This window comes from Pteronotus mesoamericanus, unplaced genomic scaffold (genome assembly GCF_021234165.1).
Source record: "Pteronotus mesoamericanus isolate MK-2021 breed Mesoamerican mustached bat unplaced genomic scaffold, CSHL_Meso_final contig_25, whole genome shotgun sequence".
Lineage (NCBI taxonomy): Eukaryota > Metazoa > Chordata > Mammalia > Chiroptera > Mormoopidae > Pteronotus > Pteronotus mesoamericanus.
Window position 1 is genome coordinate 23,530,285 of NW_026555105.1, and position 125,186 is coordinate 23,655,470.

Below are 125,186 nucleotides of genomic sequence, written 5' to 3' on the forward strand. Positions count from 1 at the left end.
AGCTCTCTCAGTCATCCTTCAGAGCTCAGATCAGGGTCACCTTCGCCAAGAAAGCTTCCCTATGTCCCTGCTGAGGACTCCAACAACATCCCACTAGAGAAGGGGCTGTGAGAGGAGCAGCGTCCATGCGGAGTTCTGAGAGAAAGGGTCAATTCTGGTGCTTTGGGTGTTGTACGGGGCAGGGTATGAGGGAGGCTCAGCAGGAAGATAGGACCTCAGGGTCGTCTTTAATATGAAGGAGGAGGTGCCAGCTGCCCTTGCAACAGCGGCGGTAGGGCACCACCAAGTCCGTGCCTTGAACTCCTGGCCATAGGCTGGGCCTCTGACATTCCCATGCCCAATGAGGGAAATCATGCAGAAGGTGGAGGCTGTGAGCCATAGAAAGGAAGTCCACTGGGGCGGGGGCGGGCGGAGTAATTCCTGGAAGGAAGCTCGCACCTCAGGAATCTAGTAGAGGAATACTCTAGAGACCTCTGTCCCAGGAGCCCCCACCTCCCGCCCCCAGGAAGGGGCAGGCAGGGCTGGGCCGCCATCCGGAGTTTCTGCTCCTCCTTGCGCAGGCGCAAGCCTCCTTTCACCAGCCTCTTGCCACACGTGGCACAGGCAAGAGCCGCGACTCTGGGACAACCCACTGGGCCTGTGCTGTGTTCCGTTCTCTCTGAGTCTCAGCTTTCTCCTCGGGAGAGTGAGGATGCTCCCCGGACCCCCACCCCAGGGTGTTGTGGCATCAGGAGTGGCAGAGTAATGTAACCAACTAGGGACCCGCACACACGAGACACAATCAACAGGGTCACCGGTGCAAAAAGCCTCCGCACACCGTTCCCTCCCTCCGGGGACCCCTGCCCTCTCCCATGCACATGGATGCATGTGCACGCCTGCACACACAAACACAGACATACATATACACACAGTTGCAGACACACACAAACACACTGACATATTTCAACATTGACACAGCAACAGGTACACAGTCATACAGACACACACGGAGCAGCCAGTGAGGCTGCTGACTAATACCTTTGCTGGCTTACTGGTCAGGTAGCAACATCCAGAATTGTCTGGTGCAGGCCCTGACTGGTGTGGATCAGTTGGTTGGGTGTCATCCCACAAAGTGAAGGGTCGCAGGCTCAATTCCCGGTGAGAACACATGCCTGGGTTGTGGGTTCGGTCCCCAGTAGGGGCACATGCAGGAGTCAACCATTGATGTTTCTGTCTCACATTAACATTTCAATTCTTCTCTTTCTCACTCTTTCTAAAAATAAATAAATAAAATCTTTTAAAAAAATTAATGCAGCACACCCCCCACCCCCAACCTCCTGGCAGGTGGCTCTGGGGCAGTGGCCCTGACAACAAGGACAACGAGCCTAGGAAAAGTGACACTTTCACTGGGGAGCCTTTTAGCTGAGCAGAGAGGAGGAGGGAAAGTGCTCCCGGGAGGGAAAATGGCCCCTGCAAGGGCTCGGGGTCGGAGACAAGTGTGATGCTCAGAGAACCCTGAAGGCCTTGTCTTGGGAGGGGGTTGGGGGAGCAGACAGGAGACCAGGGACCTTAGCACGGACAGCCAGGCTGAGAAACAGGCCTTGGCCTCCACCCAACGGGTGTCCAGCCTGAGCCTCTCTGGGGGCACATTTGGTGGAGGGGAAGGGACCCACTCGGGGATCAGCAGAACAAGGAGGTCCTGAAGGGCAAGGTCAGTCAGCTGTCTTACAGGGGACTAGCAAAAGGGGATCTCCACCCTGCAAACCCCCTTCTTGGAGGCGACGTCCCAGCATCCCCAAGGGGATCTGGGTTAGGTCAGAGAGCAGGTTGCGAGCCCTCAAAAGGAAGGAGGTGGGTGTCCCTGGCGCAGGTGAGGTGAGCTCTGAGTGAGACCTTGCTGGGAGTAGGGCTCCAGCCTGTGAGTCTGCCCCAAACTCCAGCAAGGACAGAGCTAGGCCCCAGATCCAACAGCCTGCCTTCACCCTCGATTCTGCCTCCTGTCCTGCCCTTAGGGACCAGGCTAGGGATTGCAGGGTGGGTGGTCTGGGTCAAGGGACTGGAGGGGTCTGGGACAGGGTACTGCAAAGGATCTGGGGTGGGCTTTTCCTCCCCAGCATAGGGGCTCTCCCACAGGGGCTGGCGTAAGCAGGACCCCGAGGTGGGCCTGTTGGGGCAGGCACGGGAGTCACTCCGCAGCTGAGCGGCAGGAGGCCGACGAGGGGTATGGAATTTCTCCTCCTCTCCTTCCACCTCCCCTCCTCACCCTTCTCCGCGACCCCACCCCCCGGGCTGCTCCGGAGCCGGCCGCCAGGCGAAGGGGAGGCTCAGGGAGGGGCCCTGGACGCCGGGCTAGGCTGGGCCCCTCCGCGGAGGCCCCGCGCAGGCAGGCCCCGCCCCGGCCTCGCACATCTGGGCTGAGAGCGCGGGGCCCACCCGGCAGCGGAGCCGGAGCGGCCATCCGGCCTGGGGGAGGGGGCGGCGGGCGGGGTGGGCGGCGCGGGGCCCCGCGCACGTCGAGGGCAGCGGCCGCCGCCCAGGGCACTGCCACAGGCTGCGTGGCCGCGATCGAGGCGGCAGGACAGAGACTGAGCTGTCGGGAGGGCGGAGGTGAGTTCTCGGGCGAGAGGCTGCTGGGCTTCCAGAGGGGAGAAAGGCGCAGAGGTTACCCATCCATCCCGTCCTGGGCTGTTGGCTGAGACCCCACCACAAACTTCCCGAGCCTGGGGGTCCGGGCTGGGGACAGATATGCAAGCCCCTCTCTCGAGCGGGGCTGCGAATGTGGGCTCCCACCCAGACTTTGGGACCCCCCACACACTCTGCAGAGTGAGGGGCTGGAGAGGCTCCTGTTCTGTGGGATGGGGGGTGGGGGCTGGTGTGGGGCTGGCGTCAGCTCCAGGGCCAAATTGTGGAGGGCACGGTCCCTAACCTAAGGTAGATACCTGGGCGGGGTGGGGTGTGTGTGTGTGTGTGTGTGTGTGTGTGTGTGTGTGTGTGATACCTGGGCGGGGCGGGGTGGTGTGTGTGTGTGTGTGTGTGTGTGTGTGTGTGTGTGTGTGTGTGTCTCGGGACACATCTTGGATTGGGGGGGTCCCAGGGCCTGTGGTCCCAGAAGTTCTAGAGCAGCTCGGCGGCCAGGGCGCCGCAGTTGCAGACTGCGGACTGGCCTCCTGACCAGAACCGCTGGTTTCTCTCTGTGAGGCTAGTTTCCGGGTCCAGGTGGGCCGGGGTCTGGGCTCCCAGCGCGACCGTGGAGCCTGTCTGTGAAGCAAGCGTGCGCGGGGGAGAGAGACTGGGAGGGAGTGAGCTCTGAAATATGGACTCCCTGTGAGCGCAAGGCAGCTGTGGAGCCCCAGAAGGTGAGGGAGGTGATGGGGCACTGATGGGGGAGGGTGGGAGGGGCTTTAGGGCCTGCGCTCTGTGGGACAGAGGTTGTTTGTGAACTGGCAGCTCCCATGATGAGGACCCATGGGGGTGGGGCAGGATGTATGGAAAGGAAAGTTGAGGACGGGAGGGGCCTCAGGAGGCCATTCCTGTCACCCCTGCCCCAGCACAGAAGGAGGCAGCCTCTCCCTGGTCTCTCTCCTGAGGGCTACTCTCCAGAGACAAGCAGGAGCAGCCTTTGGGGTTTCTGATCTGCCCCTTGGACCCTGGTTGGCCCAATCTCTGGCTTGAGAGAAATGCCTGTGGCCTCTCTTTGCCTGCTGACAGATTCCTGTCCCATTCAAGGGCTGGCAGGAGGCTGAGCAGAGAACAGGGGGTGGGAGAGGCTGGAAATCTGTAGGGAGGAGAGGGAAGCTGTAAAGTTCTGGGTGGGCTCTTTGTCCTCACAGGCAGAAGACAGGTATGTGTGGAGCTCTGAAATCCAGCAACACCACATGCCCCCAATGTTCTGGGGAGAGAGAGTACTTAGCCTTGACACCCCCGTCCCAGGAATAGATCCTTGGAGAATTCTCTCCATCAGGCAAGAAGTCCTAGGCCTCGAGATTCTGGGGGACACTCTAGGATGGGAGTCTCCAGTTTTGAGCCCCTACTCCGCCACACCCAGTGACTGATAGATCATGCTTATCAGGTAGAAGTCAGTGCCAGGAGTCATGGTGAAGCTGAAGATCAGAGGTTGATATGAGGTCAAGGGGTAGGGGTCATCAGTCCATGAGCAAGGACGGGTCAGTGCATGGGCAGAGTTAAGGACCTATGTCTGTGAGTAGGGGAGGGGTCAGGCTGGGGCCAGGGTTTGACCTGTGCTTGTAGCCAGGAAATGAAGTTACTTTGTGTAAATCAAACTGCCCCACCCAATTTTTCTCAAACCCTAAGCATCACCAGTCTGAAATTAGCAGGCCCCTGGGGCAGGGTCTACCTCACCCCATTGCCAGCCACAGACTCTGCCCAGACACAGCTTTTGGGAGCTGGGCCTCCTTAAATGTTTCTGGGTGTGTGTGCATGCTGGGGAGGTGTTCTGCAGACAGATGGGGCTGCTGACCCTTCTGCCTCCACCTCTCATTCAGCAGCATCCTCCTTCTTTTACACCAATTGACTCCGGTTTTCCCTCCTTCCCTAAAGAACGCTGAATGACTAGAATAAAACTCTCAATAAGACCAAAATCTTCTACCCTGTCTGATGTGGCTCAGTGGATTGAGTGCTGGCCTGCAAACCAAAGGGTCACCAGTTTGATTCCCAGTCAGGGCACATGCCTGGATCACAGGCTGGGTCCCCAGTGGGAGGCATGTCAGAGGCAACCACACATTGATGTTTCTCTCCCTCTCTCCTCTCTAAAAATAAATAAATAAAATCTTTAAAAAAAAAAAAACCAAACACCAAAATCTTCTGACAATTCAGAATCCACATCATGAAAGGAAAGAACATTACTCACATCTCTCTAGCTCCCTGCCTTTTCTCAACCACCTTTTTCACCTGGACTTGATCCTCACAAGCCCCCTGTGTGACCCATTTTGCAGGAAGGGCACTGAGGCACAAGAGACACAGGATACACTCCAGCCAGGTGCCATAATGGGCCCTTGCCAACTCTGAGACCCCAATGGAGGGCACTCAGTGAATCACACACCCAGAGATGGGGGGTAACTGGACCAGCCTCAGACAGCTGGGGAAATTTTAGGCACCCAGTTAAGACGTGGAATCCAACTTAGAGTGACGACTCCTGACTCTTCTTTCCTGGTAGCTCTAGACTGTTTCTGCCGCAGCTACAATAGCCTTGGTCCAGAAAATCCATTCATTCATTCATTGAACAAAGTGTGTCCCCAGCACTTAGCTCAGAACCTGGCACAAAGAAATGCTCAGTGAGTTTTTTATCAAGAATCGAAACCATTGCCTCTCCCTTGTCCCCTGATCCAATGTGTGCTGGTAAAATTTTTACATCTGACTCTGCAAAAGGAAGAAAAACCTGCTTTGTAGTGTTTGCCAATTTCTGTGGTGTAAATCCTCCCACCATGGCTGATTTCAAGCTACCAATGTGATGTTAACGAATGCGGAATTGGATAGAGATGTACAGAATCAGCTTTTGCCAGTTGGTGGGAACCAGCTCCAATACGCTACTCCATCACCCTGAACTAGGCTCCTGTCCCTGGCTCTCAAAGCCTGTACCACCCTGTCTATTTGCTTTCCCTTTTCTCAGCATCACCCAGCTGCTCTGTGAGTACCCATGATCAGCCCCTATCTTTCCCCTGATTCTGATTCTTGGACATCCAATTGTGCACCCCCAATGATAGCAGGCTTAAGCGTGTCTATAAATATCCATGGTCCTAGCCATGTGGGAGTATCCTGGACATGTCTGTGAATGACGGGGCTGAGTTGTGTGAACTGTATGTAAGCAAAGTGTATGCATGAGGGGGGGTAGCGGGGGGGGGTGAGAGTGCCCAGCTCTGTGTCTGTCAATGTTTTATTAGCAAAACTTCTTGATCAGGCCTCTGGATACATAGAGGGAGAGTGGACGCTGGGCAGCTCCCCTCAAGCTTTATGTTCCCCAGGTACTGCCCATACATCAGCTCCTGATCTCAGCCACCTTCCTGGATGTGCCAGCTCCATTCTCTTACCCTTGTGCGCTCCTCTCCCAGGCTTACCTGACTCCCACCTCATTTCCATCATTCCACAGAATGCCGCCCTGGGCCATTCAGACAGGTTTCCAGTCTCATCTAACAACCAAGATTGTCATGAAACCATAGCAGGCGTCTTGGTCTCCTCTGCCAACCCACCTTCCTCAAGTCAGCCTTTATGTGCAGGTCCTCTTCCCCGACTCTGCTCTCTCTCACGTCTCTCTCTCGGCCATATACCTCTGGCTCCTTGGCCTGTAGTGTATGTACCCTCGGGAGGATCGGAACTGCATCCAGAACACTACACCCGGAACGCTGCCCCCTTCCCGCTGCTCTCCTCCAGGGCTCTCCATCTCATCGCCCATTTCCTGGTTGGAATCAGACAGTGTCACCCCTGGCAGCTGCTTCTCCCTAATCCCTCATATCCAATCCAGCCATCCTCCCTCAGCCCTCTTGGTTTTAACCTCTAGCTTCAATGTCTCCACTTCTGTCTCAAGATACACAGCCATGACCACTGTCACCCGGAGCCCTGCTTCCATATAGGCCCTCTGTAATCCACACTCCCCGAACGGCGAGAGGGACTTGAAAAAATGCAAATCTAGTCATGCCCCCACCTCCGCTGTGCCAGCTCAAACCTCTCAAGGTTTGCTGTTGCCCTTCATGTAAAAGCAAATCTAAAATAGGGCCCGGCGGGCCTGCCTGCAGGGTCAGGCCAGCGCAGCCACTCTCTCCAGCCTTACCACGCTCCGCTTTCTGCCTCGCTCGTTTCCAGCTGGGACCTTGACAGCCTCGTTTGTAATTTCAAATTCACTTGGGTGATTATCTGATTATAATCGGTCCCCCTCTCAAGGCTGGCGGCCCCTGGGGCAGATACAGGGTCTCCCTGGGTCTCCGATATCCCCATCACTTGGCACAGAGTGGGCACCGAAAAAATTTAGGAGCATCCTGATTTCAACAAAGCAGCTGTTAAAAAAGACCTTTTTGAGACAAGTGGGGACTGTGGGACTGGTCATTACATGAGATTAAGGAATTATTGTTAATTTTGTTACACATGACAAGGGTGTTCTGGCAACGTTTTTTAGAGTATCTGTTGCAAAGACATACTGAAGAATTTATAGGTGAAAAGAACATGATGGATGGGATTTGCTTCAAAAGACTCCAGCCAAAAGTAAATAAATAAAACATTCAATGAGGGAACAACGGAACAAATAAATGCCATTCTGCATGTCTGTTCCTGTTCACAGCCCCAGGGCCTGCAAAGATGCTGGCTGTCCCGGAGCTGGGCCTGCAGGGGCTATACATCGGTAAGAGCCCCCTCGCCTACACCCCCACCCACCACCCCACTCTCCCCAGCACCGAGACGCGCCCTGATCCATACGGGGTGCCTTTCCCAGAAGTTCCTGAGTGTATGTGTGTGCAGGGAGGGTTGGTGCACACAGGACTGTGTATGTGCGTGTGTGTGCATTTGTCTGTACTTCACACATGTATGCACACAGGACGTATCTGTTTATGGGACCCCCTGCATGTCTATTAGTGTGCGTGTGCAGAGCAGTTCTGTGTGCAAAGGATCGTATGCACATGCAGGTTTTGTGCAGGGTCTGTGTGCACAGGACCTGGTGTGAGTGTGTGTGTGCATGTGTCTGTCTGTCTGTCCGTGGGCTGATCACTGTGCCCAGGACCTGGAGTGAGAGTGTGTATGTTGACAAGTAGGACTGCGTGCACAGAGTTCTCTGTGTGTCTGTGCATCTGCCGGTGGCCTCTCTGCAGGCGTGGGAAGCCAGGAGGCAGGAGGGACACTCCTCAGGAAGTCCACTCACAAAGACCTGGTGGGCTGGGCCTTCCTTCCTGCCTCCCTTCCCAGGCTCAAGCCACACAGCGACTTGGCCCCTCAAGCTGGAGCTGGTGGCAGGGCCTAAGCCCATGCTGGCCACCCGAGAAAAGGGAGCCCTGAGGGTGTCCCTGCCCTCTCCAGCACCCCAAGAGAGACTCCAGCTCTGTCCAGGCACTTTCTAGAGTCCCCCACATTATCAACCCCTCACATATGTTCTCAGGGTGCCCCAAGGCCAGGAAGGACTGGGAGCTGTCAGGGCCACATGCCAGGGCAGCCGCTGAGGGAGCACAGGCCTCGAGCCTGGCTCAGCCTGAAGACAGACAGACCAGTTTGCTTTGGCCTTGGGTCTTCATGCCAGACCCCATCTGCCTCCTTATGCCCATACGTGCATCTCAGGGGAGCCCCGTCCTCCTCTCAGGGGCCCTTAGCAAAGCCCACTGCGGTGGTGACAGGCCACCAGCCACACCTGGGGGATGTCCAGCCAGGCAGACCCCTGAGCTGCCTGAGCCTCCAATCTAGGCTTTGAGCTGACTTCTGAGGGCTGTGCTGCTTCCTCCCACCAAAGGTTCAGCTCAGCCTGGGCCTGTGAGAGGATCTCAGTGGGGCCCGTGCCCCCTGACGCTGGCTCCAGGTGTGGGGGGGGGCGGGAACGACTTGGGATCCACTTCCTGGTTTTGTGGACACCCCTCAGCATAGGGCTGGGCTGGGGGAGGTGCTGCCCCACGTTGATTCTCACCAGGCAGCCAGCTGGGCCTGTCCTTGGCCCTTGGGGGGTGCGGAGATGGGGGCTGCTTCCTCAGGTTCTGATTAGAACCATGAGCAGCGAGGTTTGACGTTCTCTCAACTTTTCTGGTTCCTCCACCCACCCCGTCTCTCCTGCCCTTCTATTTTCAAACTCAGTCTCCCCCAACCCCACCCAAGAAATGCTTCCCTGTCTCTCCATCCCCCACTGTGTCTGAGGGATGCTGGCGGAGATGAGCAGTTCCCAAGTGAGGCATGGGTCATCCTCCAGGAATGGCCGCCTCTCACTGAAGATAAGCCTCTAGCCTGCTCCTGCCTCCGCTGTCCCTGCCTCAGTCTCATCCCTCCTCCCCTCCCGCCCAGTCCCCGTTCCTCAGCAGGGTACCCCTTGCCTTGGCCCAGCAAGGGCTGATAGGAGAACCTCCCAGGCCTGGGGCCCAGCCGCCAGCCCCCTACCCTGACTATGCCAGAGTGACTTGCCCTCTCTTTGCAGGCTCCAGCCCAGAGCGGTCCCCAGTTCCCAGCCCACCCGGCTCCCCAAGGACCCAGGAAAGCTGTGGCATTGCCCCCCTCACGCCCTCCCAGTCTCCAGTAAGTCTGGAGTGGGGATCTGGGTGGTGGGTGGCCTGGGGGGTGTGGGGGGTGGCTGCTCCAGAGAGCAAGGCCTGGTATCTGACGCAGCCCTGACAGGGGCCTCCGTGCCTCCTGCCCCGGCGCACTCAAGCCATGCTCTCTGCCGAAAGGTGACATTAAGTGACCTTGGACCATAGGGGTAACAATTCTACTGAGGTGAGCCCCACATACTAACACCCCAACATCCCCCTCCAGGATGACACCCAGGGGCCTTTGCAGTGAGCCTCCTGGGACAGCTGTATTTCTGAGCATATTTTTTCTAAGATCTGCACTGGGCCTCCCAGAGTTGCTCTCCCTCCTGTCAACTACAGCCCCACCTGAGTATGAGTTATCTCTGGGGAAGAGGAGGCATGTTGTTAAAAAATATAGTTTGGAAATTTCTAACTTGAAGTATCCAGGACATAACCCTCCCCCAAGCTCCCTGGGTCATCTCACCCCAGATGGCCTCACCCTCGTTATCCAGCCTGGGGACCCTTTGTTCCCAGGGGGCCCAGGCCTGGCCTAGGACCCCCTAGGAGAAGGCAGGGACTACTCTGGGCACGTGCACAGGGCCTCTCTCCTCTGCCACAAAACCGACAGCCTGGTTGTGTCGCTGTGGCCACAAAGAGCAAGAGGGTCAAATGTATACAGGCCCATGTGCTATGAAGCTGTCAGGAGGAGCATAATTGCTCCCAGCTGGGCCCAGGCTGTGACACGGTGTGAGAGGGGGGTGGGGCTAAGGCAGTACAGACAGAAGGTGGGCAGAGAACCAGAAGCAGGAAAGCAGGGGCTTGAGCCAAAAGCTGCCCAAGGCTACCTAAGAGACAGTTGACATCTCCAGGGATCAGCCTGGAGCCTGGAAAGGGAGAGGAGCCCAGGCAGGCGGGCGGGTGGGAGGGGGTGAACCAGGGCTGGTCTGGATCATAGCCAGGGGAGGGCAGGGCTTCTGTGGACAGTCAGCCTGGCCCTTGGGCTGCTCCTTGACTCTAGAACTTGCATTTGCAGAAGCCTGAGGCCCGAGCCCCCCAGCAGGCCTCCTTCTCTGTGGTGGTGGCCATCGACTTTGGTACCACATCCAGTGGCTATGCCTTCAGCTTTGCCAGTGACCCTGAGGCCATCCACATGATGAGGTAAGGGCCGCTGGGCTGGGAGATGGGGGTGGGGGACGTCCTCACACCCTGGGATGGGCCTGGTCCCAGAAGTACTGCCAGCGAGGAGACATGGGGCACCCTGAGAGCTCCTTCCACTCTAGGCTCCCCTCTGGGGCCAAAGGTTGGAGGCGGGCCCCAGGCCTGGGCCCTCAGCCTCTCCTGCGGCAGCCCTCTGCCCTCTGCAGGAAATGCTGGGCTCTATCTTAATTTTAAAACAATTTCTTGAGCTAAACATATAATAAAATATACAGATATCTGGGCTTGTGTACAAACACATACACACATATGTGTATATACATGTGTTTGTTTAAAATAAAAGTGGGTTATCATACAATTTGCCTTATTTTAAACCTTCAACACTTTTGTAGACGATTCACGTCAATACATAGAGTTATCACTTTCTTTTAGAGTTGCCTAGTATTTCATCCTATGAATGTGTCACAATGTATCCATTCTTCCGCTGACCATTTTGGGGAGTCCTCTAACTTTTCACTATTTCAAAAAGTGCTGCAATGAGTTCCCTTCCTTGAAAACTTGTGCTGGAATTTGTATGGGGCAGATTCCTAGGTCCAGTGTTTCAAATGGAAAACAAGGACGTGAAGCATCAGAGGGTTAGCCTGGTTGACACAAGTCACACAGTTGTTATGAAAGAGATGTTTGAAAAATCTATTCTGATGTCAAGTTTTGTTTATACAAAACATTTCTTTGAATGCTCCCTCCAGACCTGCAGACCCTGATCCTTTGAATGTATGTTAGCAGGGCACCAGCCAATAGGTGGAGCTATAGGAGACCCCCCCCCCCCCCCCCCCCCCCCCCCGAGCTCCCAACCCAGACTGGAATGGGGGATCGGGGAGCTTCCCCAGGGCCTGCAGGACTGGATGGAAGGGTGGATGGAGAGACAGACAGAAAGGTCATTGCCGCAAAGATAAAGGGACGTGACCTTCGTGAGCCTGGACTGTTATTCCCCTTTCTCTGCTCCCTCCACCACCACAGGAAGCCACAAAGGCCCTGAGCACTCAGAGCCCTCTAGGAGTTAGCACACAGCAGCCAAGGCCAAGCTGGGTCCTGTGCTGCAGCCAAGGACACTGTCTCTGTCCTGCGCAGGTGTCAATCATAGGAAATCACTGGGGGGAATTCTGGTCTCTTCCCAAGCTCTCCCCACCCCCTACCAGCCACCAAGTCCCATCATTTCTGTCTCCCTTAATATCTCTGGAGTACCCCTCCACTCCTCTCTATGGCCACCATCCTCTCTCCCCTGGATAGTTTTTCTTCTCTGTCCTCCCTCCCCTCCAGCCTGTTGCTACATGGGGACCAGTGACCTTTCTAAAGGCAGTTATGGTCATGCCTTTTCACTCCCCGACCTAAACCCCGCCAAGACAGAATTCTGATACGGCATTTGATATTCTTCCTTAGCTACCTTTACACTCCTGCATTTTCTCCTGCTGCACAGTGAGCTAACCTGCAGCTAGTTCTCCTGTTCTTTCACACCACGAAGCTTTTCCACATACTGATCCTTCTGCCTGGATCCCCAGCTCCTTCCCAAAGGGCCACAGTGGCGAGCTGGCCTGGGGTGGTCGGGGCATCAGGGACGGCAGAAGAAGGAGGGAGGATTTTCCAGGCCAGAGAACTGGGAGTTCTGGGTCGAGGTCCGGATGCACCTGTGTACAGGGAGTTTGAAATCTCATTCAGGTTTTTGGGGATCTGGCAGCGGTGCAATCAACTGGGGTGTAGCTGCTGAGGTGGGTCAGATAGGAACGTCATGAACGCCTTGAGGGAGCTTGGCTGTGGAAGATGGCCTTGAGCAGGGCAAACCCGCTGGCCGTGAGGAGGCCTCCGCGAGGGGGCTGGAGGGACACACCAGGAAGCCAGGCCCAAGTGGATGGTTGGGTGCTGGCTTGCTGCTGCACGTGAGGAGTGCAGGGAGACGAGGCCAAATACTTCTTGAAAGCGGGGACTGAGAATGTTGGCTGGATCCCGTGGCCCCATGGATAGGGAGGATCCTATAAGAGTATTATCATTCATGGAGGTTTAACTGGATGCCAAGTACCATCCACATCTTCACAAGAACCCTGAGAGGCAGGTACTATTATTCCTATTTCACAAGCGGGAAGACTGAGACTGGGAGAAGCTAAGTGGCCTGCCAAGGTCACATGGTTTGTCCCAGAGCCATCGTCCAACCCCAAGAAGAAAGGGTTGCTTCTGGCCCCGCTGACAGCCCTGTGTCTCTGCAGGAAATGGGAAGGCGGGGACCCAGGTGTGGCGCACCAGAAGACACCCACCTGCCTCCTGCTGACCCCGGAGGGTGCCTTTCACAGCTTTGGCTACACTGCCCGTGATTACTACCACGATCTAGACCCTGAGGAGGCACGGGACTGGCTCTACTTCGAGAAGTTCAAGATGAAGATCCACAGCGCCACTGTGAGTCACACTCTGGCTCAGGACCAGCTCCAGACTGGGAAGTGGGGCCAGGAAGAGAAGGGGCAGGCTTAAGGGAGGGTGGGCAAAGCCGAAGCGGGAGGAGAGGCGGGGTGTGGTGGCTTAAGGGGGCGGAGCTTGGAAGTGAAGAAAGGGTGGAGGCGGGACTGAGGGGCGAGGCTAGGGTTAGAAGAGGGGCGGGGCTCAAGAGGGCCTGGGGACAGAACTAATGTGAGATTAGAGTCCAGATGGGACGAGGCCCAATGGGGGAAGCACCAGGAAATGGGGTGATTTTAAGAGAGGGGTCGTCAGGAAATGGGGGCAGAACTATAGCCTCCTGCAGAGTTGCTGTGTCCCTGCCAGGATCTCACCTTGAAGACGCAGCTGGAGGCGGTAAATGGAAAGAAAATGCCTGCCCTTGAGGTGTTCGCCCATGCCCTGCGCTTCTTCAAGGAGCATGCCCTTCAGGTGCGCGTGGCTCCGTCACTGCCCACACCCGTCAAGGGACCCCCAGGTCCATCCTTTCCCCTTAGCCCATCCCTTGCCCATCTGATGGGTAGCCACTGTCAGAGGTCACCTCCTCCAGTCTCCTGCCCTCCTGTCTTGTAGAGCCTGTTACCAGGCATACAGGTGTTGGTGGAGGGAGTAGTGTTAGGATTTTTCCAGCTCCAGTGGGAAGTCCTTCCTGAGGCTTGACTATAGAGGGCTGAAGACACGGCCCCCCCCGCCCCCGCCCGCCACCAACCCAAGCCAGCTAGTTTTCTCACTGCCCCCTCCTGCTCCAGGAGCTGAGAGAGCAGTGCCCATCGCTGCCAGAGAAGGACACTGTGCGCTGGGTGTTGACGGTGCCCGCCATCTGGAAACAGCCAGCCAAGCAGTTCATGCGGGAGGCTGCCTACCTGGTGAGGACACGCAGGCAGCACAGTGGACACTGCTCCTCCGCACAGGGCCCCAGGGATGGCCCCACACATACCTTCATTCACCCCACCACTCGGGGGCCCACAGATTCGTGGTGTGAAGACCTCCACATTCCTGACTGGGCGTTTTGGAGGGTTGTTGCCACTGGGGGGTGGGGCGGGCTGCAGGAAGAGGGCTGAGGGACAAGAGGCACAGCCCTGGCCAGCTTAGCCAGGGTCTTAAGTCAGGTTTCCTGAAAGCAGAGCCCAAGAAGGGGATTCATGTGCATTGGTCTATTGAAGAGGGGCTCTCAGGAGAAATGGGGTGAGAAGCAGGACAGGAGAAGGAGCTGAGTAGGGATGTGGTCTCAGCTGGAGCCTGGCCTCAGCCTGATCCCATGAAGAGCTCTGGAGGGAGAACTGCACCCCGAAGTTGGCCGTGGTGCGGCAAGGGGGCCGGTTTTTTGTGCATCCATATCAGAGTGTCGCTAGTTACTGGGGGGAAGCAGGGATCCTCCGCAAGTGAGGTGGCCCCCATTCAGCTGAGGGCAGCTCTCCAGAGAAGAGGGCAGCTGTGAGCCAACAGCAGCCAATACTCCCAGTAGCTGGGCAAGGCTTGGAGGACATCCGCTTGAGCCAGCATCAGTATTTTCAGGAACACCACCCCCACCATGGCCCCAACCACTGTAAGTTCTTAAGCACAGAAAATAGGACTATGAGACTAGGAAGAGAGGTGATCTGGGCCAACGTTTGCTGGTTTTCCTGCCATGAGAGATAACCAAAGATCTGGAGAAAGGATGGGTGCAGCTCAGGAACCCCCTCTCCAGCAGAGACGGGGAGAAAAGGGGATACAGCCTTCCAGAGCAGACTGACTGCTTGGTCCTGACCCTCGGCCCTTGGGGACACCCTTGGACTTACAAAAGGGATCTCAGGCCTGCCTGTAGACCCCTTGGAAGATACCAGGGCCACCAACCTACACACACTTACCCATGAGTCAGGCATGCCCCAGGTGCCTCCACTTGTCCCTGGGAAGCGCTAACCCTGAGCCTAGCGGACATACCCCTGCAAAGACCAAAGTGGAAGCAAGGCGGTGCCCGGCCAGAACAAACAGCCCTCCAACCATAGTGCCCCTCCTCCTGCCAGTTTACCCACCCTGTTTCCTCCCACACTGTTCCCCGGCTGCCAGCTCAGGAAGGGCTGGTCCTGGGCAGGAAGTGTCAATACCTACCCATCCCCACTCCCCGCCCCGTCAGAATCCAGGGAATCCCACAAAACCATAAAGGACTTTCCACAGGGATTCCCCCATCCCGATGCAGGAAGTAACAGCTCCCAAGTGTTTTTCTCCCACAGCTAACCTGTCTTGTGGTGCCTGGAATTTCACCATTAGATTTCCTTCCTCCTCTGTTAGATTCCCCAGGAACAAAGTGCTCCTGGGAGTGAGGAGGCCTGTGGCCACTGTCTGACACAAGCCTGGTGGAGGAGGGGGATTTTAGTGGGCCAAAGGGCCCCCCGTCTCCTTTGATTGATGGTCTGCCCATTACTCACCCCCACACACATACACACACTGTGCTAGAGTCTCCACTAACCCCCTCGGCCAGTGCCCTGCTGGCCAGCCAGCCCTTCTTCTGTGAAGGGGACCTTGTTGCAGCCCAGGCCGCCTTGGGCAGCTCAGAGGGGCAGGTCCCAGGCACTCTAGGTTTTCACTCTGTCTAGGGTCTCTTCCTGCTGGGTAACCCCATGGTATTCCTGGCCACGGCCATGCCCCTGCCCAGCTTGATCAGAGGATGGGTGTGAGGCAGCTCCAGATTTGTGCAGAATGAGGGGCCTGAGAGGTCTAGCATGAGTGGGGTGTGATGGGCAGGAGGTGGGAGCCCCACAGGCCGTCGCCTGCCCCGGGTGCCATCTTAGGTGTGACAGCCCATGGCGCTCCTGGCCCTGCCCACGACCTATCCCCAGGCTGGTCTGGTGTCGAGAGAGAATGCAGAGCAACTACTCATCGCCCTGGAGCCTGAGGCCGCCTCTGTCTACTGCCGCAAGCTGCGTCTGCACCAGCTCCTAGACCTGAGCAGCCGGGCCCCAGGCAGCGGGCGCCTGGGCGAGCGCCGCTCCATCGACTCCAGCTTCCGACAAGGTGAGCCACCGCCAGTGCTGGGCTTGGAGACAGTCGCCCTGAAGGATCAGAGGGTCACTGAGACCAGAATCTCAGTCATGTGCAGCATGAAGAAGAGGCCCCCTACCCTGGAAAAGCCCCATCCGAGGGCAGAGGTTTCACCTTGCCCTAAAAGAACGCTGTCTGAGGAGGGTAGGACTCAGCCTGGCCCTGAATCTGGAAGTCTGGTGGGACGCTTGGGTACTGGGCAAAGGAGGAAGTCGGCCCCCACCCTGAGCCAAAGGGGAGGTCTGCAGGACCTTTCCCCTGAACACTCATTCACGCCTCCCCTTCCCTTCTGGCACACCGGCTGTTCCCCACCCCTCACATCAGCCCCAAGCTCCTGCTGCCAGGACCAAGCACTGAGGCAGCTATAGTCAACCTTGTTTACCACGACAGGGAGAGATTCCAAGTCCTGAGCTCCCTGGATCCCCCAAGACCTACCCGCACACACACACAGCTCCTCGAGACCCTAACCCTGACTTTGCCACAGCCTGAGCCCTGGTCCTGCTGCCAGAAATACTTCCCCTCAGCTGTTGGTTACAGAGCACGAGATTACCTCATCGGCTTTCCCCAGACCCCTTGGGGTCAGCACTGCCCTCTCCCACTTAGGAGTGGGGCCGGAGCTTCGGGAACACTAGCTGCTTCAGGTGCTCATGGAGGGTGTTGTCAGCAGGATGAGGATTGAGTGTGGTAGCTGAGGCACCTCCTCCTAACCTTGCTGTCCTGCTGTCCTTCGACCCCCAGCCCGTGAGCAGCTGCGAAGGTCCCGTCACAGCCGCACGTTCCTGGTGGAGTCGGGGGTCGGAGAGCTGTGGGCAGAGATGCAAGCAGGTGCGGAGATGGGGAGATGGCGGGATATGCCTTGGGCCCTATGGGGCACCATATACTGAGAGCAGGAAGGGAACATTCACGAAGTTGCCTCCAGCCCCTGGAAATCCCACTCCTCCCTCCTCCATCTGCTATACCTAACCTGGCAGCCCCTTCGCAGTGATGTGCACCCCTACCCCACTCAGAGCTATGCCCCTAACTCACGCTTCTCCCCAAGGAATTCTCCAGAAGGAATTTGAGAGCCCTGGACCATTCCCCTACACACATCTTGTGCCCCTACCTGGTGGCCTTAGGTTCAAGCACCTGAAGCTTCTTACACCTCCACATTGCCACCCCAAGCAAGACTCTGGGGCAGGGCTGGAGGCTGGTAGGGAGGGGGCACAGGGCTGAGGATGCAAGGCAGGCCGCGAGCGTGTGCCCATGCTCGCTGCTGCAGGAGACCGCTACGTGGTGGCAGACTGCGGAGGTGGCACAGTGGACCTGACCGTGCACCAGCTGGAGCAGCCCCATGGCACCCTCAAGGAGCTCTACAAGGCGTCGGGTGAGTAGGCAGGCAGCGCCCTTGACACCCAGCCCACCAAAGCCCCCTGGCCGCGGAGTCTGCACTGACTTCCTCTTCACCTTCCGGCTCCACCTAAGGTGGTCCCTATGGCGCAGTGGGCGTGGACCTGGCCTTTGAGCAGCTGCTGGGTCGTATCTTCGGTGAGGACTTCATCGTCACCTTCAAAAGGCAACGGCCAGCAGCCTGGGTGGATCTGACCATCGCCTTCGAAGCCCGCAAACGCACAGCAGGCCCTCACCGTGCAGGGGCGCTCAACATCTCACTGCCCTTCTCCTTTATTGACTTCTACCGCAAGCAGCGAGGCCACAACGTGGAGACAGCCCTGCGCAGGAGCAGGTGGGCCCCGGGGACAGGGTGTGAGGAGGAGGAACGCCCCGACGAGGGAGGGTGCGAGGGAGGGTGCGGGCTGCAAGGGGCAGTGGGAGTCAGCCTGAAGCACCTCTCGCACACCTCTGGCCAGCCCGGCGGCAGGAGGAGGTGCATGAGTAGCCCAGCTGGGATTCACAGCCCCAACTGGGGCCAGAGAATCACGGACCCCGGGAAAGGGCCAACGTCTATCTCCTCCCTGCCCTCCAGCCACATGCGCAGACACACGCGCGCGCGCACACACACACACACACACACCCATGCCAGGACAGGAGGCAAGGGGAGGCCCCCTCCTGGAACTGTATGCCTGGAACAGAAGCTGGCCCTGACTAAAGCCCTGCTGGAATGACACACAACGTGCAGTCAGTGCCCAGGCATATCGGCCTGGAGCCGCGGTGGGACCCAGGACACTGACACATGGGCCTGTGCCGCTTTCACCTGCAGCGTGAACTTCGTGAAGTGGTCTTCCCAGGGGATGCTCAGGATGTCTTGCGAGGCCATGAATGAGCTCTTTCAGCCCACAGTCAGCGGGATCATCCAGCACATAGGTGAGCACCTGAGCTTGGGTACTCCGTTTACCCCCGCATACACCCCCAGACATGAGAATCACTGCCACTATTAGTGCCTGAGAACCTCCACACACCCATACACTGGAATGAGACCCACAATCACCTAGGACGCCTGGAGGAGTCAGTGCATTGGGGATTAAGAGCTAGGAGAGATGAGTAGTCTTGCCAAGTTAAATGATCTCTGGTGCCTCAGTTTTCCAATTCATAAAATGGGGTGATAGCATTGGGTTCCCAAAACTGTTATCACAGGGGATAAAATAAGCTGAGGTATCTAGAGAGTGACCTCAATGTCTTGCAAGCAGTAGGCATAGCCTCCTCTCAGGTCCTCCATCTGCGGGGAGGGGGTGTATTGTTGGGGAGGCCGGGAGCCCTTTAGTGAAAGCGCTCACTGTTTTCCTTCATCAAAACTGAACAACCGTTTTATAGTTGAAATGGCCAGTTTCTAATTGCCAAGGCAGGTGGAGGCGAGGTGCCAGCGCCCTCCGCAGCTCACACGTCCCTCTCCTCCCCTACCCTCCTTCTTACCCCACCTCCCCACCCCATCCCGCAGAGGCGCTGCTGGCGCGGCCAGAGGTGCAGGGTGTGAAGTTGCTGTTCCTGGTGGGCGGCTTTGCCGAGTCGGCTGTGTTGCAGCACGCGGTGCAGACCGCGCTGGGCCCCCGCGGCCTGCGCGTGGTGGTCCCGCACGACGTGGGCCTCACCATCCTCAAGGGCGCCGTGCTGTTCGGGCAGGCGCCAGGCGTGGTGAGAGTGCGCCGCTCGCCTCTCACCTACGGCGTGGGCGTGCTCAACCGCTTTGTAGACGGGCGCCACCCTCCGGACAAGCTGCTGGTCCGCGACGGCCGCCGCTGGTGCACCGACGTTTTTGAGCGCTTCGTAGCGGCGGAGCAGTCGGTGGCCCTAGGCGAGGAGGTGCGCCGCAGCTACTGCCCCGCACGCCCAGGCCAGCGGCGCGTGCTCATCAACCTGTACTGCTGCGCTGCCGAGGATGCACGCTTCATCACCGACCCGGGCGTGCGCAAGTGTGGGGCACTCAGCCTCGAGCTCGAACCCACGCCCTCCGACGGTGGCCCCGCGGGTACGCCCCCGGGCCGCCGCGAGATACGTGCCGCCATGCAGTTTGGGGACACCGAGATTAAAGTTACCGCCGTCGACGTCAGCACCAACCGCTCGGTGCGCGCCACCATCGACTTTCTTTCCAATTGAAGGCTGTGCCAAGTGGGCTCTGCCTGGCCCCGCCCTCCTGCCGGGGCAGCTGAGGTCTCAGAGGGGTGGGTAAAATCGCATCCAGAAGCTCTGGCTTTGCGAGTGGGCCCCGGTCCGCTGACTGTAAGGCTGAAGGGCTCTGCCAAGGACTGAGGTCAAGGAGACTTGATCTGCGCTCCCACAGGGAACACGTGACTCTGAATGCAGAATGTACCAGAAGACTGGACCCTGGCCTGAACTCGGTGCGGGGGTGGAGGGTGGGGAGTGGATGCAGTTGGGAGGGAGAGCCAAAGCAAGGCTGCTACAGGAGGGGCGGCAGGAGGAAGGAGGTTTGCTGGGCCTGGGCCTGAAGGGCCGAGTGCACTGACTGAGGGACTCAGCCCACACAGGCAGCTGGGAAGAGCAGCCCTGGGCCGCAGAAAAATGACTGGAAGCTGACACGAGGGACAAGGGCAGGCAGTAGGACCTTCCAGGGTATGGTGCTGACCACCCAAGTACAAATGTTAATTGTAGAAAGGGCAGTGGCATGCTAATAAGGAGGGTACAAGGTGAAGGCACTTATGAGGGAATGCAGGGGTAGCATGCCGGGACCGGCTCTGCTCCAGGAGAGATGACTCATTCTGGGAAAACCCCAAGGCTGCCTGTGAATGACCCACTTGAACCCTATCCCAGCCATAAAACGGGGGCGGGGGGGGGGCGGCGCCCTAGGACGACAAGGGGGAACAATACTAAGGACTGATCTCAACTCTGCCATTCGACTCAATGTGCCATTATGCCCACCCCCAACATGCAACAGCCCTATCTGCCCAAGGTGACAATAAAGCATTTGTGCTGGTTCCTCACTAGAGGGGACCCCAGTGGTGTAGCAGAGGGGGCCTGGGTTCCAGGAAGAAGGGAGAAAGCTTTCAGCTGCGCTTGGGGCTGGGAATTGACCAGAAGAGGGTGCTGCTGTTTCCCTATCAAACCTCCCAAACAGAACTGCAGTCCGTAAGACCTCTCTCTGGCCTGGGCAGGAAGGCCCCTTCCCATCCAAACTGTCTTGGCAACTACTCCCAGGCATAAAATGCCATCACCTATAGAGAGCTCTTTGGGGGCTCGGTACTCTAATACCACACAGTGCCCTTGCTTCCTGAAAGAATGAGCTTAGCCAGAAATGTCCCTGGGCCTAGCTTCAAAGGACTGGGTGTTCTCAGGGCCCTAGAGAACAAAAATCCACTGGCCTCTGGTATCCACTGAAAGTTTTATTTCTTTAAGGTTTTACCCCAACCAGTTGTTTAAAAACCAAGTAATACACACCTGGGGGTAGGGGCTGGGAAATGCACCTCCCTCCAATTCACCATGGACAGCAGTGGGAAAGTGGGAGGGGGCAAGAGAGGTGGCTTAAATGAGACAGCAGCAGCAGCAGCAGTAATGGGGTGATGACGTCACAGAGCCAGTTCCCTCCTCTCTCAGGCTCTGGCTGGAGCTCCTATGGCTTGCAGTGGGGGGGTGGGTAAAACCCACCCCAGGTCCTCCCCTCCCCTGCCCCTCCTCAGATAGCCTCCTTGGGGGCTCAACCCATTTCTTCCCGCAGGAGACTGAGGCACATGGAGAGGAAGAAGTGGGAAGAGGAGGATGCAGGAGAGGCAGGAAGGTGATAAAAATGAAGACAGGGGTGAAGCGTGGGCAGGGCCCCAGCTTGGAGGCCCCTGGACACACCACCCCCACGCCCACCCTGGGGAGGGATGAGGAAGCCACACAACCATGCAGCATTCGGGGATGTGAGGTGGAGATTAAGGCTGAGGGGCCCCGAGGTGGGCCGGGGCATGGGCCTCAGTCGAAGCCGTGCCAGTCGCTGTGCTCCGAGTCGTATTCTAGCTCAGCACCCACACACTTGACACCATCCAGCAGCATGGGTGTGCCATGGTGCCGGTCTGCAAGGCAGACTGCAAGTCAGTATGCCAGGCTGGACCCCTGGCTCCACCCACTCCAAGGAGACCCCTCCCCCTTCTCTCTGGGCTCTACTCGGGGTTGAGGAGAAAGATACCCACCAAGGAAGTAGGGAACGCCAGCCAGGGGAAGGCCCCTTTTTCGGACTGGAGGAAGGCAGAATCCCCTTTTGGAGAAACTGGGGCTTCCCTCCCCTCGCCGGGCGCACGCCCTGCACTCTCACCCATGACGCGTGCCTGCACCACCACTCGCACACAGGTGCCCGTGCCACCTTCACAGGCGAGCAGCATCTCCTCCTTGAGGACGCCTTCCTTGTGCGCCGTGTACTCACACTTGATGCTGTAACCTGTCCGGGCAACCAGCATCTCCATGGCCTCCTGCCCCTGCCCCCCAGCACTCACTGGCCCCCTATCACTACCGAGACTGGCCACCTCCTGCAAAGGAGCAAGGATGGTCCAGGACCCATGTCCCCAAGGCAGGGGCACAGGTCTCAGAAATCTTCCATTCTTCAATGAGTGCTACATGCCTTGGGCCCGTGGGCCACATTAAGGCTCCAAGGATCAAATTTAGGCTTCCAGGAGGAGGGCCTGCTGATTCCCTGAAGTGGCAGGAAGGGAGAGGGAGTGATGAGAAACGGGGGTAGGCAGGCCAGGACTTGAGCAGATCAGGTGGCAAGAGGCAAAGGCCTGAAGGGGTTTGCTCAATCCACTTAAGGGCAAAGTCATGAGGAGGTGGGGGGACATGTAACTGAAGCTGGGACTTCAGCACACAGTGAAACTGATACCCCAGCCTATGGAAGGGACAGGGGTTGAAGCTAGCGAGGTTAAGGAGGAGCAGCCCCCAGCCCAAAGCCCAGGTGAGTGCTAGGAGGGAGCCAAGCAGAGTTCCTGAGGCTCCGGCAGGTTTTTCTTGAGGGATTTGAGGAGGGAAGGCTGGAGGTCCAGAGCCAGTTCCTCAGTGGCTCCCATCATCCCACTGAGTAAACTAACCGGCAGTGGGCAGACACTGGCCCATAGTGTAGACCCACAGACTTCTGTCCAGGGAGTGAGGCCTGGGGCATGGGACCTGACAAGTTGCCACACTGCAAGCCTGTACAGAGGCATCATGTCCCCGACTGCTGAGTTGTCTGTCCACTCTAGATGGGGGGAAAGGAGCACCCCAGGTTCTTGTTCCCACTCACGCCCAGGCCCTGCTGGAGGGGGGCAAGCCTCCAGCACCCTGAGCAGAGGACGCACCTTCTGGGACAGGCATGACGCTGAGGAGCTTGAGGTGCAGGCTGGGGACAGGTGCCTCTCGGACGTCCTTGCTCAGCCTTTGCACCGAGGGCAAAGTGAAGGTAATCTCATACCTGTGCAGGATCTTCAGGAAGCCAACCTGCAGCAGGAAGGGTGGAGGAAGGAAGCACCTTCACTTACAACTTCCCCCAGGGCCCACCCAGGTCGTGCCATCTACAATCCCGTGGGCCTCTGCACCTGTTTCCTTGGGGTTCCTGGGGGACCTCTCTCTCCCCACCACTCCAGCTGGTCCATGCCCCCAGCCTGGCCCGCACATTCCTTGGCATCTGTCTCATGGGCCCCACAGCTCCTCGGTGGCCCATTTAATAGATAAGAGAATGGAAGCCAGGAAATGACTAGCTGGAGGCCTCTTGGCCAGTCTTGCCATGAGTGGCACACAGCAAGGTACCTGCCACTGCCGAGAAGCGGCCTCCACCTGCCCAGAGTCAAAAGTCCTGGGCCAGGGGCTCTGGTTCTCTAGTCATGTGGAGACATGGGGCAACACAGACTGCGCAGGATGAAGGATGGGACAGAATTAGAAACAATGACACTAGACCAGCCATGTCAGTCCAAAGCTGGCCCGCAGGCCTGGCACCAGTCCTTGAACCAGGCTCCTGCCTGCTGGATGCCTGCCTGCCCACTCGAAGGTTCACTGTGTTCAACAGCCCCGACTCAGGGTCCAGGCAATTTCTGTTGTTCATATAGTGCCTGGCAACCAGTGCCCTCTGGCAGAGCTGCCATCCTTGGAAACTCCAGTCATGTGAAGGGTCACAAGCCGGGGTGGCTGTTGAACAGGTAGGCCGCCTGGAGTGCCAGTCCAGGAGGCACAGGCGTGCACGCTGTACCCACAGCTCACATGCGCACAGACTCTCCTGCTCATGATTTCACGGGCCGCACGGCCCTGTCCCCAGGAGCCTGTTGGGATTGGCTGCATGGAACATTTAGTCTTTCAATGGGGTCAGGCTGATGTCACTGCATGATAAAGCTCAGTCCCTGTGGCTCCCACACTCTGTAGGTGGAGGGCATCCTTTTCAAGAACTTTCAGGTTGAACCTGCCAGTGGTGACCCTGTGATGCAGCTGCACCACTTGCAGAATTTTCCAGTGGAAATACTCAGGGATGTGCAAAAAATACTCATCACTGCCCTATTTACAACAGTGAAAAATAGAAACAGCAGTAACACCAGGAACAGGGAACCAGCTAAATCAACGATGACACATATAATGGAATACCAAGCAGTTGTAAAGTCTTGTAGGAAATTATTTACTGACAGAGGCAGGAGATGGCTCATAACAGAAGCGTAAGCAAAAAAAACAGTGTTACACTGTGATACCAACTTTTTGTTTTTGGAAACAAAGCTATAAGAAAGGCTAACATGACACACGTCACAATATTAACCATCGTTATTCTGTATTCTATAATTGTGGGTGCTTTTAAGTTTCTTTAGAGTTTTCTCTATTAGACATGAATGAATTTTGCAATGCGGAGTGGGGGAGAGGAAGCTATTTTTTTAAGTTTTGTTTCATTCTATTTACTCCCTTGGGGAAGTTGTCAGCTGTAGAAGAGAGAGCAAGGATTGGGCAGAAATGGGTATGAATCTGGGCCCCTCCTCAGGGTGATCTCAGTGAACAAGATGCCCCCCACCCCAGCACTCCCGCTCAACACTGGAGCCCTGGGTTACTGTCCAATCTAAGGACCCCACTCCCCGTTTCCCCCAATCCATCCCGTCCAGAGAATTTCTCTTGTCCCTCCAAGTGGATGTGGGATCCGACAGTGTCCCAGCAGTTGGAGAAGCCACACTGGAGGGTGTGTGAAGTTCGGCCAATAGGAGAGGGTGTGCTCCACTGAGCAGAAAATATGGGATTGAAAATCAGCCAGAAGTTTGGCAAAGACGGTAAATAAAGTCACACCTTGTTATCTGTGTAATTACCTGCGTATTACACATACATTCTCCCATTTTATTCTCATACCAACTCTATGGGATGTGAATTGTCTTCACTTCAAAGAATAGGAAGTGGAGGTGGCCTGCCCAAGGTCACAGAGCCAGACCAGCAGGCCTGGACCTGAACCCAGGCCTGTGACATCACAGCCTTGACACCCGCCTTCCATTGCTATTGTTGGGGTGATGCTGATGATAACAACAGCTCCTCCGCTCTCCTCACCTCACTCGGGGTGACGTTCTAAATGTGTTCATCTTTTTGCAATCTCACCACTTCCCACTTTACAGATGGGGAAACCAAGGCCCAGGGAAGGATAAAGATATGCCTATGGAGTCAGCTTAGAGGATATGGAACAGACGGGCCCAGGAAGCCAGGCAGGGCTCAGGCAGAGATACAGGGAATAAGGCTGATGATGGGGGGAGGTGCGCACATACCTTGACCAGAAAGCTGCTGTCACTCTCCTGGGTGACCATGACCACCGAGTCATGCAGCTTCTCGTCAAAGTGGACGTGGCTCTGGGAGCCTTCTGCATCATGGCCTGCCGCGAAGCGGATACTCCGGACTCTGGGCTTGGTGCCTAGGAAGAGAGTAGGAGAGGGCTCCAGGGACTGCAGGCTCCTTCTGCCCCCATGAAACGACTCCCCCTTGTTGCTCCCCCTCCCCTCGCAATTGCCCTTGACATCACCCAGTGCCCACTGGCTGGACTCCTTTCAGGGCAAGGCTACATCCCACTAGACACTGGGGATCACAAGGCTTGAGGCCCAGTCCTCCCACAAAAAAATACCCTAAATACGGGTGTCAGGGAGAGTCAGGAATTGGCTATCATGACCTCTCCCTCACAGGAAATGAGGCTGACACCAGAGACAAGAAGAGACAGTCTTCCGGACTCTCACCAGGCGAAGCAAGCCTCCGCTCAGGCCTCAGGAGCCCTGTCCAGGCCTCCCCTCCACAGGCCCAAGTTCCCCATCTCTGGGGCCTTTTCTTCTATGTCTGTCTGTGCCCAAGGTCCCGCCTGTCCCTCCTGATGACCCCAACCTGGTAAGGGTGAGGGGCAAGGACAGGAACTGGCTCTATGGGACCTGTCTGGGTGTGGGAAAAACAAAGCGGGGCAAAGCCCACCCTGAGCCCACTCACATACAAGAGGCTGCAGTTGCCCCTCGCTCATCACTGATCACTGGCCGGAAAGATGGAAGCACCCAGGGGAGCCTCTAGGACCGTTGCCAGAGACACCTTTCTCTGCTTAACCCCTTACAAGGCCCTCAGCTGTCCCCAGAGGGATCCGTTCCTCCAAAGCCAGGAGACAGGGCGTTGAGGCAGGCAGAGTTCCAAGAGCTGGGCTGAGGGCCTGCCCCTGGGGGAGTCTGTCTTACAAGAGCATGACTCCAATCCTTCCCAGTCCCCAAGAGCCCTGCTCAGAGTCCTTCCAGAGTGACGGCCCAGGCCAGCCGTGGCCTGGGATCTTGGACATCCAGTGGACGTCCAGAGAGGCCAGCCTGGCACTTCCACATTCCCTGCTGCGACCCCCAGACCTAACCGTCAAATCTCACCAGGCCTCCCCTGCCTAAAACCCTTCATGAGCCCTCCTGGACTCTGAATGAACCAAAATTCCTTTCTATGGCTCTACCCACATCGCCAGTCTCAGTGCTCACCCAAGCCCCTCATGGCCTCCAGCCCCTGTAAGTGGAACAGGGAGGCTGGAATACAGGGACAAGGGGGCACACCTCCAAAGACCTGCGCACCAAGGAACCAGCAGGGGTCACCGCATTCCCTGCCTGGGCTGGGGTGTGCCCCAGGGCCTGGCACAAACACTGGTGCAATTACTGATGTAATTTGTACTCACATTCAGACGCACAAACACACACAGCCAACGGAGGCCCCACAGGCAGCGACACCCCTCCTACAAAGCCCACCAAAAGACCCTGCAAACCCCACCAGGCCAGAAAGGCACTTACCCTTGTTGGCTGCAGCCATGGATGCCCTCCCTGGCAAGGAGTGAGACACGCAGCTCCTACTGGACCCCGCCACTCAAGCTCAGCAGCCTCCCATGCTCTAAGGACACCAGCAGGAGCCTGAAGGGTGGGGAGCGGGGAAGGCATGGGTCAGGGCCACCCATGGCCTGAGAGCAGAGATCTCCTTTTAGAAAGGACCCAAAACCCTGCGGCTCTTAGCAGCCCAAGGGGTGCCTGCGCCCTCTAGCACAGCCCACGCGCCTCTACCCACACCCACATTCGCCAGGAGCCCTCACCCCTGCCTGACACCCTGTTGACTCAGGGCCCAGCTGGTAGGCGCTGAGCTGCAGCCTCTGGGCGCCAGAGTGCCAGCACAGGACTCATGTGCCCAGGCCACCTGAGGCTGATGGGAAGGACAGTCTGGAAAGGAGGAGACTTCTTTGGCATTTTCCAGGAGCCAGGTCTAGAGCTGGTGACCCCAAAGGCTGTACCCTCCTGCAGCCAGAGTCCACATCATGCAGGTCGTACAGCTGGGACAGGTCAGAGGCAACAGTATGCTTGGAGGGAAGCGAAAATGAGGGCCCACGGAAGGTAACCTGCCCTGGGGGCTCTCCCTACGGGTGACCAGTCAGGGCCATCGACAGAACAGACGCCTGTGGAGGGGCTGCGCCTCAGCTCAGCTGCCCTGAAGCAGGTAGCCTCAAGGCAGGGGCAGCTGGGAGGCGCCCCAGGAAACCTGTGTGAGCGGTCTGGCCCCCTTGGGCTGAGCTCGGGCCATCTCAGCATCAGAAAGAATAATGAGTGCAATTGACTGAAACAGATGGAACACAAAAAACTGGGCCATTCACAGAGATTAGGGAAAAAAGAAGAGAGAAAGCAAAACAAACAAACCCAAACCTTCATTTGTCACCACCGACAGTAGCAATGCCCTAACTCTTTACTCTGAAAACTAGCAGTAACAAGAAATATTTCAACCTGTCTCTTGGCCTTTTCTGTAATGAAATTGCCCTGGTGGTTAAAAGAAAGCTCTTTACAGAAGAATTCTCGCTATTAAATAACAAAGGAATGACCAAAAGCCAGTAATTCTACAACCCCCAATTCATGCTGGAGGAAATGAGTCAGTGGATGCTAAACCAGGAGGGAAAAGGTTGACAGAAGTGCTCACAGATGCCCACGTGGCACCAACAGATAACCTAGGGTTCTTAAGGGGAATGACACATCTCCGTAATGGAGAGATGTGACGTGAGCCACTCACGCACCAGTCAATTGCCCCCCAACTCACAGTGGAATCCAACACATTGATACTCCTGATGGGAGGTCAGCAGCAAAGCACAGCACCTGCCCAAAATGTCTAACAGGGATCTAATCAAGCCCCTAGCACCAACTTCTGCCTTAGTGAAAACACAGAGGTTAATGAAACAAATTAAATGACTCCACACCCTCGCCAGTGAGGCTGTCAGTTGCCGCTCTGTCCGGGAAACCAGAAGGTTGCAGGTCTGATTCCGTCAGGGCACATGCCTCGCTTGCAGGTTCGGTCCTGGTCAGGACATGTAGGAGAGGCAACTGACTGATGTTTCTCTCTCCTTTCTCTCTCTCTCTCTCTCTCTCTCCTCTCTCTTTCTCTCTCTCGATGTTTCTCTAATTTAAATGTTTCTCCGACCCCCTTCCCCTCTCTCTGAAATCAATAAACATGTCCTCAGGTGAGGATAAAAGAATAAATAAATAAAAAATAAATGACTCCACGAGAAAGCAATGAGACAAATCCAGAAGACAGGATAGTCTATAGGAAACTGATTTGTCTTTTTCCCCCCAAAGTAGAAGAAGAAAAATAAAGGGAGGGACGTTTGGATAGAGGATGGGCAGAAAACAAACTCTGGGGCCGCTGCCTGATTTTTGTAAAGTTTTATTGGAACACAACCATGCTTGTTTGTTTACATGTTGTCTAAAACTGCTTTTGCACTAAAGCAAAACTACTTTGAGTAGTTGCCACAGAGACCACATGGCCTGCAAAGTCTAAAATATTTACTATCTGGCCCTTCACAGAAAAAGTTTGCCAACCACTGTTCTAGATTAACACACAGAGACCAAGAAGCAGGGTACTCTATGGCACAAAATGACCTGTTTTTTTCCACTACACCAGCGGCAAGAAGAAAAATAAATGGGAGAGGGGGTTTCTAACAACCTGTAAAAAATGCACTTGAGGGATAATTAGGATATGTGAATGGGACTGGATCTTAGATGACAGATTGAAGAAATAAGAGCTGATCTTGTGTGGTGAGATAATGAAATTGTATTCTGAAGAGAAGTATGTCCTGTTTTTCAAAGATACACACTGAAGTATTTAGAGATGAGTGACCCATGAATGACCTCAGCTAATCCAGGGAATGAGGAAGAGAAACCATGGGTTGGCAGCCCCATAGTCAGGGGCTGGGCCTGGGGAGGACATGACCTGGAGGTCTCTCAGGTGTTGAGCTGCCTGGGAGCCAGCCTCACCACGCTCCCTACTTCCCAGTTGGAGAAGCCCACCCAGGCCCAAGCCCTCCCTCATGGGCCGGGTGATCGGCTTGGGTGCCCGGAACTCCTGATAGAAGGAGGTTCCTGGCCTGGGTCTCAGGAATGCAGGAGCCACCAGGGCAGGTACAGCTTCAGGCCAGCACACCCCCCCACCCCCTTGGAGGCTGGCTGCCAGGCCCCACCCAGCCCAGGGTGCTGGGAAGGGAACTATGCGCCCACTCGTGTCTGTCCAAGGCTGCTCTGGGGTCAGGCCCAGAAGGACAGCCCCTCAGCCTTGTGTTACTCAGCCTGTCCCCAGGGATCTTGGCCCTCAGAGGGAAGCCTGCCCACCCCCCACCCCTCAGAGGCCCTCTGAAGCTATGGACACACAGCATGTGAGAAAATGATCATTCGCAAGGGTACCAGACCATCTTCCTTACCTTTCGAAGAGGCTGTTCCAGCTACACCTCTACAGCCACGAGGGAATGACTGCCCAGTGCTTACAAGATCCCTGCATCTGCCAGGACACTGAAATTCTTCACCAGTGGCCGGTGAGCAAAGGCTCCTGGGGACTCTTCACAAAACACTCTGACCCAGTACTTGCAGGGCCCCTCCCTGTTTCCCTGCCTGTTGCCTGCCTGGAACAATCTTGTCCCCTTGGCCTGGATCTCAGTCCCAGAGTACCTTTCTTAGATAGCACACCACCACCCACTCCTGCCCATCCCAGCATAGGGATCCTGAAAAAAAATCTTTAAAAGGATCCCCTTTCTCACTTCTGGGATCATTTGATATCTATGTTCCCCATCTTACAAGGGCAGTGACTGTTTTTGCCAAACTCTGTGTTCCAGCACCCAGCCCAGCACCTGACAGGGAAAATCTTGTGTTCATATGTGTTGAATGAATGACCAAAGTAAGGGGAGCCCAAGTCTGGGCATGGACTGGGCCCTCAAGGCAGCTACGGGAGTGGCTCTTACCAAATGCTCTCAGGAAGAGGAAGGCGCCATCCCACTCTCTTAGCCAACCTCTGCCCTAGAGGGAACACCCCTCCCCCATCTCAGAGCGTAGCCTCCCCCTAAGCATTCTTCTGGCATTGCCCCCATCAACTGGGTACTTGCCTGTTCCATCCTGGACATGGAAAGCCCAGAGGGTAGGACCTACGTCTCACGCACTGACCAGAGCTCAGGCTGGAGCAAGCAGAGGGGGAGGCAAGTGACTTTAGCGGCCCAGGGGAGGCTAGAAAAAGGAAGCATCCTTTCTCACAGCAGAGTCCCGCTGCCGCCACTCTCCCCTGGAAGCCAGACTCTCATCTACACAGTTCTTCATTAGAAGCAGGAGGAGGGGGAGTTGAGCTCTCTCCTCCTGCAGCTGTGTCCAAGGGGAACCTCCAAGCCCTTTCCTGCGCCAGCCAGGACCTAAGTGTGACCCAAGCCTCACAGCCTCCCAGAGCCCAGCAGTCCTGGTTCCCATGAGCAAGTTACTTTCCATCTCTGTGCCTCAGTTTCCTCATCTGTGACACAGGAAAAAGCAGTGGCCTCTTCCTCAGAGGGTTTGGCACAGCTGGTATCTGAAGCTCTGACAACGCTCCCCACTCCACCCCCATCTTTGCAAAAGCAAACCCCCAAAGGCCTGGTTTCTGAAGCAACGGGCAATTTCAGGGCAGCACTGGCGAGAGGCACTTCAGGCAATACTGGAACAGCCAGGAATGGCCCACCCCCATCCCCCTGGGACTTCAGCCTTCTCAGAATACAGCTCACGGGTTGAGGGGCCTCCCTCCCCTTTCCCACCTCTTCCTGCCTTCTCCCTTCCTCACTCCCAGGCCAGACATGTCCCTAGGGATTGACAGAACAGACTGCAGGGAGCCTGCTGTCCCCCACACCAGAGGGATTCACAAGACAGATGTGAAGAATGTACACCCTGGGAAATGCCCCCACCCCAGCAAAAAAAAATAAAAGTAAAAAATAAAAAAAATGCCACTCCCCTCTTATAGGGGCTGTCAACAGGTCAGGGACGATACCATGGACAAGTCACAGGATGGGGAGGGCTGGAAAGCTAGAACAAGGGCCTTGAGGGCTTCTTTGGCTCTCAGTTACTCTCAGGGAAATTGGGGAAAACTTTTCTCTAGGGGACAGAGTGCTGCCAGCTCAGGTCCCTCTCAGCTTTAGAGGATGGCTGCTTCAAGGTTACCCTACCCAGGGTAGGACTTAGCCAGGCCCAGCAGAGCCTCTGGCATGAAGAGGAGGCCCACAGACATGACAAGTGAGCGCACAGATAGACAGTTACACAGAAACCCAGAGTTCTCGGCCCCCTGGACTCCCTGTAGGATGCTAGCTGGTACTTCGTGCTGTCCCACACTGGGGCCCAAGGTTCCAGACTGGAAGGAGGGCCAAAGACAGAGGCATGTGGCAGGTGGAGCTCCAGAATGCACTACCTTCTTGCCCTTCCTCCACTCCATAGCTGCAACCCCAAACCACCTCTCTGCCCCAGAGGCAGCCCCCAAGTCTCAGACATCACAGGACAGGGTGAGCCACAGCTTGTCCTCTGCTTTGTAGCTTGGGACAAGTCACCAAACTCTTGGGGCCTCATTTGTCATTCATTCCCCAATCCCCATTCTCAACCTATTCAGGGACTTTCTAAGCCAGGAACTCCACAACCTCTCACCCTCCCCTCATTCGGCTCAGATCTGGCTTAAGCACTTAGTCCATCAGAAGCACTGTCCCGCCTCTCATTAAAGCTCAATTTTGTAAAAAGAGTGCACACTGAGGCCACACTGATCTGCTAACTCCAGAACCCAACAAAAGACTGAACACACAGTGGGGGGACCACATACCTAAACCAATGCCTGGAAAGGCAAGACTGAAAGTCAGGTGTGGGTATGGCAATTTTACATCAACTCAGTCTGGATGTGACTCCATATCCTCCTCCCTCCAGCAGGCCAAAGGTGCAAGGACAGGTGCGAGTATTCTCTCTCTCTCACAAATGTGTGGAGCAGCGGTGAATTGGGAAAAGGACCCCCACCATGCCAAACCCTCGTGTCTCCCCAAGAAGTGCTACACCTCCTCTGCGCAGTATCCCCTCTTCACATGACCCCTCTCCAAACCCTCAGCTAGAAGGTGCTTAAATTACCACTAGCCTCCAGACTACCTGCCCTGTCCTGGTGGTCCCAACAAGTAAAGGCCAGGCAGGATTTAGGGCTGTCAACCGCCTCTGACTTTCTTCAGTTCCCTGGGCAAAGAGAGGCCCTACTCCCACTTCTTCAGGCCAAGATTCAAGATGAAAAGCAACCCAATCCCTCCTTTCTCAGTCCAGCAGGGCCCCTGCTCACTAACGGGAACACTGGTCCAGAACCTAAATTGAATCCCTCCTGCAGCGTGACAACAGGGAGGTGCCGGCCAAGTCCCCAGATGCACTAGGGTCAAGGGTGTAGGACCCTGTATCCTCTCCTGCCTCCATCCCCGTGGGTGTGGCGCCCCCAGCCCCGTCCCATTCTCATCCTCTCCGAGGTTAGCTGAGGCTAGAAGACGCCCCTCATCATACCCCTCCCGGGCTGCAAGGTGGCCGCTCAGTTCCTCAAAGATAATACTGTGCCCTCCCCACCCTGCCCTCTGTTGACGCAGTCTCCGGAGCCCGCACTCCGCGACATCACTACCCTCCTCCCTGAGGGTGCCGAGGCATTCGAGGCTCTGAGAGGCTCCCCGTCCAAGGTCACAGAGAGGCGGTGGCAATAGCTGTGGGGGGATGCTGATGGCGCTGACCCCATTACGCCCCCACCCTCACAGTGTCACACATGCCCCGCACAGCGCCCCGCGGAAAATACCCCAGTTACACCAGTTGACGATCACTCTCATCCCCAGGGCCGGACATCTCCCCAGCTCAGAAGCCAGGCAGCCCTCCAAGGCCCAGCCCTGACAGTGGAGCGGCTCCCCCACCCCTCCTCAGCCCAACGCCCCAGCCGGATGGGGTCTCATGCACTGACTGCTTAGAACCAAGGCTCCTCCGGGAAAGGATCTCCAAGAGCAGGGAGGAACCGGGAGGTGGCGGAAGGATGAGCAGTCTCACCGTGGAGGACGCAACCCGGAGCCGAGCCCTGACGACCGCTGCAGGGGCGGTGGCGGTCGCGGCGGCTGCGGGGGGCTCAACGCGGAGCACGAGGAGAGATCCCAGCGCTGCCTCCCGCCTTACGGGCACGCCCCCGCCCCCGCCCATTGGTTGACCGAGGGGGTGGGGCGAGGATGCTTTGGACCAATCAGCGAGCGTCATAGAACCGCCAACGGGCTTTGCGCCACTGCGTCATGTGCCGGGGGCCCTGCGGCTGCGCAGTGCGAGCCCTCACTTACCCAGGCCGGGGGAGTTGTCGGATGTACGCAGCAAGGCCGCCAGATGTATCCTGGGGCCAGCATCCGGCTGAAGGGAAAGAGGAAAAGAGGGTCGCCCCAAGTAGACCCCGGCCGCGTCCCACCTTCAGAAGTGGAATTTGCACCTCCCGCCTCCGCCTCAACTTGGAAGGGGTCTCCCCTAGACTCTGACCCCTCGAGCGGTCGTAAGGCGGGGCTCAGGGCAAGGTGGGGCGCACGAAAATAGCTTCCAAGCCCGTGTGCGCAATTGATTCGCGTCTCGCTAGGTCCTGTCCAGGAACCGCTCTGTTATCCCCGGGTTTCGGCCTCTACGCCTTACAGCCCATCCCTCTGCCTTGGAGAAAGCGCTCCGGCGCGGACCTGAGACGCGTCCGGGGAACCCTGCTTGCTGAGATAAGCATCAAAACAAAGAAGGCACGCAGGGTGGGGGTTGGGAAAACCTCTGCAGGCGTCCGTGGGGACCGCAGCCTCCGTGCCGGGTCTCCATGGAGGCGGTCGTCATGGCAGCAGGATGCGCCTAGCTCAGCGCCGGAGGGTGGGAAGTGGGCGCCTGTGGGGAGCGCGGAGGGTGAGAGGCGTTGCCCTCGGGACTTAGGCGGTTCTAGCCGCAGCTTTGCCTGCGAATCCTTGAACACCCCCTCACACACACGCCCCCTTCTGCTGTCCGGAACAGTCCCTGAAGTGCCCACAGTGAGCTCTCCAAAGCATGCAGCTCCTTCCTTCGTACGTAACTAGGGTAGAGATGGCCTGAGCGCCTGAGGGCCAGCTACCTTTCAGAAGATTTCTGCTTTTGGGGAGCTCCCAAGGATCCTACCCTCCCTCCGCTGGATCCCACACTGTTGACAAACTAATCTTCCTGAACTATTGTTTCCATCGAGTCTTCCCCTGCTACAAAGCGCTCCTTGCTCTGCGTCTCTTTCCGGAAGAACCTCACAAACTTTTTAGCAGTATTTTGGTTGATTCGTGCGCGCTCTGGCGTTTGAGATACTGTTCTCTAGCACTGCCTGAGAGATTCCCGAATTCTGATCCCAACCCACCGGCTCCTGCCAGGTGCTTTCTCACCGCCCAACTCCACCTTTCCCTGCGTTCTACTCGTTCCCCCACCAATTGTATTCTGTCTATTCTACAAGGTCTAAAGTTGGCAGACAGTGGGCCCAAAGCAGGCTGCAGTTGTATTTTGTTTAGTCCACATGGGCTTTTCAAAATAATTTATTTGAGAGACGGGCGGGGGAAGCATCAATTTCTTGTTCCACTTATTTATGCATTCATTGGCTGATTCTTGTATGTGCCCTGACCAGGGATCAAACTTGCAACCTTGGCATATCCGGATGATGCTCTAACCAAACTGAGCTACACCGCCAGAACTATCACATGGGCCTTTAACAATTATAATTCTTTTCCTCCTTTTCCTCTTTTGAAGTATCAAAAAATCAAAGGAGATGCACCTGAAGGCTGGTGCATCAGTTTGCCTTGGTCCCCACCAATCCCCATTTTCTCACATTAATTTTACCTTCTGGGTGTGTGCAGACATTTGATTTCATGCTACCTTACCACCTGGAATGCCCTTCCTCCTCTTAAGGGAAAAATTCATCTGCCTTTTTTATGGCTTTCTATCCAACTTCTCAAAACCATCCCTGGCTCGTTCAAACCCACAGACTAACTGCTAACTGTGGGCTTCCTCCCTTATCTGTGATTTTGCTTTTCATGGTTTCAGTTACCTGCCATCAACCGTGGTCCCAAAATACTAACTGGAAAATTCCAAAAATAAACTCATAAGTTTTAAATTGTGCACCATTCTGAGTGGCACAGAAAGTCTTGGCTGTTCTGCTTCATCCTTTCCATTATATGAATTCACACTATATATTCTACCCACCCATTAGTCATATAGTAACCATCTCTGCTATGAGATTGGTTATCAGAGAGACCACATTCACATAACTTTTATTATAGTATATTATAATAGTTTATTTTATTACTAGTTATTGTTGTTCACCTGTTACTATGACTAATAAATAAACTTTATCATAGCTATGTATGTGTAGGAAAAAACATTATGTATAGGGTTCAGTACTATCCAAAGTTTCAGACATCCACTGGGGATCTTAGAACATAACCCCTGTGGGAAAGTGAGGACTACTGTAAATTGGATTGTATATTCTAGTACATCTAGTACATACGGATGCATTTCTCTCGAGTATATAGTGAGGAATGGAACTGCTGGAACGTAGCTGTGGTGGCTTTATAATATGCGAAGTTAGGGTGAACTACATTTCCCAGAATTCTCTTCAACGTATGTTTCCAATTAGGGTGGTCCGCAACGGACCTGTTGCATAAGATGTGGAGGGTAGAAGAAAAGCAGTAGCCACAATGGTTTTTACATTTGCAAGGTCTAGGCAGGAGCTTTGTAGCCCATGCACTCTATTGCGGCTCTGCTGGCTCACCTCATTGACATAGAGTAGCACACAGGCCTGCAACGGCTCCTCCTTGCCCTGGGTCCTCCTTCAGCTTCTCTGACTTCTGGACCAGATAGGAAAGAGCATGAGTTTCTCCAGTATGACACCCACATCACCAAGTTTGGAGGCAGTGGGAACTGGCCTGAGTTCCAGTTTGTCCTCTAGGGTTCCAGCTTGTGCTCATGGATTCCAACTCATTTTTCCTGTTCCCCACCTTATATCCATTTTCCCTTCCCAACTGCCTGACCTGTGAACTTTAAGTTCCAGCATCAGATGCAAAACAACAGCTTTACAGGAGCCTACTCAACAGCTACTCAGTCAAATCCCTATAACAAGTCCTTTCTGGTTCTCATATCGAACTGATACAATAAGCATAGGCAAATGTTTAATTTTATATGAAACCACCAGTTTTCTGAAATCGTACTCACAATTCCATCAACAGACTATGAGTTCCAATTGTTTCACATCCTCATCAATATAAAAATTAGAAATTAGACCTGACTGGTGTGACTCAGTGGGTTGGGCGTCACCCCACGAACCAGTAGTTCACAAGTTAGATTCCTGGTCAGGGTACATGTGTGGATTGTAGGCCAGGTCCCCAGTTGGGGGTGTGCAAGATGCAACCGATCAATGTTCTCACACTGATGTTTCCCTGTCTTTGTCCCTCTCCCTTTCTCTGAAATAAAATATTTTTAAAAATTTTTAAACATTAAAATTAACAATTCATTTTGTAAAAACACAACTCCACAAACCAAAGCAGAGCTATGGGCTACCAATCTTCAGCCTCTGCCCTCAACCATGCCCTTATGGAGGACAATTTCACAATGCCTATCAAGATTACAAATGCATGTATTCTTTGACCTAATGTGGATTAAAAAGGACCACATACTAAACCTGACAAGCTTAGAGGAGACCTGCATGGCAGCCTTACTCAGACACCTAAAGTAGCCACACAGGATGGTCTGAAATGAGAACTTTCTAACTAAAAGCAGGTCATGGAGGGCAGTCATGTCCTAGGCCAGCATCTTCCCTGGTGAAAATGCAATCTTTATCTTAATTGAGCCTTCATATTGTCTTTCTGCATCTAAGTTAATGTACTTTTGGAATGTCAAAGTAACTTCCCTTTTTCCAGACCCCTCCAGGCACAACCACCACCCCAGAGAGGAGACCACATACCCCCTCATTGTTATTGCTGTCATGTTAATTGTGACTGTTAACTATCCTGTACCTATCTGTATAAAAGAAGTATGTATCTACTATTTTACTTTTTGTCCAGTCCCAGAGGTTTTACATCTGCCGACCCCCACCCCTCCACTCCACCCCCCCAATCCCCCACTCTGACCACCTGCACCCCACTTTGCTTCCTCTGGCCTCCCTAATATATCCCCAATGGATTTCATGATTGTAATATATAAAATAAGGTGCAGAACTGCCATTTTCCAGAGTATTTTTTCAACCCATTGCTCAGCAATTGTCCTCAGTTTGGCTCAAGTAAACAAAAATTCTCTACAGGTTTGGACATTTCTTACATTGACACTATCAACCCCAGTTCTGGAATTTATCATGTAGATATACTTGCACACGATACTAAATTATGAATGTAGGAGTTTATTCACTGTTATATTATTAATAATAAAAGATTAAAAACAAATCAACCATGACTAGTGTGGCTCAGTCAGTTGGGCACCATCTCACAAAGCAAAAAGTTGCTGGTTTGGCTCCTGGTCAGGGCACATGCCTGGGTTGCAGGTTCCATCCCTGGTTGGGTCGCACACAAGAGGCAACCAATCAATGTCTCTCTTTGACATTGATGTTTCCCTTTCTCCCCCTCCCGTCCCATCTCTAAAAATAAATCTTTTTTAAAAATCAGATGTCCATAAATAGAGGATTAAATTTGGTGCAGGCAACAGAATTTTATTTGATACAGACAATAGAGCTTTAAAAGCAGAAGAAATTTTCAATCAATGTACTATATGGAAAAATCTTGCATTAGTCAAGATTTTCCAGAGAACAGAACTAATGGAGGCAGAGATAGAGGAATTACCACATGCAATCACGGAGGCTGGCAATTTGCAAGATCTGTAGGGTGAGTCAGCAAGCTGGAGGCCCAGGAGAGTTGATGGTTAAGTTCCAGTCCAAAGGCCGGCAGGCCCAACACCCAGGAAGAATCCATGTTTCAGTTAGAGTCCAAAGGCAGGAAAAAAAAAAAAGCCGATGTCCCAGTTTAAAGGCTGTCAGGCAGGAGGAATTTTCTCTTACTCAGGGAAGAGACAGCTTTTTTATTCTATTCAGGCCTTCAACTGATTGGAAGAGGCCCACTCACATCAGGAAAAACTGCTTTCAGCCTACCCACTTAAACGTTAATCACATCCAAAAACACCCTCATGGCAACACCTAGAATAATCTTTGACCAAATATCTTGGCACTCTGTGGCCCAGTCAAGTTGGCATGTAACATTGACCATCGCATACCTACAAGGGAGCTTGTTGAATGGAAAATCAAGATACAGAACAGGTAGTTTCCCCTTTATGTTAAAAAATAGTGGGGTGAAGATAATAAATGTGTATATTTGCTTGTATGCACATAAAGACGCTCTGGAAGAATATGCAAAAACGAAAGAAAAAGGTTCCTGTTGAAGGTGTGGGGGGACCAAGGGGAGTTTTTACTGTTTCTGTTTTTTTAATGATGTGTTTTCTCTATTCGAAATATTACGTAACAAAACAATTTAAATATCTTTTTATATGCCTTCTCCCCTTCTAGGACTGTGAAAATGGGGAGACAGAAACCGTGTTTTATACTTATCATTTTGTTCCTGGTATTTGGTACATAGTAGACACTTAGTAAACATTTGAGGAATGAATGAACCAACAGAAATCCGATTTAGTGTGGTTCTGAAAGGGGAGAGGGAGTGAGGACCAGAGTGGGAGAAATATGGCAGTGACTGTCAGAAGGGAAGTTTGGAGAACAAGAGAGATGTTTAAAGAGAGTTACAGACTTAAAATGTGTGATATAATCCACCTTCATATTTATCCCCAAGTAACATTCAATAGAATTCTCTGTTGCTTTTGTGGTTTGATATGTAGGGTGTTGAGATATACCTGTGGGTTGAGACATAGTCAGGCATATCTAGATAGTAGGAGTAGGGTAGGGGGACTCCAGGAGGAGGAACCTCCAGGAGCTGGCCCAGCCTCTGATAGGGAAGAGGTCAGCAGACTCTTAAGGGGGGACCCCAATCACCAAGCCTGCATTCTGGGCCCACTGTGCTACTGTCAGACAGAACCATGCCCTATCCCACATCCTGATCCCCAGGCCCCTCCATACACCATTCCTACCAGCTCCACACACAGGGGTATACAGGTATGGTCCATAGATGAGAAGTTCAGAGAACAACTCTGGAGACCCAGTACAGACTATGGAGAGAGAACAGTGCTAGAGTTGGGGGTCAATATATGTGCAGGGCTGTGTTTAATCTGGGGAAGGCAGAGGGCCTGGCTGAAGCCAGTGTTAACCTAAGACCAGGCTGAGTGCAAGGGAGAGGCACAGACCAAAGTCAGGAGTAGTCATCAATTTTTATTTTATTATTTTAGGAACATGGGCAAACAGAATTGAATTCCACATAAACCTTGGTTCATGACACTCTCTCCCTACTTTTCCATGAACAGTCCGCTTATGAACACCTTTAAACCCATCACCTGCCCCAAGAACTAAAAACATTATAAATAACTTCTATCTACACGTATGCTTCTTGCATTTCTGCCCTCTGCTTTCTCTCAGAAGTAACCATTATCCTAGATTGTATCCTAGATTGTATGCTTCATTGCTTTTTCTTCCTTGAAGCCAGCTTCTAAAATGGCTCCCAATGATCTCTGCCTGCAGGTATTCAAATCTATGTGTTTCTCCTTGAATGTGGGCTAGACCTAGTGACTTATTTTAAATAAATAGGATATGATGGTTGCGATGGATGTCACTCCTGTAATTGCATTAGATAAAGCTGAAATTTCCATCTCATTAGCAGACTCTAACTCTCTCCCTTGCTGGATGGCAAGGAAATGAGGGCAGCCACCAGGCAACAACTAGAAAGAAACCGAAGCCCTCAGTCCAACGGTCCACAAGAAACTGAACTCTGTGAACAACAAAGGGAAGTGAGTCCCTCCCCAGCAGAACCTTCGGATGAGACCACAGCTCTTGCCAACAATTTGATGGCAGCTTTGTGAAAAAACCCTGGAGCACAAGACCCAGCTAAGCCATGCCTGGACTCATGAGCCACAAAAAATATAAGATAATAAGTGAGTGCTGTTTTAAGCCATTAAGTTTGTGGTAATTTGTTACACAGTAATAGATAACAGACACAAGTTCTTGTCAGTTCTTTTGCTATTACAAAGTATGTTGCTATGAATATTGCTATACATGGATCCCAGAACACAAAACATAGAGCTTAAGTTTCCCCTGGGTATATGCTGAGTATATGTCTAGGAACAGAATTGTGGGGTGCTCAGAATTTACAAATGTTCAATCCTAATGACCAGACTTAGGGTCACACCAAGGCCATGGTGTCTTGATCAGGATTGAGAGTCATACAAAGGACGTATTTAGGGGTCAGTCCATAAGCAAAGTTGAAGATGAGTATGTGGCTACATTTGGGGAGAATCTGAAGGCTGGGTCTGGACAGAGTTGGAGGACATTGTGAGGGGGGTGTTGAGGGTCAGTCTAATAAGGCCAGAGTTAGAAGCCAGGCTCTCCTCGTGCAGAAGACCTGACCTCTGTGATATCAACCTACCAAGCAGTGGCCACCTAGGGTACAGCTGCCCACAGAGTAAGACCCACTCTGGGCCCAAAAGGCTATTTCACTCAAGGGGTGAGGGGGCAGCAAAGCGGGGCAAGACCTCACTGCCTACAAGGCTTCACGCAGAGAGAAAGCAGGCACAGGAAAAAGAGGACAACACCTTTAATGGGGGCAGCTCTGTCCCATATGCCCCAAGTATTCTTAAGCATAACTCATGGAAGGGGAAGGCGATCGGTATAGGCACAGCCAACGTCCTCCCCACACTTGTCCGAGCCCTCTCCTCACCACCCCTTCTTCTCTATCGGGTGCACTCCCCCAGCCTCAAGATGGGTCCCAGGTGAGTGCCCAGGAAGGGCAAGGGACTCCCTCAGCTGCCTGGGGCAGCTTCCTCGATGGCTCAGGGAACAAGGAACTAGCCTGGATGGAAACACCACTGTCCTTGCAGCTGGGTGGGGACCTGGTTCTAGGGGTGTGGACCAAGCCAGGGGACCATCCCCCAGGGCCCAACACAGGGAGCCCCAAGGTGGAGTGCCCTGTGTCAGACACCGCTTTGGGGTGCACACCAAGTCTCTGCACATGGTTTCTGGGTTCTGGAAAGCAGTCCATTCTCCTGACCCAGATAGAGTGAAGAAGGTGGCTTAGTCCCAGGCTTTGCAGTGAGGGCTCCTGTCCTACCGCCCCCTCCCCACGTTCACCCTCACCCCAAGGGAGGGACAGCCTTACTCCCCCAGAAGCTCCTTGAGGCTGCTGGCCCCTCCCGCCCATTTGTCTGTCGGTCTGTGGGTGCGTTGATCTGTGGTGCCAGGGCTCTGGGGGATACTGGGGCATCCCCGCTTCTCACCGCTGCTTACGTTCCGCCTGCTGGAGCCTCCGAGAGAGGTCATCGATGCGCACATTCTTGAGCTGGAGCAGGTGTTCCAAGCGCCTCACCTTCATCTGGAGGACCTGGGCCACAGAGCACAGACGTCAAGCCCAGGGACCCTCTGCCCTCCATCCCCGCCTCTGCAGCCCCCACCCCTTCCCAGTGCTCTCACTTGCACTGTCTCCTGCGAGGCCAATAGCTCCTGCTCCTTTTCAGCAATCTGAAGGACGAAACTTGGGTCGCCATGCAGCACCTGGCTATACCCTGGAGGCCGGGGCACCGGCAGCCGTCCCACCCTGGGGTGGAAAGCAGCTTAGCAGAGGCCTGGACCTTGGGCCCCACCCTCACCCTTCCAGTGCCCCTTGGTCAGGCCTTCTCTCCTCCCCTCTCCCCGTTCCTGCCTTCTCTACCTTCCCAGGAGCATCCCAGCCCTTTGCAGGAAGATCACCTGGCCTGGTAAGGTCAGGAACTCCCAGCTTCCTTACCTGAGCTGCCCCCCTCCCTGGGCATCTGGGGCACCTTCCCCTCGGGCCTTCTGGGACAAACCTGAAAAGAGGTAAGGGGTAGAGTAACCCTTCTGGAGTCCTTTTTTCCTGTCTTCCCCTCCAACCTCTGCCCATAGGAAAGAAAGACAGGAGAAAAGTTCCCCTTGGGAGGGATAAAAAATAAAAGCCACTTTACCCACATCCATGTAGCCAGTGCCATCCTGGGGAGCCAGCTCCTAAAAGAACCCCCGGGATCCACTGTGAGCTCACACGTGCCCATTCCCAAGTAGCCCTATGTCCCTTCCACTATCCCCAGGTCAGGCTCCCTTTAAGCAGGCACCCTCTTCCACACTTGTTGCCAAGGTGGGAGCTTTCTGCAGCCTGGGAAGCTCCCCCCGAACAGTGGGAGAAGTCTAAGTAGGGTAGCACCTGTAAGGAGCCCGAGCCCTGCTTCCTGCGCCTCCGCCTTTCTTCCAGGCGCTGTCTCAGCGGAATGAGCACCAACTCCACTACGCCTGGGGTGCATTGCGCGATCTTGCGCATCACGTCCTCTGGTACCGAGAAGTTCAGCTTGTTCAGCACCTTCCTGGGGGGTAGACAGAGGCATGGCAGACTAGGTCCTCAGGAAATGAATGGGGCGGGGGGGAGAAAGGGAGTGCAGCAATTACTGTATTAAGTGTGCAGCCCTGAGGGAATGAAAGGGTACCACACCTGAGTCTCGTTCTTGGTTGTCCCGAGTTACCTTGTCACCTCCCCAATAGAAGAATCCCTTGATTTTTGTTCCCAGACAATCTGTTTGCATTATGCCTCCCCACCCTGCTATCAACAGAGTCCCAGCCTGGGCTGTGGAGACCATGGGAGGTGGAGGGGCTGAAGCAGCCCTTCCTGGGAGGCCAGGGTAGGGGCTGGAGATCCTACTAGTGCAACCAGATGATCTGCTACCTGTTCAGGTGACCCCAGTTGCTGAGCTTCTGCTGGAGAGAATTGGCAGGGACATAATTGTGCATCTCCACCATCTTGGGGAAGTAAAATTTGATGACTTCTGCAACCAGGACTGAGGGAGTGGGAGTAGGAGGAGACATGGAAGATGGGGGGGGATGGGAAAGGGAGAAGGGAAGGGAGAAGAAATGGGTGGGATGGGAGAATCAGGGGTGGCAGAGTAATGGGGCCCAGTGGAAGGTGGGGATGTGGAAAGAGAAAGGATGATAGGGAGGGAGGGGTGGTAGAGAACAGGGTGGGCCGGGGGGGGGGGTCAAGGAAGTGCGATCAGTGGTCTGCTGGAGACTAAGACTCCAACAGACCCCAGAGGGCTGTATCCCCTCCCCATTAACTCAGGGCATTTGAAAACCGTGCTCTCTGGTGCTGTAAAAGAGACTGAATCTCCAAGGGCGCCCTTCAAGATTCTGGGGCCCCACCCTAGGCATATATGGGTACATACACATACTACAACACCAAAGTCCCAGGAGAAAGTCACAGACTCACACAGACACATGTGACAAGATCCCTCTAAAGACGTGCACATAGGACAGACTGTGTAGGCTCACAGGATACACACATGCCCAGACATACATAGGCACATATATAGCACACACACTACATACACAAACACACAAAGATGAACAAACACATACACATACTTCTATCACTGGAGTTCCAAGAGACAGTCACCAACATACGCACACAAGCACATAGAGTCACACATTAAAATCCCAGGAGACAGTCTTACAAACACAGACACCTACACAGTCACAAAGGAACACATACTCACACAAGAGCCCCTACATACATACAGGACAGAATGCGTCAATATATATATACGAACACACACACTTTCAGACTCCCATAGACAAAAGTACAGAATATAGCAATGTGAATGCACACACACAGAGATGCAAAGATACATATATTGACACACATCTTAGTCATTAAGTCCCAGGAGAGAGTCATAGACTCACACAGATTCACTTCGGCAACTAAAGTCCTAGGAGACAGACATCCTCCTCCCCCGGCAAGGATACACATCCCACACGCACACAAGCATAAAGACATGTTTGCACGAAGACTCCCTTACACCCGTACATATAGGACAGAACGTGGGGACACACAGGCGCACACCTCCGTCACTGAAGTCCCGGGAGAGATTTCGCTTTGGCCGGGATAGAGGGATGTTGTCTACCCACAGGTACAGCTGGTGCAGCGCCTCCTCGTCCACACTGCCCGCCATTGGCGCCCTCGGCAAAGACAAGCCGTTCCAACCGTGCGGCGTCCAGCCTCAAACTCACGACCGCTCAAACGCCTCTTCCCTCGCCGCTGCGGGTGCCCAGACCTGCATCAGCCTCTCTAACCCGGAGGCTCCCCCCTCAGCTGGGAGCGGCCATATTGTTTTCTGAAACCATGACAACCGTCCTTGTCTTCGGGGAGCAGACGCTTCTGGGAGTTGTAGTTTACCCTGTTACCTCTTCCCAGGCCCCAGTTTTGAAAAGGCGATATAGGTGGCCTTGTCTTCCCCGCCTCCTAGGAAGAAATCTTTTTCGCCCACGCCCCCTGCTGACCAGCCACTGTCTCACTCTGGGTCCTGATAAAGCCAGCCGGGCCTCCAGAACCCCTGAAGCAGCATCCTCAGTCTGGGATCCCCCACCTGGATCCTTTAGGGATCAGTCCCAAGTGAAGACATCTGCTACTTCCTGTCTGGACTGCGTGATAGCGCCTCCTCACTGGGCGCCTCCTTAAAGCTCCGTGCTCATAGGCCCATCACCATGCCCCCCTTCCCAGCATTGTTGTGTGGGGCATTTAATATGTAATCCAGACTCCCAGGGAGACCACAGCTCAAGGCCAGTGCCCTGCCCAGGCCTTTTAACACGTTAACCCTATTACCTCCCTTGTGAAATGCGGATAGTTCTCACCTATTTGTCCCAATGGGGTAATGGAGAAGAGAATGGGAAGGGTATTTACAGAAGACCTGTGTTTGTATGGGGACTGCTGGAACAGGAGATGGTTGCAAGAGCTGTTAAGAACTCCTGTAGACACTTCCACACCCCTCCTGTCCCTCCAAAAAGCTATTCTTCTACACTTCCATGGATTAGATATTGATTTCAGTGACCAGTTCCATTTCAAGAGGACGACATTTAGGATTAGGAAGGTGGGTCCTTCCTTAGCGAAGGGCCACTTCTAGGGTCATCCTGGGGAGGAGAACCCTAGCTTCCTCACTAGCAGTGTAGTTTCGGGCACATTACTGGACCACTCTGTACCTGTTTTCTCATGGTTTTACTTACCTCATAGGGGCTTTGTGAGCATCTAAAGTGCTTAGCACCGCGCCTGATGTGGCAAGAGCCCTATTAACATCAGTTGGTGTTACAGATAACAAGATGATCTCAGTTGCAGCAAAAGTGGTGTTCTTGTAAGCAGGAAACAAATGGAGGGGATTTGCCTTGTTATTTGAGGTGAGACTTGGGTTGACCAGGAGCGCCTACTTACTCCAGAGCAGGCCAGGAGGTAGGCTGGGCTTCCTCATGACTTTCTGGTCTCCTCTCCAGGGCTCAGATGGGAGTGAGGGGATGACGGTAAGAGGAATCTCTATTACTTTTTGCTGTCACTTAGCCTCAAAGCCTTCAAGGCTTAGAAGGCATCCCTGTGCCAGGAGTACAGAAAGCCAAGGGTGGAACGGTGACTCCATCTTTTGTTTTAAAGTCATATATAGTGGTCCTGTCTGGGAAGTTGGTTAGAGAGTCATCCCAATATGCCAAGGTCGAGGGTTCAATCCCTGGTCAGGGCACATACCAGAATCAGCCAATGAATGCATAAATATGTGAAACAACAAATCAATGTTTCTCTCTCACTCCCTTCTCTCTCACTAAAATCACTAAATTAGCCCTGACCAGCGTGGCTCAGTTGGTTGGGCATCATCCCGAAAACCAAAAGGTCACCAGGTTCAATTCCAGGGTACATGCCTGGGTTGCAGTTTCAGTCCCTGACCCAGATGCAGACAAGGGGCAATGTTTCTGCTCAGTGTTTCTTCCTCTTTTTCTCCTTCCCTTCCCCTAAAATAAATAAAATCTTTAAAAAATCAAATCAAATCACTAAATTAAAAAAAGGTCATCCATAATGCCTTTGCCTTTGTAAAAGGGACCCCACCCAGGGCAGGCAACAGACAAAAGATACCACCCCCCACCCCGTAACATTCCAGGGTGGAGAGAGGAACTGTAAGGAGGTGGGGAGAAGGGAACCACTGGGGTGATGTGCCAGCCTTAGTCAAGGTGGGAAAACCGGTTTGGGGCCTTCCCCTGGCCGGAACCACTGGGGCTTGAAGGCTTCAAAGCTGGAGGGCCCGGCAGGCAGGGCTGGCCCTAAAAGGAGGAAGGAGGTAGGATCAGCAAGGGGCCCCGTCTTCACCTTTGGACTGGGGGGCCCCCTGGAGGGCACCACACATGGAGTTGCTAATTCATCTTCAGCCTCTTGGGGGTGCAATCTCTCCCCAGCAGTATCTTTCTCCTGCCACTGTCCCCAGTGATAGCCCCTAGGCTTCACTAAAGACGCCAATCACTGAAAGGCCTAAAGGGCTTCCTCTTAAGGCACCAAGCGTAACCAAGGGATGCCCTGTATTCCCCTCTAAACTACGATCTGCAGCTCAGGAGCTGCCCTAACACCTCTTTCTGTCTCTCTGCCCCCACTCCTGCAAGGACCTTCATTAATGAGCCTTGATAGGCCTAGTTCCCAGGTGCCTATAATTTAACTTAACCCAGCAGACAGTTGGCTCCCTCCCTCCTGTCCCAGTCAACTGACCCCAGCTTCTCTCTAACCTCAAAGCACTGAAAGGCCCGGTTTCCTCAAACCCATCTATACCCAGGCAGGTGCACTGAAGACCCCTATCTCCCCAAGTCTAGATAGCATTTAGATATGGAGGTGGCCCCTCATCCTAGTTAGGGCCTAGGCTGTGGCCACTCTCTCAACACTTGCTTTCATGTCCAACCAGAGCAAGGGCCAAAGGGAACCGGGAAAGGACATGTCCCCAAGACAGACGCAAGCCCAGACCATGAAGGATGCACCCTTGGCTGTTAAAACGTTCACCCTCACAAAAGGGAGGGTGGACGGATTTATTGAATTCAAACTGGGAAAGGAGCAGCTGGACAGCTGGACTCTGGGCCCAGCCCCAGGCCCCCTACCCAGGATAGGACCCTGCCAGAGAAGGAGAGGCACAGGGCCTGCAGATGCCCACAAGGGAAACACCCATTTTCACTCTCTTGGGAACCTCCAACCTGGAAAGAAAACTGAGGGCCAAAGTAACATGGGCTGGGCCAGAGAAAGGGATTGGGGGTGGGAAAGCAGGCAGAGGCAGGCTCAAAAGCCTGCAGTGAGTTAGACTGTGCTTCTGGAGGTGGTCTGGGGGCAGGGGTGGGGCGCTGCCAGCCTTGTAGGGGCCTAGGCTGGACCTTCCTCTGAAGCCCTTCCCAGAATGGCTTTGGGGTCCCCCCCACCAAAACCTGGTATGGACGGCAGAGGGGAGAGGCACTCTCTGGCCGGGAGCTTCCAGGGCCCATCCCTGGAGGCTGCTGTGGCCTAGTCCACAGATGGCATGGTGTGGTAGCACCGGACAGTTCCCCACCTGGTCCCCCAAGCCCAGGGGCAAATGGGGAGGAAATAGGACTCTGAGAAAGAAGCAATAAGCAGGCAGTGAGGCTAACCCTAAGCCCGGGCCCTGCCAGAGTGACTGGGCTTGTTCACAGGGCCTGGTGAACACCACTAAAGGATCTGGGGCTTCCCACTCTGGCTCCATCCACAGCAGCTGCCCAAAGAGTCCTTTGCCCTGGGCTGGTGCTGCCACATCTGGGTCGAGGGTATGGCTAGGCCCAATGGCTCAGCTTTGATGTCCAAGACCCCGAACTCCTGCCTGCCTGGCATGGTTCTTCCTGGTCACATGGACCAGATCATGTTCCAAGTGGAGAATGTGGCTCTGCACACGTTCATCAATGGGGAAGGAGGTCAGATACCTCTTTACCATAGCGAAGTAAGCCATGGCCTCCCCGAAGCTGGGCACAGGCACCTCATCACCATCCTCCTCATCTTCATCATCTTCGTCATCGTCGTCGTCATCATCATCATCGTCGTCCTCCTCTTCCTCACTGTCCGATTCAGAGTCCTCCTCACCTTCCAGAAAATGGAGGGTAGGGCACTGGGCCTCTTCCTGGGCACCATAGCCTCCGAAGCTGCCACCGGCCTCCACTACCCCCTGGGCCCAGTCCTCCGCCTCCAAGCCCTCAGAGGAGCTCTCCTCCTCCTCTTCATCCTCCTCTTCATCACTGTCATCAACATCACCCTCCTCTTCCACCTCCTCTTCCTCCTCCAACTCCTCTCCTTCCCCCCCTTCTTCCTCTTCCTCCCCTTCTTCTTCCTCCTCCTCCTCCCCTTCTCCCTCCTCTTCCTCTTCCTCCTCCTCTTCATCCTCCTCCTCCTCTTCCTCCCCCTCGCTCTTCAGGGAAGTGGTGATGGTAGCATTTGGGCCGCCCCCGAAGCCAGCCTCACGAAAGCAGGCAGCTATGTCCGAAGGCTCCACTGCCTGCCAGGCTGCAGCCACGAAGTGCAGGGCCTCCATGAGACCCAGCTGCAGGGCTGAACGATCTTGGCCCTCTAGCGCAGCCATGGCCTTGAGCAGCATAGCCTGGCGGTAGTGGCCCTTCACCTGTTGGACCACTCCCCGCTCCAGCGGCTGCACGGTGCCCGGAGGGAAGAAGGCCAGCTGCACATGCCGCAGGCCCGAGGTATCCAGGGACTGGGCAGCAAGGCGGCCGGCAAGTAGCAGGACTCGGCGAGACTCTGCAGCCATGCGGGTGTCTAGGGCCTTCAGGTACTTAGCCAGGGCCTGGGTGGTGACACCACCCTTAGAGTTGGCGGTGTAGTCGCAGGGCAGGCCTGCTTGGCCTGCACGGGGCTTGGCTGACTTGCCCGCCACCAGCGGGGGCAGCTTTTCGCTGCCGTCGGCGTTGGCGCACAGCAACACACTCAGGCGCTGGGTGGCCCTGCGCGCCCGTCCATCGCTGCCACATAGCCCCGCGGCCTGATCGGTCAGAAAGTCGTACCACAGACTGGTCTCAGTGGCGCTGAACACGTCCTGGGAGGCGTAGCCCTCTGCCACCGACGGCGGCTGCTCTTCCCGAGCGCGCCAGCCCGTCGTACCCCCGCCGCTGCCCTCCGAGGGCACCGCAGGTGGGCTGGAGGGCGCTGCTGGGGCCCGGGGAGCAGTGCTGCGCGAGCGGGCGCGGGCCACGCCACTGCAGGACACTACTCCGTGGCGCCGGCGGAAGCGGTCCAGCCAGCCATTGGAGGCAGTGAAGTCGTCCATGCCCAGCTCCTCGGCTATCCGCAGAGCCTTCTCCTTGAGAATGATGCCCTTCACGGGCAGGCCAGCGGCGCGGATCTGTTGGAACCAGGCGATGAGCAGCCCCTCGAGCTTGTCGTAGGGGGACAGCTTGTTGGTCTTGCGGCAGGTGGAGGCCACACCGTACTTGCGCTCCGACGCCAGGATGGCGCGCTTGTTCTTCAGGATTGTGCTAAGCGTGGACGGCGGGATGTTGAAGCGCCGCGCGATCTCGCCCTTGCGCAGGTCCGGGTTCTCCTCCACCTCCTGGATGATCCGCGACTTCTCCCGGAACGTCAGCTGCCGCCTCTTGGGGCCCATCCCGGCGCGCCCCCCGCCCCGGGGCCCGGCGCCACCGCCGCCGCCCCGGGGCGGGGGGCCCGGGCCCGCGGCGGGGGGCACCTGGCGGCCTCTCCCGCGCGCCCCACCCGAGACAAAGCGGCTCGCGGGGCAGCGGGCGGGGCGGCGACCCGGCTGGGCCGGGGACACCTTCGGGGGCGCCGGCGGGCGCGGCGCCGGGCGGCGGGCAGCAGGCGGCGAGCGCGGGCGAGGGAGGGTGGCGCGGGCACGGAAGGCAGAAAGTGCCGCGGCGCTAGGAGCGGGGAGCGCCGTGAGCGGGGCGGAGTGGGGCGGAGCGGGGCGGAGCGGGCGGAGCGGGATCTCGCGGGAAGCGCGGGGACGCCCGACACCGCCTCCCAGCCCTCCGCGCCCACTTCCCTCCCCGCCGCCGGGACCGACCGCGGGGGGGCGCTGCGGCCTGCTGGACCGCCCAGCGCTCTGGCTTCCGGTGATCCAGGGGCGGGGGCGTGGTACCTGGCCACTGAGCCAGTGGGCAGCGATTTGCTGCGTGTAAAGAATTAACAACTGTGTTTCGTGTTTTATTAGGGTAAATATTCCGTAAGCCACGTTTTTGGCAGAAACTGAAAAACACAGGAAACTAGAAATCACCTTTCACCACAACACCTGGTGAGATACGCAGGTAACATTTTGAGACGTTTCTTTCCAGTCTCTTCTCTAGGCACATACAGTTTTCTTTCTAAAAATTTATTGCATAAAACTGGCATCATACTGTTTAGACCGTATATCTGACATCTCTTGCTGTTTTACCTGGCGTCAAGTGATGAGGATTTTCCCATATCTGTAAGTATTGCCAACATGCTTTTTGATGGATGAACTTTATGAACTTTAATGGATGAACTATTATTAGGTTATTTTTATAAGCAACACCAGTTTTAAATCTATTTGATGATAATCCCATAATTCATAGACACTGATATCATCTCAGTGTATCACATGCGTATCATAAATGTATGTGTTTGTACCTACGGAAATGATGTCATGTATATACATAGGTAAGCACATGCAAGAATCTCTGAAACCTCTTCTTCCTGCACCAAACACATAAAAATAAAATTCTTAAAACGTTGAATGTATTACAATGATTTTATTTTATTAAAAAAAAATTGTTTTCCCTCAAACGAGGACATTTTTTCATTGCATCTTGAGAGAGAGAGAGAGAGAGAGAGAGAAACATTGATCTGAGAAACACCAATTGGCCGCTTACTGCACATGTCCCAACCAGAGACTGAGAATGGCAACCTGGGCAGTGCCCTAAACAGGAATCAAACGGCAGCCCTTTGATCCAGGGGATGATGCTCCAACTAACTGAACCACACCGGCCAGGCCTGTATTACAGCGATTTAAAAAATCTCTTAGAGTAACATGAGACTTCGTCGGGAGAGAGGAAGGCTGTGACCCCTAGGGGGACAGGCTGAGTGAGGATCTAGAGGTGGATGATGCTTCAAGTGAGTGGGTGTACACAAAGAAGGAAAGAGAACCAAGGACCATCCTCTGGGCTCTCCAAGATTAAGGGCTCAAGAAAGAACTAGCAGGAAACTCATATGAGCCCTGGCTAGTGTGGCTCAGTGGATTGAGCACCGTCCTAGTTTGATCGAGGTGGTGGGGTCCGCCACACTGGGTTGTGGGAGGATCCCCATTTGGGAGCAAGTGAGAGGCAACTGGCAACCAAACAATGTATCTCTCACACGCTGATGTTTCTCTCCCTCTCTTTCTCTCTCCCTTCTCTTCTCTCTAAAACAAAACAAAACAAAACAAAAACAAAAACAAAAAACAACTCATGAGATGCAGAAAATGTGGTATATTATACAATGGAATATTGCTAAGACATAAAAAAGAATGAAAGCTAGCTATTTGCAAAAACATGGATGGATGTGGGGGTATTATGCTAAGTGAAATAAATCAGATAAAGACAAATACCACATGATTTCACAAAAACAGAAACAGATTCATAGATACAGAGAACAAACTGATGGTTGCCGGCAGGGGGGGCAGGGGTGAAAGAGATAAAGGGGACTAAGAGGTACAAACTTCCAGTTTAAAATAAGTAAGTCACAGAGATGTAACACACAGTATAGGGATAATGGCCAATAATATAATAACTTTGTATGGTTACAGATGGTTACTAGACTTGTGGTGTTTACATCATAAGGTACATAAATGTCTAACCACTGTGTTGTATACCTGAAACTAATATAATATTGTATGTCAGCTATACTTTAATAAATAATGTTTTTTTAAGAAGGGAAATTCATGAGGAACAGCTGAAATGGTAAAAGGAAAACCAGGACCTCATGGTGTTCTGGAAGCAAAGGGAAGAACTCCCTGCTGGTTTAGTGTGCTTTTCTCTTTTCATATGTATATTGGCCATTTGAACCCTGTGGATTTTCTAGTTATACCCTTTGCCCATGGGTCCCTTATATTGGTCTTTTTGCTGACTTTTCGGAGCTCTTCTCCGCTGAACATAAAATTTTTGTTAAGTATATTGCAAATATATTCTCCATTTGTTCATTAACATAGCCTGGGGAGTCTTAGCTACAAGAAGTTGTTTTTTGTTTTTGTTTTTTTAAAGATTTTATTTATTTATTTTTAAAGAGGGGAAGGGAGGGAAACATCAATGTGTGGTTGCCTCTCACACGCCCCCTACTGGGGACCGAGCTGCAACCCAGGCATGTGACCTGACTGGGCATTGAACTGGCAACCCTTTGGTTCACAGCTCGGTGCTCAATCCACTGAGCAACACCAGCCAGGGCAGATATGAGAAGTTTTAAATCTCTAAGTAGGCAGGTCTATCAGTTTTTCCTGTATTGCTTCTGGGTTTTGTGTCTTAGGGAGTCTTTTCCCACCCCCAAGATATAAATCACAAGATCCAGAAGAAAATGTGGTAGCCTTCTTCCTATACAGGCCAGATCAGTACTTGGCCCATAATCAGTATATGGCCCCTGTGCAAAGGTGAATGTAGGGCCACCTGGTTGAGGACTCCTTCCCGTACATCTTCGGGAAACCTTGCTACATTTTGGAGATTTCATCCATGTGACATTTCCCTCCTGCCCCCTCACCCGTTCTAATAATAATAAATGTGTATTTGGGTAATTGGACTGTATGTGGACTTTTTCCCCTACGTTGCTGATTTTTTTACAAGTTTTCTTCAATAAGCAAGTACCAACAGGCCCTTTAAAATAAGAGAAGAATGGAAAGCTTGCTGAGGGGCACAAACAATGGTTATTAGAGAAGTGGAATGGTTAGGCCTGGTAGGCAGCCTTTAACTGCCTGGTCCAAGAGAAGAGAAGGTGGACTCTGGACTTCCCTAAGGTGGAGAAGTGGAAAGATGGGGCTGATGTAGGAAGGTGGGATATCCCAGGGCTCCAGATGAATTGGTACAGGAGACAGTCAGTTGAGAGGGAGTAAAAACAGGCCCTGTGCACTGCTACGGGCAGCAGTTAGAGGAGGTGCCTGGAAATGGCTATGCCATCAGCACATGTGCACATGTGTGTAGCTTCTTTTCTATCCTAGAAGTGGCTGTATCAGTCTCTTTGTATGGCACCAAGTTTGGGCCTGGAAGTAGAAGACACTGTGGGCTATTGAGGAGGGTCAGCTGCGGTTAGCAGGAAAGAGCTTGTCCAGCCATTTGAGGACATTCCTAAAGTTCCTAGAACCAAGAGTCCCAAGAGAAGTATCTCATTTCTCCCCTAATCCTTATCCCCATTCAATGCAGAAGGGAGAATCCTTTCTCCCCTAAAGCAGATGCTTTTCTTCTTTTTAGAGATTTTATTTATTTGTTTGTTTGTTTGTTTTTAGAAAAAGGGGCAGGGAGGTAGAAAGAGGGGGAGAGAAACATCAATGTGTGGTTGCCTCTCACACACCCCCTACTGGGGACCTGGCCCACAACCCAGGCGTGTGCCCTGACTGGGAATCGAACCGGTGATGCTTTGGTTCTCAGGCTACCACCCAATCCACTGAGCCACACCAGGCAGGGCTATGCTCTTATTTTGAACATCTTTATTAAGATATATTTCACGTACCATACAATTCACCCATTTAAAGTATATAATTCACAGATATATAGAACTATTACCACAGTCAATTTTAGGACATTTTCATCACCTTAGAAAGAAATCCCATATCCTTTAGCTGTCATCTCCCTATCTGCCCCCAACCCCTTCTCCAGCCGTAGGCAACCAATAATCTACTTTCTCTATAAATTTCCCCGTTCTGAATATTTCATATGAATGAATCATGTGTCTTTTACGACTGGTTTCTTTTACTTAGCATCATATTTTCAAGTTTAATCTATGATATAGCATCCATCAGTACTTCATTTTTTAATGGCTTGAATAATGTTTTGTTGTTTAGGTATGACATTTTGTTTATACATTTATCAGTCAATGGACATTTGATTTGCTTCTACGTTTTGATAACATGAATAATGCTGCTATAAACATTTGCAAGTTTTTGTGTGGACATATGTTTTCATTTTTCTTGGGTATAGACCTAGGAGTAGAATTGCAGGATTTTATGGTAACTCTATGACTACTTGTTTGAGGAACTGCCAGATTGAGATCAGGTTCTTTTAGTTAATCTAAAAATTATACGCATTCTTGTCATGGATGATGTGGGCTCGTGAATTAAGTGCCGACCTGTGAACCAAAATGCCACCGTTTCGATTCCCAGTCTGGGCACATGCCTGTGTTGTGGGCCGGGACGGTCCCAGTTGGTGGGGTGTGAGAGGCAACTGATCGATGCATCTCTCACATGTAGAATGTTTCTCTCCCTCCTTTCCCCTCTCTCTAAAAATAAATAAATAAATGAAATATTTTATTTTTTTAAAGATTTTATTTATTTATCTTTAGAGAGGGGAAGGGAAGAAGACAGGGAGAGAAACATCAATGTGTGGTTGCCTCTTGTGTGTCTCCCCAGCTGGGGACCTGGCCTGAAACCCAGGCATGTGCCCTGGCTGGGAATCAAACCAGCGACCCTTTGGTTCGCAGGCCGGCACTCAATCAACTGAGCCATACCAGCCAATGCTAAAAATAAATAAATAAAATCTTTTAAAGAATAAAATAAATAAATAAAAATTATACCCATTCTTTGGAAAATCTTTTAAAATACAGAAATTTTTGAGGATAAAAACATTTAATCACCTTTAATTTAAAAGGTGCATTTCTGTGCATTTTACTTTTTATTTTTTTAATATATTAAAGTATATTTTTATTTTATTTTTTAATATATATTTTATTGATTATGCTATTACAGTTGTCCCATGTTTTTCCTCCCCTTTATTCCCCTCCACCCTGCACTGCCCCACCCCCCAGCATTCCACCCCTCCTTAGTTCATGTAAATGGGTCATACATATAAGTTTCTTTGGCTTCTCCATTTCCTTTACTATTCTTAACCTCCCCCTGCCTATTTTGTACCTACTATTTATGCTACTTATTCCTTGTACCTTTTCCTCCATTCGTCCCCCTCCCCCTTCTCTCTGATCTCCATTTCTATGATTCTGTTCCTGTTCTAGTTGTTTGCTTAGTTTGCTTTTGTCTTTGTTTTTTTCATTTTTTTTTTAGGTTCAGTTGTCGATAGTTGTGAGTTTATTGTCATTGTTCATAGTTTTTTGATCTTCTTCTTTTTCTTAGATAAGTCCCTTTAACATTTCATATAATAAGGGCTTGGTGATGATGAACTCCTTGAACTTGACCTTATCTGGGAAGCACTTTATCTCCCCTTCCATTCTAAATGATAGCCTTGCTGGGTAGAGTAATCTTGGATGTAGGTCCTTGCCTTTCATGACTTTGAATACTTCTTGCCAGCCCCTTCTTGCCTGCAAGGTTTCTTTTGAAAAATCAGCTGATAGTCTTATGGGAACTCCCTTGTAGGTAACTGTCTCCTTTTCTCTTGCTGCTTTTAAGATTCTCTCATCTTTAATCTTGGGGAACTTATTTATGACGTGCCTTGGTGTGTGTTTCCTTGGGTCCAACTTCTTTGGGACTCTCTGTGCATCCTGGATCTCCTGAAAGTCTATTTCCTTGGCCAGATTGGTGAAGTTCTCCATTATTTTTTCAAATAAGTTTTCAATTTCTTGCCCTTCCTCTTATTCTGGCACCTGTGATTTGGATGTTGGTTCGTTGTGCTGTTAAGGGGCACATAAGAAACAGTGGCCACTTAATTTGGAGGTTCGAATTTGCAGACAATAAAGACCCCAGATCAATCTAAGAATAACTGAACACTTTATTAAGAGAAAGCAATGTGAAAGCAAAGTGAAAACAAGAATCAAGAGCAGTCCTCACCAGATGGGAATTCAGCAACACCCAAACATAGACGCTGCGGAATCCCAGAGACAGCATTCGGGGTCCGACTGGGAAAAGTTCTGAGCGAAGCGTCCTCCTCTCTGGTGGGACTGCACAGTCTCATTTTGGCACTATGCTTAAATAGTTTTTAGACGAAGGTGCCTATATACCAAGGGCCTTGTGTGACTCCATTAACTAACAGGTCCTTCGGGGAGAAGGGCCAGTTCTCCCCGAAGGAACAGCTATACATCAGAAGTTGAATATTAACAGTATTGGTCTCCCAGAAAGAAGGACCCATTCTCCCAAGGAGACAGCACATCAACATTTTATTCTTACAATAGAAACCACGACTCGGGCATAAACAGGGAGGATTCTTAACCCATCAATCGTTAAAGTTATCCCAGAGGTTCCTAAGCCTCTCCTCATTTTTTTGAATTCTTGTATCTTCATTCTGTTCTGGTTGAATGTTTAACTCTTCCTTCTGCTCCCAATCATTGACTTGAGTCCTGATTTCCTTCCCTTTACTGTTGGTTGCCTGTATATTTTTCTTTATTTCACTTTGCGTAGCCTTTGCATTTTCCTCCATTTTGCGACCATACTCAACCATTTCTGTGAGCATCCAGATTACCAGTGTTTTGAACTGTGCATCTGATAGGTTGGCTAACTGTTCATTGCTTAGTTCTATTTTTGGAGCTTTGATCTGTTCTTTCATTTGGGTCATATTTCTTTGTCTCAGTGTGCCTATTAACTTGGAAGTGGCAGAACCTTAGGTATTTGCCAGGGCAGGGCAACCCAGGTCACTGGGTTGTGGCGCTGTATGTGGGGGAGGGGTTCAAGAGGGAGCAGTGCTTCTTGCTCAGCTCTCCACCGGCTTTCAGTCACTTCCCCGGCTACCCACAAGCAAATTGGGCCCTTCTAGTGCTGATTCCTGGGTGGGTGGGTTTGTGTATGTTCTAGGATCCTGCGGGTCCCTCCAATGAACTCTCCTGTGAGGCTGGGAGTTTCTCCTGCTGCCACAACCCCCACAGGTTTTTACCTCCAGAGGTATTGAGGCTTTCTTTTCCCGCACTGGAACCCTGGATTGTGCAGTCTGTCTCGCTCCCCAGCTGTTCCTCTGGTTTATCTGCACACAAATGTCCATCAGCCACCACTTTGCCGTGCATTCCCTCCGCCCCTCCTACTGGTTTGAATGAATGTTTCTTCTTTAAGTCCTTGGTTATTGGGCTCGCATACAGTTTGATTTTCTGGCAGTTCTGGGTATTTTTTGTTTTTAACTTTCTTGTCCTTCTTTTGGTTGTGCAAGGAGGCAAAGTATCTACCTATGCTTCCATCTTGGCTAGAAGTCCCTTTTTTTTTTTTTTGCTTTTTAAAAAAAATCATATTTTATTGACTATGCTATTACATTTGTCCCAATTTTACCCTCTTTCCCCCTTCCACCTAGCAACCCCCATTCCCTCAGGCAATCCCTATACCATTGTTCATGTCCATGGGTCATGCATAGGTTCTCTGGCTACTCCACTTCCTATGTTGTGTTTTACATCCCCATGGCTATTCTATAATCCCCTATTTGTGCTTCTTAATACCCTCACCTCTTCACCTATTCCTGCATACTCCCTCCCATCTGGCAACCATCAAAATGCTCTCCGTAGCCATGATTCTGTCTCTGTTCTTGTTCATTTAGTTTCATTTAGTTTGTTTTTTAGATTCAGTTGTTGTTAGGTATGTGTTTATTGCCATTTTATTGTTCATAGTTTAGACCTTCTTTTTCTTAAGTAAGTCTCTTCAACATATCATATAATAATGGTTTGGTGATAATGGACTCCTTTAGTTTCTTCTTGTTTGGTGGAAGCTCTTTATCTGCCCTTCCATTCTAAATGACATCTTTGCTGAGTAGAGCATTCTTGGCTGCAGGTCCCTGCTTTTCATGACTTTGAATATTTCTTGCCAATCTCTTCTGGCCTGCAAAGTTTCTTTTGAGAAATCAGCTGACAGTCTCATTGGAATTCCTCTGTAGATAACTAACTGCTGTTCTCTTCTTTTAAGATTCTCTCTTTATCTTTAGTCTTTAGCATTTTAATTACAATGTGTCTTGCAGTGGCCTCTTTGCATCCATTTTGTTTGGGACTTTCTGTGCTTTCTGGACTTGCATGTCTATTTCCTTCACCAAATTAGGGAAGTTTCCTTTCACTATTTTTTTCTAATTTTAATAAAGATTGTATTATTTGTTTTTAGAGAGAGAAGGGAGGTAGAAAGAGAGATAAACATCAGTGTGTGGTTGCATCTCATGCACCCCCTACTGGGGACCTGGCCCACAACCCAGGCATTGCCCCAACTGGGCATCGAAGTGGTGACCCTTTGGTTCACAGGCAGGCACTCAATCCACTGAGCCATACCAGCTGGGACTCCTTTCATTATTTTTTTTAAAAGATTTTATTTATTTATTTTTAGAGAGGGGAAGAGAGGGAGAAAGAGAGAGAGAGAAACGTTAATGTGTGGTTGGTTGCATTTTGCATGCCCCCCTCTGGGGACCTGGCCTGCAACCCAGCCATGTACCCTGACTGGGAATTGAACCAGTGACCCTTTGGTTTGCAGGCTGGCGCCCAATCCACTGAGCCACACCAACTAGGGCTCCTTTCATTATTTTTAACAGGGCTATACTTGGCATAATATTTTGTAGCCAATATTATATTTTTGTGTCAATAAGTGTCTACATCAGTGAAGTTCAAACTTCTTTTATTCTAGGAATGCTTTCTTCAAAAGACCATTTTCCAGAAGCCCAATATGTAATGAGTCAATAATCAACACTTACTGGGCCCCAGGCAGGTGCCAGGCATCCCTAACCCCCACCCCCCACCTCATGCCTATTCTCTTTAAAGGCTGCAGGCTATACACAGATATTGTACCCTCACTGACTGTTCCCATGTTGAAGGACACCCAGCTTACATTCCATGTTTCATTGGTATTAAAAATGATTCAATGAACAAACATCTGTTTGTACTTTTATCATATCCTGAAGAGAAATCTCTAGAAGTGGAATGTTGGGATCAGAGGCCAGCCTGGGGCGGGGGCCAATTTGAAGTGCTGGGACAAGGGTAGAGAGGTTAATGACATGGTGTCTGCTCTTCAATAACTCAGTCAGCTTGAGGAAATGAGATTGAGAAAAGGGAAAAGGAGATTTCAATGAATAAAGCCCATACCTCCCAGCAGTTCCTCTTTAGGAATTCATTCAATGCATACCTTCTGCATCATTGCAAAACCTAATAAACTAAATGTTTAGCATTAGGGAATTCAGTAAATAGTACCATTGTGGTACTATTATGGATCTATGTCCAAGTAAAAGAGAAAAAAGCAAGGTATAAAACAATGTTTCATATACTGTTTATTTATAAAAATATGGACACACATATGCTTGTAAATGTATAGACCTGCCCTGTATACTATTGTAGCCACTAATCCCATATGTGGTTATCAAACACTTGAAATGTCGCAGGTCCAAGTTGAGATGTGCTGTGAATGTAAAATGTACAGTGGACTTTGAAGACTTGGTACCAGAAAAAAACTATGTAAATATATATTATTAATAATTTTTATGTGAATAATACATTGAAATGATACTTTGAATAATTAGGTTAAGTAAAATCATAAAATTTTTTACGTTTCTTTTTACTTTTTTAATGTGGCTACTACAATATTTCAGAATTTCATATGTAGCTCATATTTGTGCCTCACATTATGTTTTTATTGGCTTGGACTGTTATAGATGATGCAACAAATTTATACTAGTGGCTGCCTCTGGGGAGGGATCCTGAAGGTTTGTGTGGGGTGGGAGACTGAATTTTCACTACCTTTTTGTACCCTTTGAATTTTCTCCTTTGTCTGAATTTTTGGTACCATATACTAGTTTTTTAAAAACATTGCACATGTCAGTCCATGACAAAAACATAAACAAAAACAAAACAAAAACTAGTCCCACAAAAAAAAGATGCTGTTTGGGAACAGGCTTGGAGAAGCAGGATTTTACAAGGACGTGTTAATTTTTCATCCTACGGGCAAGGCTCCAGGGTCGCAGCAGACCACTTACCTGTGCCCGGTGCTGGATGTACACAGTCTGGTGCAAGGTCATTCATTCCTTTCCCTGGGAAGACAGCCTTCTGCCCAGAAGTGTCATTGGATGGGAGGAATCAATTCTCTTAGTATAATGTTTGCAATTTTTTTAGCTTATTATTATTGACTAGGTTGTTTTTTTTTTTTTTTTAATTGAACACATCATCTATGGTCTAATTGGCAAAAGGAGATTCAGGAAGATACCCAGAGCTGCTGTGTGGGATGCTCTCAAATGATCCCTCTGTGGTCTTGGCTCCTCTCGCTGGCACAGAGGTGACCTTCTGACTGTGGGATTTCAAGGAGTTGGAATATCACTGCCCTCTCCCTGCCTACCACCACCCCCTCAGCACACCTTATAGAAGCATTTGTGGGGAAACCCCTGCTGAGTTGATTTTGAAAATGCAACTCAGAGCAGTTTTATTTCTGGCCTTTTTGGTGGGGAGCCCCCCGGGGCATACACAACCTTGAATCTTGGAGGTCCAGAGCTGGATCATGACCTCAAACTTCAGTCTTCCTGCCCAGCACACAGCACAGGTCCTGGCACAGCACAGGAACCGGGCAAAACGATGAGAAAGGAAAAATCCCGATCCCCACTCAGATAATCCCTCTGAGGTGGGACTGGGGTCTTCCCATCTCCTTCCTCTACACATCTGTCCCCTGGCCAGTCCAAACCCCCACCGCCAAACCTCCACCTCCCTTTTGACGGCATGGTCGGATGATTGGAGCTACAAGGGAAGAGGCGCAGGGATCCTGCCTTCCCCAGCTGTACCCCTCTCAGCCGGAAACCACCTCTTGCCTGCGAAGACAGGATGCAAAAGCTGCTTGCTTACCGCCCACGCGATTTTGGGTACAGCCTTCCAGCCTCGTTTCAGGAAAGCTGGCTCTCTGGAAGGTGATTAGATAATTAGAAGATGCTCAGTTTAATTTAGTGACAAATTCAGCCTCTCAAATCATCAAAGACACACCAATTAAACAATACGTTGCCCATTGGCACCGTATTAGCCAAACTGTCAATGGGCAAGAGGTACTTCCATAACTGGGTTTGGAGGTCACCCACACCCTCCTCGGCCCTCACCGCCAAAGCCCAATGGCTAGGCCAACCATTAGAGCCTCCTCTGCTGCAGGCGGGGGAAACTGGACCCCTTGGTGTCACATCTAACCTGAGGCCCCCGGAAGCACCTATCTCTTACCGACTGGTCTCCACCGCGGGTCCCCTTCCCGTGCTGGGGCTCCTGGTGGGAATTAGCTTTGGGGCTGCCTGTCGCGGGGGTAGGGAAGCTGCACAAGTAGAGGCGCCTGCGGAGAATCTGGGCTCCACCACTTGCCAAATCGTGTGACCCTGAGGGGGTTAATGAACTTCTCCACGCCTCAACATCTCCTCTGCAACGTGGTGAACACCGCACAGCGCAACTGAATTTGGCAAACTTCTGGAGCGGTGCTTCTCACAGTGCCTCCCGGTGCTTGTAATTGATGTTAAACCGCGGGGGTCCCTCTTGAGGCCACCCTAGGAGTTGTTGTTTCCCCTGGGGCCCTCTCCGCTGGGGGTGTATAACTCCAAACCACATTCCGAGAAGCAGAATTTGGGGAGCCAGGATTCTCGGGCCCTGGCTTGGGCAGGGTGGAGTGCGGGGGCGTGGACCGTGGGAGAAAACCCAACTCCCGGGCTTCACGCAGAGCCTGGAGCTGGGCGGGGCCGGGCTGGTCCAGCCGGGGGCGGAGCCCGCGCGGTGAAAGGCGCTGACTAAACCAGCCGGGCCCCGCCCTTGGGCCCGCCCTCCTCTACCCCGCGCCTCCATTGGTGGCGTCCGGCGGCGCGGCCGCTGTTATTTTTCGAATATATAAGGAGGTAGAGGTGGCAGCTGCTGCTAGAGGCTTCCCGGACTAGCGGCTGGCCCCACGTCCTTCCACCCCCCCACCCCACCCACCCCGCTTCCCTCTCCTCCCTCGCTCCTGCCCCGTTGCTCTTCCTCCCTTCCCCCCACCTCCATCCCGGGCCCGCTCCCCACCTGGTCTTGGCTAGCTGTGCCCAGTGTCTGTGGGTCTCCCGGCGCTCGGCCGTCCGGCTAGCCCCTGCGAGCCCCGCCACGATGGAGCTGCCGCAGCCGGACCCCGCCGCTCCAGGCTCGGCTCTCAGTACGGCGTGCGTGCGCGGTGGCGCCGAGCGTCCAAGCTACCTTCCGGGCCTCCGGCTTGGAGCTCATGGCCTCCTGGGGTCCCCGGAGCGCACGGCCACTTCCTCGCCGGTCGCCACCCTCACCCAGACCATGCACGACCTCGCCGGGCTCGGCAGGTAGGGCACCCCAGGAGGCCGGGTGTGGGTTGAGAGGTCGGCACTAGGGTGTTGGTCCCGGGCCTCCTGGGGAACCCGGCACGGGATCCGAATCCGAGAGGTGGAGTGGGGAGGCGTCCCTGGCAGAGCCTGCTTTGGGGACCGGGGGCAAGGGCAGTGAGGCCAGGACTGTGCTGCTCACCCTCTCCAGGTGACCTGCTCTAGGCCAGCACAAGACTCTAAAGACCCTCTTGTGCCCCTCCTCCTCCTTTCCTAGTGTGCTTCCACCATGCTGCCTCCCTAATTTCTGTACAAATCGCCACCATTTTGCCCCAGGCTGGGGATCGTGAGCCTGGACTTGAGGGTGGCAGAGCAGTCCAGTTCTCCTATGTACATTGCCCCTGCTCCCTCTACCCCTAGTTCTTTCTTGGGGTTAAAGGGTTAAACGCTGGTCCTACTCCCTGAGCTAGCCTGCAGGGTCCAGGCTGGGTTGTCCCTCCCGGAACGGAAACCCAATTCTTGGCCCTTCCTCCAGGAAGGTTTGTGGATGGGTAGGAGCCTAAAGACCCTCCAGGGCTGTTCAGCTGCCCTACCATCCCCCAGGATGATCCCCAACCCAGCTCCTTCCTTTTTTCTCGTGCTCACATCTTCCTGGACCCAGGAGGATCTTTCTTAAACCAATCAACAAGGAGAAGATACTTAGGGCCTCTGTAAAAGGAGCCTGCCTTGGCCTGAGAAGAGGTCTTCCATGTCATCACCTCCCTTGGGGCAGTGCAGAAGCTGGCTGGGCCCTTCAGAAGTGGGTGGCTGGTGGGAACATGGGCCAACCAGCCCTTGGACCCCACATTTACTTTTCTGCTTCCCTGGGTCCCTGCTCCCTTCCCAGGGAGACCCCAAAGAGTCAGGTAGGCAGCCTGCTCACATGCCTATCCCTGTCCCCGCGGCGAGCGTCTGCATCCTCCCTGTCGTCTGAGTCCTCTGAATCTTCTGATGCAGGTGAGGCCCAGGGGTGCCAGGGGAGTTTGGGGGGCTGCCTGAGCCTCTCCATTTCCTTGCCAATGAGACTAACATCCAACAACCTGGGGGCCTGAGAAGCCTCCCCTGCACACCTCTGGTGGGGCTCACCACATCTAACCCAGAATGGCAGAGCCGGTGGCTGGGCGGGGCCCTGTGCAGGAGATGAGATCTCACCTCCTTAAAACCAAAGCCCTGGAACCACAGCTCCACCTGGGTGGCATCAGGGCTGAAAGCTGGTTATTTTATCTCACTTGCGCCTCAGCTATAATATTTTCCTTTTAAAAAGCTGTTATCTCTTCCAAAACAAATTATCTTAAACCAGTTGAAGAAAAATGCTTAGCAAAGCTTTGGTTTATAAACCATGTAGAGGCGTTACCATGGTAAATGGGAAGTGGAGCTCTGGGCAACTGGGGGTTAGTGTCAGCCCTTGGGGTCCATGGGTGGGTTTCTCTTCATTTGTTAATGTGTCAAGATCTGAAATAGAAACAGGTTTTTTTCCTTTCTCTGAAGAGGGTTGGAACATGGTGGGGGAAAGAGTGCAGAAAATGGCACTACTTTTAAACCAAAGCACTCTGTCCCCTCAGGTCTCTGCATGGACTCTCCCAGCCCCATGGACCCCCAGATGGCGGAGCAGACGTGAGTAGAGGAGAGGGTTGCCCTATTACTAAGGAGCTGGCATCTACCTCTGGGAATCCCAGCTCCAGCATAAACTCCCCGGGGAAGCCTGGGAGAGGGGACAGACCCTTCTGGATCCCTATATGGCGGAATTAATTGACCTTAAGTTCTGGAATTCTGCTCCACATCTCAGAGAAGGGTCTGCCCTCACAGGAGCAGCTGAGAGCTAGCTCAGGGCCAGGGTGGTGGGGACAGTGGCCTCGAGCAGCAGATACTTGAAGCCAGCCAGCCCTTATGAGAATTTAGGCCTGGTATGTGTCCTGTTTTCCTGTTTACCTCTATACATTTTGGTTTTTTGGTGAAATAACACACTTTTAAAATATGGCCCAACTAATTCAAAACTTTTACCACTGCAGGCCAAACAAAACAGTTGCGGCAGGCTGGTTTAGCCCTTGGCCATCCTATCAGCAGCCTCTGGCTTCAGTGACACTTGACCCTCTGGTCCACCCCTGGACCAGGCCCTCTGTGAGAAGGACTGGAAGGGATCTGGTGGGCTCTGCTCAGGACCTATCCCAACCCCTTGGTTGTGGGGCAGATGTAGTATCTTCCAGAACACAGCTGTTCCCATCCAGCTGTTCAAGCCTCAGTATGGAGGGCAGCTGCCAAGCATTAGTGAGAACAGCTGGGTATCCCCTGCCTGGGCCGGGGTGCTATGGCTTTGGGTTTAGGGCAGTGGCTGTCTTCCCGCCCACTGCCTTTTATCAGACTGGGCTGGGCTGCAGGGTTTGTTCACAAACAGGAAATGGGGAGAGAATTGGGTGGAGGGACTGAGGTTAGGTTTTGGTGGCAACATAGAGCTGTCCCTGCTTTACCCCCAAGGCCCAGGTGCAGATTGGAAACCAAGCCAATGATAATGGTCAATCTTGATGCCAGGTTAGCTGGGCACAACCACCCCCACACATACACCTTGGGGCCAACCCCTTGACATTTTACTCCTCAGTGCCCCCTCACCCCCTGCACCTGCTTTGACGGTTACATAGTTTCTCAGAAAGAAGCTTGTGTTGTATGTGTGTGTGTACGCATAGATGCACAAAGCCCTGTGTGGCAGGTGGTCTCTGGTAACATAGCCAGGGGGGTGGGGCCTATCTACAGAAGCTTGTGCTCCAGCCTCAAAAGGAACATCTGTTGGAATTCCTTGCCTGCTGGCCTCTCCTAAGGCAAGAGTAGGGGGTGGGACAGAGGCTGGGTCCTGAAAAATTCCATAAGAGGGAGAAAAGGATGTGACCCTATATAGGAGGTCTGGCATAGCAGACTGGCTGATCCAGGGGCACAATAAACCAAGCCCCTGTCCTGGAGGGAGCCAGGGCAGCCCCACATAAGGGGAGGGAAGCCCAGCCTTGCTGGCATCCAGGTCCTGGAGATACTCATATTGTCGGCCAAGGCCTGTTATCATGGGATGGATGAATGCCTTTCCTGGTGGCCAAATGGCCCTATGAGGTGATTTGCATACAGGTGGAAGGCCTGTGGGCAAGCTGGCGTGAACGTTGTCTGGGTAACGCTTGGGCTCAGCCACCCTCGACCTACCCCAGCTGTCTCCCATTTACTGCCACTCTCTGGGCCCTCTTCCATTCAGGGGAGCCTTTAAAATCTCAGGCTGCCTCTCCCCTTCCCCCTCCCCAGTACCTGGTCCCCAGATGGTTGACCTTCCTACTTCCCTTTTTCACTGTCCTTAGCCCTTGTCCCCAGGTCCTTGTGGACTGGGGACCTGATATTGGTGGCATGTGATGGGCTGTAGTGGGAGGAACTCTGCATGGGACCCTTCTTTCTCCTAGGTTTGAGCAGGCCATCCAGGCAGCTAGCCGGCTTATTCGAAAGTAAGTGCTTGGCTTTCCTCTTGCAGGCTCCGGTGGTCTACCCACCACAGGCTACCTCTGTCCCCCACCATTGACATGGGGTGGGTGCTCTCCCAGGCCCACCCGTGAGGGCAGGTGCACAGGACTCTGGTAGACGGGCATCCTGTATGCTCTACATTATAGTCCTGGACTTTCCAGCCCTGACATGTCCCTGTTTCCTTCTGCAGCAAGCAACTCACCATCCGGCGCTTCCAGTCCTTGCCGGTGAGTGCCTTCTGAGGCCCGAAAGGAAGCTCAGACACACTGGTCAGGACTGGGGAAGGGCAGGAGGAGTCTGGGGCTCAGTTCCTGGGGGGTACATTTGGCGTCACATGTCCCTGGTCTTGCTGAGGGAAATGAGGTTTCGTATGTGCATGGGTGAGCAGGGAGATTCAGGGGAGGGATGGGAGAAGGTGGGGCCTGGGCTGGTGCCAGAGAAATATAAGCTTCAGTACCTGCTCCCTCCTGGCTCCCTAGGTGAGGCTTCTGGGCCATAGCCCTGTGCTACGGAACATCACCAACTCCCAAGTACCTGGCAGCTGGAGGAAGAGTGAGGCGCGTGGCCAACCTGCCCACAGCTCTGGGGAGGACAAAGAGAATGTGCGTTCCCAGCAGGCCAGAGTGGAACCAGTTCAGGGAGAGAAGTGGGGAGTGCTGGGGTGGTTCTCCGGCACTCGATGACACCCACCCATCCCCCGCCCCCATCTTACCCACAGGATGGATTTGTCTTCAAGATGCCACAGACGCCCACACACCCCGGCCATGCCCATGCTCTGGCTGAGTGGGCCAGCCGCAGAGAAGCCTTTGCCCAGAGGCCAAGCTCGGCCCCCGACCTGATGGTACATCAGGAGAGCCACCCCTGGCAGGGCAGGCGTGCACACAGGGCGGGTGCCCCGAAAGGCAGCCTGGGGATGGGAGGGTGATTCGGAGCCCGAGGTTGGGGAACCTTTTCTCAGAAGGATAGGGATGGAGACTGCCTTGGGCCCCCACCCCCTGAGTAGCCCGTGTCTGTTCATCGCCCACACAAGTGTCTCACCCCTGAGCGGAAGATGGAGGTAGAGGAGCTGAGTCCCCTGGCCCAGCGTTTCTCCCTGAGCCCCACCAAAGGGGCTCCTGACGAAGATGATGGTTTTGTGGACGTCCTGGAGAACAACTTAAAGGTAAGCAGCCTTGCTCCACCAGACCCCCTGTATCTCCCTCCCTGGGATCTCCCAAAGGGGAGAGCTCTGAGCTCCTGCAGCAAGACTGGGACCTTATTCCAATGCCAGAAGAAGAATTCAGGGTAACTGAGTCACAGTTTGACTTCTGACCAGTCAGAGAAGAGCAGGTGGCTGGTGCCGCCGTGAGGGGTGGATGGGTAGGGCAAAGAGAAGGCTCGTCTGCGTGGCCACACTTCTCGTAGCTCTGTGCAAGCCCCAGCAGTGAGGGGTCCTTGCCATCTCCTGGTTTTGGGGGGCTGCCCTCTGTGGAGGTGCTGGGAGAACAGAGAAGGCTGCGCTGAAGGACAGCGGCCTGAGGAGTTTGGCCCATGCCTGTGGGTATGACCATATCTTTGTGATTTGGCCTCAGGATGATGATTCAGTCCCCCCTGGCATGGAGAGTCTCATTAGTGCCCCGCTGGTCAAGACTTCGGAAAAAGAAGAGGAGCAGGTGAGCTTCTGGGGTGGACCCCTGAGAACTTGGGTGTGTGGGGTCCTACCCTCCCGGTGGGCTTGGGGGGAAGCAGGAGCTGAACACTCTGATCCCTAACCTACCACCCTTGCCAGGACCTCATCATATACAGCAAGTGCCAGCGGCTCTTCCGCTCTCCGTCCATGCCCTGCAGCGTGATCCGACCCATCCTCAAGAGGCTGGAGCGGCCCCAGGACAGGGACCTGCCCATACAGAACAAGCGGAGAAGAAGTGTGACCCCTCTGGAGGAGCATCAGGAGGCTGAGGAACCTGTGAGTGCCCTTCTCAGCCAGGGCGCAGGCATGGTGGAGTACCAGCCAGACTGGGCACGGAAGAACGGCCTCCCCCTGACCCTGGCTGCCATCTCTCTCACAGAAGGCCCGTGTCCTCCGCTCCAAGTCTTTGTGTCATGATGAGATTGAGAACATCCTGGACAGTGACCACCGTGAACTGATTGGGGATTACTCTAAGGTACCAGCGGGCGAGACCCTCACGCTCCATGCCTTACTGACTGTTCCCTGAGCCCAGTGGCTGCGTCAGGTGCTGCCCTCTCTCCCCACAGACCCCTTTGCTTTGTCTTTTGCATTTTATCATCCTTTACTCTCACCTAGACTCTGCCTCTCCTTGGTCTCCTAACTTTATCTCACATACGTCCAGGCATCAGTGGTACCTCCACCGTGGAAAACATTCCAAAACTAACATCTAACTTGATCCTCCTCAAGCCTATCCCCAGGACTGGCAAAGCTGAGGGCAGGAGGCAGGAGGCAGGAGTCCATCGCTTCTGCTCTCCTGCATTTCCCCTTGGAAGGTTGTTCTCCGGGGTATCAGACCCAAGAGGTGCCTCTCAGTTGTTATGGGAATCAGAGCTGAACTTGCAGGTCATCAGGTGTGGCCTCTGGGCTCGGGAAAGAAGCTCCCATCCCTTCCATGCTCCTCACTTTACCATTTCACTTTGTTCCTCTTCTCTTTCTCAATCTTTTCCCCCCACTTCCCTTCAGGCCTTCCTCCTACAGACTGTGGATGGAAAGCACCAAGACCTCAAGTACATCTCACCGGAAACGGTATGTGTGGATCAGCCTTCTCTGGGAATAGGCTGCAAGCACTGGGTAGCGTAGGGTAGGGTAGGGTAGGGTAGGGTTAGGGGTCAGCCCCTGCCTGCCAGCCTGACCTGCTGCAACCTGCCTCCTTGGCCTCCTACAGATGGTGGCCCTGCTGATGGGCAAGTTCAGCAACATCGTGGAGAAGTTTGTGATTGTGGACTGCAGATACCCCTATGAGTATGAAGGCGGGCACATCAAGGTGAGACAGGGTGACGAGAGGGGCTCTAGACCCGCCAGTTCTCTCCGTCCTCTGTGGGGGCTCCCTCTCGTGGGGAAGGGCCCCGCCTAGCGAGAGTGGGGTCACCCATTTGGAAGATGGGAACTGCACACGGGAGGGGTCTGCCACCCAGGCCCGGACTGCGGCCTGACCCCCAGCTTCTCTGGCAGACGGCTGTGAACCTGCCCCTGGAGCAGGACGCCGAGCTCTTCCTGCTGCAGAGCCCCATCATGCCCTGTAGCCTGGACAAGAGAATCATCCTCATCTTCCACTGTGAATTCTCATCTGAGCGCGGACCCCGCATGTGAGTCTCTGCTCCACCCACGCTGGTGGGCGCTGGAGCCATCCTATGACCAAGAGCCCTGAGCCCAGCCCCTCCTTGGCTTGGGACCCCTGCATCATGCGGTCGCCTGGAGCAGACCTCATCCCTGCTTCCTGTGCAGAGCACCCTCTTCCTGTCTCCCTCTTACTGTCCTTTCTATCAGGCTTCCCCCTCCATCATTGCAACCACCCCCACAACATCTGACTCGAAGCCTTCGACAGTGAATGTCCTTCAAATCCAAGGGCTCAGTCCCAGTCCTCAGTGGCAATGACCTTTCTAGTGTTCAGATGTCCTTTCCTTTCCTCACCTCTCAGTCTCACCAAGTCTTGTCCAGATCTGCTGAATGTACCTCTTGAATTTTGTCAGCTTCTCCTATTCTGCTTCCCCTTTCCAGGTCCAGGCCATATATTATTCAAAAAGATTCTGTAACTGCCTTCTACAAATAGGGAAGGCCCCCTTGATTTTCTTCCTTCCTCCCATCTCCCCAGCCCCTTCTGTACCCAGTGGCCAGGCCGATCAAGAAGTGCCTGCACTTGAGCCTCCTGTGGTTCTCCAAGGCCCTCAAAGGAATGGGCGCAAGGAACAGGTTCCCTGCTGTCTGCCTTGTTGCGTGCCTAGCTCTGATCCCCACACCCCTGTCGGTCCCAGGTGCCGTTTCATCAGGGAACGAGATCGGGCCATCAATGTCTACCCCAGCCTCCACTATCCTGAGATGTATATCCTCAAAGGCGGCTACAAGGAGTTCTTCCCACAGCACCCGGTACCACGGGAGGGCTGGCCTGCAAGGAAAGGGCTTGGCTGGGCATCACCCTGAGAGAAGAAGGGAGGGCTGCCCTCCCTACCTGAAGCTATCCATTCCCCCATATTGATTGACCCCTCCCATCCTGCCCTAGACCTTCTGTGAGCCCCAGGACTATCGGCCCATGAACCATGAGGCCTTCAAGGACAAGCTGAAGACCTTCCGCCTCAAGACACGCAGCTGGACTGGGGAGCGGAGCCGGAGGGAGCTCTGTAGCCGCCTGCAGGACCAGTGAAAGGCCAGACGTGGACTCGCCTACCTTCATTGCCTCGGGTAGCCTGGGCACCGGCCACCTCGGGGCCTGTAGGCCTGAGGGTCTGCTGGAGGCCCCAGATACGGTCCAGGGAAAGACAGTGAGCGTGTCCTGGCCATCTTCCCCTAGCCCCTATCCCCCTGTCTCACTCCAGCCATACTCCATATTCTGGTGCCACCCTCCTCCCAACACCCCAGGCCCTGGAAGAACCCAGCCTGTTGACTTAGTGAAATTGGATTAAGTCCAGCTGGAAGGAAGTATTTTATGTCCAGCAGGAACTGTATGCTTTTTTTTCATCTCTGTTGGGGTTAACCCTTTGTCTTCCTATGTCCAGAAAAGCCTCCATTTTTCTAGGGACTTTGTTTGTGTGTTTGAGGCTGGGGGAAAGCCGCAGCCCCCAAGATGGGCCAGAGCCACACTCCTCCCTGCCTTGGGAGTCAGCACTGCGCCCTGGCCCTCACAGCACTCCTACGTGTGTCTGTGTGTCCCCCTTTCTTGTTCCCTTTTTCCTGTCCCTCCTTATGTACATCTGCAGCACAAACATAAGCTCTTACTCTTTCTGTTTCAGTGTTACCTGCATGCTTGATTTGTCTGTTTATTTTGCCCATCTCAGGACATTCACAGGCGGTCAGGCAGTCACCCTAAGGGAAGTAGGGACGGCTGCCCCAACCTGAAGTTACCCATTAGGCTCCCGTTGTCCAGTTGGAGTTGGAAACGCAAACATTTTAATTACCCACTTGGCCTGTCTTCTGTTGCCTCAGAAAGGGATGTTATTACACTTGGGGGCCCCTGGGCAAGGACTAAGACCTGCATCCTTAACCTCACTGGAATCCCAGCCCCAACTACTATGAACCCTGGGGCCTCACTTGTCAGAACTTACTGCTGTCTTGTTGTGGATGGACGGATGGATGAATGGATGGAGAGCCGTAGATGCACAATGCCTTGCACCTACAAACTGTTGATGTGAATCATTTCAGTGAGCGTGACACAGCTGTGGCAGAAGTATCTGTGTGTCTCTATGGACAAAATCTTTACAGTTTAAAGTTTGGAAATACTGAAGAGGAAATGTCATGGAAGCAGCTAAACCAAGGAAAGAGTCACCTCTGACTTCTTAATCTCAGGATGTGGGAAGGGTTGTGCTGGAAGGCCTCGAAGAGTCATCTGTTAGGGCCTGGTTTCAATAAAGCACTGAACAAGTTGAGCAACCAGCATTGTGTCCTGTGGGGCTCTCGGCAAGACCATGGCAGACCATGATGGTGGGAGAGGGCAGTGGCAGTTTAGCAGGTCAGGGCTGGAAGACTCCTGGAAGGCAGCCTCGTGCTGTCTTCCCAAGTCTTGCCAAGAATTTGGATTCAGCCTCCCTCTAACCTCATCTGGCTGCTCAAGAACTCCTGAACTCAATCCTTCCTAAACTTTGAACCAAGAAGGCAAGGGTGGCTCCATGACTCCTCTCTAGAATTGTCAATAGCTCCCCATTGCTAGCAGAATAATTTGGATCTTCCCCAGCCTCATTCCTCAACTCTGGCTGATTTGAATGCTCCATATGTTACTCTTCACAGCTCTTTGCCTTGGCTCTACCCTCAGAAATGCTCTCCCTTCTGTTATTCCTCCTGTAAGGCTCAATTTCAATTGTCACTTCCTCCCAGGAGCCTTCCTGCCCTGGTCAAGGAAATGGCTTTCCTCTCAAGATACCCCACACCCAGCACTCACCAGAGCTTCCACCCCCTGGGAGATGCTGAGTTCAAGATCAGAGAACGGGAAAGGGCCAATCTGGGAAAACTCATCCCATTCCCAAACCCAGTGTCTCAGGAAATCCTCTCAGAATACCACTGTTATTAACACATACACAATACACATCCAATGTGAGCTGTTTGTGATTTCAGGGACTCCTTTGCTGCCTGATACAGAGTGCACACATGTCAGGGGTCATTACTACTTTCTATGGAAGTTCATCTACCTCTTGAAGTAGATTATTCACTCCATTTCATAGATGGGAAGATGGAAGCTATTTCTAGCTACAAGAAGGGACCCCAGATTCCCAGGCTGAGTCTAAAGGACAAAAGCTTGATCCCCAAGGTTTTTATGCCTAAAGGACTGGTTTTTACTCCTGGTGCAGAACTCTGCAAGGACAAAACAGGTGGGGGTCGTTGGGGTTGCTGGGCCTCTGCTTGGGAGGCTGGGCCCTGAAGACTCCAGAATCCCCCTTTATCCACCAGGCAGGCAGCTGGCATGAAGGCCAACCTTCGTTTGGGTGAAGGGGCTTGCCCCAGGAAAAGAAATAGCTGCTTAGGCCCCCGAGAAAGAGACTGGTCTTGGTATTGTTGTGCTGAGACTCATCTGCCCCACCCTGAGTGCTCAGGTGGTCTCCTGACTCCCTCCTCCTAGCTGGTTTTACAGAAAAGGAAGGCAACTATGTGCTCAGAGAGGGCACTCACTTGCCTTAGGTCACACAGCAGATATAAGCAGAGCAGGCATTCCAGCTGTCCAGGACTCTCCCACTCCTCAGTTCCTGCCTTGGTCCCAGAGCAGCCAAGGGGGTGGGCCTGAGCTGCCCGGCTTCTGCTCTGAGTGCCCTCTTCCCACTCCATCAGTATGGGTCAGATCACGTGGGGAGAGGGAGCAACGGGCGCTGAGTGTCTAACAATGCCTCGGCCTTGTGCCAGGTTCTGACATGTGCAGCCATGTCTGCCCCCCTCGTAATCCACCACAAGAGTCATAGCTGCAGTCATGGCACACTTAGTCTGCTCCAGGTGCTTTTACATATTCTCTTCTAAGTTCACTGGGTCAGTTTGCAGCTCATTTTGCAGGGAAAACAGAAGAGGAGGGCAGAGAGGAGGCTTTGGTCAAACCAGGAGACAAAGTTTCCCCAAGAAGGCGCTGGTTCTGGCATCTATCCCGAGGAAGGTGCGAGTCTGAGCCTGGGGGAGGGGGTGCCAGGGGTTCACCTTTCAAACTCAGGCCAGGGTCCCGTCTGACCCTGGAAAGTTCAGGGGATGAGGCAGATGTGGCCCAGTTCCCCAATCCACCAGCAAAAGAAGCTGTAACTTTCTTTCTGGGTTTTCATCAAGGGAAGAGGATCAGACAAGGAAGTGGTTTAAATCCTGGGCTGCCAGCCAGTTTTAAAAGTTGTTTTGCTTGGGACAGGGTGGGGCAGGAATTCCAGTCTGTAAGGAGCCATGTGCGGCCAGCTCACGTGGTTAAAGAGCTACATGCGGTTGGCTGCAAATGGGAATCCGGCCTGTGCCAGGCCCGGCCAAGTCAGTGGTCAGGCATGGGGTCTAGGCGTCTGCTGAATAGCTCTCCATGTAACTTAAAATGACAATTTTAAAAAATGTTTTCTTTTTAAGTTGAGTAATCAACATTTCCTCAAGGGCACACGTCTTAAACATAGAGCAGAGACCTGAAGAATCACCACACAACTCAAGATAGAGAAGTGCCTCCAATCCCAGGAGGTTTCCTCATGGTCTTTCCCAGTTACCTGAACTCTGAGGTCACCACTGTTCTGACCGCTCTTACAGTAGGTTAATTCGCCTGTCCTAGAGCTTCACTTACATGAAATCGTACAGTTCTTACTCTTTTGTGCCTTACTCTTTCACTCAGCATAATAACTTTGAGATCTATCCATGTTTCCTTTAGTGGTAGTCTATTCCTGTTCGTCCCTGTATAGTATTCCATTATATGAATACTTGGTCTGGCAGAAGTAACGCCTGCTTGCGTGTCATTGGTAGGGTAGTAATATGGGTGCAATAATTTACAGTTTTAATTTGAACATTTTACCTAAAACGTTATATGGTGTGCTTGAGTGTGATATTGTTATGTTACAGAAGTATATGCTTTTGTAATAAAAGATTTTATAATAAAAAAGGGGTGTTATTTGTGCCAGACCCTGTATACTCCTACATTGAATTCATTCTACTTTTCTCTTCTGATTTTTAAATTAAAAAACTAAGGTATAATTTATATGCAGTAAAATCCACCCTTCTGAGTGTACAGTTGTAAGAGTTTAGACAAATATACACAGTTGTGTCATCTCCACCGTGACTGAGATAGAGAACACTTTCATGCTGCCCTCCCTGGATTATTTGGGACTATTTCAAATTGTTCTCAGAATATACCCAGGTGTGGAATTGCTGGCTTATAGTGTGTACGTTTAGTTTTAGTATCTGCCACATAGTTCTCCAGGGTGGCTATACCAACTTACTTCCCATCAGCAGTGTCCAAGGATTCTGTAGCTCCATATTCTCATCAAAATTAGTAAATCTTTAAAAGTTCTAACACTGATTTCAGAGAGAGAAAGAGAGAGGAAGGGAGAGAAAGAGAGAGAAAAACATTGATTTGCTGTTCCACTTATCTATGCATTCACCGGTTGATTCTTGTATATGTCCTGACTGGGGATCAAACCCACAATCTTGGTGTATCAGGATGATGCTCCAACCAACCAAGTCACCCGGCTGGGCTGGTAAATTTTAATCTCTCTCTCTTAACTGAAAATTTAATCATTACGTATAGCTAACAGCTTTGTTGTCAAGGCTGAACCTACATACCATGACATGGCAGTGCAGGGGTTGGAGCATCACAGACCCAGCCTGTTTTCTGACTTTCCTGTACTGAAATATTAGTCGTAGTCTTGATTTTTCCCCATCAGATTCTTTAAAAGTTAAAGTGACTCTGGAGTTAATTGGCTGTATGTCACTGGCTTGTATCCATCCACTGACGACAGCTCATGACCATCTAGAAAACGTATGATTTCTAAAAAGTCTTTATCCCTGGAACTGAACACACAGGCGCCGTACTTTCCAGAGGCAATAAACTGTTGGTGCAGAAGGGTGTTTAGACAAGGAGGTCCATGGCCATGTGGGATCTGGAAACAATCAGGAGAGGGAAGTTGTGTAATGATGGAGAAGTGGCTGTTTTGCAGCCATGAAAGTCAGTCTTGAGAAAATGTTGGTCGATGTGAAATTATTCGCAGCCTATTGTTTAAAGGAGACAGCTGGTTATGGGACAGAGAGTAAGAAGCAGTCTCACCCAGCCCCCACAGGAGTTTGTGTGGGTATCAGGCAGTGCTGCTGGGGTTGCCTCTGCCCCACCCAGCCCACACGGCATGCACACCCCTAGGAGGGGGTGATGACAGCAGCTGCCAGGCTCTGAGTCAGCAGGGCCTGGGGCAGCGGGAGGGGAAGGGGCCTCACGTGGCTGGGCCTGAGCTGCCTCGTGGGGCCTCCTGGCCCTCAGCCCTGCAGGAAACAAGGCCCTTTGAAAGGGCGAATCACACACGGACTAGTCCTCTTGGGGCCCAGCCAAGACTGCTTCCACGGGTTCTGGGGCTCCTTGAGGGGAGCGTTGGGGGAGGGAGCTTCCTGGGTTGGGAGCACACATGGAAAATCCCCTGGGTGATGAGTATAGGAGAAAAACTCAGCTGCTGTATGTAGGAGGCAGGTCGCCTACTGCGCAAGTCCCAGTAATAGGAGGCTGTGAATAGGGGTTTGGGTGGCGACAGAGAAGGAAGCCATCGGGGTGGCCCATGGGAAGCAGCCTACCCAGGCAATGTCATCTCAGAGCTGGCTCAGGGAGTCTCAGGGAAATGAAGGAGAAGGTTTGCCTGGCTTTGGTCCCCTTTATTCTAGGGCAACCATATTCACTCAGCTGATCAGTCTCAGCTGGCCTACGTTCTCAAAAAAGCAGATTCCCTCTCCCTTCTAATTTCCTGCTCTAATCTTCAAGAAATGGCTAGATATCTAGGCAATCAAAAAAAAGAAAGAAAGAAAGAAAGAAAGAAAGAAAGAAAGAAAGAAAGAAAGAAAGAAAGAAAGAAAAGGAAAATAATACACTGCCTGAGGCTGGCAGATTCCACCTAATTGCTCTCCCCAAGTTCAAAAGTAGGTGGTAGCTTATTGGTGTAGCCTGAAGTCTTCAGATTGGTAAGGGTTTCCAGCTGTCAAAAAACAATAGGGCTACCCTGGGGGAAGGAGCCCCCTGTCTGTGGAGGTGTATAAGCAGGACCTAGGGATTGGTTCTGATGTCTGGGAAAAGCAGCAGATCTTCCTAAGCCAGGCTGCTCCTCAGTGTTTCAGGACCCTGCTGTGCTTGGGTAGGCAGGGAATGGAACCTGCTTTCCAACTGAGTCACCAAGAGCTGCCTGGTGGTGGGCACCAAGGGGGATCAGACGAGGCAAGCACCAGGCTGCCTGCCACTGTGGCACAGGCATTACCCTGACCTGGGTAGAGAGCAAAGGAGGGTTGGGGAAGTGGGGAAGGGGCCAATGTGAGGGTCTGTAGGCAACCTGCCCAACTGAGAAGACCACTGAGAAGAGCAGGGCTGGGGAGTGAGGCTGTGGCCCCCTCTGCCCAGAGCCAGAGGGAGGCGATGGGAAAGGACAGGAAGGTGTACCCTCCCACACTGTCCCATCTAGGCAGGTGGGCCAGGCCTCAAATCCAGCCATCTACGGTGTCTTCTTCCTTCAAGCTCCCTTAATTTTTCTTTTCTTCCTTCTCTTGTCTTTCTGTCTGCCTGTCTCTCTCTCTCTCTCTCTCTCTCTCACCCCCCCCCCCCCACCAATCCATATCCCACAAACTCACATCTGTACATATTGTGGGCCTGGACCCACCACAGTCTCTAGGGTAACCACTATAAAAGCCTCGCACACATGAACATGCATACACATTGCCCCCCACATGCTCAGACTGTTCCACTTTGTCTTCAGGGCAGGTCTTATAACCCCAGGAAGCACCGGAAAGTTCAGCTCGCCCATCCCCCGCCTCTAAGCTGCCACCAGATCAGAAGGCTCCATCAGCTTTCCAGCTCTGTTTTCCTGTTCTGCCTCTGGATGGATAGTTGTCAACATTTATTGATTCACTAAGTGCCTGCTAAATGCCAGGCTCTACCCTGCCCACTTCACACACTGCCTCAATTAGGAAGGAGTTAGGCTGCACGTAACAGAAACCCCACATAGCAGTTTAACAAAATTAAAGTATGTGTTCCTCACTGAGCAAGAAGGCTCTGTGGTGTCTCAGGGACCCAGGCTCTTTCCTGCCTCACTGCCCTCAGCACATGGCTTTTGTTCCCAGGGGCATAAGCTGGCTGAGGGCTGGAAAAAGCCAGGAATGGCACCTGAGTCTGCCCCACTTAACTGGACACCACCTCATCTGAGTCCTCCACTGCTTTCAGCGTAGTGGTTCAACCCAGCTTCTCATTGCTCTTTCCTCAATACACCTCACACATGCCGGTCCCCCATTGGCCTGGGCCTTGGACTGGACTCACTGCCTGAGAAGTACACAGAGGCCAGAATTCTGTGTTCCAGATGCCAAATGGCCCCAGCAACCAGAGCCTTCAGCCAGCTCACTGCTGTAATCAGCTGGCAGACATGAGTCCTGGTTGACAGTGATAGGGACCAGGGACCAGGAACTGAGCCAACATTACCTCCAGCATCACCTTATGGTTGAGGCCCCACACTTTCTGGGCCCACCCCTCCACCTGCAAATATATTTGTGTGTTGTACCCATGGTCAAAATGCCCACATGCCCTGGCCAGCCCCTGGCCACCTCCTCTAGCCACCCTTCAGTGAGCCCTCTGCCCAGGTCCTGTTGGCAGAAGGGCCCAAAGTGCATGCCCTTGGAGTGTCCTGGCACCAGATCCCTGCCCTGTGCTTCATTTTTTTCAGTCACCAAGGAGTGTGTTTGCGTTGGCTCCAGGCCTTCCTTGGGATGGCCCTGGGGAATGAAGCTGGGTGCCATAGCTAGACTGAACCCAGTCAGAGACACCACTACTACAGGCAGATCTTCGTTGCAAAGGGGACACCTGAAGGTTAACGGGCAGTTTGGACAGGAAGGCTTCCCCTAAGTTTTTGTCTAAGCACACTTTGAAGGGCAAAAAGGGGAGCAAAGGCTGAGAGAACAGACAGTGTGGGCCTTCTGAGAAACAACACTGGGACATTATCTGGGGAGGCTCCTGCAGTTCACAAGCCAAGAGGTAAAGGAGTGTGTATGTGTGTGGGCGAGGGGGACACCCGCCCAGGGCAGGCACTGAGTCCCAGGACAGACCTTCCGCGGCCCCTAACGCCTCTGAGCCAAGCCTCCAGTTGGGGCTTTTACCCCACAGCAGGGCTCTGGAAGCTGGCAGCTGGTTGTGTACCTTTCAGGTTTGATATATAAGCCTCTTCACTATGCCTTTGATGACAAGGAGGTAGCTTGTTAGAGGTGGGAGTTAAAGGAAAAATTGGTCAGCCTACTAAATCCTATAGGCTTCACTGGGGCCCAACGAAGTGACTGACTTGCCAGGGACACACAGCTAGTGACAGGGTTGGGACCAGAGTTTGATATGCTCTACTCCAAATGGAGCCTTACTATTAAACCACTGCAGAAACCCACAACCCAGAATCCCCCCTTCCAAAACCGCGTAAATGTGCATATTTCCCCCAAAAGTCAAAATTTCCGGAAATGTGCATTTCATCAGACGCCCGAATGAATCCCACGCGTGTTTGTCAGTTTGAGAAGTCCGCCCTGCACATTCAGTCCCGCGAATAGCACAACGCAGAAAGGGACGGCGGGAGTCTGAACCCCACCCTCGGTCGACAACGCGGCCGCCCGGCTTCTTCCTAAAGGTCCACGGGACGAGTCGCTGCGCCCCCTCGCGGTCGCTGGTCGCTGGGGCTGGTCTGGTCCAGGGCTTCCAACGGGAACCTTGTGTACCAGGTACACGAGGGACCGGTACGGGCAAAGCCCGAACATCGGAGCAAGGGGTCTTTCGTCGGATTAGGAAGGTCACCGCCGCCCGGTGTCCAGAAGCCGGAACGCCCGTAACGCCCCCTCCTGGCGCACCGAGCACTGCACAGGCCGTGAGGACCCCGCCCACCCAGCGCGCGTCACCCTCGTGCATGCGCCCACGACCCGTGTGCGCAGGCTCGTAGGGGCCACGCAGCCACCATTGCTTCCCCAGCTGCTGAGCGAAGCTGTGTTAGTAGAAGTCTGCGGGAGCAGAGAAGGGTGAGTGCGACGCCTCGAGGACAGCGGCCCGAGGCTAAAGGAGCAGTATAGTATACTCCGAGCGGGATGCCCCGCTTAGGCCTAACCGACTGGAGCAAGGAACTACACCCCCCAAAATGCACTGCGCTTCAGGGTTGCGCGGGACAGTGACGTACAGGGTCTTTGCTGCTACCATTTTTGGGGGGAAGGGGGGCTGGTGTATGCGATGGCGAATGCCGATGACGCGCTCTTCTTGTGGCTAGAGGGTCACTGTAGGTCAGCGGGCTCTGGTTCTGAAAGCGCCTTCGCCAGCCTTCCTCTTTGACCAATTTAAACCGACGATCTGCTTATCCTTAACTACAGATATCTGCATACTGTGTTTCCGCTGCCCTTGAACCCTGCGTGGGTACTGAGCCCGCCGGACATCATCATCATCATCATCATTTAGTTTTTATTGTGAAATAATCTCATACTTATAGAAAATATGAAGAATTTTTAAAATAACTATCTCATTTCCCTTGATAACTTAGCTGCAGATGTGATGCCACTTTACCTCTACGTTTAGAGGTATATCAGTGTGTATTTTTTGAAAAGATGACCATTACCCAACGTTCAAAATTAGGAAGTGATGATCAAAACTATTATCTAACTTCTAGTCCACGTTTAAATTCTTCCAGGTGTCCTAATAATGCCCTTTATTGAAACTACCTTTTTCTTGGCCTGGGATCCCATCCAGGAACATATGTTGCCTTCAGCCGTCCGTGTCTCCTTAGTCTCCTTACGTGTGGAGCAGTTCCCAAGCTTACCTGGGCTCTGATGACTTTGACACTTTTGAAGATTGCTGGCCAGTTCCTTTTGGAACTGAATTTGGGGTTGTCAGATTTCTTCACCACCAGACTGTTATGGGCAGAGGTGGTGCTGACCAGACTGTTATTCAGAGGCCGGGCGTGTGTGTGTTAGGTGGCTGAGGAGCGCCAGTGGCCAGGCACAGCAGCCTCCAAACACTTCCAGACCTTGCTAGGCCAGACAGACCCCCTCTGTGGCTGCCTCCCCTGTTGGGTAGTTATCTCACTGAGGTATCTGGCTTCCCCATAGCACCCACCCTGGAGCCATGGTCCACGCCTTCCTCATCCACACCTTGAGGGGCCCGCAGGCTGAAGACACGGGCTTTTGCCGAGTACTCTACTCCTGTGTCTTCGGTGCCGAAAATTCACCTGATGACCCACGACCACACAGTGCTGAGAGGGACAGGCTCCTCCGCAAGGAGCAGATTTTGGCCGTCGCCAGGTAACTGCACCACCCAGCCAGCCCCACACCTTCATTGAACGCACGCCCAATTGTGATAGGATTTCTGGGGGCCATAGAGAAACAGGAGGAATAAGAATTAGAGAGGAAGTTTTAAAGTAGCATTTTCCAAAGAGTTTTTCACAGTTGTCACAAATGTTATATGAAAAAGGGTTAAAGAAAATAATAATATTACTGCTTTAGTTAGCATTTATGTTCTGAGCATTTCATGTATATGAACTAATTTAATCCTTGTACCAGTCTTTTGCAGTAGGTACAGTTATTATCTCCACCTTACAGATGAATAAAGTGAGGTATAGAGAGTTTAAGGAACTTTACTGATACAAGGTTATATGGCTAGAAAGCAATAGAGCTGGGATTTGACCGTAGGCAGGCAAACACCAGTACAGATTAGACATGCTTTGCAGTGTAGGGCTTCTCAGGGCCTTTCGTGTGCCTGTAGGCTTTATGCATCTCTAAGTAAGAGAGAGAATTTGGGACTTTGGACCTTTTTATGTCCCGAGCCTTCCAAAAGCCTGAGATCCACAGACTACAGTTTGGGAAACACTGTTCCAGAAGGGGTGGCTGGCCTTGGACCTTCCCATCCCAGACAGAGTCAGGAGGTGCCAGAATCATCTGCTCCCTGTGCATTCTAGATGGGAGATTAACACTCTGAGACAGCCCTGTGCCAGACTCCTGCCATCCACTTGTTTCTCTGGGCCTCTGCACACTCCTGTGGCACAGAAAACCAAACAGATCCCTTTAAGAACATCTTGTGCATGGCCCAACTTGGAGGACAGTTCAGGAAGGTTCGGGGAGTGCTTTCAAAAGCCTGAAAGGCCAAGTAAAAGGTCTTTCTTTTTTATTTGGAGAGAGTTGCAGGATGGGATGAGGGTGGAGAGTTTGGACGGCCCACGTTGGATGTAGCTTTTACACCACTTCTCATCAGTTGCTTTTCTTCAGGTTGAGAAGGCCTCTGTGAAGCAGGTGGGTCAGGATCTTCTTCCCTGGGTGCCCTTTTGCAGCCCAAGGAGCTGTGTTCAAAATCTTCCTTCTCTTGGCCACACTGAGATGATTCAGGGCCTGGAGGCTGGAGCCTGGGTTTCTGTCCCAGCTTACACTTCCTTCTCTGTGGCCCCCGGCAGGTCATTGAATCTTTCTGGGACTCAGTTTTTATATCTAACATACGGCAATAATGGCATCTCCCAGTGCCAGGGGTGGTCATGAGGATGACAGAAGTTGGTGACCCACCCACTCTCCCCAGGCAGGTGGAGTCCATGTGCCGGCTACAGCAGCAGGCATCTGGCAGGCCCCCCACGGACCTGCAGCCCCCGTCCTCAGATGAGCCAGTGCCCCTGCACGAGGCCCCACGAGGGGCCTTCCGCCTGGCGGCAGGGGACCCTTTCCAGGAGCCTCGGACGGTGGTGTGGCTGGGTGTGCTCTCACTGGGCTTTGCGCTAGTGCTGGATGCCCATGAGAACCTGCTGCTGGCCGAGGGCACGCTCCGGCTGCTGGCACGCCTCCTCTTCGACCATCTCCGGCTGCTGGTCCCTGGCTCCAATTTCCTGCTGCGGGCTGACCGAATTGAGGGGATCCTGGCCCACTTCCTGCCCCATGGTCAGCTGCTCTTCCTCAACGACCAGTTTGTCCAGGGTCTGGAGAAGGAATTCAGTGCTGCTTGTCCCCGCTGACTCCTCACCGAATGGGACTTTCCAAGAGGACAAAACAGAAGGACAAAGATGTTTAGACACACAGCTGGTAAAACTAGGTACCCACCTTCTACCCAGCCTGCTCCCAGCTCTGGTGGGCTGCCATACCCAGGACAAGTGGATAGGACAAGGTGGCAGGGCAGAAAGTGGGAGGAATCACGGAACATTCTGTGCCTGGAGCTGCCGCACGACTTGTTCAGGCTGCTGCAGTGGGCCAGCCCTGCTTGTTCTGAGCCCCACTTTCTCCCATTCCCACCAGCCAGCCCGTACAGTCCACGAGCCCCTAGTGCTAGGGCAGTGAGGAGTGGCTGCCTGGAACTTGGCCCACCTTTTTTCTCCAAACCCACAGCCATCACAGCGCAAAAGGAGTCTGAGACTCAGCTCCACCACAGTTCACAAATATGTCAGTCATTCCGAAGGATTTTGTAGGTCTTTTGGGGCCAGCCCATGCCCAGCAGACGGCCTCAAGATAATCATGGGCTTCCCTTGTCTGAAGGGAGAGGTGCCATCAGGGGGGTACAAGAGGTTTGGCCTGGATGATGTTATCTTTCTGATTTTGAATTAAAAGCACCCACTATGTGATGTTGTCACTGACCCCTGTGGATCAGGGACCCAAAATCATCATTCTGCTCAGTGTTGCTTGGCACCAATGGGACAAAACTACTTGGTTAAGTAAATCATAAAGTTTATTTTTTTGGCCAAGGAATTGAAAAAGACAAGTTGTGCTCAAAAGATCCGCTTCCCCTCGATTCTTTGGAATGTGGCAAGTCTTAAAGGGCTTGGGGGGAGTTAGGCAGGCTCAGGGGCAGAGATTCCCAAGGAAGGGTGGGAGGTTTTCAGATTTCCAAGGGAGCATGCGCAGTTCCAAGCATACTTGAACATGCCTAACCATACATTGCACGTCTCATTTTATTTTAAAAACTATTTACTTATTTTTAGAGAGAGGGGAAGGGAGAGAGAAAAAGAGGGAGAGAAACATTGATCATCCTCCTCCCACATGTGCCCAGACAGGACCGAACCCTCAATTCAGGCATGTGCCCCAACCGAGAATCGAACCAGTGACTTTTCGCTTTGTACAACACCACCCAACCACTGAGCCACACCAGTCAGGACGTGTGTCTCATTTTAGATTTGATTGATTGATTTTTGAGAGAGAGAAGTGGAGGGAGAAAGAGGGAGAGAAACATCAATCGGTTGCCTCTTGCACGCCCCCAAATGGGGACCTGAACCACAACCCAGGCATGTGCCCTGACCAGGAATCTAACTTGTGACCTTTCAGTTTGTAGGCTGGTGCTCGACCCACTGAGCAACACCAGCCAGGGCAGCATGTTTCATTTTAATGTTAAGTCTCCATCCCCGGGCATGATTTTTAGTATGCTATTGAAGGAAAGTTTGTCAAAAGTTACTTGGGAAGTGGTTTTAGATACCATCTTGAGTCTTTCTGGTACAAACCAGTTTCTTAGTTGTGGTTCTTGGGTTCCCTATCTGGTTCCTGGCTGTAGGCTCAGCTGGCCTTCTTGGAACTTCTGTTTTCTCTTGATGCGTTCAGCCTGCTTGTGTGAGAGGATACGTTGGGGAGAATACAAGAAAGTTAATGGAAGTTTAAAAATTAATAATGTGGCACAACTCAATGGCAATTTCACCCTCCATTTTGGTGAATTTGATTAATGCATATCTGCTACTGTGAGTAAGTGCTTCTCTGAATGGCACTGAACCAGGTGGGTGTTTGAGCCGTCATGGTCAAGGATGCCCCTAAGAGGCTTCTCAGGAGGTCTCTACCTCTTGTCTGCCACATCACCTCTGTTTCCTTATGTGCCTTCTTTGGATGGTAGCACTTGATTCCTTTACCAAATGTGGTGGTTTGGTCAATCCCTGAGAAACAGAGCCTGAGATAAGGGTTAGGTGTCTGTGGGAAGTGATCCCAGGAAGCACTGTAAGGGGAGGCAGCCCATACAAGTGCATTATCAAGGGTGGGTAGGGAGCTTAGTGCCTCTGGGGACCTGTGCACACAGTTACCTCTGAAAGACCTCAGCTCAGGGGTAAAGGGTTGTTGGTGTTTGTCAGCCACTCCCTTCAGTCAGTGGTCATGGAGCTGGTCCCAGGGGAAATTCCCTGGGTCTTTCTGCCCCCAGAAAAAGCTCTCAGGCTGTTTGGAGCTGGGCCTGTGAAGCAGCACGGGGCTCTGGATCTGAGGGTCCCTGTTCATGTGCTAGCTGAGGCAAGAATGCGGACTCTGTCCCACAGAGTATGCTCCGGGTCGTCACAGATGGGGAAATGAAATAAGTCGTCCCAGACACTTTTCTCGGCCTTCAAGGGAAAGGGGTGGCACTTTCCTCTAGTAGAGAAGGCCCCAAGCACTTCTTTTGAAGTGGCTTTTATTGAGAACCATAAAGGCAGGGGTATACTGCATGGTTTCAAAGCTCATCAATGTCAAAAGGCTACAGTTTACAGAAAACAAATAGAGATCATAGATAACAATTGAAGGAACACAAGAGATTTGCCTTAAGTCAGGGTGGCACCCATTCAGCCCCGAAACCTGGGAAATTGATCACATTCTGTGCTCAACTCCAAACATCAGTATTCATTAACTGGAGGGCGTTCTTAGCAAAGTAAGTTTCATAGGATCTACTAATGCATTTGTTTTCCAGGCCTAATTCTCCCCAGGAACCACCTGATCCAGTTTAGGGCTGGACCTGCCTCTAGCATTGTTTCAAGCCTGAGCCAGGCAGGTAGGACAGAGCTGCCGAGATATAAGGAGACTTCTTTCAGATAGAATGAGGACTCCGGCCAAATCAAAGCCAAGGGGTGAGGGTCTTTTTCCCCTTCTCCATGTCCCCTAAGTCCTTCCCTGATGACCCCTATGTGACTGCCTGTCTTAGGTTGCCCCTGCCATCGAGGGGCCTTACCCGTCATTGACTAACCAACCATCTTCCGGGGCCAAGCAGGGTGATGCGAGGGAGGCAGGGGCTGCACCCCTGCCAGGGGGACAGGTTTTGTCTCCTCAGTGGCCTATTTTCCCAAGGCCTCCTTGCTCAGCTCCAGCCTTGGGGCCCTCTTGCCTGTCAGTGAAGCTACAGTCCCTGAAACCAGGCAGACGGTTCCCAACAGGCCCAGCAATGGTCAGACCCAAAGGTCTGGGTGGGGTGCTAAACTGCTGTTAGAGAGTCTTTAATCAGCAGTGCTTAGTGGTGGTTTAATATGATTCCATTGGAAGAGAACCTTAGTGTACATCTATTTTCATGATCTGCCTGTTACCTGTGAAGTGTGGCTTTCTTAGCCTCTTCCTGTGTTGTCAGGGTGGAGCAGGTGTCAGCTCCATCTCACTCCTGCCAAGCATCAGTTGCTCTTTGGCATCCAGGAAGGACCCACCCACACCTACTTAGGAGGCAGCACTTGTGATTGGGGTTTTGCCCTTCTAAGTGTGCAGCCAAGGCCGCCAGCCATGCTGTGCCTTTCAACACTGTCACCGTTGGGATGGGTCTACCTTCTCCACAAATCACTCTCTGACCTTGAAGACCTAAAGAGGCATCAGGATGTGTGTGTGGCAAAGCACACCGCTGGGAATGCCCCACAGGTTCCCTGTGGGACACCCCTACCATGTACAGTCTGCTCTCCTGGACCCGTCCCTCATTCCATGCTGGTGGTCCTGGCGGAGTAGCCATGCTGTTATAGGAACAGGCCCCTGTGGCCTCTATTGAAGGGCCTGAGCTTGGCTGATCTGAAAACTTTCTGCCTATTTTTCAAGTTGAACTGGAGGGAGTGAGACCAGCTCCCCAGGAAGCTGTAAGAAGCTGGGGTTAAGCAGGCTGGTGACCCTTGTTCCCGCGAAGTGGAGGAAACTGATTTGTAGGTAATGGCAGAGACTGGAACCCTGCCCTGGGGCCACGGAGGCCCTGGTTTCAATTGTTCCAGATACCCAGTTAGTATTTGCATTTCCTCACCCTCACAGCTTGCCTAGCACCCTTTCTGTACATTTCCAGTGTTGTCCCAGCACCTCTGAGCCAGGTTACCACCACAACTATTATTTTTTTAAATCCTCACCTAAGGATGTATTTATTGATTTTAAAGGGAGAGGGGAGAGAAACATCAGTGTGAGAGAGAAACATCAATCAGTTGCCTCCTGCATGCACACCAACCAGGGACTGAACCCACATCCTAGGTATGTGTCCTGACCGGGGATCAAACCTGCAAACTTCTGCTGTATGGGGCGACACTCCAACCAACTGAGCCACCTGGCTGGGGCTCCACCACAGCTTCTTATGCTTACTTCACCTTCATCGAGCCTGCCGCTCCCTCCTTTTTTTTAAATTTATTTTTATTAAAAATTGTTTTTCTTTTTATTGTAAAATATATGTAGCGTAAAATTGACCATTGTAACCACTGCTAAGGGTACAATTCTGTAGCATTAGGCACATTCACAATATTTTATCTGTTTTCATCATCTGAAACAGAAACTGTACCCATTAAGCAATAACTTTCCTATTCCCTCCTGTGCTCTGGTCTTTAACACCCTCATTTTGTTCCTACTCATTCCTCCTTTCCTGTTTATGCTGAGCAGTTTAGGCCTCCTATTCCACCGAACTTGGTACCAGACCTACATTTTGATAGCTTCGCTGTGCCCATGTTAAAAAGAGGAAGAGAAAAAGACTGTTCTGGGGCTCCATCTTCATCAGCTCAACGCACATTTTCAATTCTGTTTTGAAATCACAAACTCTTACGGGACAAGATTAAATTCTCAGGCAAGACTTCCTTCCCCACTAATGTTTATCAGCTGGATCATAAAAAGATATTTCCTTCCAGAGATGAATCATACATTCCCCTTAAGAGGCTGGTATAGCTATACTAATTTTGTTTGTTTGTTTTTTATTTATTGATTTTAGAGAGAAAGGGGGAGAGAGACAGAAACATCGATTTGTTGTTCCACTTATTTATGCATTTATTGGTTGCTTCTTGTATGTGCCCTGAGCTCAGATCTAACCTGCAGCCTTGGCTTATTGGGACGATGCTCAAACCAGCCAGGGCTTGTACTAATTTTTTAACAGCTTTCTCTACCTACCCCATTCTCCATTGCATATGTGTGTGTGTTATTTAATGTTTCTTTTCCCATCAGGTTATATAATCCCCAGGAGGGTGTATATTGTGTCTCTTTTGTATTAACACCTGGCATAGCACCTGACACATAGGGGGCACCCAGTATGAATTGAGTAAGTGACTGAATGAATGCATGAATGTTAGGTGGTTTATAGGAGACCACTGGGGCCAGGGACTCTGTAACGTCACCATGTAGCGACTTTTTCTTTCTCCTAGGAAGCAAACAGAAACAATACACTGTATCTGTTATCTCTCAAGGATGGTAGCCAAGGACATCCCTTTCCCAAATGATAAACTCCTGGTGACAGCAATGGAAACAATCATGTAGCACTTGCTCGTTCCCTGCTACAAGGTCCCCTGTCTTAATAAGTTATGCTGGCTTACCTTCTACACCGCTACCATGGAGTAGGAATGATCTCTCCCCTCCATGTTCTGAAAGAGGGCAGAGTTAACATTGGGTATTGCTACAGGCCTATGATTTCTGCCCTTAGAAAAGATGAGTAAAGTGATCAGAACTCTGAAACAGTCTCCTAAGTTTACAAACCCAAGCAGTGGTCAGAACGGCAGACACCTTCTAGGTCCACCTTAATTTTACAAGCCTTAAGGATCCAGAAGTCTTTGAACCAGCAAAGATTCCACCTTAGGCTAGAGGTGGGAGCAGAACCTTTACTGTCTAGGTGCTGCTTGGGAGTGAGACTTAATCAGAGGTAAAATGACATTAAAAACCCTGTGACAGCTGTGACCGGCATGGCTCAGTTGGCTGAGTGTAGTCCTGCAAAGCAAAAAGTTGCTGATTTGATTTCTGGTCAGGTACATGCTGGGCTACGGGCCTGGTCTCCGGTTGGCGGGGGAGGTGGTGAGAGGCAGCCAATTGATGTTTCTCTCCTTTTCTTTTTCCTTCTCTCTCTAAAAATACATAAATAAAATCTTAAAAAAACAACAACAAACTCTGTGACAGATCTCTGGCTCATGTGGTACTATTATAGCCATGTGATGAAAACAATGAAAGTTCTGGCCAAGAGAGGAAGCTGTCCCTGATTTGGAGAGGCCATCAGGTAGGTGGTTGATAAAAGTGATGAGCAGCTCTGGTTGGTGTGCCTCAGTGGATTAAGTGCTGGCCTGCAGATGAAGGGATTGTCAGTTCGATTCCTGGTCAGGGCACATGCCTGGGTTACAGACTGGTCCCCGGTTGGGGGTGTGAGAGAGACAACCAATCAATTTGATGTTTTCCTCACACGTCAATGGTTCTGTCCCTCTCTCCCTCCTTTCCCCTCTCTCTTCAAACAAACAAAAAAAGTCGTGAGCAAAAATCAGTACTTTCCTATGTCAATGAAAACAAATATAATGGAAGATAAGATACCATTCAGCATAAAGACAAAAAATATAAAATACCTAGGATCAGACATGATTAGAAATACACTGGGTCTATACAAAGAAGACCTATGAACTGTACTGAGATGCTAAAACCAGTGGGTGAAAGATTAATGAAGAATAGGATTTTTACATGGCCTCAAAGTGCCTTTCCATGAATTACTTATTAATTAAAAGTGGGGAAATAGTGAATCTACAGAGAAACCTGGAGGGCACTCCCTTTACCAAGTGATCGAAGTGAACATCCTCAGTAAGGAGACAAATGAACATCCTGTGCCTCCTGATGTGCAGAAGGACACACAATCACTTCTGACCATCAACAGCGCTTCACCTGAATTTGGTAGTAAGAAACCACAGGCAAACCCAAATAGAGGGAAGCTCTGACCTGTCTTCAAACTTATGGCAGTGAAAGGCCAAGGAACTGCTTCAGATTAAAGGAGATAAAGAAATATGACAACTCAAGGCAATGTACGATCACACAGTAGAGACTTTTTTGGGGGGGAAAAAAAGTTTATTTCACCCCACCTTGCCTTTTGTGTTTCAGTTATTTTAATATTTTCTTGTAAACATTTTGTAACATTGTAGCAAAATAGGCAACAATGTAATAATACAAAGCAAGATGTGTGAGAAGAAAATACACAATTCTTTGATTAAAATTATTTCCCACTGGCCTACACTTTGAGTGTTTCATGGAATAAATAAATACATGTCCTATACCGAGAAAAAATTTTTTTTTCATGAATGAGGAAAAAAATGTTATTTTTAGGGCATTATAGGGACAGTGTTAGGAACTTGGAGCCACAGACCTCCAAGGGATCCGTGGATAAAATTCAGGGATTCTGCAAACTTAAATGGGGGAAAAAATTGCATCTTTTCTAATAATCACTTGCTGAAATTAACATTCCTCTGTTTTTGGAAAATGCTAACAGTTTTATGAGATACAATTGGCATGCAATGAGCTGCTGTAAAGATAAATAAAATGATTTTTTTTTAATTGTGTAATGAAGGAGAAGTAGCTGCTTCTCCCCTCATGTTAGGATGATTCCTTAAAAATATCATAGGCCCAACTGGTTGGTGAGTAATTAAATAAGCCCCATCTCTGGGTTTCACAATGCAAGCCTTCTGACCTTAGAACCCTATTCACCAACCTCTGAAATTAACTCAGGAATCTTTTATGAGGTGGACAGGAAACAATCAGAAGCTTCATTCGTTTCCCAAGGAGATGAGAGAAATTTTCATTGTTCTCTCTTCTACTTTACTGGATAAGAAGAGTGAAATGCTGCCCAGACTCTGTATGTCTAATGAAGTACCTGCATGTTTGTAATCTGATTGAAATTTTAATACTAGTGTTTTCTCTCTCTCTCTATTGATGCATGGGCATCTTCCTGTTGTCAGGATTCTTTATTTCCCGAAAACTATACATATTTAAAGTGTACAATTTGATGAGATTTGATATATGTACATACCCATGAAGCCATCACCCCAGGCAAGATAATGAATACGTATCCATTACTCCCTAAAAAGTGTGCTTTTCAGAATTTGCTTTCTTTTTAAATGCCAGCCACAAATGGCAATGGTATCAGCAGAATATGAGACTCGGTCATCAAAAGAAATTATGGATATTTTCTTTTTTAAATTTTTTATTGATTTTGGTGGGAGGGAGAAAGAGAGAGAGAGGGAAACATCAACTTGTTGTCCCGCTATTTATGCATTCATTGGTTGATTCTTGTATGTGCCCTGACAAGGTATTGAACCCAGAACCTTCCCCGTATTGGGATGACATTCTAGCCAACTGAACTCCTTGGCCAGGGCTGGATATTTTCCCATCATCATAGGGTTGATGTAGAGACCTCAGATTATCATTTATGCATGACAGTACTTAAATATTCTATTTACTGAAGTTGAACATTTATTTACTACTTTACTTTTTTTTTTTTTTCTTTTTCGGTAACCCTATGTATTTCTAAATGCCTGTAAAAACATTGCTCTGGCCCATGGACTTGACCAGACAGCCTAGGGAGCCCCTGGCCTGAAGCAGACAGGTTAGGTGCCATGCTCCAAGGAAACAGGACAGCTCCATTCAGGAGACCCTCCTGTTGTGGCCTGTAGAGGCTCCTCTGCAGTGGGTTCCCACCTGGACCCCCCAAAGGGAAGCTAGCAAGTAGATGTACGCACAAGTTCCTCAGTGTTTTTATTGTCTCATTTTTAATGCGAACAAAGTCCCCAGACATCTGGGGAAAGCCTGCCGCACTAAAGGGAAACTAAATAAGCAAACAGCAAAAAAGTAGTTTCAGAGGAAATGCATGCAGTGGACATAAGGGAATTATAAAAAAAATTACAAAGGACTTTCTAATTACTATTCTTAGTAATTAGATTCAGGAAGATATCACATCCGTAAAGCAAGGACGGGAACAGCAGAGAACAAGAACAAATTCTCAGAAATGTGTTATTACTTACATTAAAAATTAATTAGATTTGGAAAATAAAGTATCCCAGGAAACAGGACAAAATGAAGGGATAGAATAGGATACAGGAATCTTGTTGCTCTGCACAAAGAAGAAGCAGGGTACTTGGGGTTTGGCTAGTGCTGGGAGGCAGAAGTATAGTGGGTGCTGTGGACTAGTGTGGCTGATTGCCCTGCTTTTTCATTCACCCTTTATTCACCGCCTTGCAATGTGGCTCTGCATTGCCTGGAAGAGGTGGAGTCTATTACCCCTCTCCTAGTTAAGCCCAGCTCCAAATCACCAACCCACAGAACTGTGAGCTGAATGAATGGTTGCTGTTATGTTTCAGGGTAGCTTTCTTATACAACAAATGCTAACTGATACAACTCGCTCCCTCTACCTCCCCGCAGGGTGCTTTCCTATATTTTGCAGACACTGGAAAGAAAAAAAAACAACTAAAGTTCCGGGGCTCCTTTGCAGCTAGAGTTATGACTATAAAATAAAATCTGAAAATTAGGTACCCCATCACAGACTTGAGGGGTAGAGGCTATCTTCCTGCTGTCATGTCTGCTGAGAGCAAGGACACACAACATTATCTAGGACCATTATCAACAGCCAGGCTCAGCATTTCTATATCAACCAGGCGTTGAGACAGAGCCATGTGGAACTGGGCGGGGCAGCGGTGGCCCCTTGGCTTCTGACCTTGATTATAATGATGTGCTCTTAAAGTCAGCTGCGTGGTGGCAGTCTCCTGACTGGCTCTTCCAGCCCCCCTCACAATTTTGCAACCAATGAATTTTCTCTATTAACTTCCTTTCTGTTCATCCTGGCCAGGTTGCTCGATTGGTTGGAGTGTTGTCCCATATACCAGAAGGTTGTAGGTTGGATTCCCAGTCAGGGCACCTAGGTTGCGAGTTGGGGCACATATGGGAGGCAACTGACCTATTGATGTTTCTCTCTCACCTTGAAGTCTCTCTTTCTCTCTCCCTCTTCCTTTCTAAAATCAATAAACATATCCTTGGATACGTATTAAAGTGATTCCTGTGAAAAAACTGCCCATGTCAAGTGTTGGTGAAGAAGAGAACTGGACTGTGTAGCACCTGGAACTGTCAATATACTGCTGATGGGAGTGTAAAGTGGTACAACCACTTTGCAGAAATGTTGGAAGCTTCTAATAAAGCTAAGCATGCCCTACCCTATCGTGCAGCAATTTAAAAATAACTCCAAAAAAGACTTACACGTGAATATTGATAGCAGTCTTATTCCTAGTAGCCCAAACCTGGAAAAGCCCCAGTATTCCATTAAAATATAGAATGAATAAGCAAACTGTGATACATTCATATAATGAACTACTACTCAACAATGAAAGAACAAATTCCTGATACTTGCAACAACATACATGGATGTCAAAAGCATGTTGAGTGAAAGATGCCAGACATAAAAGAGTATACATTATCTGATTCCATTTATATTAAATTCAAGAACAGGCAAAACTAACCCATGGTGATGAAATCAGAATAATGATTGAGGGTAGAGATCGATGAACAAGGATTACAAAGGAACTTTCTGGGGAGATGGAAATATTCCAGATCTTGATGTAGGTGCCGCTCACATAAGTATTTACTTGGATAAGAATTAATCAACTCACACACTTAGGATTGATGTGTTTCCCTGGCATGCTATCTCTCCTGCTCCCTCTTGTGCCTTTTCTCTTTCCCTTCCACCTCCTCTTCACCATCAGACGGGTTACCTTTTTTTTTTAATCCTCATCTGAGAATGTTTTTATTGATTTGAGAGAGAGGTAGAGAGAGAAAGAGAACCATTGATGTGAGAGCAAAATATCCATTGGTTGCCTCATGTATGCACCCTAACCAAGCAAACTCTAAACCTTTTGATGTACAGGACGACACTCCAACCAATTGAACCGCCCTAAGTTTCAGGGGCCCTCCTTCTGCCTCTGTAACTTGTTTTCTGAGCCTACACAGCCCAGCTGGCTCACTTCTACTACCTCTGTAACTTTCCAAATAAACTTTTTCTTGAAATTTGAAAAAATAAAAAACCCTGTCATGCACAAAATACCTACAGTGGTTTCTGTTTTGTGTGCTGAGCTCCAGATTCTGGGGGAGGAGCCCTAGGACAAGAGAGAGCAAGAAAGGCTGAAAGCAAGCAGGGCACCAGCAGTGTGGTAGGAAGCTGGGGCTAAGGAGGGATGTGGCCAGGGAAAAGTCTGCATTGGAGGAAGTCTGTGAATTTTAAGAATTCTGATATCTAACTTCAAGGGCATGTCCTGTCCATGCATTCATTTCCGTTTCCCACCCACCCCCATTTAAATGTCTGTTGCCAAGCAACTTATGTCAGTGTTCTCAGGAAAGAACAGTAGAATGGCAGCCCTTGAGTGGCAGGTGACCAGCAACACATTGTCCTGAGGCTGATAAGGAGACCATACTGACCACAGGAGATGGACAGTTCTGGAGAAGCTGGATGCAGCAGGGACTGATCCATGAACTGACATGGCCCAAGCCCTCTTCCTGGGACCCCTGAGAGGTAAGGGATGCTCCAGCGACCCCCTCATATCCTAGATCATGACTTGAATCATCTCACGTGGCTGGTCAAGGCAAGGGGGACTCCAGGAAGCCAGAGGAGAGGAACACACTAGAAGAAAAGACACCAGGGTAACACTAGCACTTTCTCCTGGGTGGTGGCATTATGAGTATGGATTTTTATTTTCTCCATCAAACATGTCTGTTTTCCCTTATATGAGCATATACTAATTTCCCCCCAGCTTTACTGAGCATATATTAATTTCTTTGTAATAAAACTGACAGTATGAAAGTACAAAGTAGCTTAAAGAGTAAGAGTTAAGAAACTTATTTAAAACGAGGTTGTAAAGGCATGGATTATATTTTGCTTTTCAGTTTTGAAAAGTTCCCCGAAGGGACTCAGACATGAGAACATGTCCCTTTTTGGGACCCTCTGGCACTATCGTTGGGCCTGACTTTGCCCTCTGGGGAAATATGAGCTGGTGGTTGCTGAGTCATCTCATGGGAGCCACGTAAGCTACAGCCTTCCTTGGAACACTGGTCCGCAGCCATGGGCCACCTGCCTGGGGATGAGCTTTACTGGGGAGAGGACTCCAAAGCTGTCACGGGAGGAACGGTCTGGTGTATGGATCACTCTCTGTACTCACCCTTCCACCAGTAAATGGACAATAATCAGTGAATTTTACTCAGGAAACAGGGTGGGATGCAGTCAACAGTAGAAGATAACATAAAAAGCCATCTTTATTTGACCCAAACACATGCCATTTTCTATCCTCTTGTTTTAATAATAGCGATCTTAATGGTTGATATCTGCCATAGACTGAATGTTTATATCCGCCTCCTCCCATTACATGTATTGAAGCCTAATTCCCAATGTGATGGTATTTGCAGGTGGGGTCTTTGGGGAGTGATTAATTAAGTCATAAAGGGGAATCCTTTAGGAATGGAATTAGTGCTCTTTTAAAGAAGACCCCAGAGAGGTCCTCTGCTCCTTCTGCCATGTGAGGACACAGCGAGAAGACTATGTATATGAACCAGGAATTGGACTTTTTACCAGACACCGAATCTGCCAGCCCTTTGATCTTAGACTGCCCAATCTCCAGAACTGAGAAATAAATTTGTTGTTAAAGCCATCCAGTCTATGGTATTTTTGTTATAGCATCCCAAATGAACTAAGATAGTATCTCAACAGTGTTTCTGAGGAAGCTGTATGTATATGTTTTTAATGTCCTGTGAGGTCCAGCAAAAACAGGAGTGACAACTGCATTGGAAAGCAAGTCAACACACTTCCAATGCTCTTCTTGCAAGAATTAGACGTGAAGTCACTGGATCTGGGGTGGGTAGCCGGCAGGAGTAATTTTCAAACCATTCATCCTTCACCGTGTCTTGGCTAAACTAAACAAGGCATAGCTGATTTTATTACACTTAGTTGAGTTTGGATGTGATATTATCATTTTGTAAATGCTGAATGTTGGGAAATAGTAATAAAGTTACCAAGCAAAGTAATAAAATGTCATCTGAAAAATATTCAGGCATCTTCCTATAATTGTTTGGGAGCACTGGCTTTGGAGACGGGTATGCAGGTGGGTATGCAGGCATTTGCACGTGATCTCAGCCAAACCTTTAACTCTCAGGTGTCTGTTTCTTGTTTTTTGGTTTTTTAAAAAAATATTTTACTTATTTTTAGAGGGAAAGGGAGGGAGAAAGAGAGGGAGAGAAACATCGATGTATGAGAGAAGCATTGATTAGTTGCCTCTTGCATGCTCCCAACTGGAGACCTGGCCGACAGCCCAGGCATGTGCTCTGACCAGGAATCAAACTGGCGAGCTTTCAGTTCACAGGAGGATGCCCAGGTCCACTGAGCTACACCAGGTAGGGCTGTCTTTTTTAAGTTGCAGTATAAAGTGTAACAATCTTAAGTGTACAGCTGATGCATTTTTACATATGCATAAGCCAATTTACCCAACACTCACATCAAGATACACACTATGCCTATCCTTGCAGAAGGCTCCCTTGTACCCATCCCTCAACATCCCCAGAGGTAACGAGTGATTTAATTTCTATTTATGTAGATGAGTTTTGCCTGTTTTTGAACCTTACCTTGTGACTAGGAAGAGAAAGCATGTACTTACTCTCTGTGCTTGACTTGGTTAGCCATGGTGCCCATTCATCCTGTGAGATTTAGCCATGTTGTATGTATCAATAGTTTGTTATTTTTCACTATTGTATACTGTTCCATGATGTGAGCACACCAGAGTTTGTCTCTCCATTTTCCTGGTGATGGACCTTTGTGTTGTTTCTAGAATTTGTTTGTTGCAAATAAAACCACTATGAACATTATCTACTGTGCATGTTTCTAGATCAGTGATTTTCAACCAGTGTGCTGCAAGAATTTTTAAAACATGCAATATCTGACTCTTTAGTCAGGGGCATTGACCTCTTTTTCCTTAGACTGTCAGATAAAAAAATGACAACTGCCAACACAATAGCTGTCTGGTGTGAATGAATCAAAATTATACCTATTTTGCCCTGATCTGTGTGGCTCCGTTAGTTGGGCGTTGTTCAGCAAAGCAAAGCAAAGCAAAGCAAAGCGTTGCGGGTGTCATTCCGCTGTCAGGGCACATACCTGGGTTGTGGGTTGCGGCAGATTGCGTAGGAGAGGCAACCGACGGACATTTTCGAAGTTTCTCTCCCTCTCTTTCTCTCTTCCCCCCTCTCTAAAAATAAATAAATAATACTCGTTTTCAAAATTATACCTATTTTTTGTCAGATCAGCAAAAAAAAAAAAAAAAGTCTTTTGGTGTGCTGCAGAATTTTAGTAATTAACTTACGTGTGCCCTTAGATGAAAAAGGTTGAAAATCGCTGTTCTAGGAGTGGTTGTTGAGTTGGTATATGTTTAAATCTTAGTAAGAACTGTCAAATGTTTCCCCAAATCTTTAAATCTCTCTTTAAGTCAGAAAAAATAAAATACCTGGTTATTGCGAGAGGTTTAATGGCCCTAAGATAGGACTTTAAGCCTGTTTCTGGAACACAGTAGGCGCTCGAAAGTGCTGGCCTCTGCCCCGGCGAGTGTCCTCTGCCCCGTCAGAGGAAGGGCAGGGCCGCTGGCAGGCACTGAGGGGCGGGACCCGCGGGGGCGAAATCTTTCCCGCACGGCGCTCCAGGCCCACGCTCCGGGTGCGGGCCCGCCAACCTCGCCGCTCGCGCCCTGCCTCCAGGTCCTGCTTCCTCAGGCCCAGCCTGCGCCCTTGTCTGGCTGGGCATTCGCGCCCTGGACACTTCGCGAGTCACCCGACGTTTATTGAGCACTGTGTGCCAGGCCCCAGGCGCCCAAGATTGAACGACACAAAGCCTTTCACCCCTTAAATTACTTTGCGAGACGAGGCGTCGCTTCGCGAGGAAGGGTGGGAACCGAGCTGGTCACAGACTTTGAGGTCTGCCGCCCACTTGGTTTCCAGCCAGACCCTGGACTTCCCCAAAACGTTGCTGGAAAGGAACAAGGTGAGCGGGGGGCGGGGGGCAACTTCGGGTCCCTGCAAGAACCTAGGTCAGTCCGGAGCGAGGATCCAGCGGATCCAGTCCCCTAATCCCAGGCCAAGCGCCCGCCCCTGCTGCCCAGCTGCCCTCGCCAGCCGCAAAGTCCCGCCCCTGTCGTCTGCCCAGTGGCCCCGCGGCCCTGGCCCGGCCCCTCCCTCCTTGCGGGTTGGGTTCCGGGTTGTAGGTGGCGGTCGCTGGCTGTCGTTGGCTGTCCGCCGGTCGCCGGGTCGCGGCTACCCGAGGTAAGATCGCCGCCCCGCGCACTCAGTCCTTTGAGATCAGGCCGCACAGAAGCCTTTCGGGGAGGCGGCCCGCGGAGGCAGGAGCCAAGTGGGACTCGCAGTCTGCGGGGGTGCACGGGGTGTGGGGCACGCGAGGGGCGGAGGAGGAGACAGGGCTCGTGGGGACTGGGGCATCGAGGGCTCCACGCGCCGCACCCAGCTCCGGGGGGGTCGGGAGGTGGGTGGCGCGGGGCGTCTGCTCGGGCTGTAGGGGTTTAGGTCGGAAGGAGACTGCGCCGAATCCTGAGCGCCCCCATCCGCCCGCAGGCCCTGCGTGACCCCGGGGAGAGGCCTACTCCGGGTGCACCGACCTCAGGAGGCTGAGGCAGCACTTGGGAGTCGAGGGTTACCCCCCTTCTCTAGGTCTTGACATTTTTCGGTGGCGACAGCTACTCAGAAGAGCAGCCTCCCACCGCGGTCCTGGATCTGGCCCAAGAATCCAGGAATCTGAGCCGGGGCTGTGAGGCCTGGTCTCTCCCGTGCGGATGGATATTTCATTCTTCAACTCCCTCAGAGCTCTAGGGCAGCCGGCCCACTGCGCCGCCCATTTTCTCTGAGACCTGAAGAGGTGCCCGGAAAACATTGGGAAAAACACCAACCCAGAACGACGTTCTCCATAGAGATGCTGTGGAGCCTCAAAAACTTTAGGAAGGAGAGTCAGCGACCTTTCTGAAAGATTGCCATTTTTCACCAGAGAAGAGACTAAATGTTGCATCCACCAAGGCATACTCTTACCTAGCACCACACCCCGAGCCCCCAACTCAGGCAGTGACCTTGGCTCCTCCCTGAGCTAGAAGGCAGGAGACTGTGGGGACTGTGTGAATCTCAGCGGCTGTAGGGCCTCTGTGCCCTGCGCAGTATATGGTGAGCTGCAGTGAGGCAGGAAGTCAGCCCTAGGTTCAAATCCTGTCAAGGCCGCTGGTCAGCTGTGTAACTTAGCATCGCTTCTCCTCTCATGGGATTGTGGCAAGGATTAAATGGAAGAAATTTAGGATGTACCTGCCTATAGTGGATCCTCAATAAATGTGAAAAATATGGGCTTCCTTTCTTTTTGGTGGGACCATACATATCATAAAGCCATATCCCCCAAACTCTGAGTCTTAAGGGCTGAGGCTGGGATTCAGAAGAATGTATCACCTTTTACCTGGTACCTTCATGGATGGCATGGGAGGGAAGGAGAAATGGGTCTATTAGGTACCAGAGATATTCTTTGCTCATCTCCTGAAGCCTCTGAGGACCCCTGCCCTACCTCCCTGATCCTCTTGTCCTCTGTCATTATCACTTGCCCCACCAGGAATGTAGCACCTGGTTGGTTGGGGAAGCAAGCCCTGCAATGTGAAGGTGGTAGGCAGTGAGACTGGTAGGCAGGACTGCTGCCCTGTTTCCCATGTGATGAACTGGTGCCCTCAGCAGCTTTGGGGGCCACGCTCTGCTCTGAAGCACTGTCTCCCAGACGTCTCACTCAAGCCTGCCACCCATGTTTCCACTCCAGCCTGATCTTCTCCTTTGTCCCTTCCCTCCCTGAAAACCCATTTGGACATCCAAAACATTCACTTGTTAAGAATGGAGCCCTGGAGTCTCCTGACATTGCTCCTCCCCCTGAATTCCTCAGCTGGCTAAACACCATCCATCCGCCCCGCACCCAAGGAGTCATCCCTGGTTCTTCTCTCTTCCTCACCTCCCAACTCCACAAAACACCAGGAATCCAACCATCCCTTGCCACCTCCATGGTTACCATTCCAGCCATACCCATCATGTGTTTGTCCCCTGCTGTGGCCTCCTGACTTGTCTCCCTGCTTCCATCCTGGCCCCTCCACCATCCAGGGTCCTCACAACCATCAGAGAGGTCTTTAACATAAATCAAATCCTCTTCTTTCCCTGCCCAGAACCCTCCAATGGCTCCCTGTTTCACTCCAAATAAAACTCAGCATCCTTTCCTATAACACATATGTGAGTCCTTTCCAACCTCCTTGACCTTGATCACTGCCCTTCCCCCTAGCTTTCTAAACCTGGCCCATATTTCTATTCTTTAAACATGTCAAACTTGTTCCTACCTTGGAACTTTTCACTTGCTGTGTCCTCTGCCAGAAACACCGATCTCACAGGCAAGAACGGCTCAGCTCAAATGTGGCCAGTTCAGAAAGGCTTCTCGGACTATCCCAGTTCAAGCAGCGTGCACCTCTGCATGGGCTGTTTCATGACCCTGCTTTATTTTCTTTGTAACCTTTATTACTATCTGGGATTCTTATTTATGTATATGTTTACTAATTTACTATCTATCCCACAAAATAGAATGTCATTTGGATGAAGGCAGAGATCTTGTCTCATTCCCTGCAGCTTTCCTCAGGGGTGAAGCAAATAAGAAACAAATGAATGCGTCCATAATTGCAAATGGTGGTAAGTGCTATAAAAGCAACAGGCAGTAACTGCTAGTATTTGAGGCACTTGTAAATTTCAAGCTTATAAGGCAGAACCGTATTGTCAAAACAAGCTCTCTGAGCCATTTCAGGGGTGAGGATAAGACTGGTAACTTGCTCCAGGTCAACAGTTGAGTTTAGGGCAGTGGAGCTCAGCCTTCTGACCTAAGAACATGTATGTAGCAAGCTTTAAATGGCGAGCCTGCAGTAATGTCCCGGAAGGAACCTGATCCTGAATCCTGAAGACCGCAATTCTTTGCTCTTCCACTAATGAACAAACCCCCTTCTTTTCTTAATACTTTATTTTCTTTACCTTTTGAGTAGGATGGATCCTATTATTATCATGTTGGGCTCTTGCTTCTTTTTTTCCCCAGTGTACTTCAAAGGAACAGCACTTCTGGGTGGAGCCCTCTTGCTATCAGCGGCTAGGGGCACACAGAGACCTCCCACGGGCCAGAGCCCTCTATCACTTCAGAACCTGAACAGTGATGACGGTTGCTGAGGACCAGACTTATGAGTATATCCGCCACCATTTCCGCAATTTTTACCATATTCATGTTCTGGAGATTCTGCCTCACTTGTCTTGCCTCACAGCAAGTGACCAGGTGAGCCAGGGCATGACAGCCAGCCAGACTGGGGGCAGGGCTGTGGAGCTCAGAGTTTGACCCAAGCCAAAACCAACTCCTTCCTTCCTTGCGTATCCGGCTTCCTGTCCTTGTGCCTTTTCTAACTTTCAGAATGAAGTGTGGTTCAGGGTGGCCTTTCCTACTTTCCTGAGCTCCCTCTGGTGTCGTTTTGGTGTAGTGCTCAACAATATGGCACTTGGCTGCCTGAAATTTTCAGGCTCTGGGCCCCTTACCAACTTTATCAGAACCGTCTTTTTCTTTATCTCTTGTCTTTGTGCTGGCTCCGTTTAGATTCCGTTCTCCTCATGGGACACTGCTCTGGTACCAAGCCCAAGGCTCAGCTTGGAGAGTTTATTACTACCAGACCACCTTATCCCCCTCAGAACCAGCTGGGGGCCCCTAGTGAAGTGGGCCAGACCCTTCCCAGTTTTCGCTCTTCTTAGATTGAACCCCCTTGTTCTCTGATTCTTCCCCACAGATGCTGGTAGCACCAGTCTGTAGCTGATGGAGTTTGGCCCTCCCTCTTATAGTTTATGGGGATACCTCGTTACCTTTTTTTTTTTTTTTTTAAGATTTTACTTATTTATTTTTAGAGAGAAGAGAGAGGAAAGAGAAAGAGAGGGAGGGAAACATCGATGTGTGAGAGATACATCGATAGGTTGCCTCTTGCATACCCCTAACACACCCTCATCTGGGGACCTGGCCCACAGCCCAGGCATGTCCTCTGACTGGGAATCAAACAGGCGACCTTTTGGTTTGCAGGCCGGCACTCAGTCCACTGAGCCACACCAGCCAGGGCTTGTTACCTTGTTTTTCAGTAAATGTTTCCTGTGGATTTTTGTGTGTGCTGTGTCATTGCTTGTTTGCATGTGGGAATTCAGGTGGGTTTTAAAACTCTGCAGCTGCTTGTCCCAGAGTCTCCCCAGTCCCTCACCTTCCCTGGTTCTCACTGTTGGCCTCCTCTCTTTTCCATTATGTCCTTCTTCATCTGCGGTTTCCTACACACGTTTTCCTCTTCTGCTAATCTAAACCTTTTTGCCTTGGAAGCTGTATAAACAAACAGGCTTTGGCATCAGACCAGCTGGGTTCAGATACCTGCCCCACTGCTGGTGGGATCTTTGCTGCCTTACGTCTGGAGAGTCTCAGTTTCTTCATCAGCAGAGTAGGAATAAGTGCATTAAATAAGATAATTCATCCAAAACCCTGAGCTAGAGAACCCCAGGACACAGTAAGAGCCTCTTTCCTGGTAGCTGTCTTTAAACTTGTACTCAGACCCTAGCCTTGCCCTGGGCTCTGGCCCAGTTTCACATGGCTGCCCCCCTCTCTGCAGCTGTCCCCTCTGGAGTGGGGAAAGGGCCAGGGCCACCTGGCTTGAGCAGGGCCATGGGCTGTCTCTTTCAGGATCTCCTGCGGGCCCACTACAATCACAGAGGGAACCGGAACACCATTTGGGAACTCTTCAACAGCCTTAAGCGGCGGAGTGGCTGGGTGGAGTCCCTCATCCAGGCACTCAGGGACTGTGAGCTGGCTAACCTTGCTGATGAAGTGGCCCGTGTCTACCAGAGCAACCTGCCCTGTAAGCCTCCTGCCCTGGGCCTTCTCTTGGAACTCCTTTCAGTTCCCCTGGCCTCCACTCTCCCTGTCCCCTCACCTCTCTACCGCTTCCCTCCCTCTGTCACCCTGCCTCCTATCACTCCTGGTCAGTAGACAAGCCTGGGTTTAGATCTCAGCTTAGCTACCAATTAGCTGTGTCCCTCTGGCCAAGTCCCTTGATCTCCCTGAGTCTCAGTCTTCTGTCTGTAAAACAGGGCTGACCTGCCTCATGGAGCTGCTGTGGATACCAGGGGATGTCAGCATGTCTAGGGCTTAGGTGGGGCTGAGCACCTCCTGTGCTAAGCACGTTGAGCCTCCGCTCATTTCTGTGGCTGTGACGTTTGCCTCCCACTTCTCACTTCCTCCTCCCTCAGTTTGCCTTCTTTCTATTCCCTCTTTCCCTCCCTTTACAGCCTCCTCTTTCTCCCTCATGGGTTTCTTTCTTTTCCCCTCATCTCTTCCCATCCACTGGTTTCCCTTAGAGGCTTCTAGGTTCCCCACCCCAGTTACCCTTTAGCTCCACTTGGTACTCCCAGCCAGACCAAATGCCCCTGGGGGGTTTTGTGAGGTCAGGGTCTGAGGAACCCAGGCAGGAAGGAAACACAAGCTGGCCCTATTTGTATTTCAGATTAGAGACCACTCGTGAAGCTCTGCCTAGCTTTATAGCCTTAGAATATCCCCATTTGTCCTCCATCGTCTTCTGCCTTCTATCCTTCCCTCCCTCCCTTCCTCTCAAATGTGTATCTTCATTTGTAGATGTTAACAGTGATTCCCTAAATACAAATGGCTGTGGCGAGACCAGAGGGGAGTGGTGGGAATACAGGGGAAGGGCTGAGGAAGAGGCAGCATCGGGTCAGGGGTCAGTTGGTGGTGACTACCACCCACGAGGAAGAGAAAGTCACTGGGTACCAGAACGCCTGGGGACAGAGAAGCCAGTAACTGCTGGGTGGTGAGAGGCCAGTGAGGCACCCCACTGTCCCCTTCCGCCTCATTCTGCCTTCCTCACCCTGTCCTCCCCGACCCCTGCCTCCCTCCCACGTCTGCCTCCTGCCAAGTGAAGCTTGTCCCCTCTGGGAAGTGCGTTGTGTATCAGGACAGCTTTCGGAGCTGTGGGAATTCCGACGGCCATGGCCCTGAGGGTCAGTCTGAGAGCACCCAGGCCTCTCCTATCCCTGGGAACACCTGATTCCTCCTGGGCATCACTCTATCTTTGTCCTCCAGTGAACCAAAGACGCCCCCCAGCCTCATCAGAGCCGCCATCAGCTTCTGCCAGGGCTCCAGGGCGCCCCAGGCCTGCTGTGGCCCCCAGCGCCTCAAATGACAGCTACGACGAGGAGCCAAGTTACCCCATGCCTGTCCAGGACAGCCAGTCGCCAGCGTCCCTGGGAGAGGTGCGTCTTCATGGTCTACCTTCTGCCCTGGGCCTTTGTGTTACCTGCTCACCCAGCCTTCCAGAAGCCCTCTCCTGCACCCCACAAACTGTGCCCAATTTCTGCTCAGAACCCTGAACCCCAGGGCTCCCCAAGTGGGGATCCGCCCCAGACCAGCCCCCAGACTGTTGACCAGGGCTTCACTCTGTGACACCTCAGTCCTCTTGAGGTCTTTGCAGTGGTACATATGAGATGTTGGGGACCAGTGGTTGACCAGATGCAGAGGAGGGAGGGACTAGAAGGTGATGGGGTGGTCGGGTAGATGGTGGAGCTCTAATTATTGCCAGTAAAGTCAAGTTTCGGGAAAAGATGACTGATTCTATTGAGATATGGTGAATGGGCAGTGGGTGCCCGAGAGACAAAACTGTGGACATGAAGCCCCAGAAAGGGGTCTATACAGTGGCCTTACAGGGGGGTCCTTTCTATAGGGCCAGGCAGTTAGATCAGGACTCCCCAGGGGATGGTGTGTGTGTTTTCTATGAGGGGGGTTGAAAGTCACCTGTAGACAGAGGGCCTGGCAGTGACTAAAGCCAAGACAGTAGCTTCCTTGTTTCATGTGCTCCGTGATGTGAGCCGAGGTCTATAGAAGCTGCCCCATGAGCATAAACTGGCCTCTACCAGCTCCTGGAAAAAGCAACTGCCTTATTCATATTTTCCCTTTTGCAGAGTTCAAAGGAGGCCCCATACACGCCCAGGCCTGGAACTGTCGTGATGAAGCCAAGTGGCCCCCAGGAGCCCTCCTCTGACACAGCAGCCCTCAGCCCTCTGACCCCCAGTGGGCCTCAGGAGCAGGACACAGAACTGGGCAATACCCACACAAAAGGTATGTGTGGAATCTGGAATTCTAGGGTCTCCCTGACCTGCAAGTGAGGGTGAGGGTTAGAGTTGCCCCTCCGGCTTCCTTGGACAAGAGGCAAGGATGGGAATAAAGGGAGTATACCCCGGGGAACAACTCATTTCCTCAGAGGGTGTATTTGTTAGCATTTGCTGCGTAATGAATGGTCCCCAAAACTTAATAGCTTAAAATATGCCTATTTATTTAGTTCATGATTCTGTGGGTCAGCAGTTTGGGCTGGTTCAGCTGGTTCAGATCTTGGCTGAATTCCCTCTTGCGTACACACTAGCGTACACTTAAGCTTTCTTGTGGCTGTTGTCTGGGGCACCTTGGTTCTCTTCCATGAGTCCCTCATCCTCCAGCAACAAGCTCATTTCACGGCAGCTGAGCAGAGTTCTGAGAAAGAGAGGGCACCTGGGGCACAGGCTCAAAACTTGCACAGTGTCCCTTTGGCCTCATTCTGTGGGCCAAAGCAAGTCACAGGCCAGCCCAAAGTCAAGGAGTAGGGAAACACTCCATCCTTAGATGAGAGGACTGACAGAGTCACATTGCAGAGGGTGTGGGTACAGGGAGGAAAAGAGAATTAGGGCCACTTCTGCACTCTACCAAAGGGACTCTGCAGGGATCTACCAGCACCTGGAGGGTAGTACAGAAGGGAGGGTGTAGGGCTGGGCCTGCTGTCGGCAGGTGAGCCACTAGGCACTACCTTCCCCTAAAACATTCTCCAGCTCCCAGCGAATCACGAAAACTTCTCAGCCCCCAGAGGAAGTATGATCTTCATCGGCCAGGGACCTGGATCCCCACACCAGACCTCAGTGTTTCCCCTCAGGAATATAGAGCTGTCCACTCTGACCTCCCCTGCTCCACCCCTAGGCTGGCATCTCTCTGTACCACTGTTTCCCAAACTGTGTTCCATGTGACACTGGTTTCCAGCCAGCCCTCAGTGCCGCTGGGGCAGCCACAAGGCACATGAGTAGTTAAAGGCTCAGAAAAGGCACCTTAGTGCCCTATACTTGTGTCACCTCAAAAGTCTCCCCCAAGCCCCCATGTGCATTTTGCAGTGTCAGCTTGCCATGGAATACCTTTCAGGAAATGCTGCTGTGTCCCTGAGAGGCAAAGGGCACTTCGATTTCAGTCGTGTGTGGACAAGTCCCACAAGATTCTGTGGTGTTATATTTGGGGCGGGGCGGGGGGAACATCAGAAGGATGGCTGGCCTTTGTCAGCTGTAGGGCCTGACATATGCATTCTCAGAGTTCCACGGAAAATCCTGATTTAACAGCCTTATGGACTATCACTGCCTACTCCTTCCTGCTTCCTCCAGGGCAGCCCCTCCTCCCGGTGGTGGCTTTGTGCCCACATACCCCCCACATCAAGGCCTTAGCCTCCTAGGAGACTTGCACACATGAGGGGTTGGTTGGGGCTCTGGGACCACATGACTGGTGTGAGCTCTTCTCCTTGAGCCGTCCTGCTGCCCCTTGCCCTGGTCCAGGATTGCTTGTGCTGGGGGTGGGACGGGGAGGAAGGATGGCAGTGGAAAGAGTATCCAGAATTCCACCAGGCAAGGGAAAAGATAGAAACGGCAGACACAGGAGGAAAGGGGAGTCTCCCAGGCAGAAGAAGAAAAAGCTAAGCAGATATTTAATGATATCCAAGCTCCTAGAGGCTGTTGGAGAGATGGACCATTTCACTCTAGTGAGAGAACAGACTTGGTTGCTATAGGTCAAGGTGTGAGGATAGACAAGACCAAGCATGTGCCTGCAGTTATTGGATCTTTGGGCCTGGGAGCAGTGACCAAAGGGACTGTGGAGACTCCTCCATGGGTAGGAGGCTGGGAGGTCTTGATGCCATAGAGATGGTGTGAGCTGGGGCAGAGGGGCCCTTCTCTAGACCTCTGATACCAGCCTTCCTGTGGGTTTATGTTTCCCCTTTAGTTTTGCCACCGGCAGCCATGGTCTCCAGCCTTACATCACCTCATGGACCCGTATCACCGACTGTCTCCTTCCAGCCCCTGGCCCGTTCCACCCCCAGGGCAAGCCGCTTGCCTGGACCCGCAGTGTCAGCTCTGTCTACTGGCACCTCCTCCTCCTCTACGGGGGATGCTAGTGACCAGGCTGAGGCTACCATCAGTTCCAGTGGGGTAGGGGTGCCCACCAACTCTATGACCACCAGCCTAGCACCCTCCAAGGTCCCCCTCCACTCAGCACGTACCAGCACAGTGCCTTCCAACTTGCCCACCAGCTCAAATCCTCCCACTAATGTGCCTACTAGTGTTGTACCATCCAAATTGCCTAAGAACACAATACATGCTGGCACAGTGCCACCCAAGGTACCTACTCCCTTGGTGCCTGACCACAGGATGCCCACAAGCTCAGTGCCCAGCAAGGTGCCTGCCAATACAGCACCCGCCGTCAGGAGCAGCAACAGACACACACAGGTGAGTCGTTACTCCTTACAGTGATCCAGGCCCCTTCCCTAGCCCTGTCCTTCGACCCTTCCCTGTCTCCATTCTTTCTCCAGCCTAGGCTGGTCCAGGGCCTTTTTGAAGGCTATAGGGACAGCTGAGAAGCAGCCTTATCCAGACCCCACACCACGTCCTTCACAGTCATAATAATCATTAGAGCTCTTAAGTGTGGATGCCTCAGGAGAGTCAGGTGTGGTGGGCCACCCCCAGCTGGTCGCATGCATTAATCCATTTAGATTTCACAGCTCCCTGGTAAGCTTGGTAGTTCCCTTTTGCAGAAGAGGAAGCAGTGAGGGATAGGGCAGGATGGCCTGTCGGCCTTGACACTTAGCTCTGGCTCTCCATGACCAGGGTTTTCCTGATAGCAGTCCCAGCCCATCCAGCCTGGGCAGCTGCTCTGACTCAGCAGCCCTGCCCCAGCTTCCCCCCGTGCCAGCTTGCACATACCACCCTCCAGCTGCTGTCTGCCCAGGGGAGCTGAACCCACAGAGCCTCTTGGGTGCACGGCCAGGCCGCTGACCCTATGGCTGGCTACTCCATGGTCCCCGAGCCCAGGCGGAATGTTGATGCAGGATGAGGCCACACTCCACCAAGGGCTTCCAGGGATGGGGCTGAATTCACAGGCAGGCCAGTGAGCAGGGACAGGGCTGCCCTGGAGGTCCCCACCAATGCTGCTGCAGTGCCTGGGCCTTCCTCGTATAGCCTGCCTTCCTGCGCTATCGGTGGGTTGACTCCCTGAGAGAGGGTGGCCTCATAGGCACGATGGGCTGGGAATTACGAGGTTGGGGTGCTAGTTCATGCCCTGGCCTAGGAAGGGGGCCGCCCAACCTGGCTTGGCCCTCTGTCATCCCCAGTCCTTTCCACCCTCTCCTTTAATTTTTTTTTTTTTTTTAAACCAGGACACACCAGTGTCTCCAGCGCCCACAGGTGCCTCTGCTGGAGGCAGCACATCCCGTGCAGACAGAAGCTCTGACAGCTGGTACTCAGGGCCACAGCTGAGCAAACCAGGCAGGCTGTCTTCCCAGGATAGCCAGCCATTCTCCGGCTGCTCTGCGGACCTTGCCATTAGCTACGACTCGGACCCAAAACCTGACAATGGCCCAGTGGAGAATGAGTATGTGTCAGTGAATAACCTGAGCATCCATGTGGCTGAGGGTCCCAGCGTTGACCTCCTGGCAGGCAATTCTGAGCTGCGTGCTGCCCCCCAGCTCAGGGTAGAGGAGGAAGAGGAGTTCCAGCTTGATAGGACCCTGGTGCCAAGGGCTCCATGGGCTCCATGGGCTTCATGGCCCAGGGCGGCGGCTGCTGCTGCTGGGGTGCTCCTGGCCATGCTCCTGGCTGTGCTGCACCGGCGGCGCCTGCTCCCGTGAGGCCCCTCTGCTCTCCCAGCCATGTGTCTGCTCCCTTCCCCTCCATACGTTTGGCCTGAGCCGGGGAGCTGGTCCCACCCACCTTGTCCCTTTCTTGGGGATGGCAGAGGCTGGATCAGAGGGGACTCGGGCCTGCAGCCCTGTGTGGAGGCTGTGCCATTGCCAACTGAGTCCTAGCAGGCAACATTTCCATCCCAGCTGGTGTGCCTTGCAACTCCCCTACCGTCCTTAGCTTTCTGGGCTCAGGGCTGCCCCATGCTCTCCAGACCTGCCACCTGGCAATCTGGGTTGTCGCCCTCGTCCTCTGGAGGAGGTGCCTCCATCCAGGCTTGCTTTCTGTTTGCCCAAGCCCATGAATCAGGAGGTGCTGCTGAAGAGTGCAGGGGGTTTGCAACACCCCAACCCCAACCCCAGTCCTGTCCTGGTCCCTGGCAGCTGACAGCGACTGTCCAGGAAGGGGGATCCACACGTCCTCACTCCTGGCCCCCAGCAGCCCAGCCTGAGGCCGTTGTCCTCGAGAGCACCCGAGAGAACACCAGAGCTGCTTCTGGTCCTCCACGCATGCCAGGCAAGGGTGGGGAAGAGGTCTGGAGGTTCCTCTGGGTCCCTGGGAAGCCTGAGACAGCTGCTAGGCCTCAGAATACCCCCTAAGCCCCCTTTCCAGTTTGCTCACCCCCTTCTCCTCTTTCCCTTTCTCTGGTCCCCATTCCCCTGTAGACTTGGGAGGGGCCCTTTGGGTTGGGACGGGGACCTTCTGGGCAGAGTTCAGGTTGAAGTTTGAACTTCAGCTTCACCCCTTCCTGTGCTGTGTTGCCTGGGAAGACTTCTTTGGTCTTGCTGCCCCACATGGGCTGTAGCATGGCTCATCCTTCACTGGGTTCTAATGAGATTGAAGCATACAGGTGTTTGTCAACTGCCTGGCCCAGAGCAGGTGGCCACTAAATGCTTCTCCCACCTCTCCCCTGCCCACCCTAGTAGAGATGATGGCAGGATAGGCAGAGTGCCCAATTGGTAAGGGTGCAACTCTGCAGTATAGGGTAGCCTAGGCCTGAATCCCGCTCTGCCTCTCATCACTCTGTGCTCTTGGGCAAGGTGTTAACCTCTGTGCCTCTGTTTTCTTATCTGTGAAAGGGGGATGAATAGTAAAAAATAATAAGTAAATAAATAAGTATATATATATTTCTCCTAGTGTTGTGAGGATTAAATGAGTTTATATAAATCTTAGAATGGTTCCTGGCATTTACTAAGGGTGGGAAACATGCTATTATCACTGCTCAAATTAGAAGGGCAGGAGCACTTGGCTATCCCAGTAGAGGCAGACTTGGACCCTGCTGCTACCCTTTATATTTGCCCTGTACTTTATCCTGTGTATTGGAGAATTAGGGATTGGGGAAGAAGGCATATCCACTGAGGCAACTGTGCAGGGTGAGGGCTGGGGTGCCCTCCAGCAGCCAGATGGATTCGGGGTATCCTTGCGAGTTCTTTTCAGGAAGCCATCACAGGACACGGGGCAAGCAAGGAGCCTCTGGAGCTGATTCCATTTTAGTACTCTGCAAGGGGCAGGAACTTGAACCCTGGAGAGATGGGGAGTGTCACTGTGGCCCACCCCCAAGCTGTCAGTCTTCAGGGTTCTGCACCGGGCTTTGGTTGCTGCAGACTTTCTTTGCACTGCTCCAGGGGACTCCGGCAACCTCGACCTTTAATAACCTCTACCTCTACCTCTGAACTTCTCTTCAGCCCTCACTCTGATCCCAATAATTTGCATGCTGAAACTAAGAGAGGTCCCTACCCAAGCTGTTTGTACATCTCTCCATCACCCTTACTCTTAATCTAGTCTCTGCTTCACCCTCCCAGGTACCCAGGTCAGTCAGTAAACAATTCATGCACAGGTACTAGGTTTGTTTTTGTTTTTTTTTTTAATTACCTTCACCCAAGGACTTTTTTTTTTCCATTGCTTTTAGAGAGAGAGGAAGGGAGAGAGAAACATCTATATGAGAGAAACGTTGATCAGTTGCCTCCCACATGCACCTCAACGGGGGAGTGAACCCACAACCTAGGTATGTGCCCTAACTGGGAATCTAACCTGCAACCTTGCAGAGCAGGAGATGATGCTCCAACCAACTGAGCCACACCAGCCAGGGCACTGAGGTACTAGTTTTAATGCATTCCCCTCCCAGGGTATCTTTGGAAAAAAGTTTCTCAATAAAGTAATATGTAACCCCAAAGAATGCTGTTTAAATGGTGGAATTTCAAGCCACAGTGACCAGTGCATCAGATGGCTCTGGGCCTCTGGCCCCAGCCCAGCCTTTAACCCAAGGTGAAGTATGTTTCCCCGAAAGTGTGGGAGATACCGTTAGGTAAGGTGTGTAGGAAGCATTCAGACACTTTTTAAACTAGGCTGCCCAGAAGCCCTGCCTTGACCTGCATTGAACAGTGTCCCTATTTTGGCTGTTGTTAACCTGAAGGCCTCTAAAATGTCACCTTCAAGCAGGGTTGGGAATTGGCCAGTGTATCGAGGCTAGTGGTCAGAAGAGAGCTTGGGGTAGTTGATAAAATGTGTCAGATGTCACAGCTGTGTGCTGGGTGATGGAGACCTGAACCCAAGGAAGGGAGGGAGGCCCTCCAGCCCCAGAGGGCGGTCAAGCCACCTATATTCAGAGACTTGGGGAAGCACACTTTACCTTGGGCTAAAGGTCAGGCTGGGGCCAGAGACCCAGTGCTAATCTACATGCTGGGTGCAGACTCACCAACAGTCAAAGAACCTTCATATGAATGCCTCTCCACCTTCTGCTGAAACAACATTTATCTCAAAGCTCAAGAGCTGTCACTGCCACTCTGTCCCTGGAGAGCACCTGTGGATCCTGCTTGTTGACCGACTAAATCCAGACCAATGCCATACCCTCACCTTACTTCCCTTCTGGATGTGCTCAGGTTTTATTGCATTTAGGGTACTTTCTAGTCAAAGATCAGGAAATTACCTTTTACCTTACAGGCTTTAGGTTATTTATAACTTTCTTTAAGAAACATTTTTTGTTATGGAAAACTTTCAACACATAAAAATAGACTATAAGATATATATATATATATAATATAATATAGGTAATATTTATTATATATGATACATTATGATATATAGTATATTATATAATATATATTATTTTATGTTACATGTATATTATATATAAAAGGGCTACCACTTACCCTACACTTTGTTGTATGCCAGACATTGGGCTAAGCACTTTACATATATTAACTTCTTTAATCCTCACAATGACCCTATGAAGGGGGTGCCATTATGACCCAATTTACAGCTAGTCTGCAAAACTGAAAGGGAGGAAGGATCAGAGGGGACAATGCAAGGGAAAACTCTGGACTCAGCCGCAGAGCTGTATATTTTCTATGCCCATGACCCATAGCAGATTGGGTATCTGGAGCCTCATTTAAAGTGAGATTTCAGCCCTTACCAGTGTGTTGGGTGTTGTCCCACAAAGCAAGAGGTCGCCAGTTTGGTTCCTGGCCAGGGCACATGCCTTGGTTGGGGGTTCAGTCCCTAGTTGGGGTGCATGCAGGAGGTAACCAATTGATGTTTCTCTCTCACATCAATGTTTCTATACCTCTCTTTCTCCCTCCCTTCCTCTCTCTCTAAAAATATATAAATAAAATCTTTTTTAAAAAAGAGATTTCACACCAACACATCCCTGCCCAGTATGCCAAGATCTGCCACCTGCTATAATAGTGTAATAACATGCAATATATAATGAATATAGTCTTAGGGATGTAACAATATGACTATAATCATCGCATGTGTCCAGGCTCAAAGGCCTGAAGCTATATGAGGCAGGGCAGGGCAGGAGGCAGTTCTTTAGAAGGCATTTTGGTTTGGTAGACATTGTTTATTAAAGGATTTCCTTGTACTGGGTCTAAGACCTGAAATGAGAAGATACCTACTTGCATACCCTCCAGTGGTCGGGGTTGGCTCACAAAGTGTGGTGGAGACAACTAAGCTTTCATATCATCTACTCATGTATTTATACAATATTTATTTTGTACCTACTGTGTGAAAGCTTTGGAGACACAGAATAATACAGAAAAGACCCACTCTAAGAATCCCCTTTCACTACCCATTGTTTCCAATACAATAATGAGCGGTCTAAAGGAGTGTCTGAAGCATGGGCAGGGGTTGGGGGGAGACAAGTATTGTTTTGATCAGTTGTATACCATTAATAATTGTAATACCTAAATCCCGGAAAACTGTAACACTTAGAGCTAATAGGGAATAAGAAAAATATTAAGTATAAATTTACAAAGATGCTTACCAGAAAGGCTAAAATGAAAGTGTCTGACAAGCCTTGGCTGGGTAGTTGGTTAGAGTGTTGTCCTTATGTGCCGAGGTTGCCAATTTGATCCCTGGTCCAGGGCACATACAGGAATCAACCAATGAATGCATGGATGAGTGGAACAACAAATCAATGTTTCTCCCTTCCCTTCTCTCTCAAAAAAAAAAAAATTTTTTTTAAAGTGTCTGACAAGATCAAATGTTGGCGAAAATATACAGCAACTGGAACTCTCATGAACTTTTTGGGGCATGTAAGTTGGTATATAACCTTTTGCAAAACTGGCAGTACCTACTAAAGCTAAACACATGCATAACCTATGACACAACAATTCCACTCCTGGGTATAGAATGTTTCTAACAGTGCTGTTTGTGATAGCTTCAAACTGGCATCAATTCAATGGTCTATTCACCGTAGGATGGATATGTAATTTGTGGTAAAGTCACACAGTAGAATGCTAGTATACAGTCATGAGTATGAATGAACATACTGCTGCACATAACCATACGGACACACCTCATGGACATGATGCTGAGCAAAAGAAATCAGAAACACAAAAATATGCTCACTGTACAATTCTATTCATATAGTAAGTACAGAAATAAGCAAAACTGATCCATGGCATTGAAAGTCAGAATGGTTACATTAGGAGAGATAGTGTCACCAACCCCTGCAGGTCAGGGACCCTACGATGTCATTCTGTCTGGTGTCACATCACTAGGATGAGATAGGAGTGGTTTAGACCTGGAAAAGGAGTCGTGACGTGCAGGAAACCATTACAACACCACTCGGGCCGTGCTCTCTGGCTGCTACCGCCACCCCCGTCCTTGCCTCTGGTACAAGTTAAAGAGCCAACACCATGACTGACTCCAAGTACTTCACAACCAATAAAAAAGAAGAAATCTTTGAATTAAAGGCTGAACTCAACAATGAAAAGAAAGAAAAGAGAAAGGAGGCTGTGAAGAAAGTGATCACCGCTATGACTGTGGGGAAGGACGTGAGCTCTCTCTTTCCAGATGTAGTGAACTGTATGCAGACTGACAACCTGGAACTGAAGAAGCTCGTGTACCTCTACCTGATGAACTATGCCAAGAGTCAGCCAGACATGGCCATCATGGCTGTCAAGCTTTGTGAAGGACTGTGAAGATCCCAATCCTCTGATTCGGGCCTTGGCAGTCAGAACCATGGGGTGCATCTGGGTGGACAAGATCACAGAATATCTCTGTGAGCCCCTCTGCAAGTGCTTGAAGGATGAAGATCCCTATGTTCAGAAAACAGCAGCAGTCTGTGTGGCGAAACTCCACGATATCAATGCCCAGATGGTGGAAGATCAGGGATTTCTGGATTCTCTGCAGGATCTCATAGCAGATTCCAATCCAATGGTGGTGGCTAATGCTGTAGCAGCGTTATCTGAAATCAGCGAATCTCACCCAAACAGCAACTCACTCGACCTGAACCCCCAGAACATTAATAAGCTGCTGACAGCCCTGAATGAGTGCACTGAATGGGGCCAGATTTTCATCCTGGACCGCCTGTCCAATAATAACCCTAAAGATGACCGAGAGGCTCAGAGCATCTGTGAGCGGGTGACTCCCCGGCTGTCTCATGCCAACTCAGCAGTGGTGCTTTCAGCAGCAAAAGTCCTGATGAAATTTCTGGAGTTGTTACCCAAGGACTCTGACTGCTACAATGTGCTGCTGAAGAAGTTGGCCCCTCCGCTCGTCACTTTCCTCTCGGGGGAGCCAGAGGTGCAGTACGTCGCCCTGAGGAACATCAACCTAATTGTTCAGAGAAGGCCTGAAATATTAAAGCAGGAAATCAAAGTCTTCTTTGTGAAGTATAATGATCCCATCTATGTTAAATTAGAGAAGTTGGACACCATGATTCATTTAGCATCCCAAGCCAATATTGCTCAGGTTCTGGCCGAACTGAAGGAATGTGCCACAGAGGTGGATGTTGACTTCGTTCGCAAAGCTGTGCAGGCCATTGGACGGTGTGCCATCAAGGTGGAGCAATCTGCAGAACGTTGTGTAAGCATGTTGCTTGATCTCATCCAGACCAAAGTAAATTATGGGGTCCAAGAGGCAATCGTCGTCATCAGGGACATCTTCCGCAAGTACCCCAACACATATGAAAGTATCATTGCCACTCTCTGTGAGAACCTAGACTCGCTGGATGAGCCAGATGCTCGAGCAGCTATGATTTGGATTGTGGGAGAATATGCTGAACGAATTGACAATGCAGATGAGTTACTAGAGAGCTTCCTGGAGGGTTTTCATGATGAAAGCACCCAGGTGCAGCTCACTCTGCTCACAGCCATCGTGAAGCTGTTCCTCAAGAAGCCGTCGGAAACACAGGAGCTGGTGCGACAGGTCTTGAGCTTGGCATCACAGGATTCTGATAATCTTGACCTTTGAGATAGGGGTATATTTATGGTGGCTTCTCTCAACGGACCCTGTCACAGCCAAAGAAGTAGTCTTGTCTGAGAAGCCACTGATCTCTGAGGAGGCAGATCTCATTGAGCCAACTCTGCTGGATGAGCTAATCTGCCTCATTGGTTCTTTGGCCTCTGTGTACCACAAGCCTCCCAATGCTTTTGTGGAAGGAAGTCACGGAATCCATCGCAAACACTTGCCAATACATCATGGGAGCACTGATGCTGGTGACAGCCCTGTTGGTACCACCACTGCCACCAACCTGGAGCAGCCTCAGGTTATTCCCTCTCAAGGTGACCTTCTGGGAGACCTTTTAAACCTGACCTCGGTCCCCCAGTCAATGTGCCACAGGTATCCTCCATGCAGGTGGGAGCAGTGGATCTCTTGGGAGGAGGACTAGATAGTCTGCTTGGCAGTGACCTTGGCAGGGGCATTGGAGGAAGTCCGGCAGTGGGACAGTCCTTCATCCCGTCATCGGTGCCTGCAACCTTTGCTCCTTCCCCTACCCCTGCTGTGGTCAGCAGCGGCCTGAACGATCTGTTTGAACTCTCCACCGGGATAGGCCCATGGTGGATACATGGCTCCTAAGGCTGTCTGGCCGCCTGCAGTGAAGGCTAAAATATTGGAGATTTCCGGAACATTTACTCATCGTCAGGGGCACATCTATATGGAAATGAACTTCACCAACAAAGCTCTACAGCACATGACAGACTTCGCGATCCAGTTTAACAAGAATAGCTTCGGTGTCATCCCCAGCTCTCCCCTGGCCATCCACACCCCGCTGATGCCAAACCAGAGCATCAAGGTCTCCCTGCCTCTCAACACCTTGGGCCTAGTCATGAAGATGGAACCTCTGAATAACCTTCAGGTGGCTGTGAAAAACAATATTGATGTCTTCTAGTTCAGCTGCCTCATCCCACTCAATGTGCTTTTTGTAGAAGACAGCAAAAGGGAGCGCCAGGTCTTCCTCGCGACGTGGAAGGATATTTCCAATGAAAATGAACTTCAGTTTCAGATTAAGGAATGTCATGTAAATGCTGACACTGTTTCCAGCAAGCTGCAAAACAACAACGTTTATACTATTGCCAAGAGAAACGTGGAAGGGCAAGACATGCTATACCAGTCTCTGAAGCTCACCAACGGCATTTGGATCTTGGCTGAGCTGTGCATCCAGCCAGGAAACCTCAATTACACACTGTTGCTGAAGTGCAGAGCTCCTGAAGTCTCTCAGTACATCTATCAGGTCTACTACAGCATTTTGAAAAACTAATAGGCTGGTCCGGTGCCCTCCAGCCACCCTGTGATCGGTGCAAGCCAAGAACTCTTACCTGGAGGAAATGGTATTGTCACGTAGAATCTGAACCCAAACACACCAAGGCCACCCACCAAGGTAGTGACTAGTGTAACCTGTGCTAAATTAGGGCACAGCCTGTTGGATAGTTTTAGCTTCCCGTGAACGTTTGTTAACCACTGCTTCACCCACTCCCCGCCTCTGGCCACCTGCTACCGCTGTCTGTCCCTGTTCGTGGGCTTCTCTGCACTGTGCCGTGGCTGGCAGTTCTGAGTGTAGTTTGATATTTTGTAATTGAGAGCTCGTTTAAAAAGCAGAAAAAGACAAAAAATATTAAAGTAAGGATAAGTGTCACTGAAAAAAAAAAAAAAGGATGAGATAGTATTCGGTAAAGCAAGTCAGAAACTTTATTCCTTGGCCAAGAAATAGAGAAGGATAATTGAATGCTCTAATGATTCCTCCTTCCTGATTCTGGGGAATTAGGAAAGTATTAAAGGGTCTTGGGGGAAGTAGGCAGGTTCAAGAGTGGGGATTTTTGAGGAAGGGCGGAGGGTTCTCGATTTACAAGGGAGCATGTCCAGTCCTCAAACATGCTTGGGCCATGCCTAGCCATATATCTCATGTCTCATTTTAATGTTAGATCTCCACTTCTAAGAGTTATTTTCAATATGCTAATTAAGAAAAGTTCATCAAAAGGTCACTTGGAAAGGGGTTTCAGGTGCTATTTTGGATTTTTCTGGCATGGACTGGTTTCTTGGGTCCCTGGGTTCTTTATCTGCCTCCTCCCACAGGCTTAGCTAGCCTTGGGATTTCTACCTTTTCTTGACAAGTTCAGCCTGCTTTTTGTCAGAGGATGTATTGGAGAGACTGTAAGAAAGTAGAAGTTTAAAGATTAACCAATATGTGGTGGCACAACCCAGTGACAATACAACTGGAAGGGACATTGGTAGGGGGTGACTCTACCTCCTGATTTGGGTTTTGGTTTCACACATATGTTCAGTTTGTTTCTGGACTTCCTGTTGGAGACAGGAAAATAAACTGAGATCATCCAAAAGAAAACAGGCTATTTACTCAGAGCTTGCAAGAGTCAGCTACTATCAAATGCATTTGGCAAGGAGGCACTCAAATAAATCTTAGTATTTAGTAATCATGTTGATAATATTATTGGTATTATTATTCTGAAACTATTATCTATGTATTTAATGATAAAGCAAAAACATAGTGAATGTTATTAAGAACTTAGATTTTCAGGTAAAAGAGAAATATTACATGAAAAAATTAAGTGAAAACTCTGTAACCTTAAAAATAAATGGAAAATAAATTCATGATCTAGTTTTCTCTTTAAAAAATGTATTTTGGCCCTGGATGGTATGGCTCAGTGGATCGGGCACCATCCTGTGAACCAAAGAGTTGTTGGTTTGATTCTCAGTCAGGGCACATGCCTGGGATGCAGGCCAGGTCCCCAGGGGAGGGCATGTGAGAGAAAACCACACATTGATGTTTCTCTCCCTCTCTTTCTCCCTCTCTTCCCTTCTGTCTAAAAATAAATAAATACAATCTTTTTAAAAATAAATAAAAATTATTTTTTTTAGTTCTACCTCCCAGAAGAGCCCGGAAACAATGAACAACCCAGTAGCAATGAGCACTTCTAGTGGCCTTTAAATACCATTGCTCACTGAAAAGGAGCAGTTACTCCTTGGAGAAATTGCTGATTCAAGATCTGGGCAGGAAATTTACAGAGTTGAGGTTGGAAACTCTTGCACTATCAAAGAAAAAAAGAAGCTACTTAAGACTACTAGAGTCATGTTTAAATGACTAAGGAATCAATCTGCAAAGCTTCCATTGGCCAAATATGGGGCACCTTGAACATCAAACAGGACTGAAATTCATCAAATATGTTTCTGCCATGCTTAAGTTCATAATAATACTAAAAAGAAAATATTCATTAGGTGCTTTAGAGGATGCTAGGAAAACAATTCATTCTGAAACTGGTCAATGAAAATAATCAATATTGCCTTTCTGTTTTTTTTTTTGAAAGTGTCAAAAATTTTATTAATGTTCCATTTTAAAAGCTTTATACCCGGGGTATACCAATACGTAGGAATGCTGCTGCTTAAAGAATTCGCCCTTTGGGGTTTGGTCCTTGGTTTAGCAGTTGTGGAGCTTTGGTATTTTTATGTTAAGAGCTTTAAGAATTCAGGATCTTGATCTGGAGAGGGCGATACTATGCCATTTTCTTCTTCCTCAGAAAAGTGGTTCTCAATAACGCCCTGAGCCGTCAGGGCCCCTGATGGTTGTCGTGAAATTGCAAAGCCTTGATTCTATCAAGCCCACCAAGTTCCTCGATCAGAATACACAGGGATTCCTTCTCGTAGAGCTTCTCTGTTGCCTGGAGGAGAAACGAGATGATATCGAGGATTATGATAACAAACTTGATGTCTGGGGTGGTGAGCAGGTTCACCAGGGGCTCCAAGACTCCACAGTGGATGAGCTGGATTAACTGGTCCATGATGCTCCCAGTCGCGAAGTTAGCCACCATCCAGAGAGCCTCTTTCTGGACTTAAAAATCTCCATTTTTCAGCAGGGCCACCAGGGGAGGCAGGATGTTGCAGGCAATAAGCTGCTAGAGGTGCTGGGGGGGTCCCGCGGCCACGTTGCTCGGGGCCCAGGCCGCCTCCTTTTGGACGGAGGGCCTGGGGTGCAGCAGAAGCTGGGGCAGTGCGCTCAGGACGCCAGCGTCCATGGTCACCTGTGTCTGGCGGTCCGTTCCCATGACAATGTTCCCCACGGTGCGGAGAGAGGGGGTCAAGACGTTCAGTTCTGAGCTGGTCATGAGCTCAACCAGTCTGAGCAGCACCCCCACGTCAACCATTGACCAATGCGCTCATTGCAGCCCTCAGTGAGGTAGGTCAGGGCCCAGCAGGTGTCAGAGAGCACCTTGCTGTCTTGTGCTGCAGGAAGTGGAAGAGGATGGGCAACATTTTCTTCACTGCCTTTTTGCAGGGGTACGGGTTCTTGTTTTGGCACAGGTTGGACAGGGTCCATGTGATGTTCCGCAGAAATGTGATTGGTATGTTTGATGAGATCAAGGCCAGCAGTTGTGGGATGGCATTGCTTGAGATAATAAAGTCTCTAAATTCTGGGCCATCACCTGCTATATTGCCAAGGGCCCGCACTGCCTGCTCACACACAGTCATGTGCGGGGAAGACAGGAGTTCAACCAAGGGCTGGATGGCGCCCGCTTCCACGACTGCGCAAATCTGCTCGAAGTCCCTGAAGCGATATTCGTCAGAGCCCAGGCTGCCTCAAACTGCAAGTAGGGGTGGCGAGAGGACCTCAGGAACCCCACCAGCCTGGGAATGAGCCCCGCTTCGACAGTCAGTTTTAGAGGAGGGTTCCTTTCCCGGAACAGTATTCTCCTGGCTGCCTGGGTGGCCTGTAAACATAGAACTGGATCTGAGGCATTCACACCGTTGATTAGTTCTTGCAGGGTGAGGTTGACCTCGTTGGTCCCTTCTTTAGAAACTGAGTCAGTGAAGAGATTGGTGATGTTTCTTCTAAGACCTGCTCATCTTTCTTGGCCTTCTGGAGCTGCAGGCTGACTGCTATTCGCTGATGTTGCCTCATAGATGCATCTTTGCCTCGGTATCTAAATTTTCTCAGCCTCTCTTCTGGAGCTTCTAAAGTCGGCATGTTGACTGGAAGAAGTAAACCACCAGACAGGGAGCTCTGCTTTCCTATATAAGTCGTACTTCAGGATACCAAAGAATTGATGAGGAAAAGGTTCTTTGTGATTAGAGTTTTACAGTTATTAAATGCAGAAGAAACAATAAAATTAGAGTATCACAATTTTTGACTATGTAATCATTAGTCAATATCATGAATAGTTGCTATAACCAGTAGGTGAAAAGCTGATGGAGAACTTTATTATGGATGAATCAATATCATGATCCCTCGACCAATCGACCAATCTTATTTATCATCTCAAAAAGAGATAAGAATACAAATATACAGTTAACGTTATGAAGTAGGATTTTCCTGTTTTCCTCGTGAGATAAATAGTAATGATAGCATCACCTATGAAAAAAATATTTTTAATTTTTATTTATATTTAGAATGGGAAAGGGAGGGAGAGAAACATCAGTGTGTGGTTGCCTCTCATACTCTCCTTCTGGGGACCTGGTCCACAACCCAGACATGTGCCCTGACTGGGAATTGGACCATCGACACTTTGGTTCGCAGGCCAGCACTCAATCCACTGAGCCACACCATTCAGGGCTGAAAAATTCTTTTAAAGAAAACAAACCTGAATCTAATCAAGCCTCCACATCTAACTATCAGTATACAGAAATATAAAGGACAAAAGAACACATTAAACTACAAGAACAAAGTCATCGAAATCCTGAATGTAGGAAATTCTTCAGGGCAAACAACCTTGTTTATCCAATAAATATATTGCAAGGGAAGATAAAAAGAGGATAAACCTATAAATTAAAGATTTAAGAGATGATGCAATAAAATATATGTTGACCTTGTTTGGATACTACCTTGAACAAAACAATTGTAAAAAAAAGATTGACAGGGAAATTTAAACACTGACCAGTATTTAATGATGTTAGGAAATTATGATTAATTTTTAGGTGTTAAAATGGTTCTGTGGGAGTGTTACAAAAAGAATCCTCATCTTTTATAGGTACATATTAAAGTATTTCTTTTTTTCTCCTTTTTTTAAAAGTTTATTTTTTATTGTATTATTTCCCATTACAATTTATCTCCCCTATATTAAAGTATTTCTGATGAAAAGTGATATGTCTGGGATTTACATATTTCTGATGAAGAGTAATATATCTGAAATTCACTTCAAAATAATCCAGTGAGGCATGGAAGGGGTGAAGGTAAAGATGAAACAAGAAAGACTATGAAGTAGGGTTATCAGAAAGTGCGGGTTCATTGGTATTTGACATTTGTACATTTCTGAAGCTTCCCATAACAAAAGGTTAAGCAGCCCACATTTTTCTTTTGTGTCCTGGTAGCATGAGATTTCTCTAAGTGCCTTGTCGAAACCACAGAGCCATGGCATTCACATCGTTTCTCTGAGCTACCCACTAGTAACTGCATGAACAGAGGAATAACAATAGTTGATATTTGTTAAGCACTTCACTATCTACAGAAACATGTTCATTGCTTTCTATATATTATTTAATTTTTCCCCAAAGCCCATATAAATTTTTTTCTGTTAAAACAATATATATCTATACTTTTGCTTTTTTTTTTCCCAGTTAAAATGCTGTGGGAATCACTCCATAGTATCTAAAGATACTACAAATTTCCTTTTTATGGCTGCATAGTGCTCCATTGTGTGAACCTGTCGTAGTTTATTCAACTGAGATTTACCTAGTTTAAGTATCTTGCCTAATATCTGCGAAAGGGTGCAGCCAGGATTAGAACCAAGATTCAGCTGACTCCAAAGTCTGTTTTCTACACTTGTGCTTCCCAAACTTTAACACATATATGAGTCACCTAAAGCTCTTGCTAAAAATGCAGAAAAGGTGGGTGTGGGGTGGGGCCTGAAATTCTGCATATTACAAACTACTAATTATGCTAAAAAAAGACCAGCCCAGAACACTGGCTCTCAACCTTAACTGGACATTGGAATCACCTTTAAACACTGCTGATGCTTGGCCCCACTCCCAGAGACGCCAACTTCATTTGTCTGGGATGCATGCATCCTGGCTATCTTCCCCTGCCCCAAAAACCTCCCCAGGTGATTACCCAGTGCAACGTGGAATGAAAACTGCCCCAGAAGCCTGCTTATTTTGAGGAATCCTTCCACAACCACTAACCTACTCTTTATCCAGCTGGCTCCTGGGCAGGAGTTGATTAGCATCAAGTGAAAACTAATTAGAGCAGCCTGGTGCCATGTTATACCCTGCTCCAATGACCCTATCTGGAGTTAGTTCTACTTTTACATATGATGGCCCACTGTGTGCCAGCCACATATTTCCTGGGCTGGGGGAAGAGTACACAAAAGATGATAAAGTTGCAGTTCCTTCTCTCAAGGTGTTTACAACCCAGATGCTTTTCTCCTGGAGGTAAGCCTCAGAAACAGTAGGAAGAAGAGAGTTTTGGGATTTATGGGCCCAAAGCACCATAACTCTTTCTATGTTTCTGAGACAGGAATAGGAATCAGATAGTAATGAAAATACCATCTTATTAAACTTCTGAATATGTTTTTAGGCCTATAGCTGATTGCTCAAGCCTTGAATTTGACAGTCTGCTCCAGAACAGTTCACAGCGGTTCTGGATACTTCAGACCTCCCCTGAATTCCACAGTGGGAGCCTCTTACCAGGTGGCAGTTAGCAGACCAGACAGCACATGCCCCATAAGACCCTGACACCACAGAGGAGGGAGTTAGGGCCTAGTGAAACATGCCCAGTTCCTTCTTCGAAATTTACTAATCAGATAATACATTCCTCCTCCTATGGGGCAGAAAGTTTCCTTACGTTGTACTACATAGGCAGCTGCCTCCTTCGTCCATGCTTAGGGTCAGCCCCACTGCCTAATGATAGCTGGTGCACATGACCAGAACTCAGTGGCTCTTTCGTTATGTCAGGTTGATCTGTTCGCTTTCCAGAATCCCACGTCCTCTGACTTTTGCAGTGTCCGGGAGAGTTAGGTAACGATGCATTCCTTTTTAAAAAATTATATTTTATTGATTACGCTATTACAGTTTTCCCAATTTTTCTCCTTTTGCCCCCCTTCACCCAGCAACCCTCATTCCCTCGGGCAATCCTTACACCATTGTTCATGTCCGTGGGTCATGCATAGGTTGTTTGGCTACTCCATTTTCATCTATTTATTTATTTATTTATAGAGAGAGGGGAAGGGGAGGAGAAAGAGAGGGAGAGAAACATCAATGAGTGGTTGTCTCTTACGTGCTCCCTACTGGGGACCTGGCCAGCAACCCAGGCATGCGCACTGACTAGGAATGGAACCGGTAACCCTTTGGTTTGCAGGCCAGCACTCAATCCATTGAGCCACATCAGCCAGGGCCCATTTTCTATACTGTATTTTATATCCCCATGGACATTCTGTAATTACTAATTTGTACTTCTTTTTTATTTTGAGACTTTTTAAAAATAAGTATTTAATGTACAATTTTCTCTAAGCATTGTTTTGGCCATGTCCCACCAATTTTGATATATTATGTTTTTATTTTTATTAAATAAAATATTTTTAAATTCCTTTTTAAATCTTTTTAAGTATATTTTATTGATTATGTTATTACAGTTGTCCCATTTTTTTCCTCCCCTTTCTCCCCCTCTGCCTTGTAACCTGCCTCCAGCATCACACCCCCCTTAGTTTATGTCCATGGGTCATACATATAAGTTCTTTGGCTTCTCCATTTCCTATAGAATTCTTAACCTCCCCCTGTTTTGTGCCCACAACCTAAGGGTCTCTGGTTTAATTCCCAGTCTAGGGCACACACCTGGGTTGCGAGCCAGGTCCCCAGGAGGGGGTGTGTGAGAGGCAACCACACATTGATATTTTCCTCCCTCTCTTTCTCCCACCTTTTCCCTCTCTAAAAATGAATAAATAAAATCTTTTTTAAAAAAGTTAATATAAAAAAATTCTCTCCTTATCTTTAATCTTCTGTAATTTAATTATGATGTGCCTTGGTGTGTTTCTTCTTGGATCCAACCTCTTTGGGACTCTCTGAGTGTCCTGGACTTGCATCTCTAGTTCCTTTGCCAGATTGGGGAATTTTTCCTTCATTATTTTTTCAAATAAATTTTCAATTTCTTGCTCTTTCTCTTCACCTTCTGGCACCCCTGTGATTTGGATGTTGGAATGTTTAAAGTTGTCCCAGAGGTTCCTCAGACTCTCCTTATTTTTTCAAATTTTGCTTTCTTCTTTCTGTTCCAGTGGAATGTTTATTTCTTCCTTTTGTTCCAAATCATTGATTTAAGTCATGGTTTCCTTCTCTTCACTGTTGGTTCCCTGAATATTTTTCTTTATGTTACTCTGTATAGCCTTCATTTCTTCCTTTATTTTGAGACCACACTCAATAATTTCTTTGAGCATTCTGATTACCAGTGTTTTGAACACTGCTTCTGATAGGTTATCTATCTCTTCGTCACTTAGTTCTTTTTCTGGAGTTTTGATCTGTTCTTTCATTTGGGCCACATTTCTTTGTCTCTGTGCACCTGTTATGTTGTAAGGGGCGGAACCTTAGGTAATTGCCAGAGCAGGGCAACCCACTTTGCTGCATTGTTGCACTATACGTGGGGGAGGGATCAGAGAGGGAACAATGCCACTTGCTTGGCTTTCACCCTGATTTCAGTCACTTCTCTCTCTTAAGTGGACTGTGCCCTTTCAGACACTGATTGCTAGGCTTGTGTACATTCTAGGATCCCGTGGACCTCTCCAACAGACTCTCCTGTGAGACTGGGAGTTTCTCCTGCTGTTGTAACCCCCACAGGTTTTTTACGTTTGCCTTGTTTCTAGTTGTTCCTCCTGGTTTATCCACATGTGAATGTGGGAGACCCTGGTTCTCCAGCGGCTGCTTTGTTGCTCACCCTCTTTGCCCCAGCCTCCTGTCTCTGCCTGTCCTACGAGTTTGTATGAATGTTTCTTTTTGAACTCCTTGGGTGTTGAACTGACATATAGTTTGATTTTCTGGCAGTTCTGGTTCTTTTTTGCTTTCAAATTGGTTGTTATCCTTCTTCTGGTTGTGCAAGGAAGCAAAGCATATTTATCTTTGCCTCCATCTTGGCTGGAACTCCTCTAATTGATTTCTTATTTGAGCCATAGTTATTTAAAAGTGTATAATTAATTTCCAAATATTTGGGGATTTTCTTGTTATTTCTCCCTTGCTGATTTTAATTCCAACGTGATTAGAGAATATACTTAATATGATTTCAATTATTTTGTATTTCCTTATTAGTGAATGTTCTATATGCCTTGAAGATAAGGTATATTCTATTTTTGGGTGGAGCATTCTATAAATTGTCAACTTAAGGTTTCCAACTGTGATTGTGACCACCCTTCTTTTCTTTGTGC

At 50.9% G+C, this 125,186-nt stretch overlaps 8 protein-coding genes and 1 pseudogene across 17 annotated transcripts; 5 read left to right on the top strand and 4 right to left on the bottom strand.

Annotated features, from left to right (window-relative positions):
- Positions 1-2,497: 2,497 nt before the first annotated feature.
- On the top strand, positions 2,498-20,017 carry HSPA12B (heat shock protein family A (Hsp70) member 12B). The gene is made up of 13 exons (XM_054573978.1): positions 2,498-2,586; positions 7,265-7,324; positions 9,086-9,183; positions 10,210-10,334; positions 12,587-12,773; positions 13,134-13,238; positions 13,556-13,672; positions 15,623-15,797; positions 16,563-16,649; positions 17,083-17,187; positions 17,286-17,544; positions 18,019-18,122; positions 18,694-20,017. Exons 2-13 carry the CDS (start codon positions 7,282-7,284, stop codon positions 19,347-19,349), a joined length of 2,061 nt encoding a protein of 686 aa, XP_054429953.1. The 5' UTR covers positions 2,498-2,586; positions 7,265-7,281; the 3' UTR covers positions 19,350-20,017.
- Positions 20,018-20,587: 570 nt separating this feature from the next.
- On the bottom strand, positions 20,588-33,376 carry ADISSP (adipose secreted signaling protein). 3 transcript variants are annotated; one of them, XM_054573492.1, is made up of 6 exons: positions 33,268-33,376; positions 26,444-26,560; positions 24,926-25,068; positions 22,514-22,652; positions 21,502-21,624; positions 20,588-21,262 (listed from the first exon to the last, which is right to left on the bottom strand). In XM_054573492.1, exons 2-6 carry the CDS (start codon positions 26,460-26,462, stop codon positions 21,162-21,164), a joined length of 525 nt encoding a protein of 174 aa, XP_054429467.1. In that variant the 5' UTR covers positions 26,463-26,560; positions 33,268-33,376; the 3' UTR covers positions 20,588-21,161. The 3 variants fall into 3 exon arrangements, with proteins under 3 accessions (XP_054429467.1, XP_054429465.1, XP_054429466.1); XM_054573490.1 differs by lacking the exon at positions 33,268-33,376 and adding an exon at positions 32,990-33,122; XM_054573491.1 differs by lacking the exon at positions 33,268-33,376 and adding an exon at positions 29,374-29,463.
- A 6,685-nt stretch (positions 33,377-40,061) lies between these two features.
- On the bottom strand, positions 40,062-44,541 carry SPEF1 (sperm flagellar 1). 2 transcript variants are annotated; one of them, XM_054573493.1, is made up of 8 exons: positions 43,984-44,541; positions 42,811-42,922; positions 42,298-42,454; positions 42,065-42,104; positions 41,869-41,929; positions 41,556-41,679; positions 41,363-41,466; positions 40,062-41,131 (listed from the first exon to the last, which is right to left on the bottom strand). In XM_054573493.1, the coding sequence occupies exons 1-8, from the start codon at positions 44,090-44,092 to the stop codon at positions 40,843-40,845; spliced, it is 996 nt and encodes a 331-aa protein (XP_054429468.1). In that variant the 5' UTR covers positions 44,093-44,541; the 3' UTR covers positions 40,062-40,842. The 2 variants fall into 2 exon arrangements, with proteins under 2 accessions (XP_054429468.1, XP_054429469.1); XM_054573494.1 differs by having other exon boundaries at positions 41,022-41,466.
- A 2,377-nt stretch (positions 44,542-46,918) lies between these two features.
- On the bottom strand, positions 46,919-49,826 carry CENPB (centromere protein B). Its single transcript, XM_054573979.1, has one exon. The coding sequence runs from the start codon at positions 49,535-49,537 to the stop codon at positions 47,720-47,722; it is 1,818 nt and encodes a 605-aa protein (XP_054429954.1). The 5' UTR covers positions 49,538-49,826; the 3' UTR covers positions 46,919-47,719.
- Positions 49,827-62,002: 12,176 nt separating this feature from the next.
- CDC25B (cell division cycle 25B) lies at positions 62,003-71,315 on the top strand. Of its 2 annotated transcripts, XM_054573980.1 has the most exons (16): positions 62,003-62,249; positions 63,115-63,224; positions 63,830-63,881; positions 65,693-65,734; positions 65,941-65,977; positions 66,230-66,352; positions 66,469-66,591; positions 66,781-66,912; positions 67,322-67,402; positions 67,519-67,695; positions 67,799-67,894; positions 68,422-68,484; positions 68,624-68,722; positions 68,911-69,044; positions 69,711-69,822; positions 69,956-71,315. In XM_054573980.1, exons 1-16 carry the CDS (start codon positions 62,047-62,049, stop codon positions 70,094-70,096), a joined length of 1,725 nt encoding a protein of 574 aa, XP_054429955.1. In that variant the 5' UTR covers positions 62,003-62,046; the 3' UTR covers positions 70,097-71,315. The 2 variants fall into 2 exon arrangements, with proteins under 2 accessions (XP_054429955.1, XP_054429956.1); XM_054573981.1 differs by lacking the exon at positions 65,693-65,734.
- Positions 71,316-79,011: 7,696 nt separating this feature from the next.
- On the top strand, positions 79,012-82,706 carry AP5S1 (adaptor related protein complex 5 subunit sigma 1). The gene is made up of 3 exons (XM_054573496.1): positions 79,012-79,092; positions 80,167-80,358; positions 81,620-82,706. Exons 2-3 carry the CDS (start codon positions 80,183-80,185, stop codon positions 82,044-82,046), a joined length of 603 nt encoding a protein of 200 aa, XP_054429471.1. The 5' UTR covers positions 79,012-79,092; positions 80,167-80,182; the 3' UTR covers positions 82,047-82,706.
- Positions 82,707-96,626: 13,920 nt separating this feature from the next.
- On the top strand, positions 96,627-111,042 carry MAVS (mitochondrial antiviral signaling protein). 6 transcript variants are annotated; one of them, XM_054573985.1, is made up of 8 exons: positions 96,627-97,012; positions 99,622-99,726; positions 100,121-100,351; positions 101,774-101,948; positions 103,187-103,356; positions 104,062-104,218; positions 106,163-106,665; positions 107,592-110,012. In XM_054573985.1, exons 3-8 carry the CDS (start codon positions 100,235-100,237, stop codon positions 108,060-108,062), a joined length of 1,593 nt encoding a protein of 530 aa, XP_054429960.1. In that variant the 5' UTR covers positions 96,627-97,012; positions 99,622-99,726; positions 100,121-100,234; the 3' UTR covers positions 108,063-110,012. The 6 variants fall into 6 exon arrangements, with proteins under 6 accessions (XP_054429960.1, XP_054429958.1, XP_054429961.1 ...); XM_054573986.1 differs by lacking the exons at positions 96,627-97,012; positions 99,622-99,726 and adding exons at positions 97,216-97,290; positions 110,024-111,042 and having other exon boundaries at positions 107,592-107,806; XM_054573984.1 differs by lacking the exon at positions 96,627-97,012 and adding an exon at positions 97,216-97,290.
- A 1,684-nt stretch (positions 111,043-112,726) lies between these two features.
- On the top strand, positions 112,727-117,238 carry LOC129070826 (AP-1 complex subunit beta-1-like). The gene is given in 5 exon segments (XM_054573988.1): positions 112,727-113,518; positions 113,520-114,822; positions 114,824-115,148; positions 115,151-115,391; positions 115,393-117,238. Coding segments are annotated over 5 exon segments (2,841 nt in total). The 5' UTR covers positions 112,727-113,255; the 3' UTR covers positions 116,102-117,238.
- Positions 117,239-118,296: 1,058 nt separating this feature from the next.
- On the bottom strand, positions 118,297-119,937 carry LOC129070957 (importin subunit alpha-8-like; annotated as a pseudogene).
- Positions 119,938-125,186: the final 5,249 nt, after the last annotated feature.

Excerpts from the sequence above, each read along its gene's own strand:
- HSPA12B (XM_054573978.1), top strand. The coding sequence starts at position 7,282 with ATGCTGGCTGTCCCGGAGCTGGGCCTGCAGGGGCTATACATCG. Across the intron at positions 9,184-10,209 it reads TCACGCCCTCCCAGTCTCCA|AAGCCTGAGGCCCGAGCCCC; the intron begins GTAAGTCTGGAG and ends TTGCATTTGCAG. Across the intron at positions 16,650-17,082 it reads GTGGGCAGAGATGCAAGCAG|GAGACCGCTACGTGGTGGCA; the intron begins GTGCGGAGATGG and ends TCGCTGCTGCAG.
- ADISSP (XM_054573492.1), bottom strand. Across the intron at positions 21,625-22,513 it reads CGTCATGCCTGTCCCAGAAG|GTTACAGCATCAAGTGTGAG; the intron begins GTGCGTCCTCTG and ends TTGCCCGGACAG. Across the intron at positions 21,263-21,501 it reads GGTGCAGGCACGCGTCATGG|ACCGGCACCATGGCACACCC; the intron begins GTGAGAGTGCAG and ends TCTGCCTTGCAG.
- SPEF1 (XM_054573493.1), bottom strand. The coding sequence starts at position 44,092 with ATGGCGGGCAGTGTGGACGAGGAGGCGCTGCACCAGCTGTACCTGTGG. Across the intron at positions 42,923-43,983 it reads CCGGGACTTCAGTGACGGAG|TCCTGGTTGCAGAAGTCATC; the intron begins GTGTGCGCCTGT and ends CCACTCCCTCAG. Across the intron at positions 41,132-41,362 it reads CAGGCGGAACGTAAGCAGCG|GAGAATGGACTGCTTTCCAG; the intron begins GTGAGAAGCGGG and ends TATCTGGGTCAG.
- CENPB (XM_054573979.1), bottom strand. The coding sequence starts at position 49,537 with ATGGGCCCCAAGAGGCGGCAGCTGACGTTCCGGGAGAAGTCGCGGATC.
- CDC25B (XM_054573980.1), top strand. The coding sequence starts at position 62,047 with ATGGAGCTGCCGCAGCCGGACCCCGCCGCTCCAGGCTCGGCTCTCAGT. Across the intron at positions 62,250-63,114 it reads GACCTCGCCGGGCTCGGCAG|GGAGACCCCAAAGAGTCAGG; the intron begins GTAGGGCACCCC and ends CTCCCTTCCCAG. Across the intron at positions 68,723-68,910 it reads ATGAAGGCGGGCACATCAAG|ACGGCTGTGAACCTGCCCCT; the intron begins GTGAGACAGGGT and ends CTTCTCTGGCAG.
- AP5S1 (XM_054573496.1), top strand. The coding sequence starts at position 80,183 with ATGGTCCACGCCTTCCTCATCCACACCTTGAGGGGCCCGCAGGCTGAA. Across the intron at positions 80,359-81,619 it reads CAGATTTTGGCCGTCGCCAG|GCAGGTGGAGTCCATGTGCC; the intron begins GTAACTGCACCA and ends CACTCTCCCCAG.
- MAVS (XM_054573985.1), top strand. The coding sequence starts at position 100,235 with ATGACGGTTGCTGAGGACCAGACTTATGAGTATATCCGCCACCATTTC. Across the intron at positions 101,949-103,186 it reads CTACCAGAGCAACCTGCCCT|TGAACCAAAGACGCCCCCCA; the intron begins GTAAGCCTCCTG and ends TTTGTCCTCCAG. Across the intron at positions 106,666-107,591 it reads GCAGCAACAGACACACACAG|GACACACCAGTGTCTCCAGC; the intron begins GTGAGTCGTTAC and ends TTTTTAAACCAG.